This window comes from Furipterus horrens, unplaced genomic scaffold (genome assembly GCF_987537825.1).
Source record: "Furipterus horrens unplaced genomic scaffold, mFurHor1.1.pri manual_scaffold_3, whole genome shotgun sequence".
In the NCBI taxonomy this organism is placed as follows: Eukaryota; Metazoa; Chordata; class Mammalia; order Chiroptera; family Furipteridae; genus Furipterus; species Furipterus horrens.
The window spans coordinates 11,780,854-11,922,295 of NW_028327173.1; the positions used below are offsets into that span (position 1 = coordinate 11,780,854).

General features: G+C 50.2%; 4 protein-coding genes across 6 annotated transcripts; 2 read left to right on the forward strand and 2 right to left on the reverse strand.

Moving 5' to 3' along the window:
- The first annotated feature begins 695 nt into the window (after positions 1-695).
- On the forward strand, positions 696-11,018 carry NBL1 (NBL1, DAN family BMP antagonist). Of its 3 annotated transcripts, none has more exons than XM_090268709.1 (4): positions 696-887; positions 8,677-8,871; positions 8,995-9,106; positions 10,209-11,018. In XM_090268709.1, exons 2-4 carry the CDS (start codon positions 8,702-8,704, stop codon positions 10,476-10,478), a joined length of 552 nt encoding a protein of 183 aa, XP_090124835.1. In that variant the 5' UTR covers positions 696-887; positions 8,677-8,701; the 3' UTR covers positions 10,479-11,018. The 3 variants fall into 3 exon arrangements, with proteins under 3 accessions (XP_090124835.1, XP_090124832.1, XP_090124834.1); XM_090268706.1 differs by having other exon boundaries at positions 822-887; positions 8,637-8,871; XM_090268708.1 differs by lacking the exon at positions 696-887 and adding an exon at positions 1,120-1,171.
- Positions 11,019-17,857: 6,839 nt separating this feature from the next.
- On the forward strand, positions 17,858-28,816 carry HTR6 (5-hydroxytryptamine receptor 6). The gene is made up of 3 exons (XM_090268711.1): positions 17,858-18,763; positions 27,310-27,468; positions 27,669-28,816. Exons 1-3 carry the CDS (start codon positions 18,050-18,052, stop codon positions 28,116-28,118), a joined length of 1,323 nt encoding a protein of 440 aa, XP_090124837.1. The 5' UTR covers positions 17,858-18,049; the 3' UTR covers positions 28,119-28,816.
- A 1,849-nt stretch (positions 28,817-30,665) lies between these two features.
- TMCO4 (transmembrane and coiled-coil domains 4) lies at positions 30,666-105,936 on the reverse strand. The gene is made up of 14 exons (XM_090268710.1): positions 105,831-105,936; positions 94,339-94,516; positions 90,894-91,068; positions 90,126-90,153; positions 83,623-83,755; positions 76,712-76,809; positions 76,317-76,460; positions 75,369-75,488; positions 67,377-67,541; positions 66,342-66,478; positions 62,894-62,978; positions 42,206-42,323; positions 36,545-36,662; positions 30,666-31,404 (listed from the first exon to the last, which is right to left on the reverse strand). The coding sequence occupies exons 2-14, from the start codon at positions 94,506-94,508 to the stop codon at positions 30,997-30,999; spliced, it is 1,899 nt and encodes a 632-aa protein (XP_090124836.1). The 5' UTR covers positions 94,509-94,516; positions 105,831-105,936; the 3' UTR covers positions 30,666-30,996.
- A 14,892-nt stretch (positions 105,937-120,828) lies between these two features.
- On the reverse strand, positions 120,829-121,917 carry RNF186 (ring finger protein 186). The gene has a single exon (XM_090271470.1). The coding sequence runs from the start codon at positions 121,751-121,753 to the stop codon at positions 121,049-121,051; it is 705 nt and encodes a 234-aa protein (XP_090127596.1). The 5' UTR covers positions 121,754-121,917; the 3' UTR covers positions 120,829-121,048.
- Between the last annotated feature and the right edge of the window lie 19,525 nt (positions 121,918-141,442).

The following is a 141,442-nucleotide window of genomic DNA, read 5'->3' on the forward strand; positions in this document are numbered from 1 at the left end:
TCCATTTCCTGGCGCTCTCTTTCCGAATAGTCCTTCCCGGGGCTCTCAGGCCCTTCTCTGGATGCTTAAGCCAAGTGCCCGAGTTGAGGCGAGGCTGGGCGTAGGGCGAGTGACACCAGGGTACTAAGAGTACGGCCTGATTGGTCCCATGTCCAGGAGTGTATGGATAGGCTGGGCGCCCCGCAGGACTGCGGAGCGAGGACGGTCTCCTGGTGTTGGGACTTCGTGGACTGGAGCGCCACACCCTCGGAGCAAGACTGGTATTCCCACATAAAGGAACACCTCCTTCTTTGTCACCCCGAGGCCTGGCATGACCTGATGCCCCCGTCTCAGGAAAAGTTAGGCGGAGAGAAGTCAGCAGAGAAACACGTCAGAGAGAGCTTTAGAACGACCAGGGGCCCTGGGTTCTCGGTCCTGTCCCTAGGGCGCAGGCCAAGGAGGCACCGGCAGCTCCGCAGTGCGCCCAGTCAGTGCGCGCCGAAGACCCGCCCGAAGCTCCCGGGCGGGCGGGGAAGAGGGGGCTGGGGCCCCGGGCGGCCGAGGCGCTCCCTCCTGCGCAACCGGAGGGAGCAGCCGTGTGCGCCCGCCCGCTCTTTCTTGTTCGCGTCCCCTCCCTCCGCTGCCCCCGCCCTCGCTCCCTATTTGGAGCGGAGACACCCCTGACGTCGGAGCCGCTCGCTCGCCGCTCCCCCGCACCGCGCGCCCGCCCGGGGCCGCAGACGGCGCGCCGCGCAGCCCAGCCGAGCCTCGCGGGGCCGCCGCCAGCCCTGCCGGCCGCCTCCCAGAGCCCCCCGGGACCACCGGGCCTGCCACCCCTGCGTCCCGCAGACAGCTTCTCAGGACCCAGAGGGCGCACCGCGCTCCTCGCTGCCGCCGCAGCGCGCGTGGTAAGTCCTGCGCGGGCCGGCACGCGGGCGCCCGGCTTTCAGAGGCTTCGGCCACAGGGGTAGCGCCGCGCCCCTAGCTGCGAGCTTCGCCCCGGCCTGTCCGGAGGCCCAGGACACGGGGCCGAGGCGCTGCTGCCAAGCTCCTCCTGGTACTGAGGCTTGGGACGTGGGCGCGGCACGGGGTGGCCAGGGGACAACGCTGCGCCCTGAGCCCGTCCCCAGACTCGCCGGGGATTTTCACTTCTTGGTAGGAGTCTCCACAGCCAGGAGAGAACAGGAGGGAGGTGCGTGACGGAGTGAAATCCCGGCGGGTCAAGGCCGGGTAGGGCCGCGGGAGTGACAGAGCAGCGTCCGGAGCTCGGTAGCTGGGCTCGCGCGACCCCTCGCTGTACCCGGGCCTCTCCGCTTCCATACGTTTCTGCCTCCTTTCTCTCTCTCTCTCTCCCCTTGTCTCTCTGCACCCCCCACCCCCGCCTCCTTTCCCCTCTTTCTCTGGTTCTGCCCCTTTTCTTTCTGTTTCTCCGTCTTGAGTTGCCCTGGGTTTGTGTCTCTCTGCCTGTGTGCTTTCCCTGACTCCGTTCTGTCCCTCCATGGGGGTCTCTGTGCATCTCCCTGATCCCTCACCCTCAAATTCAGGCAATCCTCCAGCGTCCGCGTAGTCGGAATAGTTTCCTAGACCTGTAAAAGAAACGAAACCCTCCCCCCTACCTTCCGCCTGCCCCCGGGGCCTGGCCGGGGTCATCCCCCTGGAATTGAGTGTGGGGCAGGGGGAGCCAGCCTTTTCCGGGGGCTCAGTTTTCTTAAGAGTTCCACCCCCGCGAGGCGCCTGGACTGCAGAGCCCTGCTGCCGGCCACCTGCCTCCCGCTCCCTGGGCGGGGCGGTTCTGATCTTTTACGGGCAGCGGCGAAGGGGCAGCTGCCTGCCTTGGCGTGGCCCGTGGGCTGGCGGGCATCGGGGAGAAGTGCACATTTTCAGGCTTTCTGAGGCCCTCGCCCAGCTGGAGGACACCAGCGGGTAACTAAGGGAACCCTCAGGAAAACAGAGGTCAGGGCCTGAGGCCAAAGGCTGGGCGCTGGCAGGGGAGGGAAGCGCGGAAGCAATTTGTCCACAGGCCCCTCATCCTTTGTTCCTGTCAAATCACCACCGTCCTGAAACTCCAGATGCTGGGGCTGCTTGGGTGTGGTTTGCCTTTCGCTGGGGCCAAAGAAAAGGTGAAGCTGGAGCATTTCCTCGGTGACCGCACCCCTCTTCCCCCACTCTTCTCCCTCCACCCCTGCAAGCTTTCTGGGGGGGCGGGGCGGGCTGTGTGCAGGAGGGGTGGATGCTCTGCACTGGCCTCTGATATATCCTCATTCTTTTAAAGTGAAATCTCAGACTGAGTTTAGCCCCTTTCTCCCACCCCCAACCCCAACGGTCCAAGGAGCCAGCCGCGATGCTGGGGAGGACTGCAGGGGACTTCTGCTCAGCAGATGTGTAGGCCGGCCCTGCAGCAGCCCATTAGCATAGATTTGTTTTGGAGACAGCTTTGGGTTTTCTGGCAGGAGGGTCTTCAGGCTGGAGGGCCGTGGCCTGCCTGGGTTGGGGGTTTGTAGCCTGGAAGATGGAGCTGCCTGGCAGACGCAGGCAGGCCTTTTGGGCCTGGGCTTGGCCTTGTGTGTCCGCCCCCTGGACGGTTGGTTCATGCTCTGCCAGTGCTGACGGAGGAGGAAGGAAGCCACCCTGCGGTGAGAATGGGGTCATGGAATCACAGTGGCCTTAAGCAATGCACAAGAGCCAGATTCCCTGTGAGGGAATCTGCTAAACTGGACGGTCCCAGGCCGCTCTCCCTATTTCACAGAGGCGAGGCTTCGGGAGGTGACACCAGTGGCCATGGCCCGGGCTGTAACCATTAGCCTATCCTGCCTCCAGGCACACTTTGTGCCGACAGATGAGCTTGGGCCTGAATTTGCCCTCAACCCCAGAGTGGGCCTGGGAAACCTCGCTGAGCTGACCGGGGATGGGGTCTGACACTGCTTGGCCCCCTCCCAGAGTGACCTTGAAACAGTTGCACCCTTCAAGGAAGTCCCTGCACTCTGTCCAAGATCTGAAGTGACTGCCCCACCCTTGCTGATCCCTGAGCCCAGGGCCACAAATGCCACACCCTCTGCACACTGCCGCCAGCACAGCCTGGCAGCCAGGCCCAGCCTGTTTTCTGGAAGTTGGATCCTGGAGGGGGCTGGTCTCTCCTGGACCCTGTCCCTTCGGTCAGTGGCCCCGGCGAGCGAGAGTATGAGCGGGGCAGGACTCGGCAGTTTATAAAACCCTTTCCCAGCCATCATGTCATTTGCTTGAGTTTCTCCTCACGGTTTCCCCTCAATCCAGTTTCATCATAGCAGGTGCAACCCCAGATTTAGATATTGTCAGGATCCCCCAGAACCTGGCAGGAGGGAGTAGGGAGGAGAGAGGGAGGGGGCATCTGTGGGAGGCAGAGGGGCGGGCATGGGCAGAGTTCAGGGAGGATGAGTGGCCCAGGGTGACTGAGCTAGCATTAATGGTGACATTTCCTGAGGCCTTACCCCATGACAGGCACGCTCCCCAGAGGCTTCCATGCACAGCTGCCCTATGAGGCGGGTATTATCACTACCCACTCTTGCAGATGAGAGTGAGGCAGTGGCTGAGCTAGGATGGGACCCCGGGTCAGTCACGGTCTGACTGTGAGCATGGAGAAGACCTAGCCCTGGCCTGGTGCGTGTGCGGGGTGGAGGGAGGGGGCTGAGGGGTGAGTGGATACTTTCTACCAAGAAAATCCTGCGGTGCTTGGCTTTAAGAGACCCCAAATAGTCAGATTTACCCAAAAGAGGAAACGGGGAGTGATTGTTCACTTGTTATACAAAATTGATTCTTTGCCCTACAAAGAGCTTCACAGCAGGTCGGGATGGGGGTCAGTGCCTCCCTTGAAATCTGGGCCCCTCTGTAAATTTAAGACTTGATTTCAGGCTCTAGGATGCAGGCAGTGGGGTGGGTGGTCCCCTGTCAGCGGTCCTGTTATGGGGGCCTCTTCCCTCGGGCGTTGGCCTCAGGCTCCTGGCCAACAAATCATGGGGGAGCCCATACAGATATTCCTAGGCCGCACCCCGGACCTGTGGGGTGAGACCTGGTGCTGAGCCTCTGAGTTTTTGGCAAGCGTCTCAGGGAAGAGGCTAAGTTGTGGTTGGTGTGGAAACATAGAGGACCCCAAAGCCTGCATTCTTGTTGCCCCCCACCCGCAGCCCTTCTCAAAGAGTGTTTATTCCCTGCCGTCTTCCCTGGTGTGGGAGATATGGTGGCCGCTTTCTTGGTCTGTGCCTCAGTTTCCCCAGCGCTGGAATGCGTCAGCCAGTGTCCCTCCCTCCCCGCCCTGGGAAACTCCCTTTCTAAGTGTTGTTGGCAGCCTCAGAATGTGTCCAGCGTTGTTGGCACAAGGCCTCAGAGGATCAGAGGGGCTTGGATTTGGGAACGACAGAGGTGGTAAGAAGGCCCCGCCCTGGGCTGCAGGCGCCCTCACTGAAGCCTGCAGCGGAGTCAGGAGCGGGGTTTGAACCCTGTTTCGAGGGGCTGCCAAGCTTCCCAGCCAGGTGGTGGCTGAACACCAGAGTAAGAAATACAGGCTGAAGAGGGATGAGAGACAGCCGCTAGGCCAGGGCAGGGCCAGGGCCACAGCCACGGGCAGGGAGCCCCAGGCCTCATGCCCACTCCACGTTCCCGGCCGCCTTCTCCATTTCCTGCTTCCTCTTCTGTGACCCTTCTCCATCTGCAAAGATAGGCAGTGGTCCAGGTTCAAAGCTCAGGTTTATTTGTTATTCATTGGTTCAACTACGGGCAAGGCATCGTTCCAAGCACCGTTACATGTATTCCGTCCTTACGACAGAGGCACAGAGATTACTTGGAAATAGTGGATCTCTTTTTGCTATTTACTTTTTAGTAAATCTCGAGCAAATCTTCTAACCTCTGTGACTCAGTTTCTTCACCTATATAATGGGGGAGATGAGAGGGAGAGGGAGGCTGTACAGCACAGGGTTGGATTTATGTAAAGGCACCTGGAACAGCACCCAGGCCGTAGTTACCGGTGCTGGGCTGACGTGGATAAACCCCCTCCCTCTCCTGGTCTTGGTTCCTGTAGTGCCCTCAGCCAGGAGTGCCCTTCCTGTCCCCACCAGTGGTAACATATTGTGATCCTGTAGTAAATCCAGGATTAAGGTTCTCTACTCCCTGCTCCCACAACCCCTATTCTAAACCCACCCTGCCCCCTCCCCATCTAGGCTCTGAGCTCCTGAGTGGGCAGAGGGTCTGGGACCCCAGCACCCCTGCCCACACCCTTGCCTCCCTCCCCGCCATCCTGGAAGGTGCTCAGGGAATGGCATGAGTCGGGAAGGGTGCCGCTTGGCTGGCTGGTTTCAGGGCCTTGGGACAAGGTGGGGAATCCCCCTTCCCACCCTGGTACTCTGGGAGTCCCGTGACTTGCTATGCGACCTTTGGGTGGGGAGGAAGGGGTGAGAATCTATGGCTGAGACTCTCAAGTGTCAAGAAGGAAGGTCCAACTGCTGTATAAAAAATAGCTGAATGGCTACTTGAAAGAAGAAGAAAACGATAAACCAACAAAAATTAAACCTGTTAACAAAGAGCCCTCCCCAGTCAGTGCAAAGGGCGGGTGCAGGGAGGGTTCTTGGTGGCTGGGTGTGAGGGCAGGAGGAGGGCAGGTGTGTCCTCATGACAAACAGGTCTGTGGGAGAGAATGGCCTGCCCTCCCTCCTCTCTGCCTCCTGCTCCAGCTCCCAGCTTTGGCTCTGATGCCCGCCCAGCCTTTCCCACCATCCCTCGGGGGAAGGGAACTGGCCTGAGCTGGGTGCCTGCTGGGTGCTTTCACTGCATCCTCCCAGTCGTTCTCCAAGGAAAACGCTGTGCTTCCCGTTCTAGGGTTGAGGCAGGTCAGTGCAGAGAGACGACCTTCATTTCTGGAAGTCACACAGCTCCTAGGTGGGAGGGTTGGGACGGGCTATGGTTGTGGGAGCCCAGGCAGCCTGCTGGTGCTCAGGGCTGCTGGCCTGGGGAAGCTGAATGTGGCCCCAGGCCCCTCCTCTGAGGCCCAGGCCAGGGCTTGCGAGAGGCTGCCAGGACTAGGTTACGGTGACCCCTCTGTGGACGCAGCTGGCTCTTAGGATGAACTCGGCTGTGTACTAGAAAAGGAGGAAGGTCAGGGAGGTGGCCTTCTGCCTCACTTGATTTCATTTGTCATTAGTGTCTGCCATAACGTGACCCTAATAACCAGTCTCCATCCTCCAGGCCAGTGGCTCCCTTAAAAAAAAAACACCCTGTTTTCTCCCAGTAAGCCTTGTTATTAATCTCAGCCCCAGTCTTTTCCCACCTTGAGTCTGATCCTGGTCCATCACCTCAGTTCTAACCTCTTCTCATCCCAGCTCCACATCAGACCTAACTGCTCATCTCTGCGATTTCACTAAAATCCCAGTCTCAATTCCCAGTTCTAAGGAAACTTGAAATCACCCCCTGTCCCTGCTGCCTCCCTGGGGCACACCTGCCCTGACCTTCCGGAGGAATCAAGATGGGGTCAGGTATAGGACAGAAGTCCCCGGATTTCTCTGAGGCTTCTAGGGGGCTAGTTCAGCCTGGGGAGGCCCCCAGGTGGTCACTGAGCCTCTTCTGGTCAGCCATGGTCAGACCCTGCCTAAATCAGGCCCGTTTCCTGGGGATGGATGAGCACCATTAGGAGTGACGAAGCTTCCTGATGCTAAGCCTGTTGAAAAATTAGCTAGATTGCCAGTTAGGAACAAGTCCAGCCTATTTTGTTAGGATGTGGTTGTACTGAAAACATGTGCTTTGCTGTCTATCTTGTGAGCGAGACCGGAAATGTGTGGGTGAGAGCCTGGGCCTCAACGTGGACTCATCTGGGATGGGGGCAGACTGTCAGGATGCACCTACTGCTCTCCCTGGTTCACCCCCACCCCCCGGCCCCACAGCTGAGGGGACTTGCTGGATGGAGAGAGCAGAGGGCTGTGTAGGAGGCCACTGCCCTGCAGGCTGGCCTGGACCCTCTCTGCAAGCCCAGCTGAGCCAGTCCACTTAGATTTTCACTGCAGGAGCAGGCAAGACGCCCCCAGCATGTCCCCCTCCCCAGACACCGTATAAAGTACCTGCCTCTTGAGTCAGAAAGTGGGTAAGCTTGTTCTGCCTGGGGTACCCAGCTGCCTGACTCTGGCACTGGGTGTCCGTGGGACCAGTGGGACAGTAGCTGACCTCTGCTCCTGTTTCAGCGCCCCCTTGCCCCCAACCCCAGTGGGGACTGTTCCCAGACACAGAATCCCAGACGGACTGAGCTGTACTGGTTCCCACGTCTGTCTACATATCCGAACTGCCCTGGAAGCTTGTAAGAATTGCAGGCTCCCACCAACCCTCGGACTTTCACTCCACAAGTCCCCGGGGAATTCTGAGGCTCTTCCGGGCTTGGAAACCAGTGGTCTCAGGCATCTCACTCACTCATCTTACAGGTGGGGACAATATGGCCCGTGTCCAGGGTCACACAGCACGGGTGGACTCCTGACTGTCCAGCGCCCTTTCCCCAGTAGACCCCCTTGCAGGCATTGCCCTCCGTCCTGAATTTCCCCAAAGCCTTTTTCCTCCACATTTTTTTGAGGTGGGGGAGAGGGGGAAACGCAGGGAAGATGAGCTAGGGAACTTTGGGAGAGTCCCTTCCGAGGGAATCTTTGCGGCATACACTGCCCTGCGGCGCCATCTGCTGGCAAATTCTGGTATTGTTCTAGCTTCTTGCTCCGTCTAATTGTTAGAGGGTCAAAGGCTTGGCGTGGATTGTCTCCTGCCTGTCCCGGTTTAGGATGGAGCTGAGGGTAATGACATGTGCGTAGCCTCAGGGTTTGAGGCTTCAGTGGGGCATCCGAAGAAGAAACACAGTCCTGTCTGGGGTTAGTGTTTTTACCTGCGTTCCAGCCATCCAGTGGCCCAAGAATTGACAGTGATGTGAAGGTCGAGGTTGGCTTTCCTGAGAGCAGCCACGGCAGCCTGTCCTGGAGACATGCTGGATGGTCAGCTCTCGAGGGCATGTGTGGGCAGTTTTTCGTGTTTGCCTGGAGAACCCACACCATCACATCGAGGAGGAGCCAGTTACTGATTGCTCAACACTCGGCACGTGCTTGACACTTTAGCGTCCTGTTGTAGAATCAGCAGCTCTCCTTTGCCACGCACAGTATTACCATTCCCACTTTCTAGATGAAGAAACTGCGGCACAGAGGTAAAAGTAATTTGTCCGAAGCTACTATCTTGTAAGTTATAAAAGTAACTGACACACGGAGTATGTGTGTTTTTCTGAGGGTTTCTCGGGTAACACCTCATGTAATCTTCACAATACCCATCTGATGCACACATTATTAGTGGCCCCAGTTTTTAAAAAGATGTTATTTATTTATTTTAGAGAGAGGGGACGAGAGGGAAAGGAACATCGATGGGTTGCTTCTTACATGTACCCCAAATGGGAACTGGGCCCGCAGCCCAGGCACGTGCCCCGACCAGGAACTGAACCAGTGACCCTTCGCTTTGCAGAACCACGCGCAACCCACTGAACACACCAGACAGGGTAGCAGCCCCAGTGTTGAGGTTCATAAGGGAGAAATAACCTGTCCAAGGCTGTGCTTGGCTAGGATTTGGACCCAGGCAGTCAGATGTCAGAGCTCATGCTTGTAACACCACTCTCCCCCCCTCTGCAGCCTCCTGAGCTCAGCTGGCCTCACCCACGTCTGTGCTCAGTTCCAGGGCTCTAAAGGCCACGGGCATGATGCTTCGGGTTCTGGTGGGGGCTGTCCTGCCCACCATGCTGCTGGCCGCGCCACCGCCCATCAACAAGCTGGCGCTGTTTCCGGACAAGAGTGCGTGGTGCGAGGCCAAGAACATCACCCAGATTGTGGGCCACAGTGGCTGTGAGGCCAAGTCCATCCAGAACAGGTGGGACCCAGGGGCACGGGTGGAGGGGAGCAAGGCAGGGGTCCAGGAGGGAGGAGGAGGGCAGGGCTGCCCATTCTTGCCTCTGCCGCAGTGACAAGGGCTTGGTGACCTCTCCTCCCACAGAGCGTGCCTAGGACAGTGCTTCAGCTACAGTGTTCCCAACACCTTCCCGCAGTCTACAGAGTCCCTGGTGCACTGCGACTCCTGCATGCCGGCCCAGTCCATGTGGGAGATTGTGAGTACTGCTGCCCGTCCCCGCCCAGCCTGCCATGCCCCACGGAGCCCACATGGCCTGGCTCACCAGTCTTTCTCTCACGGTCTTTGCTAGCTTGCCACTTGCCACCAGTTCACCTCCTTTCAGCCTCTCACACATGCTTTGCTGATTAGCACCACAGGGCCTTTGCACATGCTCTTGGTCCTGGTTGGAATGCTTTCCTTTTCCTCCTCACCTGGTGAACTTCTATTCATCCTTCTGCTCATAGCCCAAGAACCATTTTCTCAGGGCCCTTTTCCTGACCCCCTGAGCACTGTGTGCCTCTGCTTGGAGCATCTGTCACATCCCCAGTTTTTCATCTGCATTTGGGTGCTTTTGACAAGTGTTTCCTACACTACACTCTCAGCTCCTGGAGGGGCCATGCCTGTGTTCCCGGAGCTGGCGTGGAGCAGGTGCTGTGTGGAAGGAGGGAGGGAAAGAAAAGGAAGGAAGGACAGGGGAAAGGAAGGTATAATACCTAAGCGTGGAGCAAGATGCTAGAGGGGTTCATACAGGGCTGGGGTTGCGGGGTAGGGGAAGCTCTTTGAGGAAGTGGGGTCTGAGCTGAGAGCCCGTGGTTGAGTAGAAGGTAACTGCGCAACATTTGAGGCAGGTGGTAGGGGATGGGTTGGGTGAGGGCCTTCCAGGCAGAGGGAACAGCATGTGCAAAGTCTCCTGCAGATCATTCAGCCAGTTGGAGGGAGGGGCACCAGGTCAGGGGTGGAGAGGTTCGCCAGGGGTAGCCTGAAGGGCCTGGAGCCTGGGCTTTTCTCCAAGTACTGTGGGGAGCACTGAGGGGAATTTTAGGCTGGGGCCAGGCCACACTGGGTTTTTCCCCCCAGGGTACTCTCTCGATGCTGTGAGGGGATAGATGGGAAGGTGCACGTGGAGGATATAAGTCAGGTGGCATCTGTGGGGACTCCCTCACTCTTTCCCTTGATGGGCCCACAGGGCTGACTGGGGTCTCAAGGGTGGGCTCAGGATTCTGAGGTCTCTGGGATTCTTGGTCCCATGAGGTTGTGTTACCCTTGGGACTTCCTTACCTGCCCCAAGCCTTTGGAAACATCCTTGCTGCCCTCCCCAGGTAACGCTGGAGTGCCCCGGCCACGAGGAGGTGCCCAGGGTGGACAAGCTGGTGGAGAAGATCCTGCATTGCAGCTGCCAGGCATGTGGCAAGGAGCCGAGTCATGAGGGGCTGAGCGTCTACGTGCAGGGCGAGGACGGCCCAGGCTCCCAACCGGGCACCCATCCCCATCCCCATCCCCATCCTCACCCCCACCCTGGCGGGCAGACCCCTGAGCCCGAGGAACCCCCTGGGCCCCCCCACGCCGAGGAAGAGGGAGCTGAGGACTGAGGCCCTCGACATTTCCTCCCCTCTCATCCCCCATGGAATGCTGGGGGAAGTGTGTGGGGAGAGGCTGAAGCCCCCCTTTGGCACTGGATGGACTTGGATTCAGACTTGGACTTGGAATGCTTCCCGGTTGCCATGGAGATCTGCAGGGAGGGGTTGAGGCCAAGCTGCACAATTTAATATATTCAAGAGTGGGGGGGAGGAAGCAGAGGTCTTCAGGGTTCTTTTTTGGAGAGGAGGGGTTCTCTTCCTTTCCACCTCCTAGAGATGTGCCCTTGGGAAGGGGAGGAAGTTGACTAAGCTGCTGAGATGGAGGTGAGACCATCCAAGAGGGCGGGAGCCAGGCTAAGGCCTACGTGGCCTCTGGTGGGGCAGGGCCCCTGGGCTGCAGTGGGGGAGCTGGGCCCTGAGCCGAGGGTGGGTACCTTTCCAGCATCGGCCCTGGAGGAGGGGCTGGTTCTGGGCTAGGAAGACTGCTGGCTGAAGCAGGGAGCCCCACAGGCTTCTCCAAAGGCTGCCCACCCCACTCCCTTGCCAGGGCAGCTTCTCCCATGGCCCCAAAGTGGCCCCCCTCTGTGGTATTGGGAGTCAGGCCTGGGCGGGACCCTGCTGACTCATGGCCCTGGAGCCAGGGGCTAAGCTCTTTGGGCCTCTGGCTTTCTTGGCTTTCCAGGGGATGGAGGAAGGCGAGGGAGGGCCCTTCCTAGGCCAAGGGGTGGGAATGACCATCCCCACACCACAAAGAGCAGCATCCCTCCCTCCTCCTAGATCTTAGTGCTGCCCACTGCCCCAAAGTCCTAGGCCCCTCAGAGAGCTGATGGAGCCAGCCTCACCCTGTTGGGGGGCTCTTTCTAAATATCTGATGTTGGGGAGGGGTCTCCCTTACTCAGATTCCAAGGAGGAACCTGGGTGGGATGGACTCCTGCTGAGTCTCAAGAAATGAGGAGGAGGTGCAGGGCTCCCGTGGGTGGCCTGTTCACTGGGTCTCTAGCTGCCCGATCCCACCGGCCTCCCCCCTCCCACTGCACTTTAACCCAAGAGGGGGTGTGGGTTCCAGACTGGGGCAGGGAAGGACCCAGACCAGGCCAGGGAAGAACAGCCTGTGTCTGCTCTTCTGTCCTCAGCCCCACTGGCCTGCTGCCTGGGCTGCCCCACCCCTCACGGCTGTCCGACAAGAGCTTCTGGAGCTTGTAACCAGTGATTGTCTCCCTGATGGACCCTGAGTTGTCTCATGAATAAATTTGTTCAATGCCTGTGTTTCCTGCCTCACTGGCTGGCTCCACTGACCCAGGGTTCCCGAGGGGCCCGGCCGCAGAGCCTAGGGAGGCGGGTCAGGCTGCACATTGTGCCCTGAGTGGACCCTCCCGCACCCCGGGGACCCTCTCCCTTTCCTGCCATGTGCACCCCTGGGCCCTGTCTCCCCAGCTCCCGCCTCTCCTCAGGTGCCCGTGTCTGGCCTTGCCTATATCTGGTGGGCTTCCCCAGCTGGGCTTTTCTGATTTGGGGCTTGCTTCGTGCCACCTCTTCTCACCCTCACAGCGACCCAGCATCAGTCGGTCCGTCCCTGCACCAGGAGAAGGGGAGACAGCTGGTGATTACAAACATGTGGGGTGGGCTGCGGTCCTAAGGACTTTGCATAGATAACTTGCCTCATCCTCACCACTGCCCTATAATACGGGGATTGTCCCCATTTTGCAGACAGCGCATCTGAAGTAAAAAGGGTTAGTTCGTTCATGTGCCAGGGCCATCCAGGAACAAGACTCAAACCCAGGCGTTCTGGGCCAATCACTCAGCTCTCGGGACAACCTTTTCAGTGACCAGTTCTTCACTGCTGCTGTGTGCTGGGCTGATCCTGACACCTCATAATGACTACAAGTTTGGTAATATTACCCCCAAATTCTCCATTGAGATGACAGGGTGAGGGCTATGACCTTTCTTCCTCGCACACATTGTGGTAACCACTACATACCAGGCAATTTACATATATTATTTCTAATTCTCGGAAAATGCTCTTCTTGCTAATGAGAAAAGTGAGGGTCTTAATGCTCTGGGAGGGGTTTGCCCAAGCCGGGAAGTAGCGGCCCCAGGATTCAAATCTGTCCCCCTCTAGTGGTAAGGACTGTGTACTACACGTGATTTCCTTAGTGTCCCAAGCCTTTCCTTCAAGACTGCTTTGCACTGTAGTGTCGGTGGTGTACGTCCCGACTTCAGAATGGCGCTTCTTGCACTTGCGCAGGACTTAACTTGCTTGACCACCCACGGTGGTCCTGCATACCTTGTAAATGCATGAGGACTTCAGTGACCCCTCAGTCTTGGAGGGTCAAGCCCTGATCACATGAAGTCTTTCTATATGGCTGGAGGTTGAGAACTCACTTGGAGAGGGCCCTGCGGGGTTTCCGAGGACACAGAACAGGTCCAGATGGAAGGGTTACTGGGGCTGTGGCTTTGGGGCTGGGCGTCTGAGACCTGAGCACTGTCTTGGTCAGGAGCTGCCTCCATCCTATGTATGGAATAAGGCAGGGTGTAAGTTCATAGAAACACAAATTAGTAAGAGGTTGCTTGCATAGATAGCAGGAAGGTGGGTTGGCGGGGCTGGTGGCAGGCCTGGAATGCTAGTCAGCGTGCAGACTCCGTTCTCTTTGCAGTAAGAGCCCTACACGTGTCTGCGCAGAGCTGAGTTTCATTAAGACGAAAAGAGGGCTCGTGGGAAGGGGAGGGGGAGCCTGAGACCAGCTGGTAATTCCAAGGGTCCAGGTGCGGGAGATGATGGCGGCCAGCCTGGGGAGGCGGGGCCACACAAGAGAGACGCTGGTGATTGGGTTTGGGAGCAGTGAGTGGGAGGAGCCAGACGAGAGCCTAGAGACAGGTGAGTTGCGCTAGTTTGCCAACGGGAGTGAGACGTGAAGTTGTGACTGCCAGTTCTTCTCTTGCCAGCCTCAACTAGACCAAGACAGCCGCCCGGTAAAATTGCATGCCCCCCTCCGCCATTCCTCCTCCCCATTCTCACCTGAAAAGGATTAAAAATCTTTACAAGTTCCCGGACAGGTGTAGCTCACTGGGTTGGGCGTCGCTCCGCGGACCCAGAGGTCGCCGGTTTGATTGCCGGTGCGCAGGCCTGGGTTGCGGGCCAGGTCCCGGTTGGGGGCGTGCGAGAGGCAACCACACATTGATGGTTCTCTCCCTCTCTTCCTCCCTTCCCCTCTCTCTAAAAATGAATTTTTAAAATCTTTACGAGGGGTTAACCCTGACACACAGCACTGCCAATGCAGGCCCCTCTCTGGAAGGCCGGGCAGTTGGTCTGCGCTTCCCGGTCTTGTTAGCCTGTAGGAAGCCAACAACCCCCAACTACTTTTTTCCTCCTGCTTCAAGCCTCAGGGAAAATCCACTCTGCCCGGGTTCAAATCCTCGCAGGGCCACTTCTTAGCTGTGTCATGTTCACTGAGTCACTTAAGGTCTCTGCGGCTCAGTTTTTCCATCAGTAAAATGCAGAATAGTGATCACACCTTATTCACTCTCAGGGTCATAGTGAGCTTTACATAAATCAATGTACATATTGAGCTTGAAACAGTGTCTGGCACATGGTAAACATCAGCCAGTGTTCAAATGATTGAGAATGAATGATTGGCCCATAACTGCTAGTGGTTGGGCGGATAGTTTTGTTCAGTCATTCATTGGACATATATTTACTGACACCCTAACAGGTGCTGAGGATACAGCAGTGAACAAAACCAACAACCCCCACCTTCATGAAGTTTACCCAGCTGCTCACTGTCTTCTGTAAGAAGTGTTTTGGGCAGACCTCGCACTCCCCCTGGACTGCGGTTTCTCCATCTCTGTAACGAGGAGCTCTCTCTGGTTCTCTATGGACTGACAAAAATGGAGAGGCCTGGGGCAGAGGGCTTCCTAAGACTCAGCTGTCCCCTTGTGGCACCAGCCTTCTCCTCTAGGGAAAGAGCACCTAATGGCTAGAAGTAACCAGCCAAAGGCTAAGCAGCCTTGAAGGTCCCTCTCTGCCCTGAAATGTTAAGGAAGTCTCGGACATTATTAATCCATGACGGAAATGATAAATTTAGGAGCACGCACACGGAATTTCAGAATTGTTAAATTCAAGATAATAGCAGCATGGCCACAAGGTGGCATCACCACCCTGGCCTAACCTTGAATTTTTTTTTTTTTTTTTAATTATAGGAAAGTACAGATCATAATATAACGAACATCTGGGAATCTGTCAGAAAGAACAAACATTAACATTTTCATCATGTGTTCTTTAGGTCTTTGTTTTTTTTAAATAAAGGCTATAAAACATATAGCTAAAGTTAAAGCAGAGGGACTAATATTCTGTTCCACCATATACCACTAACTTTTGAAAGCTAAAATTTATCAGGCAGCTTTTCTGTGTGAAATGGTTAAAGACTCATTCTGTTCACATCTTCACCACCCCAGTTTCATAGTAGCAGAGAACTGAAGAGGCTTTGCCAAGTTCACAGAGCAAGTAGCAGAATCAGGATGGTCAACCCAGATCACTAGGCTCCAACGTCTGCCGTACACAGCAGTGCCTCTCAGGTTTGCTGTTGCTCGGCCAGAAATCCCCAGACCGAAGGATTTACTGCAGAGCTGAGTGCGTTCCCATTGTTCAGATGGGAACATTGAGGCCAATAGCTACCACTAACACAGCACCAACAAGATTACAGATTATACCAGGGTCATTTTGGCCCCTCAGTAACCTTGTGAGGTGGGTGGGTATTATTCTGCTGACTATTGCAGGTGAAAAAATAGTGACCTAAAGAGATGGAGCCCCTGGCCCTGAGTCTCAGAACTGCTACATGGCAGAAATGGGAAGCCAAGTCTGGTCTTTAGGACATTCATCCAATGCTTGGTGTACTACACCCTGTTCCTTGGGGGACAGACACTCTCAGGGTGGTGCAGGTGGTACTGGGAGGGATGACAGGCTTCCTCCTTCTGCTGCATAGACACAATGTGTGGGCAAGACAGGGGCTCTGAGCACTAAATAGTGGTTCATGGGTGGGTGAAGGGTGCTGTAGGCTCTTAAGGTTTCTCTCCTTGGGTGTTGGGCAGACCCAGGTTTCTGTTCTACTTGATCACTTGCTGCTAGTGACCTTGGGTGGGGGCCCTTGGCCTCTCTGAGCCCCACTTTAACATTTATCTCTAAGCATTATCATAGAGGCCAGAATAATAAAATTAAGCCTTTGGAACATGGCTGGACCCTTATCTGTGGGAGCTGTAGGGGTTCAAAATGAGTCTCCACAAGAAATTCCTCTGTGCTATGCAGATTCTTTTGAGCTGAAGGCAATTAAGACCCATGGGCTCAAGAGAAACTTGGACCCCTCCCTTAAAGAATTTGACTGTGGGGTCTTGCCCATAATGAGTTATCATCAGAAGTAACCTTTAAAAATATATATATATCTATATGGCAGCGAGAACATCTAATTACTGAACACCTGCTCTTTCCTATCCAGCTGTGAATAGCCCTCTTCCCTTCTGAGGCCTAAGGTCCTAACCTTGTCCTTAGGTCAGGATGTCATTTATACCTCACTGTCCATGTCAGTCTCTGAACCTCTCGTGCATGCGGGTTTCCTTGTGTATGTATGTAATTAAATTTGGTTATTTTCTCTGGTTAATCAGTCTCATGCCAATTTGATTATTAGACCAGCGGGAAGAACCTACAAAGGTAGAGGAAAATTTCTTCCTCCCTTACAGAAGTATTACTTTTCTGTTTCTATGAAGGGAAAAATGTCCTCCCTCCTCTAGGTTTCCTTTATATTGCTCTGTTTTCTTTCTTATTTTTTCTATAGCAGTGGTCACTTTATGATAAACATCTGTTGTGTTTATTGTTTATTGTCTGTCTCCTTCCACGAGAATGTAAATGCCACAAAGCTGGGATCTCTGTTGTGGTTCCTGTAGTGGCCTGACACCTACTGGGTGCTCAATAGATGTTTGTTGAAGGGATGAATGGAATTCACAATATTAATCTGTGAAGTCTGATAGAGACTCTTCTTAGCCAGGAGAAGAGATACACCGTGGGGTCACACCCCGGGGTGCCACACCCCACCCCTCTACCTGCAGTGACTCTACCCCCCACCTGGCCTAGAGTTCCCCACATCTGTTCACACTCTGTTAAACTGGGAGTGCCAACGGGTCAGGGACTCCTTCCTTAGAGACCGTTGCTGTGGGGAAAGGGATGCTTTCTGCTGGCAAGACCCTGAGGAGGAAATAGCCTGCTGTTTAAGCTCAAGGTTCGAAGGAAGTATATATTATGTATAAAATTATATATGTACATATGTGTACGCGTGTGTGTACACATATGGGTGTCAAGCGATCCGCCCGATGGGCTCCTGCTGATAGTGCGGTGACCCGTCTGCGGTGCGCAGACCCACCCTGGGGGCAGTCCTGGATAAAGGCGGGCCGCACCCACCTCCTCCGAGTTCCTCCTGCGCCGTCGCCACGAGTGGATTGGGGAGGGGTATGTGCGGCTGTGGAGGCTGTCACAGCTGGGGAGAAGACCTGCTGCAGCTGGGGCACTCGGATCCACATACCTGGAGTACCAGGGACGCCACCCGCCTGCGAGTTCAGGGCTCGGCTCTCCCCGCCCACCGGGAGGAGGGGCGCAGGCTCCGCGGCGCGGGGACCACGCGCTTCTGGTAGCACCGCCGGTTCCTGCGAGCTCGCCGGCCCCTCGCCGCGCCTCCCGGGCCGCCTGCGCTCCTGTCCGGCCGGCGGCCGCCTCTTCCTCTCGCAGCCCCGTGGCACCTGCCGCAGTTGCCGGCGGTGGAGCAGCGCTGAGCGCCCCAGGTACCGAGCGCGGGCAGAAGCGGGCCCGTGACCTGGCGACCCTGTGGGCAAGGGCTGGAGGCGCGGCCACTGCTCCTGTCCCGGCTAGCATCCCCACCCCCACGCCGCAGGAGACCGAGTCCACCCAATCCCAGGAAAGCCTCTGCACCGCCTCTGAGATCTGCCTTCCCCGCGCAGGGGGTGGGGGGAGGTGGGGGACTTCGCTCTGACCTGTGGGCCCCACCACCTTGCGACCCCAAACACTGCGGCTTGGGACCTAGAACCCCCAAACGCCCACCTGCCTCGGGGGCGGTAGTCCCCCGCCTTAGAGCGCCCATTTGCCCTCTGCTCCCATCTCCTCGGATCCTTGGCCCAGGCAGGCTCCCTCACCCCGATCTTACATCTTACCGCCCCTTTTAGCGGGCTGTGCTCCCGTCCATTAAACCTCCAAGAGCCCTCTGGGGTCCCCATCCTCCTGCCTTTACGCCCGCTCCCTCTAAGGCAGACTCTGCTTCTCCCCAGGTGCCCCTCCCCAAGCTTCCTACACGGTTGATCAGAAGCGCCTGCCCTGCAGCCGAGGGCGCCGATATAACCCTCTCCATCCTCTTCTGGTCTCTGACCGCTGACCTATTGCCCGTCCCTGTCGTCTCACCTGCTGTCCTCCTGGGGTGGAGAGAGGAGGTTGTTTCACCGACGTCGCCACTCCGGCCTCCATTCCTTCAGGCCTCTCCCGTCCTCAGGACTCCTCTCGGGCCTCACAGCCTCGTTATCCATCCCTCGCCTCCATGGTCCCAGAGCCCGGCCCTGCATACAACAGCACCCCTGACTGGGGGTCGGGAGTGGTGTCGGACCCGAGGGGCAGCGGCTGGGTGGCGGCAGCGCTGAGTCTGGTCATCGTGCTGACTGCTGCGGCCAACTCATTGCTCATCGCCCTCATCTGCACGCAACCCGCGCTGCGCAACACGTCCAACTTCTTTCTGGTGTCGCTCTTCACGTCCGACCTGATGGTGGGGCTGGTGGTGATGCCACCGGCCATGCTGAACGCGCTGTATGGGCGCTGGGTGTTGGCGCGGGGCCTCTGCCTGCTCTGGGCCGCCTTCGACGTGATGTGCTGCAGCGCCTCCATCCTCAACCTCTGCCTCATCAGCCTGGACCGCTACCTGCTCATCCTCTCGCCGCTGCGCTACAAGCTGCGCATGACGCCCGCGCGCGCTCTGGCGCTGGTTCTGGGAGCCTGGACCCTCGCTGCGCTCGCCTCCTTCCTGCCCCTGCTGCTGGGCTGGCACGAGCTGGGACGCGCGCAGGTACCTGCCCCGGGCCAGTGCCGCCTGCTGGCCAGCTTGCCCTTCGTCCTCGTGGCGTCGGGCCTCACCTTCTTCCTGCCCTCGGGCGCCATCTGCTTCACCTACTGCAGGATCCTGCTGGCCGCCCGCAAGCAGGCCCTGCAGGTGGCCTCCCTCACTACCGGCACAGCCGGCCAGGCCTTGGAGATGCTGCAGGTACCCGGGGTGCGCAGGGAGATCAGGGCTTGGGGGGTGGAGAGGATTGAGCAGCCATTGGGTGCCTAGGGGGCACCCGCCACTTAATATACACTTGCTGGGGACTTCCAAGTGGCCATTTCCAGCTTCCACTTTTCTTCTGAACTCTAGACTCAGTGCCTGACTGTCCACAGGGTAGCTTTCACAGGATGTGAGGCAGCCTCTGGAAAGTAACATGTGTAGCAGGGAATTCAGGGTGTCCCAAAGCTCCCACCTACTCCTCCTGGGTCTTCCCCATGATGGCAAATGGCACCGTCATGGCACCGCAGGCCAGAAACTTGGGATAATTTTTCTCCCTTGGCTCACGGGAGTCATCAAAGACCTGTTGGCGCTGTCTCCTAAGCACGTGCCACTCCCAATGCCACCTTCCTAATCCAAGCCATCCTTGCTTTTTACCTGGGAGCCTTTGAGAGTCTCCTGCTGGCTGCCCTGACTTCCACTCCAGACCTGCGCCTATCCATTTTCTGCAGAGGAGTCAGAGTAATTAAGGAAAAGAATGATCACACTGCTTCTTTGCTTCAAACCCTTCAGTGGCTCCCTATGGCTGTCAAGATAAAGAGGAGACTCATGTCAGGATCTGGCCTCGGGACCCCACTCCGCCAACCTCTCCCGCTTCACCCCCCCCCCCCCGTGCACCAGCCACGTGGTTCTTCTGTCTGTGCCTTAAAGGCACCAGGCTGACTTCTGTTGCCAAGGTCTTTGCACTTGCTGTTCCCTCTGCCTGGAATGCTCTGCCCCCAGAGCTTCCCTTGCCTGACTTTTTCAGCTCACAGATGACCTTTTCCTAGAGGCCATCCCTGACTACTCTGTCTGCAGACCCACACCCTCCTCCACCTGGTTGTTCTCTGAATCCTCGATCTATTTGTTTACTATCTCTCCTCCCACGTGAATGGAAGCTCCATGAGGACCAGGTGTGTCTGGGTTGGTTTTGATCTCCACTGTGCATAGCAGGTGCTTCCTAATTACTTGTGAACGGGGTGGGTGCCCTTAGCTCAAGGCCCTGCAGTGTCTAGAAGTGGAGTACCTGCTTTTGCCACCTAGGCCACATGACAACAAAGTCCTATTGTCCACCTGAGGGATGGGGATTTAGGCTGACCAGGCCTGAGCCCCAAAGAATTAGCACAGGCTCCAAGGAAGGTCCCATCTGGGCTCTCCAGGCTCATCTTGGTGTAGCCTCAGGTGGGGGAGGCTCTTGTAGGATGCAGGGGGTGGCTTGTGGGTCATCAGGTGAGTGGGGAATCATATGAGGGCTGAAAAGCTATCACCGCGTCGGCAGTCCCTGGATCTGCTTGTCTGTCCCACCCCAGCAGAGAGGCCCAGTGCGGCAGCCGGCCATCAGCCATGAGGGCAGGGCTTTGGGTGGGCCAGGGGTGCTGGCTGCAGGCCTGCTTTCTCCCCTGTCTGCTCATTGGAGAACATTCTTGCATCTCAGCAGGTGGCTGTGACCCTGGCTTGGTTCTTCAGCAGTAGGCAGAGCTGCCATGTGCCATCCCTACTCTCTCTCAGGGTTCTTGTCCCAGACTTCAGGCAAAAGGAGCCACCTTGGGATAGCTGACTTATTACTTCCTCCACCCTCCCTTCACACGCCTCAAGCCACTTCATTCATATGTACTTAGCATTTTCTTTCAATCACCTCATTTATCTTTTTACTTCCATGGATTTGTTTAGGAAGGAAACTTGTCTCTTCCGGAAATGGACAATCAATATCTTTGCCATCAATAGAAGGCGATCAAATGACAGCCTCAGTGAGGGTGCAGAACCCGGCAGTGGTACTGAAGCCCTGCCCGGCTGCTGGAAGTGGCTGAGCCGAGGCCTGCTTCCTCTTGGTTAAGTGTTAGACGGGTGTTAAAGACAGAGCAGTGTTGACGGGAGACTCTCAGGACGTAACCAGAGAGCTAGATGGGAACCATAAAGGGCGAATGTTCCCATAATGTGATTCAGTTATTTTGTAGGGTGTCCATTGATTACCTAAAGTCACCTCCTACCCCATACTTTGGGGGGGCTCTGCTCTAGTGACCAAGGATGGGAGAAGTCGGCTGGTCTTCGTGAGGCTGGGGTGGGAGGGGTCTGGATTCTTGGTTCTAGCGGGGCCCATGACACACAGATTTTCTTACCATGAAGCGAACTGGCTGGTACCAGGATTGACCCTGAGCCTGTGGCCTCAGAAGCTGGGCAGGAGTCCCCCAGGTGCTGACAGTTGCAGCCCCATAGACTGAGTGCTCACTATGTGCCAGGCAGAGAGCTGAACGAATCCCCAAACACCCAGAGAGGAAAAGACTACCCCCATTTCTATGTGACAGATGAGAAACTGAGATTCAGGGAGAGGGGAGGTGACTTGTCCAAGGTCACACAGTTGGTTAGTGAGGTTCAGGCTCAGATCGGGCTGATGCCAAGGCCTCAGTGTGAGCACTGGGCTGCCTGTGGGTGATGACATTCTCTTAAAACAACGCTCCAGGGACATCACCTTGTGTCCCTCTGCCTCACTGCTATGTCTTCTCAGTGTCCTCTGTTGGGCCCCCCGGCCATGACGTCTCTGGGCCTCTCCAGCCTCGCCTGCTTTCCACATTCACTCAGTGAGCTCTTCTTGTCTCATGACCAAAAATGCCACCTACATGCTGATGACTTCCAGCCTGGGCTGCTTCATTAACAGGCTCCAAACAGAACTTGGATTTTCCAGGCCCAAACCCTCGTCCCCTCAGTCTTCCTTGCATCAATGAATAGCAATGAATGGCAGCTCCGTGCTTCCGGTTGTTCAGGCCAGGAACCTCGGAGGCAGCCTGGATGCCTCTCCTTTTCTCACAATCCACAGCTAGTCTTCTTCTCTCTACATTCAATACATGTGCAGGCTCTGGTCCCTTCTCGTCTCCATTGCCCTCCCCTCCCCCAGGCTGAGCCCCTTCATCTGACACCTGGGCTATTGCAAGACTCTCCCAGGGATGTCCTGATTTCATTCTTGTTCCCTTTCAATCTTGCACAGCAGCTAGAGCCATCTCCCCCTGCCCCCGCATTTCTTTTCAGAGCTCTTCCTTTCAAATGCAAGTCCTGTTGTGTCCTTCCTCTGCTCCCCTGGCCTTGCATCTCATGTCACCTGGCTCTCTGCTCCTTCTGGGGCTTCCTTTCCTTTCTTATTCTTTCTCTTTAATCACACTGGCTTCTTGGCTGTTCCTTGAGCACACCAAGCACAGTCCTGCTTCAGGACCTTTGCACTTGCTATTCCCTCTGCCTGAAGTTCCCTTTCCCTACATCTCCACCTGGTTTCTCCACAACTGCCATCACTTTCTTTGGGCCTCTACTCAGCTGTCGGTTAAGAGGAGCAACTGCCACACTTCCCTAGATCCCCTTCAGTCCTCGTTTCCTGAGTTATTGTTCTCAGCAGCACTTAGCACCCCCTGACATGTTATATACTTTCCCATTTATTTATCTGTTGTTCATTGCCTCTTACTAGAGTGTCAGCTCTGGGAGGCAGGACCATGTCTCTCCGTTTACTGCTGTATTCCCAGCACCTGCGACAGTGCCTGGCATGGCCCCAGTGCTCAGTGCTTATTGATGGAGGGACTCAGCCTGGTGGAGAGCAAGCAGGAAGGCCCTGTGGCAGCTTCTGCCTTCTCACCTTCTCTCATCTGCCAGGATTCCTGTGGCTCTTGGTTCACAGCACCCTCCCATGGTCTTCCTCTGTGCCCCATCTTCCTCCCCTTCTCCCACCCTTCTCTCCTTCAGTCCCACTGCACCACATTCTCTTCCTTCCTCCTGCAGCCCCTTACCTTCCTCTACCCACCTCTCTCCCATCAATTTCTCCTCCTTTCCCTCCTCCCCGGCTTCTCCCGCCCGCCCTCACCCAGCTATGCATCATTCTGTCTTAGAAATCCATCTCCTCTCCCATCGCTGCTTCCTCCTCCTCAGAGGGGGAGGCTGTGATCACAGAAATATCTCAGGGGGAATGAGGGGGCTGAACTGGGGAGAGGCTGATGGAGAGCAGTGTCAAGCATGGCACGCTTGGCTGCTACTGGGACTGAGGGGACCTGGTGGAGCCAGGGTGGGAGCCTGTGTGTCTGGCTGGTCACCGGTTCAGGTCCTGCCTCCTTCCTGTCACATCCAAATGACTTCAGATGAGTCGTTCACCTTCCTCTACCCCAGGGTACTGCTCTTGATCACTTGTGATGGTTTGAAGAACCAGTGAGATAATATATGTAAACCTGGCACATCGTGGGTGCTCAACAAATGTTCCTCTCCTTTCCTCTGGTGGTAAAAAAATGGTTCTGGGGAGCTCACCCCCTTTTAAGTCATTCTAGGGAAAAATATTAGCACTGCCACCATCATCATCATCACTGCTATCAAAGAGCTAAACTGGACTCTAACAGCAACAGCAATGATATAGCTAGCACATGGTTCAATCTATGTGCCGACTCTGCTCGAATAACTTGCTTTATTTTATTTTATTGAATTCTTATTACAGTTGTATTAGTACATGCTATTATGATTGCCATTTTGCAGATGAGGAAGCAGAGGCACAGAGAGGTGAAGTACCTTGATGAAGGTCACTCAACTAGTTAACAACAGAGCCACTATTTGAAACCAGGCAGTCTGGCTCCGGAGTCTGCCTTGTAACCTCACACTATGATTAGATAGTTAAAAAATTTTTAATTGCACAAGTCCATTTTAAAATAAAAATTCAAATATAAAGTAGAAGACCCCTCTGACTGCCATCCAATCACCTTCCAGTGATTGGACTTAGAGGATGTCTCTCCAGTCCTTTTTCCATGTGTTCACATATTTGTTATGTATCTAAAGAAGTTTAGTGTTTCATGCATTTTTTAAACAAATGAAATCATGCTGCATTTATTGTTTTGCAACTTGCCATTATCACTTAATATGTGCTGGATATCTTAGTTTTTTAAATTCTCACCCAAGGCCATTTTTTTCATTGCTCCTAGAAAGAGAGGAAAGAGGAGAGAGACACACAGAGAGACAGAGGAAGGGACAGAGACATCAATAGGGTGCCTCTCATATGTGCCACAACCAGGGATTGAACCCACAACCTAGGTATGTGCTTTGATCAGAAATTGAACCCATGACCTTTTGGTTATGGATGATGCTCCAACCAACTGAGCCACCTGGCCATGGCTTGGAGATCTTTCCATGAGATTGATTCATTATTTGAAACATGAATATGGTGTTCTGTAGTGGGGTGTACCATGGTTTATTTAAGCACCCTCTGTCTGATGGACACGTAGGCCATTTCTAATTTTTTCCTGTCACAAATGGCACTGTGGTATACATTCTTGTGTATGCTGAGTGTGTAGACACGTGTATGGGTGTTTATGAACATAGGGACCTGTTAGTAGGATTTCCCCCTGGAAAGGCACTGCCAAATTGTCCTCTAGGTGCCTGCCCTCTCACAGTCACACACATCATGGACACATATAAGGGACCTGCAAACAATGTGACCACAAAGGCCTCTCGGGGACAGCAGTAGGGTTTCTGTCACTCCACCCTGACAGTGGCCCATGGGTGCCATCCCCCAAATGGAAGCAGCATGGTGAAGTGTAAGAAGTGCAGTTTCTGGAGCCAGAAATGACCTCGACCCCTGACTCAACACTAATCCGCTGTGTGACTCCTGACATGTCATCTTGCCTCTTTGAACCTCATCTGCAAAATGGAGATAAGAACACTTACCTCCCATTAAGACTGAATGACACCATGAATATCAAATGCTGATGTGTAGTAAGTGCTCAATAAATGGGGATCACGGTGCTGATTTGGGGTCACTGGTGCTTTGGTTCAAGGCCTTGTTCTGGCACAGTGCAACCTTGGGCAGGTCCCCACTTTCTCTGAGCCTGTTTCCTTCTCTCGTCCCTTTTGCTTGTGTTCTTGGGTCAACTCTTTGGGGAGAAGCAAAGAAAGGAAAACCCATGGTTTTTCTCAGGAAGGCTAGAGAGGGAATCTCAGATGATCTCTAACTCCATCTCTGGCACTATTGCCCCTGAAAATTGCCCCCCAGGGCATCTCCCTCAGTCCTTCACACCCTAGAGCTCTGACAAGATCAAGGTTCTCTCTGGCCTCTCCCCAGCCTCAGATCCCAGGACTCAGAGGAGTCCCTGTATGGGTTGGGTCTTCTGGAGACCATAGCTCCCCCTCCCCTATTGTCTGTCCCCATTGATGGCGGCAACTGGAAGACATGGCAGATCTTAGGAGATTCTTTGGGGAAACAGGAGACTGTCCTCCACAGAAGCCATAGGGAGACCACTCTGGAGGGGAGGAAATGAGAAGAGGAAAGAGAAAAGCAGATAATCTACTCCTCCCTCCCACCCCCCACCCCCCTACAGCACAATGAGTCAGAGCATTTGTCCTGACATCTGTGCTGCTTTGAGGAGCCAGAGCTGCTGGCAGAAGGACCAGGCTCCCGAGGGTGCTAAAATGTCTCCAACCTCATACATGTACCACTGAGCCTATACTGGCGCTACCATGTATTTAGCACTTACTCTGTGTTGGGCACTGCGCGTGCATTTATTACCCACATCCTCACAGCGACTCTGTAAGCTGAGCACTGTTTCTCCCATTTTACAGATGCGGAAACAGAGACTCTGTCAAGGTCGCAGAGTGAGTAAGTGGTAGAGGCATGGTTTAAAGCCTGAGCACTGGTCTTAAAAGCCCAGCTCTTGCCTCTGCACAGGGCTGCCCCACTAAGACAGAGGGGGAAAGAGTGAGGGCTTCTCTTTGGCTGCTCTTTGTGAATTTGACCTTGATATTCATATAACCAGACTTCACCTGGATAAACACATCGAGGGGTGAGAGTTACAGTTTGCTTCCCCTCTCCCCTCCTGCCCACTGCCATTCCAGAGTTAGACGCCTGATCCTATAGAAAGACAGTATGGAACTGGTGTTTCAGCACCACGGACAAGACCAACGCCTGGCTACTCTCAGGAGGCGGGGAGAGAAAAGCGGGGCTGGAAGGAGGCGGGGTCTCCCACTTGACAGCGGAGTGGGGGATGGGGTTTGACTTTTGTGCTCATCTAAAGGGGCTGGCACATCTTGGCTTGGTCTCTTCTGCCCCCTTTCCATCTGCGAAGCTTGCCTGGGAATCTGGTTCCCTTCCAGCCTCCTCTGACTCTTTCATCTCTCTATACCCAGCCCTCCACTGGCTGCCCGTGGACGGAGCTGGGCTCTCACGCAGTTTAGGGAACGTTTAGCGGGATTCCTGGCTTTCAAAGCCCAGGTGTACTCCACCAAAGCACACTCACCCTTTGCATACATAGTTCAGTGAAGGGTGCACATCCCTGCACACTGATATTTACTTAAATTGTGAACACAGGTGGGTCTCACTTTGTGTAAATCTTATGAAAATCCAAATTGTTTTCAACATATGGTTCAGGGGAGGACTTCAAAGACCCCCTAGGGGTTCATGGATGGACTTCAAAGTGATCTCAGAACTTCCTGGAAGTGTGCAAGATTTTTAGTGAGTGTGTGTACAAATTGATAAGCTCTTTGTTTTCTGGGAGCAGTGCCGATGTCATTAGATTCTCAATGGGCTCACGAGGTTGAAAAAGTTATGGGAACTTCCAGGCTCAAGGATCATCCAGCGGAGGGAGACTTTTCATGTTTTGGGACTGTGGGTTGCCAGTCTGCAAAGTCAGATTCTGATGTCTTCATGCCCGTGTCCACCCCCCCCCCCCCACAAAGGCTGCTGGGGAGCAGCTCCTTTCTCCTCCCTCCCTCCCCCAGCCCTGGTTCTTGAAGTTGATGTTTGAGAACGAGACATCTGCCTGTCCACACATAATTTGAGTTGTAAAAGGCCAAGGTCACTAGCACCCCTAGTAAACACTTTTTTTTTTTTTTTTTTTTAAAAAGCACTTTCTTTGGTGGAGCCCGAGGGTAATAGTGCAGGGAAAACTGTTGCTCCCAAATGTGACAGGGACCCACTTACAAAGAGATGGCCAAGCCCCGCACAGCCACAGAGCCTCTTTTGTCAAATACTGTTCAGTTGCAACTAATTTTAGTAGTGCCAAGGCTTCGGAAGGTGGGGGGGCTCACGGTCGTGTGTGCTGGCCCGTGCAGTGGTCCTTGCATGGAGGAACTGACTTGTGTTGGGGGTTGTGGTGCTGTCGCACTGCATTTCCCAGAGGCCCTTGTGAACGCGCTGTGTCAGGATCAGGGCTCAGCCTACTGCCGGAGTCGGGGCTCTGTCTGGGCTAAGGCTGGGCTCAGAGTGGTCCGGGGCTGAGGCTCAGTTTGAGACCTTGGTTATACAGGGCCCTATCTACGGTAGGCACCTGGAATCCATCTGGGACCATGATCAGGGGTTGGTTTATCCCTGATGTCAGGGTTTGGTCTGGAGTGGGGGTAAGGCCTCAGTTTAGGACTACAGTTGGGGCTCAGTCAATGATCAGGACTCAGTTCATTGCTGGTACTAGGGTTCAGTCTATAATTAGGATTGAGGCTTAGTCTGTGGATGGGGTCAGGGTCAGACAGGGGCTCTTTTCAGCTGAGTCATGTGGCCTTCCTCTTTGCAGGTGCCCAGGACCCCGCGCCTGGGGGTTGAGTCGGCTGACAGCAGGCGTTTGGCCACCAAGCACAGCAGGAAGGCCTTGAAGGCCAGCCTGACCCTAGGCATCCTGCTGGGGATGTTCTTTGTGACCTGGCTGCCCTTCTTTGTGACCAACATAGCCCAGGTAAGGCCACTGAGGGGGCTGATGACTCCAGGCCTTGCTGGGGAGGCCCCTGAGCTCCACCCTAGCCCAGTCATGGGGAGGGAGGGAGGAAGGTGGGCTGCCTCTCATGGTGTGTTTGTGTGCGCCTGTCCCAGCCACGCTGGGTGGGGTGGTCTGTGTTCCTGCCCTGGGACCAGGTGTGATGCACCCCTTTCCTCCAGGCCGTGTGTGACTGCATCTCCCCAGGCCTCTTCGATGTCCTTACATGGCTGGGTTACTGTAACAGCACCATGAACCCCATCATCTACCCACTCTTCATGAGGGACTTCAAGCGGGCCCTGGGCAGGCTCCTGCCATGTCCCCACTGCCTCCAGGAGCACGGGGCCAGCCTGGCTTCTCCCTCCATGCGAACCTCCCACAGTGGCCCCCGGCCGGGCCTGAGCCTGCAGCACGTGCAGCCCCTGCCCCTGCCCCCGGACTCGGACTCCGCCTCTGACTCAGATTCGGGAGGCTCCTCAGGCCTGCAGCTCACAGCCCAGCTCCTGCTCCCAGGGGAGGCCACCCAGGACCCCCTGCCACCTGCCAGGACTTCTGCCACAGTCAACTTTTTCAACATCGATCCCGTGGAGCCCAAGCTGCGGCTGCATCCGCTTGGTGCCCCCACGAACTGATCCAGGCTTGTAGCTGGTCAGCGGGGAGCTGGACTGGATGGAACCAAGTCCCCAAGGCCTTGGGCCAGCTCTTGGCCAAGGCCAGGAGACTGCAGGTCTCTTGGGAGCCCTCTGAACTCCAGTGGGGTGCACTGAATCAGGCTCCCTACCCCCTCAAGGTCCTCCACTGAGGGGCGACAGCTGGCTTTCATGATTTTCTCCGGGATGCTGCATTGCTGAGCGTAGCTTGTGGCCGTGTGCAGAGAATGGCTGGAGGGCTCTGGGAGGGGCAAGGGCCTGGTTCAGATCAGGCTGAAGACAATCTCCTTTGCACATTCATCAGCTCACACAGGAGGGTTGCCTCTGTCTGCAGAGATGGATCAGTGCAGGGTGAATCCCTTGCTCCTCTGACTGTAGTTCATGGGCCATCAGATCAGCATGACCTCCTGGGAGTTCATTGAAAATGCACACCTCCACCCCCCCACCCCAGACCTGCTGAGTCAGAATCTGCAGGTTAAAAAGGTTCCTGGGGACTTCTGTGCGCAATACGGTTTGAAGTGTGTTGGTTTAGTTGATCTTCAGCCCTGAGGACGGTTCGCCAGACAGTTTTGGGGACCAGCCATCCCCTCGGATGTGTGTGGCCCCACCAGAAACCCCTGAGCCTGGGAGACCAACAGGCCTAAGTTTGAATCTCTGCTCCACTACTTACCAGCTCTGGCACAGACAGTTAACCTTTCCGAGCCTGTCACTCCACGTGCAAAATGGGGTAACGATGCCTGCCTGCCTCATAGGGTTTCATGAGAATCATAGGGTGCCTGGCACCCGGCAGGTGGTCAGCAGCTGACACCTGCTGTTGTTATAACTCCTGACCATTCAGCACCCAGGCCTCTGGCTGTGGGCCGGGAAGGGCCACTTGTTACCACTGTTTTTTCCCCCATCTTCCTCCTCTTCTCAGCCCCATCCCAGCTCCCAGGATTTCACACTGCCACTCCTGGGGCAAAGGGATGGCTGGGGTTTCTGGCTCATCATCTGGGATGGGTGTTCCTCTGCCCTGGGCTTCCTTGGACCTAGAAGGGAACCAGGTGATGGGGACAGAACCATCTCCTTGTCCTACCTCCTTCTGGCCTTTCCTGGGGAAATGGGAGTGGTGGCCACTCAGGTGGGTAGAGTTGAAGAGGAACTGTCCCTGGTGTGGGTTGGTGCCCTCAGGTAGGCAGGTGAACCCTGATATAGAGGCCTGTTTATTTTTGAGGGAGGACCTAGTTCCTACACTTTACCTGCTGTGGGTTCCTTTTCAGTCTGAGGTTTTTCTTACCCTCCACTCGCACTAAGTTCCATCAATCCTAACTCCCAGGGGTCCTCCGCAGGCAGCCTGGCGCTCTCCTTGGTGCTGATTAGACTCAACTCCAGCTCTGGCCACTGGCCGCAGGCCGCAGAGGGACCATGGTGCTTCCTGGGGCTTCCCCTCCACCCCCAGACCTGGTTGAATGGATGCTCAATAAACACCAGCTGAAGGCAGTGACTGCAGTGTGTACTGATTCACTTGAGGGGCCACTCAGGCTGGAGGAGCAGCTGGTGATGTGAGAAGAGACCCTGGGCACAGGTGTTCTGGGTTCTGGTCCAGACTCAGCCCCTGAGTTGCTTTGGAAACTCAGCAAAGTCATTTTCCCTCTTGGGGGCCTCATTTTCCCATGGGTGACATGAGCCATCTGGATTAATAGCAGCAAGAGTTCTGTAAGTATTTGTGAAATGGACAAATACACAAGCCCCCGAGGACCAGTTCAGCTCCAGCACTAATTCCTTCTGTCTCTTCTCCTGCCCACTGCCTCCTCCAGAGCTTGTCAACACTTTCTCTGCTTGGGCCTTGATTTCCCCATCTGCACAATGGTTGGGGGATTATCTCTGGCCCTGTCACTCAGGGACAGTGGGAGGAACAGAGGCGAAGGTTCTCAGAGAGGCAGGTACAGTGGCTAAGAGCTGGGCTCTGGAGGCCGACTGATGAGTTGGAGATTGACCAGCCATGTGATCTTGATCAGGTTACCTGACCTGTGTGGGCGTCAATATCGGCAGGTGTAAAATATAATAATAATGAGACCATTCCTGTAAGCACTCGGTAAGTTCTACGGTAAATACCGAGTAAGAACACCCATTCTTCTTTATTTTTCACCATCACCTCTGTTCCTGCTACAGGAAATCATTCCCCCACATAATCCATTCTTGCTACCAGGGTCAGTTCCTGCCCGCACTGCAGGCAGATTCCGCATTTACTCGCCACCTCTGTTACAATCACATCCGGGGCCACCATGCGGCACACCCGTGGGGGGCGCCCTTCACGTCAGGTCTGTGTGACTGACGCCCCTGCAGTTGTGCAGTGCGCAGCCCCCGTGGCTGTACATGGCTGATCCGACTGGCTCTCCCAGAGCAGAGAGCGAGCTGCCCGCCCCCTACTGGCGCCCGCTCTGGAGGTGCGTCAGCAGGGCCCCTGGCTTGGTAGGCTGCCCTGGAGTGCACGGAAGAGCAGGCAGATACCTGGCTTGACTGAGGCTCGGGGGGAGTGGCGGGGGGGGGAGCCTCACACCCCGGACAGCCCCCTGGACCTCCTGATGGACAGCCAGACGTCACAGCTATGACCTGAAGCACAGGAGGCCAAGGCGGGGAGCCCTGGGCTCTCAGCTGTGCCTGGTTGATTCCGAAGGCTCTGGCTTTGCTTCCCCAGAGAGGGTCCGTCGTCTCCGTACAAGTCCCCCTCCTTTCAATTCCTTGCTTTTCAATCCCAGAGCCTTCAGTTTAGGAAAGGCACTGGTGGAGCTTCTTCAGAGCCCCTGTGGGGAGCCTGGTGGAGGGGGTAAGAGCACAGCACATGGAAATCTGGGAAGACGGCTCAACTCCCCTTTTGGGGTCAATCCAGCCCTGGGCAGGAGCTCTGGTGCTCGCTGTCACAGCTGGGGCAGCCAAGTGGATTGGGGTCCATGCCATGGATGCAGGCCTGGGGGCTCTCAGCAGGGCAGGTGGGAGCAGGAAGGGAGACCCCTTCAGATTGGTCCAGCCCCATTGGCACCTGGGCTTGGCTGGGGTCAGTGGATGTGGGTACTTTGCAGGTGTCTCCGGGTTCAGGACCCTGGGTTTGCCCATCCTGCTCGGTGGTCCTGTCCGATGAGGAGGCGGCTGCTGACTGGCGAGGCTCCTCTTGGGGCAGGCTGCCTGGGGCCAGCAGAAGCCCCTTTTCATCCCGGCCTGGCTTGGTGCGGATGCCCACAGCCTTCAGGATGACCTCCATCTGCTTGGCGTAGTCCAAGTGGCCGCTGACCTGCAGGAAAGCAGTGAGTGTGGGCCGAGGTGGGTAGGCACAGCCCAGCCCTCCCCAGGGCCCTGAGCTCAGCTCCTGGGCCTCACCCTCTCCCTCCATCACCAAAGCCCTGACTCAAACTCTCCATGACTCTGAAATGCAGAGTGGGGCGGGAAGCATCTAGGTTCAAGGCTGCTCTAGACCTCATCAAGATGAAGGAAGTTTCTCTACAAAATCTGGGTCCCTTGGGGGGAGAAGAAATCTGCTAGTTGGAGTGGAGGTTCTCCTTCTGTCTGCATCTTTAGGTTACAGCAGGAGGGGTCTGCTGCTCCCCAGCTCTGGGGCCTTGGGCCAGTGCCTTTATCCCCTGACCTCCACTCGCCTCAGCTGTAAAGTGGGGACAATACATGCAGTGACACCAGAGGGTTGCTGGGAGGTTGCTGCAAAGCCCTCAGACTGGAAACAGAGCTATGGCGCAGACTGCAAGGTACCTTCTACAATCCACTCTCCCCCTTTTCCCTTTGTCATAAGACTTACAGCTGGGTACTTTTCTCTCTTGCAGCAAAGTGTGGCATTGTGATGAGTTCTGGCCAGTGAGATGAAGGGCAGTGCTATGTGGTGGAAGTCTTTTCAAAGGGGGAGTGCGCTTCTTTTCTCCCTATTTCCTCTTTCCTGCTGGCTGGAATTCAGACACAATGGCCAGAGCTTGAGCAGCCATCATGGGCCACGAAACTCCACATGCTGGCTTGCCAAGCAGCAAGATGGGGAATTTTGGTCCCTGAAAACTATGGAGCCACCAAACCAGCCCTGAACTGCCTATTTGGGCCTTTTCTTACATGACAACATTAACTCTTGTTTGTTTAAGTCACTTCAACTTGGCCTCTGTTATATGGACCCGAATCTTCCTAAGACAAGGATTCAAGAGATCAGAACTGTCTACCCGCTTCCTCAGAGAATAGAGACACCTCCATTTTTGTGCTGGTATGTGCCAGTGAATGAAAAGTAGGAGTGTGATTAGAATTCCAGAGGTCTAACTGTGATTATGGGCAATGCTCAACACACAGGAGGTCCTTCATACATTGCAGAAAATGAACTTACTGGATAGACTCCTTGACAGGTGTTGGCTGCTAATTATAGATGATGAAATTGAGCCATAGAGAAGTAAAGTGACTTGCCCACAGTCACACAGCTAGGCAATGCCAGAGCTGTGATTTGAATCAGGTCTATTCTCCTCACAGAAAATCAGTGAGCGAGGGGAAATTTAAAAAATCATTAGAGGAAAGTGAAGCCCAGAGAGGGGTGGTGGTTTGCTGAATGACACACAGCACGTGAAGGGCAAAGCCATGTGCTGTGCTTGTGATGCTGCGCGCAGAGGCTACTTAGCTCAGGTGTGCTCCCTGCAATGGAGCCGCACGCTTTTTCAGCCCGTGTAGGGGGTCAAAGGTAAGCCCGAAACGCAACATTCCTTCAAGGCTGAAGAAGAAGACTTTTGCTTATGAAGAAGACAGGAAAACACCGGGGAGTAGGGGAGGGGGCAAGTGTGAGGACTCTTAGGAAACAACACAGAGGCTTGGCTGGTAATATCTGCTTTTCCATTTGAATCACAAATCACACTGGATTATGCAAATGATTTTTCAAGAACACAGAAAGCTTGTTCCCTGTACAGCTGTTATTTTCTCGTCACCAGAACCTGCCTCCTTTTTGTTCTTTACGAACATGTTTAAGGAGTGTCCAGTGACAACATGCACATGTATGCATACACATAGGGGCTTTGTGGATCCCTGGGTACAGGGAGGAGGTCAAGGTGGGGCGGCTTCCTTCCACGGACGGTGGGCAGTGGTGGCTGTGTGGCACTAGAAAGATCCTTAGTTTGGGATCGGATAAAAGGGTGTTCCAGCCCTGGCTCTGCCTCTTACTTGTACCTGGGAAAGTCCTTACAATGTCCAGAACCCCAGCATCCCCATCTGTAAAATGAAGATCGCGCCCGTGCTAAGTCCTAGAAGCCAGCTGGCATTTTCTTTGGGGTATGAAGAGTTCAGAGACCCTGGGCTGGGTCTCTGCCCCCAGAAGCCTCATGAATTGGCCCCCCGGGGGTGGCAGAGTCCCCTGCTCACTGCAATCCAGTCCCCACGCACACGAGGAGGCAGCCTGGCCTTTGTCTGCTTCCTTCACTCCGAGATGCCCCTGCCTGCGACAGGGCCAGTCCCTCCCTCACTCCTGGCTCAGGCTCGTCCTCAAATCAGGAGCCACCTCAGACCATGCTTGGGGCCTTTGGGGCGGGTGGCTGACATCTGAGATGGTTCACAAGTCCGGCAGGAGAAGGCAGACCCTGCAGGGCTCTGCCCCGCCACGGGGCAGCCAGGGCTTCCCCCCACCAGCAGCCCCTCCTCCAGCAAGAATTTTCAAGGAAAACAGGAGGGCGGCACAAAGGCAATGCTAATGTTCTAATTACCCCAAGGAGGAAAGCACTGCTTTTTGTGATGTTCTCCTAATGTGATAAAGAGCTATTATTAGGCAAAGGCTGGGAAGCTGCCATCAAGGCAGTCAGAGGAGGGAGCTGTTTCCTGAGCTGCTGGTCCAAAGGGCAGAACTGAAGGTGGTGGCAGGGGAGTAGGGAGCTAATATTAAATGAGGGCCTATTATGCACCCAGCACCTCACATGTGCTTCCCTGGAAGGTGGGTGGTTCCCCCCATTTCACAGATGAGAAAACAGGCGCAGAGAGGTTAAGTAACTGGTTCAAGGTCACACAGCCAGTATACCAGTACACCAGCGGCCAAGCCAGGGTTCTAGGCCAGGCCTCTCTGGTGCCAAAGGCTGTGCTCTCCCCAATATATCCCATTCAGAGGCTTCCTGAGGCAGAAGTTGGATCTTGTGAGGGCTTGTGACATTGAAAGGGAATTTTCACTTAAAAGGAACTTTCAGCTGTTCCTCCTTCTGGCAGAGGGAGACTCTTGGGATGGTGAGGCACAAAGTCACTTCTTTTCCTCTTCTGGACAACAGGGACCCTTAAATAGGACAGAGACCCCTGGACACGAGTCAGGAGGCATCGCTCTGAGTCTTGTGGTCTCCTGGTCTCATTACCCTGCTTCCCTCGCTGCCTCAGGGAGGTGGGCGACACAGGCTCCAGGCCTGGTTCCAGAGCCCAGATCTAGGACGCTCTGGTTATGTGAATTCATTCTCTCAAGCCTCAGTTTTCCAGTCTGTGACTTGGGGAAGCCTAATACCTACTCTCGGGGTCGTGGGAAGGTTTACATCACATGAAGCACGTTTATCAGATGTGAGGATGATCTAAAAGGCTTCCATGGCTCTGGGGCCAGGAGCTCATGTCTGTCCTGGGACAATTGTCTCTTTAACCAGGACAGATCAGTTTCACGCATACATGAATCTAGAAACTCCCCTTACTCTTGGGCCAACGCCAGGTCCAAAGCCCCGTTAGGAAGGCGCAGGCTGCACCATGTGTTCCTCTGGCGGGTTAGAATGTGTCTGCCGGGGCCTGGGCATTTGGGGGAAGGGCGACGTAAGTGAGGACAAGGTGGCCGCAGCGGCACCGTGGCCACGAGCGAGGGCCCTGGGGGGGGGTCTCTGGCAAGGACACGGCCCGTGAGCTTCAGCGTCCATAGTGACTAATCCAGTTTTGGTTTTAAGTTTTTTTGTGCTAGAATTCCTAGTCAAGTTTCAATAAATGTGCAGCCAGTGTGAGCCATGCTGGTGGGGAGGGGTCGTTGGGGCAGGCTGCTGGCAAAGCTAAGGGGAGAAGCCAGAGTCCTCCAGAAGCCACCCCGACCCCTGGGATTTTCAGATGGCCCGGGAAGGGTCTGCTTTGCCTGCTTTGGGGCAGGATGGTGCATGGCTGGCTCAGACTCCATTACGTGGAACCTGAGGAAGCTGGGTTACGCTTGGGAAGCACCTGGAGCTTGCTAAATGGCAGCCGGCAATGTAATAACTGGAAAGCAAAGGCCTTGCATCCCAGGGTTTTCACTGGCTGGAGTCTGTAGCTGTAACTGCAGCCCATCATCCTGACCCTCCTGGAGGCGGGCACCTCTCCCACGGTTCCTCACATCTACCTGAGCGGGGGCAATGCCCATGGGCTTCAGACCTGGGTTTGAGGCCTGCTCCGCCATGTTCCTGCTGTGTGATCCTGGGCAAGTCCGCCAGCCTCTCCAAGCCTCAGCGTCCTCATCCTTACGATGGGCACACTGATACTGGCAGAAAGCTGAGGGCAGAGTTGGGCACAGAGTGGCCACACAGGAAGCTATTAACTCCCTATGACGGGCATGTGCAGGTGGATGAGGTTCCTTCAAGCCTGAAAGGTGGATCTAGAAACTCAGCGAGGTTCATGTGGCTTCCCAGGCAGTGCCCCCAGCCGCCCGCCAGCGGGTATCCTTTTTAACCCTCTGTAGCTGCAGCCCAGCCCCGTGGTAGGTGCATAAGTCCCTGGGGAGGATGTTCAATTGCAGACTTGCAGGCTCCACTCCTAGAGCCAGATTTACAAGGTCTGGGCAGGGGGCCGTGGAATCTGCATTTTAAATAAACTCCCCTGATGCTTCCTGGGTGGGGGACGTGGGAACACATGTTCCCTGCTCTGTGTCCCAGCTTCACAGCCAGGCATTCTGCTGTGGTCTGGCCTGAATTCCTCCACCCACGTCCTGGTCCTCTGGTTACTTCTGGGAAAAACAGACTGTTCTGACTAGTCATCTTGTGTGTGTGTGTGTGTGTGGGGGGGAGTCTGGGTGGGGCCACTGAAAGGAGGAGCGTTGGGGGGAGGTAAGGGGAGGGGACTCGGGCAGTAATGTAGGGGCCAGAGCATGGGCTCTGGGGATCCAAATGCAGGCTATTAGCTGCTAGTTGTGTGAAAGAGACTTCTAGGACTCAGTTGCCACATTTGCAACACGGGGTAGGTAATAAGGCCTGCTCAGAGGCTGCGTGAGGGTCAGTGCTAATTCGTGTAAAGGACCCGGTGACAAGCCTATGACACAGGGGTGGGGCCGTAAATAAGAGTCACCCTTCTCAGCCAGTGCTGTGATCCCCCTCCTCTGGGATGGAATGGGCCAGGGCTGGTGTCCCTGGGGCAGGGGCTTGCTGGGCTGGTTAATGAAGCTCTCCCCCAACCCCCACCCTTGCCCCGCAAACACAGAGTAAGGGCCGGGCGCTGGTACTCACGATGGGGGACAGGTCCACGTTCTCCATCCTCCTGTCCTGCAGCAGCACGGGCTGCAGGCCGGCCACCCGGAGCTGCACCGAGGACGTGCGGTACACGAAGCTCAGCAGCCAGTCTCCGCTGCGGGCACAGAGCGGGTGAACATCAGCCTCTGGGGAGCCCCAAGACAAGGGTGGGCCCCACCTGGCCCAGGGAAGTCTGGTGGGACTGGGGCTTCAGTAGGAAACCAGGGCCCTGACTGCACCCGTGGGGTGGGAGCTCTGCACAGGTGTCTGCGCTGCCCCCTGGTGGGTGCCCAGAGCCGAGAACAGTGCCCGGCATGCAGCAGGTGGGGATCTAGTGAATGAATGAGTGAATGAGGACGCGGATGAAGCTCTTGACAGCTCAGCACGTTGAGCAGGAGACCTGCTCTGAGCTCAGAGGGGTTCCCAGTTCCCTGCGTGGCCGGTCCCGGGCTCCCAGGGTATAAAGAAAGGAAGGCAGCAGGATCCTCCTGGAGGGGAGGACCATTCGGAACTGGGGGCCACCGTGCTCTGCAGGGTGGAACTCTGGGTGTAGGGCCCCGTTTGTCTGTGAGCTGAAGGCGGCAGCTCTGCCTTGAGCCAGGCCTGACCCAGCCTGCAGGTCTCCCTGCCCTTGGCCATCTCAGAGGAGGCAAGGATGGCCACTCAGGCAGGTCACAGCCCTGGGCCCCTGCTGCCTGTTCTCCAGGGGCAAGAGCACTCACTGTCTGTGGGGGACGTGGTCTGAGGTCTGTGAGGCAGCCTTCCTCCTCGCGTCCCCAGAGCTTTCTCCTGGGGTTAAGCTGGGCCGGCCGAGAGCCATGCCCTTGACATACACGGCATTTACATGCATGTGAACATGTACTTCTGTCCTCCCCTCTGCGTCTGGGACTCAAGGCCAACTTAGCACATCTGGTTGTCTTTTATTTAGAGCAATTGCAACTCTGCTGTGTGTGGCAACTTGAGTCCACTATTTTCTACATACTTGTTTGAAAGAAGGGAGGGGGGCGGGGGATGGCTGAGAGTACCCCCAGCTTTCTGGGCCCAGGGTGTGGTGAGGCTCTCCAGGCTCCCTCTGTGGTCTCCGACCACATGGGGCCCGTGTGGTTACCACCCAGGAAGCCCCTAGAAGGACTGGCCAGAGCTGAGGGGCCCCCTAACGGCCCTGCTGTGTCCCCAGCTGAACTCATTAGTCCCTGGCTCTTTCTCCACCGTCACTGCCCCGACCCTCAAGCAGAAACCAGCAGGGCAACGTCTTAGGTGCCCTTCCCCCTGTGGTCAACTTATCAGTCTTGCTGAGTCTTAGCGCCCCTCCCTCTCCGTACCCAGCCCTCTGCTCCAGCCCTGACATCAGGCATCCCAGACACCCCCAGACTGATGCCACGGCCCCTTCCCTGCTCACCCTCCTCTGGCCTCACCATCTCAAGCCACCATGGCCCTCCTTAAACACTCATCTGACCATGGCCCTCCCCCCCTTAGAAGCTAACCATGACCCCCCACTGCCTGCATGCCTCCTCTTCTAGAAAATTCCTCAATTCTCTCCAGAGAGCAATGCTCACAAGCCCCAATGATAATCTTACTATCAAGCACTGTCTCTAACAACGGGTTGCTAAGGGGAGTAGAAGGTACATGAATTCAAGTTCTTCCATTGGACTAATCATCAGACGTATGTGCATCAAAAGCTGGGTATGACAGCGGTCCATAAATAGTAGTTATAAGGCAGCAAAGTCAGAATCATTCCTCCCAAAACGTCTGTCCTAACTATAACAACACTCTACCTAAAATGTAAGTTGTACTTACACACCTGTAGGGACAGAACAGGAACTTATGTAAGAGGGTTCCCTACAGTCTAAACTGCTGAACAAACCACAGGGCTTTTATTGGCACTCAACATCCTTCATCTGCCTCTCTGGCTGGCGTGGGCCCCACGGAGCCAGGTCCAAGTCCTGCCTTGTCAATTACTAGCTGTATGACCCTGGGTGAGTGACCTGACCCCTCTGAGCTTTGGTCTCCACTGAGGGCAGGCAGGCACGTGCACTGAGCAGGCGTCCCATGCCCACAGGGCTCACACGCAGGCACCCAGGAAGCATCCAGTACCATTCTACCTCCTGCTCTGGGCCTTCGCGTGCGGGTGGCCCTTCTGCTTGGCCTGCTCTTCTAGTCTCTGATGGGCTCTTGTCCATCCTTTCAAAACTCAGCTTGGATGTCACCTTCCCCAGGGACTGCCCCTGAGCCTCTCTAGGTATGATCCCTCCTTTGCCCTTATGTGCCCAGAACATGCTCCTTTTTTGACATTTGTCACATATCCTGTGTGCGTGTGTTCCTGTCGCTTTCCCCCATTCTAGGCAGGACTGTGCCTCAGGGCCATGTCCTGTATCCAGAACTGCATCAGAAGCTCCCAGGGTAAGGTCAAGGGCATGGCTGTGGCCCTCAGGTGATGCTGATGTGTGAATCTCACAGCTGAATCCTTGATTTGCCATCACATGGTGTATTGAAAGGCCCTCCTTGGCTACTCACAGGCTTGGAGCCACTTGCGGGCAGGGATCCTCCCTGCTCCTCCTTCTACCATCATCTCCCACCCACATGGCACCTGGAGCAGAGACCACAGGAGTCCCCCTGGGGAGCTCAGGATGAAACCATCTCATTGTGGGGTGAGACGAGTCAGCCTGACTTCACATCCTAGCTCTGCTGTGTGATCTTGGTCAAGTATTTGACCCTCTCTGAACTTTAATTTCCTCACGGTACAACAGGGAGCAGTATCATTTGCCAGCTAGCTTCCAGGGGGTTTGCGAAAGCCCAGGTAAGAGAAGAAATTTGCATAGAGCTTTATTAATGTACATTATAAATTTATAAGTGTACATAGTTACGTAGTGTTGCCTGAAGCTCCCCTCACCCTCTCATTCCACATTTAAGTAGGTTCATGCAACTAAAATGCCTTCGGGAGCCAAGAATATAAATGTCTGATTGGTGCTCAATTTACCAAGAAACTACAATTATTGTTTTTGTCTGTTATGTTCCTTTCCTCTTCTCTTCTTCCTCTTCCTCCTTCTCCTCCTTTCTTTCTCTAGAGAAATGGCCCAGGATTTCACAAAATAATTGAAAAGCAAGCTTATTAGCCTCAGGTTCTCAATAGAACAGATGGGTTTAATAAGGTTTTGTTGATCTCATATTGCACACATGCAATTTTAATTCCTTCCCTTACTGTTTATGAAAAGCACCAAAAAGACATGTGCTATGTGCGTATGCCCAGTAATAGTACTTATATCTGCTGTAGTTTAGTGTGCACCTATCAAATGCCAGCCCTATTCCTACATAATCTCATTTAATTTTCCTAGAAGCCCTGTGCAGAAGGGACTATGATTCCCATTTCATAGGCAGGAATACTGAGATTCAGAGTTGTTTGTCCAAAGCTACTCAATAGGAAAACAGTGGAGCCAAAAAAAAAAAAAAATGTGTTTATCCACACCCGAGGATATATATTTATTGATTTGAGAGAGAGGGAGAGGGAAGGAAGGAAGAAGGAAGGAAGGGAGGGATGGAGGGAGAGAGAGAGAGAGAGGGAGGGAGAGGGAGAGAGGGAGAGAAAGGAGGGGAGAATTGGGGGGAGAGAGAGAGAGAGAGAGAGAGAGAGAGAGAGAGAGAGAGAGAGACAGAGAGACTGATTGGTTGTCTCCCATATGTGCCCCAGCCAGGGATTGACCCTGCAACCTAGGTACGTGCCCTGACTGGGAATTGAACCCGCAACCTTTGTGGTGTATCGGACAATGCTCCAATCCACTGAGCCATGCCAGCTAGGGCTGGCCATTTTCTTAAACATACTTTTTTCTTCCTGAGCTCTTTGTCTTCTGTTTCTTTGTTCTTCTACCATACCCTGGTTCTAAAAGCTCAGCTCCGAGCATGTGTGATAGAGACAAAGTGATTGGCTGCGCCCGTGTCCTGGTCACTGCTCTCCCTCGATGGCTAAGTACCCTCTTTATCTTTGGCTCTGAAGTACACAGCTGTTCCTGTGGGCTAAATAACCAAAATGATAAAGACTTCCAAATCTATTCCAATGTTGGGTCCTGGTCCTACTTTAGGATGGTTGGCCTTAGATCAAAATGGAAGTGAATTGGCCTTTTGACCTCACCTCTATGAGCCTCAGTTTCCTCACTTTAAAGACTGGATTCATAATACTAACACCACGGGGTTCTGGGAGCATTAAAAAGGATAATTATAACAAGGACAGGGTCTGGCAGGTGGTAAGTCTTATACTTGTTATATCCTCCCCCCTTTCCATTGCTTCATGATTGCATTTTTAGGTTTTCAAAAATAATTGCCTATTTCCACATGTCCCTTCAACTAGACGTGAGCATCTCTCAAGGTGTCTACCTTTTTATTCCCATGCCCAGCGTAAGGTCTCGGGCACAGTGTGTAGGAGGATCTGGAGTGGCCCGAACCTTGGGCTGGAGCCTCTTCCTCCTCCCACCCCGAAATATCGTCCTTAGACTTGGGAAGCCAGCATTTCCTCTTTTCTCTACACACTGCCTTTCAAACGATCTCACCAGTCCCTCTGGCTGCAGCTGAAGCTGACCGCTGGTACTTGCTGCAGTCCTAAGTCCTCTGCGTTCCAGGGCTGTGCCGCCAGCTGCCTTCTGGAAACTTCCCCAACAAGTCCTCCCTCCTTATTTTTTTTAACTGTTATTTTTTAAGTTGTGTTAATGGAGCCAGCCACCTTCCACCAGTACTGCAGGGTCATTTCTTTCGTCTTTTCCCTTTTTGCTCTCTACCCCTAGTCATGCACCCTCACTGCTTCTGAAACGTCAAGCCTCTCCTGGGGACCTGGGCTTGGAATGTCATCTTCTCTGGTGTTGCAGTCAGTACTCTGCGCTTTTGTGGCAGTGACCTCAAAATATGGGTCCCCTGTCCAAAATCTTCAGGGGCCTACTGATTTCAGGATTCAGAATGATGATTTAGATTCCAGGAAGATAATCTGGTTTGTAGCCTGTGTATCACATAATACCTTCCTGGGGTTTGGGGGGGCCCCAAGGCACTCAGCTCACAAGCCCAGCAGGAAACAGACGCAAAGCCTAGAAGTTGCCCCCATCAGCTCAGGGCAAGTCTGTCACTAACACGTGCACCATTCCAGGGAAGAGCCGGCTTTCCTGCCTGTTTTCCCCACCGAACGCTGGGGTCCGCGGGGCTGGGCTTACTGCCTGTTGCAGCCCCAGCGCAGTGCCCCGCATGAGGCTGCTGAGTCACTCAGGGGCTGCTGAATGAATATCCCGAGTAGCTGATGATGATGGTGGTGGTGAACAGTAACATCATCTGCACGTACTTAACAAGTATGATTCTATAAATTGTTTAACCATCGTCATAACCCTGGTCAGCATCGGAAGACCTCCCGTTTGAGGCCCAATCTTTGTTTTTCAGTGTTTGTCCCACTTACCTGTGTCTCCCCTTCCCCCAGGTCACGGTGACAAGTCCATCTCCCCTATAGGTTGGCCTCAGGCCTGACCCTGAGAGACTGTTTTCAGGATCTGTCTCCTAGGGGGATGCAGGCTTCCCAGTTCAGAACATGGACAGGCCAGTGCCCCTGGTCCCTATGTCCCCAGCACAGGGCCTGGGTACACTAGCTGCTCAGTGAATGCTGTCACCTCCCCACCGGCTCGGGTTTGAACAGACCTGCAGTAGCCGTTGATAATCCTTCCAGACACCACCTTCCTGAAAGGCTCCCAGTGCTTGGCTTCTCCTTCCACAGGTGCCCCCAGCAGGACGACGTCCTCAATGATCCCTTGGCAATCTGGTGAGAGACCCAGAAAAGGCCATCAGTGTCCCGGGCCACAGTGGGTCCTGGGAGGGACTCTCCAACAGTGGTGGAGGAAATGGATCCACACACACAGTGCACACACACTCATGCACACACATGTGCGCACAATGCACTCACATGCTTATGCACACTTGCAAACACAGATTCATGCATACACACACGTGTGCACAGTAATGGGAGCTTCCACTTTCTGAGTTCTAGCCCTGGGTCGAGCCCCTCACGTACCTGAGCTGTTCCTGTAAAGCACCATTATTTCCATTTTAGAGTTAAGGAAAACCAAAGATATTTTCAAGATCCCATGGCTAGTAAGTGACAAAGCCTGAGTTGGGACTCAGGTCTATTTCCACCATGGACTCTGATGGGATGTCTTCCCTTCAAAGGAACTGATGGGCTCTGGGTCATCGCACGTGCCAGGTGGGAGACACCACAACCCTCCTTGACAATAGTCCCCCGGGGGCCTGTGCAGCGTGGTGGGGAGGTGGGAGTGAAGAGGGGATGGGCGATGGGGTCTCGGGATGGGAAGTATACTCATCAGTGGCTCCGTTCTGTTCATGGCAAAATTATGCTCAGAGACCAAGGCTGTCTTTGCCAATAAACTATCGAACACAGGCTCACTGTGGAGATTATGATTTATAGTAATATTTCACAAGCCAATCACACACAGAATAATGTCTCTTAATAAGCCAATAAAGAAATAACGTACTCCACAGTGATGATAGGTTCATTACACTATTGTTCCAGGCAAAGAGGTGACAGAAGAAACAAAGTCCAGGTTTCACTGAGGTGTAACCTTCTACTTGCTGGTTCTTGGAAGATCTGGCTTAGCCAACCAAGAGCTGCTGTCTGGCGGCCAGCGCTCCCTAAGGTTGTAGAACGAAGGTGCCGGTGTTGGGCAAGATCCTCGCCTTCATGGGGCCGTTGCTCGGCCTTCACTACTGCTGGCACAGAGCAGCCTTGCACGCGGCTGGAGCTAATGTCCTAACATTTTCGGAGAGCAAGTTAGATCAGCAGACAGTAGCCCTGCCTACACTGAACACTCAGTAAATCTTCATAGACCCTTGGTATTTAAAATGTAAATGTTCACTACTTGGTAGTTGCTTTTCCATACGTTTCTGTCAATAAACACTCAGTAATACGACAATTCTGATGACAATGCAAACAAATTTATCCTTTAGATCAAAACAATTTCACTTAAGTTATAAACATTTGGATTCAAAGTCATAACAAGTCAATACACAACAGTGACCTAATGTTCAGGGATATTTTAGGCCAGAGTTATTAAAAGTGCATTTCACGGACCAGGGCTGCTCCACGGACTGTCTGTCCTGTAAAAACAGGGAAGAGGCATGTTTTTTATCTTGTTTCAGACTGGAAATCAACAGTTCGCAGTTGGGCATGCTACACTTTGATTAGCATGGCTCTTAACCAATGAGAGGGGCACACGTAGCCCCCACTCCGTCACTCTGTATCGCTTCACTCGGCTGCATTTTCTTCCTGTCACATATCACTTAGGCCTGTCTCCTCCTCTGACATCTAGGTTCAATGAGAACAGGTGCTCTGGCTCCCTTATTCACATCTGTATGGGCTTAGAACAGTGCTTGCTGTGTACTGGGTGCTTAGTTAAGATTTGAATGAATGAATGAACTGTCACCCCTCAGGAAAGCCAGGATATGCACTTTGCAATTGCAAAGCCCTGGGTTCAAATCCCAGTTTCCCACACGTGGTGCTTTTATATGATTCCAAGTTCCTGCGCATCTTGGGAAGCTGCACGCTCAGTGTCACCCCTGGAGAATGGGCCCAGGAGGGGACAGCTCTGCCCAGATGTGCCACTCTCTTGCTGAGTGACATGGGGACAGCTGGCTTTCTCTCTCTGGGCTCCAGTGTCTTACCAGAGTGCATGGAACTGTTTTCTGTTTGGGTTTCCATGTCAGGGTTTGTCTGAGTAAAGGGTTCTGGGCTAAAAGATGTTTGAGAACCCTGGAGTACCAAGTTCTCTGAGCGCTCCTCTGGTTCTGCTATTAAAAGGTGCCATGCACAGAATTCTGATTTCACTCTTCCTGCTGCCAGGGAGATGGCAGAAGGACGTAAAGCTTCAGTGAGCTGGCAGTTTATTCCTGACGGCAAGGCTGACTCAGATACCCTTTGATGTCAGGGCTATCCAGGGGCTGATGTTGCTGGCAAAGCTGTGGAGCACGAGATTTTATTCCAACCCCTTCTTCCCTTGGCAGATGAGGAAACCGAGTCTCAGAGGGATGGGGCATGTGCAAGGTCACAAAGGTAGTGGGAATAAAGCTGGGACCAGAACCCAGGCTGTACAGAGAGCTGCTGGGTCCCAGGGGCCATGCTTTCCGCTGTTTGAAGTAACGACACAATGCACAGCGATCGCATGTCGGTTATCATTGCTCCTACAGTGCCAAACGGTTATGGACCCAGGGCCAAAGACTGAGCTCAGCAGCTCTCTCTTGGGGCTGGCCCCTCAAGGCACCTGCTCTGTCCACAGAACCCAGCCCAGGGTGCCGACTCCTGGAGGGCTGGGACCCCTCGTGGCCAGAAGTGGTCATGGAGGATTCCCTATGGAGTTGCCCAGAGCCGCTAGGGAACAGGAAAGCTGTTTCGGAAAAAAAAGGAGTTGCTTGTGACCTTGGACTGAGTGAAGCAGTTAAGCCTCATGGGGACCATCCAGGGCACAGCCAAATCAAGTCAGGCTGGTCGGCGAGCTAGAAACGTGTTTCCCCATCTCTGAAGCTGCTGGCTGGCCACTGTCTTACGTAACCTTTTCCTCTTTTGTCCCCAGACTGTTGCCACACGCAGACACGCCCTTCTGATGCTTTAGAGAGGATCTGCTCTCTGCGACGTGGCGAGAATCACTTCAGACTTGCCCAAAGGTGGACTTCTGTGGGGCAGCTCAGAGCCACCCCGGCCTGACCGACCCTTCCCGTCCAGGAGGGAACCTGCGCTAGAACAAAGCAGATGTCCGCTCTAGTAGAGGCTGGGAATGAAAAAAAAAAGTCCCAAACCTTATCATACCAGAAGATTTCAGCAGCCCAGGTAAAACGTGGAAAATCCTGACTCAGGGACTGCCGTTAGCATCGAGCAGGCCCCTCCCATGGGCACTGATGATGCCTCACATCATGGGGAGAATTCAGCGCAGATGCCCCCACTTTTCAAGACCAACAACAGAAACCGGAATCGAACATTTTTAGAACAACTACGACACCTCACCGCCTGTTTGCTGCAGAGACAATGGATGTTCGCTGAAATGTGTTCAGATTTATTCCTATGGCTCCATCAACCTTCTTCCTTCTGACTTTTTAAGGTATTAAGACAGTCCTATAGCTTCACAGTCACACTTTTAATGAAAACGAGGGCAGGATCCAACTTGCATTCTGTCATCTTCAAGTTCAAGAGTCCCAGGCAGGTACAGCTTTAGGCTTGGATTTCTTGTTCCTTACACAGTTCTCTGTATGTTGTTAATGCCCTACTTTTCCTGTGAAAGCGGGAGGCCTTTTTCCTGTTATAACTTTGGCATTAAGGAGGTTCCAGATTGCTGAGAGTTAAAGAAAATCGTTATCAGTCATGTCTTTATTTCTCCACTTTCAGTCCTTGTTGTCTGTCACTCACATGTGCAGTGAAGAACATTTCTTTCCCACACCTTCTTTCCTTCTACCTTTTATTTTTATTCTTAACACAGAAGCCAAACGAGCCCTTTAAAATGCAAGTCACGGGCATGAGATATCTTTTGGGGGTGATGGAAATGTAAAATTGGGGTGTGGTGATGGTTGGACAACTTCATACATTTGCTGAAAACCATGGCATCGTACTTTTGTAGTATGTGAATTCGTCGGCAGCCATCCGTCTCGAGAGACGATGGTGTAGCTTCTTAAGAGTCTATCTGCACCGCCGAGAATGGCTGTGCAGTCCGACTCAGGAGTGACATGGTATCTGTCTCCTCCCGTGTTGAATCAACATCTTGCGATGACGCTGGAGTGTCCTCTCCAGTGAAGCTGAAGCTACAGAGCCTGGGCAGGGTGATATGGAGGGTCTGCTGTTGCCCAAGCAGCAGACCCCCCCTCTCTTCGCAGCTGAAGGGTCCAAGGGAAAGACGGAGTCAATACAGCTTGGGTTCAGGTGCGCCGCAGGAGTTGCCGGTGTTGACTACAACGTCAAACCGCCTTAGGGACTCCGGCTCCGGATTTTCTGTCGGGGTTTACTCCCTTAGCCTTTCCCCTGAAGAGGTATGCCGCAAGGCAGCGGAGGTTTTTTTGGAGTCAGAGTTTTCCTTCTCTGAGTATGTGAATTATACTGCGGGAAAGTTGGGTCATTTCATTCCTGAGCTCAAAAGCCTTCCCGGGGGCCCATCTCTCGTGGAGTAAAAGTCAAAGCCATTGCAAAGCCCTCTGTGATCGTCCCCGTGCCGCCCCCACCCCGACCCACTCTGCTCCAGCCACATTGGCCTCACTGGTCCAGAACATGCCAGGCTTTCCCCTTGCTGTTCCCTCTTCCTGAATGCTCTTGCCTCTGACATCCATATGCCCCCTCCCTCCCTCCTTCACCTCCCTGCTTAACCATGGCTGAGTTGGCTGGGTGCCATCCTGCAAAGCGAAAGGTTGCCGGTTCGATTCCCAGTCAGGGCATGTGCCTGGGTTGCGTGTTCAGTCTGAGAAGCAGCCAATCCGTGTTTCTCTCTCACATCAGTGTTTCTCACCCTCTCTTCCTCCCTCCCATCCCCTCTCTCTAATAATAAATAAATAAACATACACATACCTACATACATACTAAAAAAGAAACCACTTGCTCATTTCCTATTTCTAAAGACATGTTAAAATTATGGTAACATACACACAATAAAAAATGTACCAGCCTCCCCATGTTTATGCACCCAGTTCAGCAGTGTAAGCACATTCACATTGCTGGGTAGCTATCCTCACTCACTTTTACCCGTCACAGCTGAGACAAACCAGTTTCTACCCTGCATGAGCCCTCACGCCTGCAGCTGCGCACACTGGAATGCTGACAGGGTACTCGCCACGTGACACTTCTCAGTCTGGAGATTGTCTTAGCTTTTCAAAAAAAAATTGAGAGCTGAGAACAGACAGCTTCTATACGACAGCAAACCTCCACCTACACTATAGCCTTCGTCTTAAAAATTGTATGTAAATTGAGTTTTTATAAAGCTAAACATTCTGAAAATGCACCAAGCAGGGCCAACTCTCTCTAAGAGCCCACGGAGCCTCCTTTTGCACAGCGAAGGGGCTCCTGGCTCCTCGGTTTATCTTGTCCTTCTGTCTTTTCCACACAGCGGGCTCTCTTAAAGCGAGGCAGGCCTGCGCTGGGCTTCCCAGGTACAGCATTCCCTCACTTATCGTGGGTACTACATTCTAGACCCCCCCGTGACAGGTGAAAGTCCGCGAAGTAGGAACCTTACATTTATTTAGTATTTATAGATATTTTAAGGCTTTATAAACCCTTCCCACACACTTATAAACTATTCCCAGTACCTTATGAACCTTTCCCACTCCCTTATTAACCTTTCCCACACTTTTATAAACACTACTTATGTTCTTAAACATATTCTACACTCTTAAACCTACGTAACTTTAACAACACACGTATACAGTACTGCAAAATCCCGCGATATAGCGAAAAAATCTGCGATAAATAATTAGATATATTTTTAAAAATCCCGCGATTCAGTGAGGCCGTGATAAGTGAACCGTGATACAGTGAGGGACCACTGTAGTTCCAAACAGCCTCCTCCGGAAGTTACCCAGAAATCTCATCAAGGGGCTGAAAGGCAACACCTCATGCTCCCACATGCCTGTCACGTTGTCAGTAATGAGATTCTCCTGGGCTGCAAAGACCAAAGGATCTCAAGTTTGAGAAATGAAAGAGACAGACTGGCCCCCTCCCGGCAGGGGGCCATGTGTGCAGTGAGCGATAAGGAGGAAATGGTCTCCAGACTGCAGGCCCAGGAAACAGACCTTGAAGGAAATGCTCTGAATTGCATCTGACACAAACGAAATCCATTCCAGAGATGCGCACACACAAGCATGATAAACACAGAGAGAAGCTGCCACAGGGAGAGGGAGGGAGACGGGGGGAGAGAGAGAGACGGGGGAAAGGGAGCCAGAGCTACAGGCCAAGGGGACGCTTAGACGAACCCCTTCACCCGCCACTGGAATAAGATTCACGCTGGACAGAACTGCTTAAAGAAGGCCGTTTGGATGTATCATAGAGATTTGGGATGAATTCTTTAGGGGAAGAGTAAGCTTTCATCTCCTCCTTTGGGTCCCCATCTCTTTAATGGGGCCGTGCAAAATGGTATGGCTATGACCAGCATCCTGGCACCCGGGACATTAATCTGCACACCTGACCCTCCTTGCTCCCCGCTGTGGGGACAAAAGCTGGGTCTCTCAGAGGACAAAGCAACTGGTGGAGGGATTCCACGGAAGGGAACGAAATCCCATCATATGTGCTGCCTGCTGTCATGAAGATGAAAGTGCCCGCTGACCCAGCGACAGCCTCTTCTGCATTTCAGCTGGCCTCTAGAGACGGCTCAGAAGTGGTTTCCAGCCAAGTGGGAGTTTAGGGGCTCAGGGTCTGGATGTGGAAACATATCTGTGTGAGCTTACTGACAAACTCTTTTGCTGTGGTTTTATCCTGCAAACATCATGGGCAGTCATGCTGGTCTGAATTCACAGGGGCCACACAGGAGATTGGAGAGAGCTTGCTGCAAAGGCTTTAAAAAAATGTTCTGGAGTTCTATTTCTCAATCTTCCTCCTTTATCATCATCATCATCATTATCATTAGCACAGCTTGCTTCAGGATAGGCTGAGTGCTTTATACATTTATTATTTCTTTTACTCCTCAGCATGATCCGAGGAGGCACGCACAGTCACTCCCGTTTTATGATGGGAAAAGCTTGCCTCAGAGACTCTAAGTCATTTGTCCGAGGTCACACAGTAAGTGGCACAGTGGAACTTTGTTATCCTTCCGTTTTCTCTCCTACTCGCCTGTCCCATTTTCCTTTGTGATCAAATATAATCTTGCACCAAAAGATGTCTTCTGACAACCGTGACACCTTCTGAAATTGTGTATTAAAAACAGAACACACATCTTCTTCTGCCCCCGTCTTTCTCTCTTCCGTGAGTCCAGTTAACCTTTGATGTTCGTGGGACTTCAACATCAGGTTTGCTTTCTGACAGCTATTTTAAAAGGTGATCGTCGTATTTCAACCAGGGATTTATTTAACTTGACTGGATCTCGATACAAAAACAAGATTTCCCTGCGGTTGCGTCCTCTTACCCCCTCCTAAGCTTTACAACTGCAGGTGGGAACAGTCAGGGCAGAGGGCACTGATACAGCTGGGGGCAGCAGTACGTCTTCAGGATAAACACACCGTCTCCTTCCATGAACGGCCCTGCCAACCTGGAGCCCTGACTGTGGACCAGCCAGTGTCTTTAGATGTCCCTGTGAGCATGCGTGTGTGTCCATGACCTTGGTCATTCATTTTCCTCCTCTCTGCCAATGATTTTCTCCACCTGGGTCTGACACATGACAGGGGCCTCCCAGTGATGGGTGGGATGCTGTAAAATGATCACAAACAACTTGATCTGAGTTCCCATCCTTAAAAAAAAAAAAAAGAGCCATGTGACCCTGTTTTTCAGTGTTTTGGTCATTTTAAAACACCTGTCATTAATGGGATCCAATTTTTATTTCTTTGTCCTTTCTTTTAAGACATTTTTTGTTAGATAATTTCCTCCTGATTTTCACCTAGGCAAAAAAGGTCACTAAACGAACATGTTAGCACATGTTAGACAACTGCTGCCTGCAAGTCCAGTCATGCTTAGGTGGGCAGAACTTTTGCTCTGATAACACGTGGCAGCGGTTCGATGCCAGCCCTGCGCTGCCCGGCGGTGGGAGCTGGGGTTGGAGCGCACCTGCTTGTTTCTGGAGTGCACCTGTCCATTTCCTCAGCTGGAAAATGGCCCAAGAACCCTAACTTCCAGGGCTGTTGGGAAGGTCGCACCAAATGACTCCTAAAATCACCTGTCACAGCAGGTACTTGGTAAATATTAATTGCTTGCCCTCTTTGTACTTTTCGTGCCTAATAAATGTAAGCCACAAGGATAAGTAGGTGGCACAGAAACTTCTCAGGACAAAGGTGCAGCGGCTTAGTGCCGCACAAGCCCTCAGTGGACGGAGGTCACACCTGCCCCAGCCAGCCCCTGTTGCAAGCCCATGGAGTGCTGGGCTTGGAGGAGCCCCCCTCCTCTGGGAGGTGTGTGTCCCCACTGAACGTCACCACAAGGTGGTGCTGTGGCAACCACAAAGCTCTAGGTGTCTCTCTGGCCAGGTGCGGGAGCTTCCTGGAATGTCCTTCCAGTTAGAGGGTGAGTGCGCCCTGCCAATGGGCGGGCTGCCCAACCCCAGAGCGCCCGCTGCTCCCTGGAGTCTCTGAGATGAGCCATGAGACTGGGACTGTGGACCTGGTTGGCCCTGCCTTTAACTAGCTGTGCAGCCTGGCCAAGCTGGGTTACCACTCAGCGATAACATTCAAGGGTCCCCATGGGGCAGGGTAGGGGCCCCTGGTGTGGGGGTTGGACAGGGATGGGGCCCACACTCAGCTCTGGGGCTTACAAGCTGTGTGATGGTGAACAACCCCCCAGAGATCTCTGGCCCTGTTCTCTTGAGAACCAGGGACAAGTGTCCCTCTCTCCCTGGCTGGCTGTGCCAATACAGAGACACTAGATGGCAAGGGCCTGACATGAAAGGCACTCAATCAGCTGGCTTTGTTTTGTGCAGTTTGATAAACCCTGTTACTGGGGATCCAAGGTTGGCCAAACTGGGGGCTGGAGACCCCAGCCTTAGGGAAGTGGGGCGTGAGAGAAAAGGACTCCGGCGGGTATGTGCAGCCCCAGTGGAGTAGGGTAGAGACTGTGTTCAAAGGGAGGTCCTCCCCTATCTGAAATCCCAGGTGGGGATGAAGTCTGCTGACCTCTGACTCCTCTGTGCCCTGCACAGGTCCTGGCACATGGTAGGTCCTCAGCCGAAGTCTGCTGATGATGGATAAATAAATACCTCAAGTAAAAGTTAAAATGGAAGACTCAAGTCAGAGCTGCGTCCGTCTCTCCTTCTCACCCAACAGGTCAAGCCCCTGTGTTCTGAATCCTGGTCATCCCTCCAACCTTCCTTCTCCCAACTGCCCAGCAGAAACCGTGACTCTGGTGCCTGCCTTCTTGGACCATTGACTTTCCTATCCCTGGGTCTTTGCTCTTGTCAATCCTGGGCTCTCAGGCCTTCTGCCTCCCTCACAGCCTCTCAAGGTTTACCTGCTCTTCAAGGCCTTCCACCTCTTCCTGGAAGCCTTCCCTGCCATCTGGAGGAGAGGTTCCCTCCTCAGAATGGCCTCATGTCTAGCTGTTGTGATGAAGGCCCTTGGGCAAGTCACCTAACCTCCCTGGGCTTCTGGTTCCTCATCTGTACAAATGGAAAATACAACACCTGTTTCCAGGTGTAACCAGGTCCACACCTTCCAAGGTGCCTGGGAAGAAGATCAAGATGAGATTCTGTTCCTACCTGGCACATAGTAGGTTGTCAATAAACATCAGCTTCCTTCCCCCCACCCCCCTACTGGAACAACGGTTTCTTATTTTGGACATGAGCAGCTATTCTCCATCAAACTTCTGCAGAGGAAAGTGGCAGGACGGACTAACCCTGCCTTCTGATGCTCTCTGAGCCTGTGATCCAGGTTCAATAAGTCTGATAAAGCCTCCATCTCTAGCAACTGCTAAATCACAAAATGTAAAATCACCCAGATGAAAATCCACCTTGGGACCCATCACCTCATTCACAGTCTTCCCAGTACCCAGGTGCTCACCAAAGCTGAAGCGGCCATGATCTCTAGGCTGTGTTTCCTCGGAAGCCCCGCTACACACTTCCTGTCAATCAGGCAGCTTCCTGGAGAGATGATTCCCAGCCAGGACATTCTCTTCCTGGGTCCAGGTCTTCGGGCCCAAGCCCCAGCCCCGACCTTTCTAGCCAGCCAAAGGCAGAGGTGTCTGAGGCTTTGATGGCTAATTAAGCCTGAACCTGAGCGCTCAGCTCCCAAAAGAGGATGCAGCTCCCAGAGGAAGTCAGGTAGAAATGGAGGGTCTTGTTGCCTGTGCAGCTGGCACCTCCACGTGCCCTCATGGAAATGAGAAATAGGCAGTTGACGCCTTCCGTTTTGGCTTTGATCGCTAGGAAGCTACTAGCTAAATTCACAGCTCAATTGCGGCAACTGGGTCATCACAGGAGAAGGTATTATAATACCCATAACGGTGATAAAAATGGAGGTTACAGGTGCCCATGACGGCCCAGCCGTTCTGCTAAGTGCGTCACATGTACTTTCCCACCTACTCCTTCCCATCGTCCTCTGCAGAAAGCATTACTAGACCCATGTTACAGGCGAGGAGACGGAGGCCGAGAGACTAAATACCCGCACCTGTTTGTTCAGCTGGTACGAGGCAGAGCTGGCACTCAGACCAGGCCTGGCTAGGGGGGCCAAGCTCCCACCACTCCAGGCCCTGCTCCCCTGCGTCTGCGCCTCTCCACTGGCCTACGTGTCCCATTCACATTTGTGTTTTTTCTGGTCCTGATACTTTGTATTTATCCGTAAGTGGTTGCCTTCCCAAGAAGTCCTGCAGATCCTTTGAGGAAGGAGATGGGGCTTTGCACAAACACATAAATAAATGAAGGGGTGAACAAAAGATGGAGGAAATGAAGAATAATGAAGAATACACTAGAGACCTAAAAGGTCAGAGTTCACCCAGGGACATCCTGTACTGGGGTGACAGGGATGGGGGCCCCCAAACTGAGGTCCTATCATTAAAACACAAAGTGTGGGGTACGCATTAACCCACAGGCAGAAGTGGTATTTTTTTTTAATCTTCTGTTCTGCACGACAGGCCTAGCAATTTTCTAAAAGGTAACAGTTTTGACAATGCTGGCTAAGCAGGTTTGATGATCATGGACATCCTGGATACAAGGAAAAGAAAGCCCACAGTTTCCACTACAGAATGCCGTGAACTGAGAGGGTTAATTAATATGTAAATTAATGAGACTTAGGGCGTTTTCTTCCCCTGCTTGGAACCCTCCCAGCCCCCCAAGAATGCTCCTTCTCCATGGACTGTCTGCTCAGGCAGAGACTTGCTTATGCAAAATTCTGAATGAGGGGGAGGGCCAGGAGGGAAGGCATGGTCACTAGAGAGGGATCTGTCCCCAAGACTGGGATGGTCATCAGGAAGAGAAATGTCCCTGGACACCTTTCCCTTCCTACCCCTGTGCTCGCCACAAGACTCTGGCACATACTGTTTCCCAGGAACTTGGGCAGTGAGCACAGGCATCTGCCCATCTGCAAATGACGGGTGGACCTGCGATGATATTCTCTCCTGTGAGTTTGCTTAATGGGGCTCTGATCAGCTCTGGGTGCAAAATGGCTAAGATCGTGTTACTGAAAGGCCTAGGGTCAGACCTGGGGACAAGCTGCCTCCCTGGCCAACATCAAGTGTGTCTGCTGCCCCAAGAGGAAGCAAATGCCTTCAAAAGGAGCTGGCAGAATCCCTGGCCAAGCTTCTTGGAAAGACCCCATGAGTTTAGATGAAAACGGCCGGTGAATTCTAAGTTCTGCTGACTCACTGCTCCCCTGGGCAAGTGGTCTAAAGACAGTAGTGTTTTCAGTGAGCTCAGACGTGGTGAGTGCCACGGCGTTGGATAAATCCGTCTGGGTAAAGTAATGGGGGGGGGAGCCCCAATTACCGAGGGCCTACTGTGTGCCATGCACTGTGTTGTCACTTCCACTGTACTGAAGGGTCAGTTGCGCGGTCCACCATGCGCACATCATTGTGCCCAGTCCTGTACCAGGTGCTGGTGACACAGGGGAGAAGGAAAGGGACACCATCCCTACCCTCAGCCTCTTCCTCGGTAAAATAGGAACATCAGTACCTACAATTTAGGGTTCGTGGTAATTAAAGGAGAGAAAGTAGGCAAAGTGCTTAGTTTAGCATAGTGCCTGGCACTCAGCAAGTGTTCAATAAATGGTGGTTACTAAGGCCCAGAACACTCCCGAGAGGCATCAGGATCCCATTTTACTAGCTGGCCTGAAGCTCAGAGGTGGAGTGACTTGCCTAAGGACACCCCGACAGTAACTGGCTGAGTCTGGACTTGAACTCAGGCTTCTAAACTCTAGGTCCAGTGTTTCTTTTTTCAGCTCATCATTCTCAGCTGGTTGCCACGGTCCCTTGCACCTTGAAGACGGGGAAAAGTGATTACATGGAGGCAGCTTACAGCTGGAGAAGGGATGGGGCACCAGGCTTGACTTAATTAATGGGCTCCAGCAGCCCTGCAGGCTTTTATTTGCTAAATGAATACACCAACAGGCGAGCTGGCTCATCGCGTGATGTCTCTCCAACTGCGTGGACAGGGCCACCAGGCAGAGACAATATGTAACGCCTCTAATTAATTCCCTTCCGATCCTTTGGGAACGAAGAGGAGAATAAATGCAGAAGTAAGCTGAAGCAGAGCTGGTTTTCTGGTTCATGTGGCCATTTCCTGGCTCAGCCAGCTACCACGAGTTGGTCTGAATTGAGCTCACTTTGCAACTACTTAATTTGTGAAATCTTTGTAAAGCAAATACACAGAAGAGAGAACAACCCGCTGTGATCTGGGACCCAGAGTCTCGCAGTGAGTGCTTGGATAGCAGCTCTTCTTGGCATCAGACACCACCACCCCATCCTCACCACCTGCTGGGGCCAGAAATACCCTTGGTCAGAGGGTCAGTCACTCCCAGAGCAAACTGATCCTGTTGGCCAGCAGATGGACCATTGTCAGAAGCGAGCGGACTGTTCATTTCCTGCCCAAAGGCACAAACATGTGACAGGTGTGCTTTTGTCTTGGTTTTGAGTGGGCAGGCTCATTGCGTGGTCTGCATGTGCTGGCTGTGCGTGCCTGCTGGGCAGTCTGAAAGTGCAGTGGCCGGGTGCCCTGGGCCACTGAGGGGTTTGGGCAATAGGCTAACCAGCTGGCCCAGGTCTCGGGGGCTGTGGGGTCTACTTTGCTGAGGCAGCTCAAGCCTTTCACCACCACAGGCCTTGGGCACTATCTCCTGCAAGCAGCACTCACAGCAAATGTGATGGCCGCTCTCATGGTCTCCGTTAACGAATCAGCTACTAACACATCCTGGGTGTCGCCCCGTGCCAAGGCCTGCGCCGGCGATGAACCAAAAAGACAGTGCCTATCCTGAAGCCGAGCACACGCTGGCAGGGGACAGAGACCTGTAAGCAGGTGCCCATAACAGTGTGGTGGGGGCTGAAACAGACAGCCAGGTCAAGGGTGAGGCAGGGCAGGAGGTGGCCGGACAGGGTAGGATGACCCAGACTCAGGGGTCGGGCATTGGGCGGGAATCTCAGCTCTGCCACCTTCCTGTTCTGACTCAGGGCAAATCCCTCCGGCTCAGAGTCTCAGTCCTCCTGTCTACGCCTGTGTAACACAGATGAATAATATCTGCTTCAGGAGGACGTGGTGAAGACCAGAGGTAATAAAATGATTGCCACTGGGCACAGGCACAGACGCTCCATCCCACGGTGACCAAACCCACACTGTACCCTCTGAGGCAAAGAAATATAACAGGGTCACCTTGTCTACTTCTAGTCCCCAAAGTGAACGGGCATTTCCCATGAGCTGCTGACTCCCTAATGAGATCAACTCTGTCCCTGGTGTGTGGGAGGCTGATGTCTGAAGACATTGTGTGCCCTGTGCGGCTTCAAGAGAAATAACCTTGGGAGGAAAGGGCTGCTTTTCCATCGGGAACTCAGTAACCTCAGTAATCGTGAGTGTGTTTTCCCTTTCAGAACCTGGGGGTGGTGGTGCTGCGTGTGTGTGTGTGTGTGTGTGTGTGTGTGTGAGAAAGAGAGAGAGAGAGAGAGAGAGAGAGAGAGAGAGAGAGAGAGAGAGAGAGGAGAGAGAGAGAGAGAGAGAGAGAGAGAGAGATTTGGCAAGCCAGGCCATCTGAAGTCTAACCAATTTACACCTTTTTGCAAGGAGCAACTTTTCTTTTCAAAATGCTTTTAAATCTGCCTGGGCTGGTGCGGCTCTGTTGGTTGCAGCGTTGTCCCATAGACCACAAGGTCATGGGTTCAGTTCCTGGTCAGGGCATATGCCTGGGTTATGGGTTTGGTCCCTGGTCAGGGCACATTCAAGAGGCAACTGATTGATGTCTCTCTCTCACATCCATGATTCTTTCCCTCTCTCTCTCTCTCTCTCCCTTCTCCTCTCTCTAAAATCAATGAGCATGTTCTCAGGTGAGGATTTAAGAAAATGCTTCCTTTCATGGGGAGTCTGGAGGATGGAATTTTTGAGCCATTTGTTGAAGGGCATGTCTGAGCTGGCTCCAGCCTGCAGGCTGGGGGAGGGGCGAGCATCCTGGAGGGCGAGAACAGGTATAAAGGCATGGGATGCTGGGCTGAGGAGATGGAATTGCCCCAAATCCCCCAGTTTTCCTTGTTGGCCAGAGAGGAGCTCTGGGTGTGGCTAAGGGAAGGACAGTGAATGGAAATCTCAGGACCTGCAACCAAAAAATCCCGATGGACCCAGCAGGCACATTACTGCCTCACTCTGAGCCCCAGGTGTAAAATGGAGATCATTATCCTGGCCATAGGCTGCTCTCAGGATTAGGGGTCAAGTCACTAATAAGAGCCTGAGTCAGTCATTGCGGATCCAAACTCCAGCCTCATCATGACTAGTCCTGTAGCTATGAGCTAGTGACTACACCTCTGTAAGCCTCAGTTTCCTCGTCGGTAAAATGGGGTAGTCAAAACCTCATAGGATTATTGTGAGGATTAACTCAGATTAGGCATGTTAAGTATTTAGCTGTGCATGGCACATAGTAAGGGCTCCATAATTGTTAGCTGGCAAGATGACGATAGAATGAATCAGTCATGCAAGTAGGTGGTAGGGGTCTCAGCAAGCTTCAGTTCAATCTGGATCTCTTTCTGTCGAAAGAGAAGCTTCCTCAGCCACACCAAGCATTCAAATACTTGTCCAAAAAGCAAGGGATTCCCACTGGGAGTCAGTCCTTCCCACCCAGCCTGAGCCCATCTGAATACATGGCAAGTTTGCTCCGAGAACCCGAGAACAGATGGAGAAAGCTCCGCAGAGGCTGTGCACATCTCCAGGATGACGCACAGTGGAGCGTGGTCCAGCCCCTGCAGTGCCTCTGCCGACCCAGACCACCTGCCTGGAGACGTCAGAGGAGCAGAGCTGGCCTGGCAGCCTTGCTGAGCATCTGACTATGTCCTGTGGGGCTGGCTTCTTGTGACTCTTTCTGTTTCCTAAGCCAAGTACTTATGGACTTGAAGTGGTGGATACAGTGGCCTCCACCTAAGGCCAGGACACCCAGGTTAAGGGTGTCAGCCCCAGCCAAGTGGCTGCCCTGGAATTGGGTATGGAAGAACAGCAAAGGCTCCCTTTAGTGAGCACCTGCAATGTGCCAGGGGCTTTTCAGATGAATGACACATGTTACCACCCACCCTCACAGCCATTCTGCAAGACTTGAACTCATTTGAAAGGAAGTGACTGCACTGAGCTTGAGGGAAGGGCAGGTCGGCTGTGAGGACCACCTTGTGAATGGTGACATATCTGCAAAGCAGTGACTCCCTGATCTTTAAAACATCGCCCCCAAAAGGAAGATGAAGTGGTGAAAATGGTTAATTCTATAGGCAGCTGATCTTGGGGAAGAGAGAAGGGAGGGTGAGCTACAGCTGGGAGGGAGTGGGGAATCGGGGAGGATGGCTGAAGGACCCTGCGTTGTAGGCGACCCAAGGGATTTATTACTGCATTTCACCACTGGGTCTCAAGTGCATCCCAGGAACCATCAGTGGGTTCAAACGCATTACGGTAATTCCTCTTTCACGCCCCCTAACTCGGAGAGTGACAGCTTTCCTGCAATTAGGAGAGGGTCTCCTCTGTGTGCGGATTAATTGGCTGTTAAACAAGCAGGCCTGTCTGAAACCAGACAGCGAGAGCTGGAATTAGAAGAGAAACAGCAGCTCTGTGCAAAGGGTGAATCATTCACTCCCGACCTCTGCCAGGTGGGGACGCGAAGAGGCCTCATCGGTTGCAAAGGCCAGGACGTGGGAGGGGGCTGTTGCGGAGGGAGTGGGTGGCTCTGGAGACAGGAAGGAACAGGAACTGCAGGCCCCAACCCCGGGGGCAGGCCCGTGTTTCCTTAACTCTGTCCATGGCCATGTCACCCATCTGTGGGCTGCTCGGGCACCACCGCCAGCTCCCTTTTATGGAGCATAAGACAGTTCTCAGCATAATATGAATGCTCAATAAAAATTACTGGGCTCTTACAATTTGCCGGCACTTGCGCGCACTATTGCATCTAACCCTCACAACGATGTCTATGTCGGTACAAGTATTCTTTACATACTGTTCACCAGTCACCTGGAGTTCAGAGAGGGGGTGGGTTTGGGGCAGGTACTTCCCTTATTCATCGTCTCATTTTAATCTCTCGGTGAGCCTTCGAGGTAAGTGTTCTAAGCCCCATATTCAGATGAAGAAGCTGAGGCTCAGAGAGGCTAAGTGACCTGTTCAAGGTCCCATAGCGAGTCAGTGACAGGATCCAGACCCACGTCCACCTAACACCAAAGCCCCAGGTCTTATCGATGGGCCACAAGATTCAGGGGAGGGAGCAAGGACCAGGAAAGAGGCAGTATGGCAGCCGTTCTGGGAACCATCCCCCAGAGGGCTGAGGTGTAGGAACATCTTGGTGTCTCCCTAGCCAGCCCTGCCACCCAGAGCCACCTGCCTCCCTTCCGCCAGTTTCCAGCCTCACGTTCCCAGAGGCAGCTGATGGGTGAACTCACTTCCGATTGCCACAGCCAAATGGAAAATGGTAATTAATTCAATTGGGTCGATAAGGGACCTAAAGATCTGGCTTTTATTAGCCATCTGACGTTAACATGTAATTTATGCTAACTGCAGCCAAAGACATGCCTTTCTCCTCTAAATTGAGAATCGTTCCTATTAATAAGATCACGTTGCTCTCTGTAATGAGGAGCCTGGCAGATGGTCAGATGGTCTGCTGCATGGGTTGCGGGAAAGATGACGAGGAAAGGAGCAAAATGATGACAGCAAATAGAATGACAATTTCCCAAGAGCCTCCCCCGGGGGAGCAGCTTTAGAGTGCATGGGGGCCTCGACCTGAAGGTGGTCAGAGGATGTGTTGGCCAGGGCCCAGCACTGGGGTGGCTGCCTGACTCCTGTGCGCTCTGGCCTTTGCCACTGCCCAGATGTGACATTAATCTCCTGCTGCAAATGGAGAGGTGGCTGTCCGGGGAGGCTGCGTCCTTGCCTCACCCAGGCTACCCAGCCGAGCAGAGGCAGGACTCAGAACCAGGTCCCAGATGACTGCGAAGCCTGTGCTTCCTCCCCCACCCAGCATGAGTCTGGGTTAGTCGTAGAGTCTGGATTACTGCCTGCCAACTACTCACCCCGCTCCGGCCCCGCTGTGGGCGGAGTGCATCATCCCACCCCACTGACCTAGGGCTTGGCCATCATTTGCTTTGGCAAGAAGAACATGTGGAAGATTAGAAATCACCAAAAATTCTTTGCCACCTCTCTCAACCAAACAAGGAATCTATTCTCTTTGTCCCCTTGAATATGATCAGGCCTGCAATTTGTTTTACCCAACAGAATGTGGCGGAAGTGATGCGTCCTGGAATCTTGTCCTTAAGAGGCCTTGCAGGTTTCACTCTTGCCATCTTAAAATGTGGTCCCGAGCACACCACCTAGGAAGTCAGGTGAGCCTGCTGGAGGGTGGAGGTATGGGTACGGACTGAGGCACACTGGGTGATGGCCAGTACCAGTGGCTGGACAGGGAGTGAGGTCGACCTAGACCTCCCAGGCCCCCCAGCGCTGTCTGCCACTGTGTGAGTGAGACATTCATAGATTTATAACAAATAATCAGTTATTGCTGTTGTAAGCCCCTGTGTCTGAATAGGTTGTCTGCAGTAATAAATAACTGATGCAGAATGCTAGTAAATACTGCATGAGCAGAGGTCTTAAATGCACCCGTGTGGTTTGGCTTGGCTCTGGCACACGGTGATGCACAAGCAGAAGAGCATGTCCTGGCGGCTGCAGCTTCTTCAGCCTCACCAGGACAAATACACATGGAGCAGATCTGAGCCCAGTCCGCAGCCTGGGGCCAAGCCTATCCAACTCATAGCCAGAAACTGAGGCTATTCTAGAGCAACCGAATCACAGACCACCTGTAGATCTTGGGCATACAAATAGTTGGTGGTGTAACCCTCTGAGTTTGGGGATGGTTTGTTATGTGGCATCACTGCATCAATAGCTGACTGATACACCCATCCTGCCTCTCTAGAACCCATACATTTTTATAGCAGAGACTGGGTTCCATGTGAGAGAGCATCCCCCTATTTTCCCCAAGAGGGATTCTGACAGTATAGTTATTCGCACAAAGTGGCAGGAACACAGAACATGGCATTGTGCAGTAGGACTCAGTGGTGTTGCGACCACCCACAAAGCCATTTACTGGAGGGAATGAAAAGCTGAGGATGGAGACATATTGTGGGTACCCAGGGGTTCCTCCCAGTAGGCCATAAGGTCCCAGGTGAATTGTCTGTGGCAGACAGAGCAGCAAAGGAAGGTAAGGGATGCCTTTTTGACTTGCTCTGTCTCTGCTGATGCCGGGGAGGGGGAAGCATGTATTTAGAAAAGGGAGGCATATGCTGTCCACTGTAAAAATGGAAGTCACCTTCATCAGAACTCCGGATTCAGCCCTGTCTCATCAGTGGTCTTTGCCTGACCTCTGATCCCAGGCGGGATTTTCCTGCTGAAACACTCAGAGCTGGCCTGAGGCCCTTCTGCTGGCAGCCCCAGGTTACCCAAGCTGCTGGGAACAGGACAGAGGTGCCTCCCCCTTGCTTACTGAGGTGGACAAAACCAGGTGAAAAGGAGGCTGCTGAAAGCCACAGGGGGCTTCAGGGTCCTCCAAAAATGGCTCACACACGGGGGCTTGGCCCCTCCATAGTGGGCAGCAAGGATGGCACGTCCACCTTGCCTTTGCAACCAAGAAAATAGCTCTGATCCTCTGTCCATTTGAGCAAAAGATAAAGAACAGGAATGAATCATGCTCCTGAGCTCCAGCATCTCTCCCATGGCTGCTGGTGACGCCAACACTGAAAATAACACTCGTCAGCCCTGACTCATCGTGTCTGCTCAGGTCCGGCCGACAGCAGACATTCCCACCCCTCCTGGCTGCTAGCAGTTGGTTCGTGACCAGGTCACACACTGGGGCTGGCCAAGGGGGGTGACCAGGGGACATCTTCAGGGTAGCCTTAGGTTGGCAGACACTCTGAAGAGCAGAAGCTTTAAAGTGACACCCTTGAGCTAAATTTGGTCAATGATGGGCTTTACAATTTGCAAAAATACTACACGTGGGGTTCCTCGCTTACTCCTCAAAGCAAGTGTGTGGAGTGGGAATTATTAACTCTATTTTATAAGCAGGGAAGCTGAGGCTCAGAGATGCATTCAAAATACACCTGAGTAGCAATGCTGGGTGTAATCTAGCCTCTCTCTTGCCCACCCTCTGCTCTCAGGACAAGGGCTCCCTATCTCAGTCCCTTTTTATGCCTTTAGGGTCCTGCTGCTGCTGAGCTTCCCCAGGAGAGAGGTTAGTCTGGGTCACACAGACAGTGGCCCACTCCCTAGAGCTCCAAGCTCTGCCCCTAAGTCCTCCAACTCCCTCCGATGGCAGCCTCTGCTGACAGATCTGCCCAGACCAGCGTTCTGTCCCGGAGACCTCACCCACCCGAGGCTTTGCCCCACAGCGGGTCGAATGGTGCCCTGCCCCCCAAAGACATGGTCACCTGGAACCTGTGCACGAGACCTTATATGGAAAAGGCGTCTTAGCAGGCACAATTAAATTATGCAAATGTAATTATTTAAGGATTCCGGGGTGAGATCATCCTGTCTTTGGTGGGCCCTGAATAACCCCAGCGATGCTGTTGTTAGGAGAGATGACAGAAAGGAGAGGGTGATGTGGAAGTGGAGGCAGAGGTTGCAGAGATGCGGTTTTAAGCCTACGGATGCCAAGGGGGCCAGAAAGCCCCAGCAGCTGGAAGAGACAAGGATGGATCCTCCCTGAGAGCCTTCAGAGGGAACGTGGCTCTGCCGACACCTCGATTTTGAACTTCTCATCCCATCCCTTCCCCTCCATTCAAGAACATGCACCAGGACGCCAAGGCCAATGTCATTATCATAGGACTGCCTCATATCCGCTCTATGTACAGAAAAAGTAAACAATTTTCCACGTGACTTAACGATTTTGTCTATTTTCAAACTATTTTAAATGGTGAACTACTCTCTCTCAAAGCTGAGAACTCTTTCACAAGACTCATGACTCTTGCTCCCAAACCTCTGGACCAGGGGATGAACTTGGGGAGGGTTTTCACCCGTGAGAATAAGCCAGACTCACCTTTCTCCTGAGCCATCTCTTGCAGGCAGAAGTAGATGACTCTGGCTCCCAGGCTGAAGCCAATCAAAGTGACAGGTCGCCGGCCCTGGGGAAAAAGGACACAGGTGTCTGGGAGGGGACACAGCCAGTTTCGCAAACCATCAGCCCTGACGAGGGCGGCCCTTGCACTCCTCAGTGCCTGCCTTGAACTTAATGAATGACCCGTGTGCCAGTCCCGGCCCCTGGGCTCTGATGTCTCCATCGGCAGTCAGGGCCCTTGTGTACGCGGGAGCACGCTGGATGCGCGGGAGCCGGCTGCCTCCAAGGCGGACAGGCAGCCTCTGTCTGGGTCCCCTTTCATCTCACACCATTATCCAGCTGCTGGTCTCCTCTGCCCCTAGAGACACAACTCACCTACCTCTTGGCGAACGACTGCAGGGAAGTGGGGCCCTTCTGAAGCTGGGGAGGGGAGGTGGAAGATACCACCAGGTGCGATGGGAAGAAAAGGTGACGAGTGACATGGCAGGGACAGCTGTTCTGTTTCTAGACAGGCAGATGGGACGTGAAATGAGGGCCTTGCATTACAAGAGTAGGTAGTGAGTCAGATGTAAAGAGGAACTTTCTGACTAAAGAACTTGTCAAAGAGGCGACTCACACGAAAAAAAAGTGAACTGGGGTGTTTGGGTACAAGTTCTACCTAGAAGGCGAGGGGAGGTGTGAGGAGCTTCCTTGTTTTCATGCCAGTCCATGTATCCACTGTCCCCACCCCACCTCCACTCACCACCACAGAAAGCTGTTAACTAGCGCTGCAATTCTGCAGGAGCTTGTGGCAAAGGCTCCTATTCCTCTCCTAACACCCATGCACCCACCCATGTCCTTGGTGACAGAACTCCCGAGTTTTCCTGGGCTATCCAGCCAAAGACTGAGTTTGTCTAACTCCCCTGTAGCTAGGGCGGCCACAGGGCCGAGTCGTGGCCAGGGCTGTGAAGGGAAGCAATAGGCGTGACCTCCAGGCATGTCCTTCCCTCCACTTTCCTGCTGCCGACGGTCTGGGATGGGGATGTAACCCGGACCCTGTTCCATGGTATTTGGACCACTGACCATGTGCTCAGAGGGAAGCTCTATACTCCTAGGAAGAAACACCTGGCCTTGTCCGTACCTGCAAGTGCCTGTTATTCAAGTCCTCACCTATTACCTACTAGGAATGCATAGTCTATAATTGTTTTTTTAAGTATATTTTATTGATTATGCTGTTACAGTTGTCCCAATTTTCCCTCCTTTTCCCTCCTCTGCCCAGTACCCCCATCCCCGCAGCAACCTCCCCACCCCTTAGTTCATGTCCGTGGGTCATACATGTACGTTCTTTGGCTTCTCCATTTCCTATACTATTCTTAACACACACACACACACACACACACACACACACACACACACCCATCTATTTGGTTCCTACCAATTATGCTCCTTAATCCCTGCACCTTTTCCCCCATTCTCCCTCTTTCCCCTCCCACTGATAACCCTCCATATGAGCTTCGTATCTCTAATCTGATCCTGTTCATGTTCTAGTTGTTTGCTAAGTTTGTTTTTGTTTTTTAGATTCAGTTGTTGATAGTTGAGAGTTTGTTGTCATTTTAATGTTCATAGTTTTGATTTTCTTTTTCCTAAGTAAGTCCCTTTGACATTTCATATAATAATGGCTTGGTGATGAATTCCTTTAGCTTTACCTTGTCTGGGAAGCTCTTTATCTGCCCTTCCATTCCAAATGATAGATTTGCTGGATAGAGTATCTTGGTTGTAGGTCCTTGCTTTTCATCACATTGAGTACTTGTTGCCAGCCCCTTCTTGCCTGCAAAGTTTCTTTTGAGAAATCAGCTGATAGTCTTATGGGAACTCCTTTGTAGGCAACTCTCTGCTTTTCTCTTGCTGCTTTTAATATTCTCTCTTTATCTTTCACCTTTGGCATTTTAATTATGATGTGTCCTGGTGTGGTCCTCGTTGGGTCTAACTTGTTTGGGACTCTATATGATTCCTGGACTTTTATGTCTATTTTCTTCACCAAGTTAGGGAAGTTGTCTCTAATTATTTTTTCACATAAGTTTTGAATTTCTTGCTCTTCCTCTTCTCCTACTGGCACCCTTATGATTCAGATGCTGCTATGTTTAAAGTTGTCCCAGAGGTTCCTAAGCCTCTCCTCATTTTTTTGCATTCTTGTTTCTTCTTTCTGTTCTGGTTGAATGTTTATTTATTCATTTTGTTTCAAATCATTGATTTGAACCCTGGCTTCCTTCCCTTCACTGTTGGGTCCCTGTATATTTTTCTTTATTTCACTTTGTGTAATCTTCATTTCTTCCTTTACTTTTCTGCTGTATTCTGTGAGTTCTCTGAGTACCCTTATCACCAGTGTTCTGAACTCTTCATCTGATAGGTTGGCTATCTCCGTTTCATTTCTTTTTCTGGGGTTTTGTTCATTTCTTACATTTGGGCAACATTTATTTTCCTCCTCAATTTGGCAGCCTCCCTGTGTTTGTTTCTATGTATTAGGTAGAACTTTTACTCCCTCTCTTAGTAGCCTAGCCTATGTAGCAAAGGAACCTGTAAATTGTGTGGGGTGGAGCCTTAGGTAATTGCCAGGGTAGGGCCACCCGCTTCACTGCTTTGTGACTGTGTGTGTGTGTGTTTTGGGGGGAGGATTTGGAGAGGTGATAATGCCTGGCTTCTGGCAATTTGCCTGGCACTTGCCCTGTTTCTAGTCACTTCACCCATTTCCCGTAAGTGACTGGCACCCTTCCAGCTGTTACCCTGGGGTTTATATATGTTCTAAGACCATGTGGGCCCATTAAGTGGCAAAAATCCAGCAGTTTCTTCTGCTGCCCTAACCCCCAATGGTTTTTACAGCCACAGGTAATGAGGGTTTACTTCCCGGTGTTGGAACCCTGGGCTGTGCGGTCTGGCTCGGGATCACTCACTCCCAGGGTATCCCTCCTGAATTTTTTTTCCCCCTCCTGATTTTTATTCACCACCTGTGAAAGTGGAACCGTCCATTCTGCTACCGTCGCTGCTTATCTGAGCTACACTGCCCCTCTGCCCCATCTCCACAGTTCCACTCTCCTACCTGTCTGGATAGATGTGGTTTCTTTAAATCCTTGGTTGCTGGACTTCCATATAGCTTGATTTTCTGATGGTTCTGGTTGTTGTCTTTTTCTGAGAGCTGGTTGTAATTCCTTCTATGGTTGTGTGAGGAGGTAAAGCATGTCTACCTATGCCTCCATCTTGCCTGAAAGTCAGTCTAGAATTCTTACTGGTCCATCAGAGAATACTTCCATGACTTGAACTGGAGGAGCGGCAAAGACCACCCACTGCCCAAAGCCACTGGGCCACCTCCGCATAGGTATCTTTAGGGTTGATGTCTACGTGCAGGTCAGCCCCCTCATTTCCCCTGTGGACCCCACCCACAGCCATTCCCAGGTACCTGCTGCCGGGAGAGCAGGATGTGGGCCAGGTGCTGGCCAACCTCTGCTGATCGGTGGAGACACACCCCCCAGGGGTTGTCGATGATGTTGGCGACAGCGAGGAGCGAGGCCGGCCAGGTCAGGGCAGCCACAATGCCTGGGAAGGTGAAATGTCAGTGATGGAGGCAGTGGGGGTCCTCGTTGGGAAGTGGTTGGCTGGCTAATGGTTGCCTGAGTGAGTGCATGCAGAATCTCTCTCTAACTCACAGAGACCTGTAAGTTCCCCAAGTGCCATCCAGCTGCTGAATGGCAAAGAAGAAAACTGAAGCTCATGTATTTCTGACACCAGAGGACTAGATCCCTTCTTTTCAGGCATCTGTCATGTGTGACATTCTAAAGATGGATCCGAATTGTCACTCCACCTGGTACCCTCCCACTTAGCCTCGTAACTCTGCAGTGTCCCTGCCCCTGTCCTGCCCATCCACTGAGGGCTCAGCCACATGACTTGCTTTGGCCAATGAGACGTTACGAGATGTGAGACTTCAAATGGACTTGGGCATGGAGGCTAGCCTCTCAGTGACTCTGCCATTGGTGTGGGCTGGCCTGCTGATCCCAGGAGGAGGATGAGACAAATAGAGCAGAGCCGCGTTGCCCTACCTGTCCGAGATGTGGCCAGCCTCGATCAGTGGATGGCCAGCTGACCCACAGGTGCATGAGCAGGCCCAGAGCGATCAGCTCAATGAAGCCTCATGACTCCTGAGCTATTATGATAAATGCTTGTTATTTGAAGTCACTGAGTTTTGGGGTGGCTTCTTATGCAGCAATAACTAACTGATATAATACATTATATGATAACATGATTGGCTGTCTTCCAGTCTCCTCTCCACAAAGACCCTACACTTCTCACAGACAGGAATACAGTCTTAACCTCTCTGCGTTCCTAGGGTCCAGCACGATGCCTGGCTCAGCGGGGGCCTCCAGGATGCAAAGGCATGGTACCAGCGTGGGTTGGGAGCAGTGGGCATGTTGCTGGCAGTGGGGACAGGAAGACTTACCAGACAACATGGTGTGCTTTAGGGCCTCCTGGGCCACCATGTTTGCAAGGCCGCTGAGGATGGTCTCCAGGGTGTCTCCAAGCTCCATCAGGTACTTGGCCTCCCAAGCTAGGCAGTACTGCTCGCTGCTACGGGCCAGGGAAGCCCATGGAGCGCTGAAGGTGCCTGTGGAGGACACAGGTAGGTGGGGACTCTCCTGTCTGTGACAGAGGATGCCCCACACCACTTTCCCAGACAGGGGACTGCTCACCCTCAGTGGGGAGACGAGGCCCAGCCCTGTCAATGAGTGGCAGCTGTTAGTGGAGCAGATGGAGCACCTAGATGGAGCATGGTGCCGCCCTATGAGTCAGCAAACTGGGGTTCTAGTCCCAACTCCTGCATTCATTAACAGATGGGCGACCTTGGCACTTCACTACCTCCCTGAGCCTCACTTTGCTTATCTGTGAAATGGGGAGATTAATACTTATCTCCCTTCGCAGAATAGTTGTAAGAATTATGTATGGACTACTATCAGTAAAGTGGCATTTTTCTGTCTTCCTGCATTAATTCTGGCATCAAGCTGCTGAGGACATATAATAGGAACACACAAGGGGACAAGCAGCTGGCTCTATGGGTCAGTGTCATCTCATTCAACAGCCACTGCCTGGGAAAGACCCCAAGTTTGGAGCAGAGGTATTTGAGCCCTGCTCTGCCATGATCTCACTGGTTCATCCCATTTTTCTGAGCCTCAATTTTCTCCCTTGGGGACTATCACGGAAGCATGATGACAGTCGTCGTCGGCAGCCGTCCGTCTGGAGAGACGATGGCGTAGCTTCTTGAGAGTCTATCTGCACCGCCGAGAATGGCTGTGCAGTCCGACTCGGGAGTGACAATCCCTGCCGCACTTGGTACAGGTAAAGGCAGATGGCTGTTGTTGCTGCTGCTGACGCTGCTTCCGCCTCGATCTTTTCTGGACCGCCTCCTCGTTGCGCGCAGCCTCCGCGCGTGACGTACCTTGCCTGACCGCGAGCCTCCAGGCTAGGCGGTCGTCTGCTTGAACTTCCCATGTGTTGAGATTGATGGAGCATTGCGTCATGTCCTTTTTGCAGATGTCTTTGAACCGCAGTTTTGGGCGCCCTGTCATCCTCTTGCCTTCTGCTAGCTCGCCGTAGAGGAGGTCTTTGGGGATACGGCCTGCATCCATTCTTTTGACATGGCCAAGCCACCTGAGGCGTCTCTCGCTAAGAACTGCATGCAAACTGCTCATATTGGCTCGCTTCAGCACCTCGGTGTTGGGGACCTTATCCTGCCAGGCGACATGCAGGACGCGTCGCAGGCACCTCAAGTGGAAGCTGTTGAGTTTCCTTTCGTGCCTTGCGTAGGTGGTCCACGTCTCGCTGCCATAGAGGAGAGTGCTGAGTACGCAGGCTTGGTAGATGCGCAGTCTGGTTTTCTCAGTGAGGCTGGAATTGTTCCACGCTCGCCGGTTCAGTCTGGCCATAACTGTGGCTGCCCTGGCGATTCTCCGGTTGACCTCCAAGTCGACTGACAGAGAGCTCGAGATGGTGGACCCGAGGTAAGTGAAGTCGTTGACAACCTCCAGGGTGTATCCGTCGATGGTGATGCATGGGGGAGTCCCCGTGCCTTGAGCCATAACATTCGTCTTCGTCAGGCTGATGGCTAGTCCGAACTCCTTGCATGCATGGGAAAGGCAAGTGACTAGCTGCTGGAGTCCCTCTTCGGAGTGTGATGTCAAAGCTGCGTCGTCGGCAAAGAGCATCTCACGGATGAGCACCTCTTTGACTTTGGTCTTGGCTCGTAGACGGGCCAGGTTGTAGAGCTTGCCATCGGATCTGGTGTGAATGAAGACACCCTCGCTGCAGTCCTTAAAGGCGTATTGGAGGAGCATGGAGAAGAAGATTCCGAACAGCGTAGGCGCGAGGACGCAGCCCTGCTTTACTCCGCTGCTGACTGGGAAGGCCTCAGAGGTTGCGCCGTTGTAGGACACCGTGCTGTGCATGTTGTCGTGAAAGGACATGACCACAGCAAGCAGATGTGGTGGACAGCCAATCTTCCGTAGCAAGCTGAAGAGTCCGCTTCGACTGACCAGATCAAACGCCTTCGTGAGGTCAATAAAGGCGAGGTAGAGTGGTTTATGCTGCTCGTGACACTTCTCCTGCAGCTGGCGTAGGGAGAAGATCATGTCCACTGTTGAGCGGCCAGCTCTGAAGCCACACTGGGACTCTGGGTAGACGCGGGAAGCAAGGGTCTGCAGGCGGGCAAGAGCGACCCGGGCGAATACTTTGCCGACGACGCTGAGGAGAGAGATGCCCCGGTAGTTGTTGCAGTCACTGCGGTCTCCTTTGTTCTTGTACATGGTGATAATGTTGGCGTCTCTCATATCCTGGGGGATGTAACCCTCCTTCCAGCAGAGACAGAGTAGATGGTGGAGCGGCTGTAGCAGGACTGGTTTCCCGCTCTTTAGGATTTCTGGAGGGATTCCGTCGCTTCCTGGTGCTTTCCCGCAAGCGAGGCGGTCGATGGCTTTGCCGAGCTCTGCCGCAGTAGGTGGGGTGTCTAGCTCCTCCATGACTGGTAGGTCTGGGATGGCGTTAAGAGCAGTGTCTGTTACGGTGTTCTTCGTTGCGTACAGCTCGAGGTAGTGCTCGGTCCACCGCCGCATTTGCTGTTCCTGGTCAGTGATGACCTCACCTGTCTTGGACTTAAGGGGGGCGATCTTGGAGGCGATTGGGCCTGTTGCCTTCTTGATACCATCATACATTCCTCGTGCGTTGCCTATATCGGCGGCTTCCTGGATGCTTCTGCACAGGTTTAGCCAATAGGTGTTGGCACAGTGGCGGGCGGTCTTCTGGACTTTGTTCCTGGCAGCCCGTAGAGCTTGAAGTGTACTGGGAGTGGGCGTGACCTTGTAAGCCAGTAGGGCCTTCCTCTTAGCCTCGATCACGGGTTCCATTTCTTCCCAGTGAGCCTCGTACCAGTCAGCGTTCTTCCGCTCTTTCTTCCCGTAAACAATAATGGCGGAGTTGTATATGGCGTCGCGGAGACGTGGCCAATTGGATTCGATAATGTCATCTGCCGCCACTCCCTCGCCGAGTGCATCTTCCATCTTGTTGATGAATTGCTGGGTCTTAACTGGGTTGCTGGCACAACTGGTGTTGATGCGTGGGCGACCCTTCATCTTGGAGTGGTGCAACCTCTTTGGCATTATGCGCACCTTGCTTACCACGAGGGCATGGTCCGTGTCGCAGTCTGCACTGTGGTAGCTGCGGGTGAGGAGGGTGCTGCCAATATCCGTTCTTCTGGTGATGACGAGGTCAAGCTGGTGCCAATGACGGGAGCGGGGGTGCCTCCATGACACCTGGTGGATCTCTTTGCACTTGAAGAATGTGTTTGTCACGCACAGGCCGTGGTGACACAAAAGCTCAAGCAGTCGCTGACCATTCTCATTGATCTTTCCTCTCCCAAAGTTTCCAAGGCAGGTGGGCCAGGCCATGTGGTCGGCTCCTACTCTTGCGTTGAAGTCTCCAAGGAGATAGAGAGCGTTACTTCTGGGAATCTTGGATAACGCTTCGTCCAGTGCATGGTAGAACTGTTCTTTCTCTTCGGTGGTGGCGCAGAGGGTTGGGGCATACGCGCTAAGAATGCTGACTGGGCCGAAAGTTGTTGACAATCGGAGGGTAAGTAATCTCTCTGTGCCTCCTGTGGGTGGCTCTATGGAGTTAACAAGCGTGTTCTTCACAGCGAACCCAACACCATGCTGTCTTGGTTGGTCCGGAGACTTCCCTTGCCAGTAGAAGGTGTAGTTGGTTTCTCTGATAGTTCCGTTGTCGGCCAACCGGGTCTCCTGTAGAGCCGCAATGTCGATGTTTAGTCGTGCCAGTTCCCTATCGATGACAGCGGTTTTCCTGGCACCCTTGATCCACGGAAGGTCTGCAGTAAGTCCGGGGCACATGGTCCTGATGTTCCAGCTAGCGAGGCGAAGAGCCGGAGGCTTCTTTCTTGTTGTTTGCTTGGAATTAACTGGTGCGGGTGTTTTGTGGCCCACTTTTCGAGAGGCGCCTCTCTGATCCCCACGCACCCAGTGGGGCAGGCGAGCCATGGCGAGACGGTAGCTGTCCAGTGAGGTGCGATGACCTCTCCCACCGTCAGAGGAGACCCCTGGTGCTCGTTTCCTTCGCCAATCGGATGAGCTTATAACCGGTATCTGTCTCCTCCCGTGTTGAGTTGACATCTTGCGATGACGCTGGAGTGTCCTCTCATGCCTCCATATCTTTTGCAAGAACACGTAAGGACGCTGTGAGGGGACGTGCAGAACTCAGGTCGTGTCTTTGCAACTTTGATTCCCTTTTCTCAGCCTACAGTTATTTCAAAGTTAAAAGTGTTTTATGTAGTATGTAAACGTGCAGCTGAATAGGGTGGTACTGGTTGCAGGTTATGTCTTTGTTTGCTGGACTTCCATGCACTTTGATTTTCTGGGGCTTATGGTTGTTTCTAGTTTTGAGGTAATTGTGTTCCTTCTTGGTTGTGGGGGGAGACGCCGCATGTCTGTCTATGCCTCCATCTTGGCCAGAAGTCCTCCTAGTGAATATTTTAATTGAATTATTATATTCTTCAATTCCTGAAGTTCTGTTTTTTAAGATATTTTCATTTTGTTCATGCATCATTTTCCTGATTTTCCTTAGTTGTCTGTTTTCTCTCGAAGTTCATTGAACTTGTTTAAGATGGTCGTTTTTATTTTTGTCTCATAATTATTAGGTCTTCATTTCTTTAAGGTTGTTTCTGTGCTGGCTTAGGGGAGGGGCTCTCATGGGTGAAATAATTTTTTAACCATTTTAATGTAGCTGGTTTTGGCTTTGCACTTTCCTGGGATATTATGACTTTTTAACTGGTTTCTGGAGTTCTCTTAAAGCGTTTTTAGACAGTATATTGTTAAGTTCGTGTCTCTGTGGAAGAACAAAGTGTGGGGCTTCCTATTTTTCTAAAGGATTGGGCTGGCCTGGCAGAGGGTCCCTGGTTTATTCTTTGGGTGTTCTAGAGGGAACAGGCTATGAGGCAGAAGCCTGTCATTCTTCCAAAGTTGTGTAGTTTTTGTATTTTATGCTGTTTTAGTTTGTAACTAGCCCTATAGAAATAAGGTGATTAAAACAGGGGGAAGTGATAGCAGGGCCCAGGTGTTAGAGTTTAGCCTTAATTGATAGGCTTAAGTAATTGAAGCTGTGACTGGATAGACTTTCTTTATCACCAAACCTTTGCTTCTGGAATTTTGCCTAGAGGGTGGCGGCAGGCAGCAGGACCCCAAATTGCTTTTCGGTAGCATAACTACTATTGAATCAAGATTAAAGCATTTCCATCTCCCTAAAAATTATCCTGTGTCTTGTTGTATCATCCTTTCCTCTAGCCCCATAGCCCAAGGCAACCAGTGATCTACTTTCTGTCTCTATAATTTTGCATTTTCTAGAACTTCATGTAGACTTTTATGCTTTGCTTCTTTCACTTAGCGTAATGCTTTTTGAGATTCATTTGTGTTGTTTTGTGTATCAGTATTTTGATCTTTTTTATTGCTGTGGATGTCTGTGACGCGATATTCTAGCGTCCGCATCGTTTAGAGCTGCGACTCAGAACATGGCGCGTTCCTAGAAGCCGCTTTCGGCATCAGTGGGCGGCGGCGCGTGGACTTGCAAGCGTGGGGCGCGGGACCAACCGACGCCACTTCGTGTTGGACAGTGGAAGCTGGAGAGCCGGGCTATTCGGACTGAGCCAATTGGTTTCCATGGATCTCAATAGTGCCAGCACTGTTGTTCTTCAAGTCTTAACTCAGGCCACCAGTCAGGATACTGCTGTGTTAAAGCCAGCTGAGGAGCAGTTGAAACAGTGGGAAACACAGCTAGGTTTTTATTCAGTGTTGCTGGTAAGTTGCTTAAAAATAGTTATTATTTTTAATAAAATGAGACACTATTCTATTGTTTTAAAAACCTACTTGTGTTGGTGGTTTACTTAGTGAAACTGATCCAAATGTTTGGCTGCCATTGCACTGCCATTTACTAATTCGAGGCATGGCACTTGGAGGACATTTAAGAGATGTTTATTGTTGGGTGAGTATACCCAAGCAGGGTATTGGTAGTATCTGCTTAGAAGGTTACACTGCCAGTTTTCTATTTTAGCCTGTAAATGCTGCCCTCAAGACTGTAAAGGAGGAAAGAGGAAGGACATCTCTAAAATCAGAGAAGGAAAACTCTGACCCCAAAAAACCTCCGCTGCCTTGCGGCATACCTCTTCAGGGGAAAGGCTAAGGGAGTAAACCCCGACAGAAAATCCGGAGCCGGAGTCCCTAAGGCGGTTTGACATTGTAGTCAACACCGGCAACTCCTGCGGCGCACCTGAAGCCAAGCTGTATTGACTTTGTCTTTCCCTTGGACCCTTCAGCTGCGAAGAGAGGGGGGGTCTGCTGCATGGGCAACAGCAGACCCTCCATATCACCCTGCCCAGGCTCTGTAGCTTCAGTTTCACTTGATGATGACAGTACCACCACAGTAACCAAGGTCATGCAGGAAGTATGGCCACTATTGTCTGCATCCTTCTCCCTCCCACCTGGCCCTCTCCCTGCCCTGAGGAGAGTGTCACCTCTCCAGGCCACCCTCAGGCCCTCTGTGACCTGGCTTTCTCACTTGCTTTCTTTTGTGTCATTTAGAAGAGCCATGGCTTCCACCCTTGGGTCCCAGAGATCTGGGAACTGGGAGGGTCTGAGCGTGAGTGTCTGGTCATGTGCTCTGGATTCCCTGGCCCACCCTCATCTCCCTCTGCATGATGAACTGTTTGCTGGACCCCACACTGGGCACTTGCAAATGTGAGCTAGGCAGTGAGCGGACCGTGCTGTTAGTCCTCAATGCCACCCTGGAGGAAAACACACATGCTAAATTAGAGCAGCAAAGGGAACTCGCTTGGTGGAATTCCAGTTAGAAAGCAGGGCCCGTCTATACATCACCCTGTTGAATTTAATCTCTGTAAGTATCTAGAAAGGCAGGAATAAGCTGTTCACTTTATAAATGAACAGCAGAGGCACAGAGAGGTTAAGTAGTTTGCTTGAGGTCACACGGCCAAGGCATACTCATCTCTCACCTACATGCTTAAGTCCTTTGCTGTCTTCAACTTGCCCTCAGGATAAATTCAGACTCCTTGCCTCACATGTTCCTGTGTGATCTCTCTGGCCCTGCCCGCACTTCTGCCTCCTAGCTCCCTGCTCTAGCGTCCTGTGCTCCTTCTGTTTTTTTTGCACCACTGGGCCTCTGTACATGCTGCCCCTTTGCTTGATATACACTTCTTGCACCTTCTTTGCCCAGCTAATTCCCCACCAAGCCTTAGCTTGAATGTCATTTCCTCTAGGAGCCTTTCCCTCGTTCTGCAGAAATACTCTGTGCTTCCCCTACTGTGCCATTCATAAAGCTTCCCTGAAATTACTTGCTTAACAGTCTGTCTTCTGTCTCAGACCAGGTGTTCCGCGGGAACAGAAGCCGGGACTGTGTTGCTCACCACTGAATTCCTAGCGCCTGGCTCTGTGTCTGGATAGTACTCTATACATATCGCCAAATGGATGGATTGATAGGTGGAAGGGTGGGTGAGCGAATGGATGGACAGATGGATGCACAGACAGATGGATGGATAGTAGGCTGCACAGACAGTTGGATGGATGAATGATGGATGGATACGTAGATAGATAGGTGAATGGTTGGGTGGGTGGGGGTGAATGGATATAGCTGGATGAATGCATCATGGATGGATGGATGACAGATAGATGGATGAGTAGATGGATGTGGGATGAAGTCTCCTCATTGCTCTGAGGCTGTTTCCTCCTCTGCGAAGTGGGGCTCCCCTCCCTACCCTCTAAAAACATACACAGGCAAGAGCTTAGGCCAGGGTCTGGCCCACGTCAGCAGGCCCAGCTCAGCCAACGTCTACCCTCCTCTACGTCCTTGTGCACTCCGCCCCGGTCCTCACGGTATCTGCCGGACGCCAGCCATCCCGTGATGGCGATGCTGATGTGCAGCTGCCTGCCTTCCGTCAGAGGGAGAAACGTGAACTCCTCGATGGCCCCGACACGCTTCTGCATCTTGTATCCTAAAGACCCAGACGCGAAAATGAGAATGGACCTGAATGGGGACCCCGGGAATGTTCGTAGGAGGGGTTCTCTGTGTTCACATCTCGTACAGTGAGGGCCGACCCTGGGCCCTGTCCTTGGACAAATGTCTCACTTATCAACTCATTAAGGTAGGTGCCATTATCGTCCCCAATTACAGATGGGGGTCAGAGGCTTCCACAGGCTGGCCGGCCCCTAAGCGGCAGAGCTGCGGTGGAACACAGAGCCCAGGCTCATAACCACCACCCTGTCCTGATTCAATCGGTTCTAGGTCATTTTTCCTGTCCACACACTTCAGGGGTACAATACACTCCTTTCAGTAAAAGCGGATCAAACTGACCAAGATTCTCACCGCAGGAATTGACACCCCACGTGAGGAGTGGGACAGGAATCTGTGTGGGACGTGGGGCTGCTGCCACATGATTTGGGAAAACTCCCCCAGAAGATGCTGGTACATGAAGGGTAGCCATGTGCTGCTCTCTTACATGAGGAAGCCCAAGGGTCTCCGAGGAGGCCTGTCGGGAAACTCCCTAAATGGTGGCAAGCCGGGCCAACGAGACCCTTCTCGGAGCCATGAGGTGCAGTTCCTCAGACTCAGCCCTTACGCCGACCCAGGCCGAGCTCTGGCCCAGTCCTCTGTGAAGCCTGCTGCAAGTTCTGGCAGGGCTGGCACCAGCATGAGAAAAGCCCTGTGTCCCTCCTCCGTCTCCCAAGGAGCCATCACGGGGAAGAATCTGGGCATGGCCCATAGGAGCTGGGCCACTCTGGCTGAAAACCCCTCATAGCCCATCACTGCCCTCGAGCCTCACCTGTCAGCCCAGCTCCGGCTGCACCAAACAGCGAGGTCATGACAGCTATGCCGGCCACTGAGCCCAGGGCCGCAGCCCCGGCACTGCCAATGATTGTCGCGGCCCCGGCGGCAACAAGAGGGGCAGCTAGACCCCCGGTCACACCTGCGAGGAAAGCAGGGTAAAGGTGGGAGTGAGGACGTGGCCTGCTAGGTTCTTCCCCTCATCAACTGCCCACTGCCTTCCATGGAGGCTTGTAACAATACTAATGAATACATTGCTGGTGGAGCACCCACTGTGTGCCCACGGGCACCTGCCAGCCCATCTCCCATCCCCTCCACTCCCAGACTGACATCGCCCCTCACTCTGCACTGCACTGACCCACGTGCCACCATTTTACCTTGAGCTGGCCTTACCGATCACTGTCCCGCCTCCGACGGTCGCCAGGCCTATCAGGAGATAGCGTTTCCATTTTCTCCGGTTTTCTTTCTTCTTCCTGGATGCCTCAGCCGCTCTGGGGGAGAAGAGGTTGGTCTTTAGGGTCAGCTGTGTCTGGGACCCCTTGAGACCTCCCCACCTCACCAACCCCCAAAATGGGAGTGATGCTGGGTACTCCGTCGTTCAGAGCAAGGTACCAAAATCACCCTGGGCCCATAGATGCTTTTAAAAAGCTTGAAAACATTCTAAAACCCATCTGGGGAATCCCCAGTGCGTGGGACGCGCTACTTACCCAAAGGATCCATCCTAACAGGGTTGCAATTTGAATAATGAAAAGACAAGAAAATAATAATAATAGTAAAAGGAACACAAAAATTATCTTTTAACAGATGGACCCAGACGAGTACCAAATAGAATCCAAATCCATTGCCTCCCTCCTTCCTTCCCTTCCCCTCAACAGCTGAGCTCACCTCCCTCTGGAATATTTGGAAATCAATTTCCTTCAGAACAATCATTTCAAAGATGGGTTAGAGAAATGTCTGCCCCAGAGACCCTGGCCATGGGGCAATAGCTAGAATTGTTCAAACTTGAAATTTAAAAGCTATAAAATGCAGTAAAAGGGAAGCATTTAGAGTGAACTGGGGTCGGTGAGTCCTGAAAACCAGCGTGAGGGCCAGGAGCGTCACTAAGCCCTGTTTTCCTGTTGGACACCCAGGCCTTGGTGCTTTGGGACAAGTAGCAGGACCGAGGGCAGGTCGGGGCGGTTGTTATGAGCGCGAACTCCGAACTGAAGTTGGAGTTTGGACAACTCAACGTGTGGACTGATAGCAGATAATGAGATAATAAAAGAGAAATGGTGAATATTTGTTTTCTTTCTTTTTGGTTGGGCATGGTTACTGTTTACTGAGGCATTCCTGCATGCTGGCTCTCATGCTTTGTATCTCACGTGGTACATCTTATCCTAGAAGCAGTGTTATTCTTGTCCCCGTGTTCAGAGTAAGGGCTCACAGTAGCCACCTCCGCAGGGCCTGTGGGGACCAATGAAGAGGAAGTCTGCCAAGCATGTGGCACAACAGCACACTGCGCGTGGTGACAAGTGGTGGCTCCTGCATCTTCCCGGGCCTCAGTTTCCTCTTTTGTACAATGGGGATCATAACATCTATCTCTTAGGGCAGCTGGTTTGTAAGGATTAAATTCATTCCTTCTTCCTCCATTCAGTCAACACACTCTGAGAGTGGACGAGGTGGGCAGAACAAGGCGGTTTGAACCAATACTTGTTGACTTCTCATCTCTTTCCTCATGAGCCACACCTGGCGGCGAGACAGCGCCCGTCCTCCCGTCATCGAAAAGAAACGGGACCTGCGTTGGGTATTTGGGGATGTGCTAGGCTTTTTGGTGTTGTGCTAGCTCAGCTCAGCAGACTTTTGTCCTGAGCAGCTCTTGGGTGCACAGCCCAGCATTGCTCGGATGTTTCGCTACAGAGAAGCGGACACCAAGGATAACAGTCTCCATGTGCATCCCAAGCGCCGGCTCTCCTGGCCTGAAACGTGTCAGCCGTGTGGGGTGAGGCTGAACCACATGCATCTAGCAGAGTGGAAGGTGGGTGTCCCATGACCTGCTTTAGACCGTGAAACGAAGGAGGAGAGAATGTGTCACTGCCGGCAAAATCTTTAACAGTCAGGGCAGGAGACAGATAAGTCTCCTTGTGCTCTGCTCTGAGACGGGCAACATTCCAGGCAGAGGCCACGCTATCAGCCTGGGACCCACAACCAAGAGAGTGTGGACTAAAGCCACAGCCAATTTGCAGCGGACATGTCATGTGGATAAGGCATGCACCCGTGTGGCTGCAAGTCACTGAGATTTGGAGGTCATTTCTTATAGCGGCAAACGGCCATCTTGATGGAGAGAACCCCGTGCTCATCCAACAAGTGGGGATAATAATAGTACTTAATTCCCAGGGGTACTGTGGGAGCTACAGGCAATAATCCACGTACAACACTGGCATGTTGTAATCTATCTGATACGGTTGTTGCTATTATCATTGCGTTCATTTTTAACGGTAATTTCCTCCTAAACACAGGAGATATACTTTGGCCCTTAATTATTAGCGCTAATCAGTGCAAAGATAGGAGGGCTGTAAACTAGTTGCTTTTGGCAGAGGTCAAGGCCGGAGCAAAAATTCACATTGTTGAGGATGTATCATGGGAACACACCAGGGGACCCACAAGGGGACAAGCAGCTGGTCCTGTGGGTCACCGTCATCTCACTCAACAGACACTGCCTGGGAAAGACCCCAAATTTGGAGCAGGGGTATTTGAGCCCAGCTCTGCCATGATCTTGCTGGCTCATCCAATTTTTTCTGAGCCTCAGTTTTCTCCCTTGGGGACTATCACGGAAGCATGATGACAGTACCACCACAGTGAACAAGGTCATGCAGGAAGTATGGCCACTACGGTCCACATCCCTCTCCCTCCCACCTGGCTCCCTCCCTGCCCTGAGAACAGAGTTTCCTTCCCAGGCCCTCCATGACTTGCTTGCTTCCTTCACGGACTCACAGCTCATCGCTTTAAAAATAATAATAATTTTTTAAGTTAAGTACAGTTGGTATACAGTCTTATATTGGTTATGTTAATATTAGGTACAGCATATAGTGAGCTGACATTTTTATAGCTTGCAATGTTACCACCCCACTTTGCAAACTTATCGCAATATTATTGACTGTATTCCCCTTCTCCTTTTCACCTGCTTCCCCTCACCCCCCCTTTCTGGTAACTGTCCCTGTAGCCTGTTTCTCTGAGTTGCTTTTTGGGTAGTTTTGTTGCTCATCTCTTCTTCACTTACACTTTGCCCTCCAGGAACGCTGGCCTCCCACTAACCTCAGTACCAGTGTTCCCGCTGGCCCCCTGTTGCCAAGGAACTTCTCGAAGGACATCATTCAAGAGTCACCTCCTTCAGGAAGCCTGCTCAGGCCCTCTGGTTACGAATGCCCTGACTCTGGACCCTCTAACCCTCCAGATGGAATTAGCCTGCAGTGCTAGGCCATCTATTTTCAGAGTGGGCTTTGGGTCAACTTGCATCCAGGTCTCCAGCGGGTAGCTGTTCAAAGCACAGCTGCCTGGGCCAGAAGCCCTGGGTGTGAGGGTGAGGAACTACCTGTAACAAGCTCTCCAGGTACCTGCTGTGTTTCAAGTTCGAGACCCACAGGGCCAAACCTTCAGGGCACAGGCCGAGCCTCTCCTGCTTTCCACCCGCAGCTGCCGGCCCTGGGCTTGGGACCTGAGGGGTGCGCAGAAAACATTTCCTGAACAGAACTGAGTCCTTCTGACCAGGACTCACCGTGAACCTCTTGCTGCAGAACTCTATTTCCTCATCACTGTCCACACCTATGAAAATCACCCAGTGACCATCAAGAATAAAATTCTGGTTGTAATAGCTATGCACAGTGCCAGACGACTCCTAGAAATAGTGAAGGAAGCACCCTGTCAAGTCCATGATTGTCTAACCACTATGCTGCACGCCTGAAACTCATACAGCATAAGACTGAATATAAACTGTAATTAAAATATATATATTAAAAAACCAAAATCCTGGGACAGTAGAACAAATCTGGAATGTCCTAAAATTTTAATGATTACTACAGATTTATTTTTAGGAACATAGCCAAATTTTTGAGCGGGTGCCCTTGACATTTCTCAGCACCAACTGCCTCTAGATTTTTCCTGCAGTGGCATCTGCACATCTCGGATACTAGAGGGTCACCATGCTTAGCTGAGCTTATGGAGGGGAAACACATAGCCTCAGGGGACTCGCATAATTAAAAAGTAAATTATTGTAATAGTTCTTGAGGCTGTTTTATTTAAAGGCATGAGTGCTAGCACATCAAATCCATTTTACAAAGATGGACAATATACTCTAATTTCTAGTATTCCACTTTGTATTAGCATTTAAATGTTTCTAAACATTTGCTGAATCAAAAAGAAAGTAGTATTTTCCCTTAAGTTGTTTAGCGAGGCGCTGTCCCCTAACGTTCACCCGAATCACCCATCTATTTCCCTCTTTGTGTCAGTACTTCTAATAACCGTTCTGTACGTAGAATAAAGAGCTTTCCCAGCCAGTGTTAATTATCCCAGCTTTTTATGTCCGCGATTACTTCGGTTGTCTGAATTTCAACATCTAAAGCACAAGAGGAGACGCACTCTGAGTGACACCGACGACGCGTCCTATCTTTGGAAGTGAGAATTCGGGGCATGACTTTCCATTCAAAGGAAGCCCTGTTCCCGTTACTGATTTGGCCTGTTGGTTAGATGTCACGGCCACACTCAGGTTCTGGAAAGCCAGAAGTGACCCTGAGCTGGCGTTCCGTGTCAGCCTTCCAAAGACGGAGGCGGAAGCCTGAGCGCGGATCCCAGGCCAAAGCCACAGACGCCCAGTGAAGTGCAAGGGGCCACGTTGCCCACTCATGGTTCTACAACCAGGGTCACCCCCTGCCATCTTATCTCCCCTGAGAGGGTGTCCCTTACCCTTCGGTCCTTGCCACCACCCTCTTCTCTGTTTTAACCACTTTCTCCAGTTGATAGAGAGGGAGAGCTTATCTCGGGGAAGTCCAAAGACACGTTCTTAGTAAAAGCCCAGAACGCTCCATAAAAGAACTATCTTTATTGCTTTCTTCAGATAAAGGAGGGACCCTGGGATGGTCCATTGGGCCTTGAGGGATGACAGACGGGATATGGTGTAAAATCGGATGGTGCCCTGATCGGCCGTGTGGCCTTGGACGAGTTATGTCACCCCTCTGTTTCCTCACCTGAAATCCCCTCAGGAGAGTGTTATAAGCACCAAATGAGGTGACGGCTTGTGCCTACATCCAGTAAATACTCAATAAAAGTTAGATGTTGACAATGTGATTATGATGTGACCAGTTTCAGCCTCCAGCAGGGCAATACCTAATGTTTACTGAGACCTACTATGCGCCAGGCACTGTTCCACACTTTTGATATGTATTCATTAAGGTAATCCTCTGAGCGCCTCATGAAGGAGACACTGCCATCATTCCGTGTGAGAGATGAAGAAACTGAGGTGCAGAGGAGTGAATCACGCACCAAGTGGGGGAAGCTTGGATGACCTCGGGGCTCAGATGGGGACTCAAGTACAGAAAGGAGGTATGTCACCCCCGGAACCCCAGCTGCAAAGGATCGCCTCGGGGTGCTGAGTGATAAGCTCACCTTGCAGAAACACAAAACCTTAGAGTTAAGAGAAACCGACATATAATTCGATCCTCAGCTTACACTGGTGAAAACAACCAGCGCTGCTGCCCAGAGAGGGACAGCAATGTGTCCAGGGCCACACAGAATCTTGTAGCAGAATCCAACTGAGAACCAGGCCGAACACTCGCCATCCTTTCCCTGGGTCTCAGATCCTTCCAGAGACCATAGATAGAACCTGAGAGGTCTCCAAAGTCCCTAACAGTGAATTTAAAAATTCCACACGCGGAGTATTCTTCTGAGGAAAGGACTCATACATGGTCATAATAGCAACGATAGCAGAGAGTATAGCAAATATTGGTATTCATCAACTAGTAGCTCTGTATGAAGCCCGCTCCAAGCACTTTACATGTATGAACTCATCTGAACCCCCAAGAACCCCATGAGCAGGGTGCTATTATTATTCCCATTTTGCAGGTGAGGAAACTGGGGCCCAGAGAAGTTAACTAACTTGTCCAAGGTCACATGGCTGGTAAATGGCAGAGCTGGGCCACGTTAGAACCTCTATTTTTACATATTGCTTGATCTGACTACTCGTATTATGAGAACAAATCCTCTGGGTAATATATTTCTTCCTGACAACAAGCTTTGCAAACAATATCTGTGAGTTTCCTTCATTTCAAGGAACGTAAAATATTAGAAATGTTCAATCCAGCCCCAGAACCCGAGCAGCTCTCTGACGGTGGTGACCGACCTGGGTCCAGGCGTTCGTTTATGGACACAGCTCTGGGAGTCAACACAAGTCTGTTTTCAGGTTATTTCAACAGACTGCGTTTCCTCTTTTCTCAGGGAAACTACCTCTCCCTTCCCCAAACCCTGGCAGGAGGGTGGCTCCAGTTCTGAACTTGGCTTCGGAGCTAGATTCCCAGCAGGGCTGAGCTGGCACGGCCTGACTGTTCAATGCCTGTCATCGCGCCTCAGCACAACCCAAGGCTGGGAGATGTGCCTGGTGCAGGGAGCCCGTAATCAGGCTGTGGTTGGATTGATTGGTTGCTCTGGGATCAGAGCCGGTGTAAGGTGTTTAGCAAAGAGCTGAGCTCTGGCCAAGTTGCCAGGATCATTTCCCTCTACACACTCCCGAAAATACGTAGGTAAGCAAAGCCGCTCTACAGCTGGTAGGGACAGGGGCATGTGGGGGAAGGGAGGGACTCATTCCTCCCAACCACTGGCTGATGCCAGCCCAGGGCTGAGCACCTTATAATATGGTTGCCATTTTTCACAGCTACCGTGGGAGGACTTATTCCCAACTTATAGATAAGAACACTGTGGCTTAGAGAAGGTGGGGGTACCTCCCCAAGCTCAAAAAAGGAGATGGATATTAGAGGCGGGATTTAAACCCAGGCCACCCCAGCCCATGGACAAGAACCTGATATGATGCAGGGTGTCGGGGCCACAGTATGTTAAAGTCATCAGCCCTCATCAATTGTCTATTCGATCGCCCCTTCTTAGAAATGAGGAATGGGGCCCAGAGAGGGGAAGTGACTTGCTAAGGCCCCACAGTGAGTCCGGGCTCCCCGCGCACCGTGTCTTAATGGAGGGAAAGGAAAGAAGGGACTGTTATTTGAAGAGTGCACTCAGGTGGCAGTTCCCGGTTCCCAGCAGAGGGGGCTGGGGTCTCAGGGCTCCCTTACTCAGATTCCTCCTCCTTGGTTTCCTTCAGGCTCTCAAGAAACGTCTCTTCAAGGAGATCCAGCTCCTCAGAGGCCACTTGGAGGCGGGAGGTCATGTGGCAAATGAGGACTCGGGCCCGCGCGTCATATTGCCCTCGAGAAAGAGAGAGAGAGAGAGAGAGACGACACGGGCAGAGTCAGTGTGGCTTTTAAGGACAGAGATGTTAACAGAGTAACTGATAAAACCCAAACCCTGGAAGCGTCCAAAACAGGCAACCGCACCAGAACCTTAGTCACAGAAACAACAGGGCAGCTTCCTGAACAGCGCAGCTGTTCAAAACAGTGATCAAAACAAGGGAGGATTTTTTTTTGTTTAACCGATTTAGCAAAGATCAGGTTTTTAAAAAGAATTTAATCCCGAAGCTGTTGAGGGGACAATGAACACAGGTGCTCAAGTGGGCATGTGCATGATACAACCCCCCTGGAGGGCAGTCTGACAGTTTAAAAATGTGCATCCCCCAGAGCATAAGGCCAGAAAGTAGAATGGTGGCCATCAGGGGGTACGGGAAGGCGGAAATGGGGAGTCAGTGTTCAATGGGGGCAGACTTTCAGTTTTGCAGGATGAAGAGTTCCGGAGATGCGTGGAGGTGACGGGTCACAACAAGGCAAATGTGCTTAGTGCCACTGAACTGTGCGCTTAAAAATGGGCAAGACGCTACATTTTATGTTATTATCTTATCATTCAAAAAAAAAAGGCGGGGCGGGGGGTAGGGGTGGGGCTGTGCGGCTCCTTTGACCCAGGAACTCCATTTCTCGAATGCTAATCTTAGGAAAACAATCTTAAATGTAGAAAATATTTAGTAAATAAAGGTCTTACTGTTGTGTTTGTAACGTGAAAGTGGAAACAGCTGGAGATTTCTAACATCAGGGGTCAGAGAAGAACTACCGCACAGCCCATCGCCCCGTGGAAAACTAAGAGGCCGTCAAAAATGATTCCTCAAGAAGTTTGTCGTAACTGAGAAAAATGCTTATGCAATGAAACAGATTTTAAAAACGGATGGAAGATTTAGTTGATAATGTGCCACAGGGTCCCAAATAAGGAAAAGAAACAAAACCCTAGAATGGAACAAAAGGAAAAGGAAATAGATTAAAAACAGGATTTTTTTTTTTCCTTTTAAAGATTATCCATAATAACCCTGGGTTAATTTATAACTGGAAAAATTAATCTGTCAAAATCTAACCAAAGGTTTTCTGTCTAAGCTCTTGTTTATATAGCGCAGGAGCCTGTAGGAAGACGCTAGTATCTGGTTCGTAAGGAGAGGGGGGCTGGAAAGGGGTCACATGAACCAGCTCTGTGTAAGGGATTTCGGTCTCCAGGCAGTACAAGGGACAGGTGCAAAGTGCCCCTATTCTACCACGACTGATTCCATGACCAGCCTAAGCTGTTACACCCCATCCCATCCGCCACACCATGGGCCCTGTGCGGCATAAACGACCCTTCTGGCTGCCCAGCCTTAGAACACTACATCACCCAGCACCTATGACAGAGACCAGGAACACCCATGGTCCCCTTCCCTCACCCCTTACATCCCAAGCCTCCGAGTCTTATGGACTCTATCTAAAAACATCTCTACTGCACCCAGGTCACTTCTTCCCACCCGCACCTGGCCTGCCCTAAGCGAATCTTTACTGGTGCTTCCACCTCCCTCTGCCCACAGTACCCAGCCCATGCCTTGCAGCCTGGCATGTGGGGGTCACCTTTTCTGACCCTGGCGGGTATATGGGACCCTCCTTTCCCTGGCCTCAGGGGTCCCACTTTCTCTCTCTCCCTGCCCCTCTTCCCCGCTGCAGGAGGGTGACTTATCTGACTGGATCCTGTCTGATATTCTCTTTTCTCTAGGACCCGCCTGGCTGCCCACTCCTCTGGGCCGTGAACTTGGCCGGGCAGTCCGTGCCCTCGGGTGGCACACGTCAGCACACTCAACCAGCCAAATTGCCGCCATATTCTCCAGTGGCCAGCTGGGGCTCCATCCATCTCACTCCTTTGAAATCTCTCAACTGGTTCCAGACTGGTGAGGACAAGCAGGGTGCTACTCATGAGGCTTCTCAGACCCAACAAGCGCCACCTCCCGGAGATTCTGGTCCAGCAGGTTGGGGCTGGGACCTGGAGTCCATCTCTGAACACGCAACAGCTGTGTCTGAGAACCACTGGTCTGGAGGAACAGATTCCTGTCACTCCTGATTCTCCTCTGGGTATCTCTCCCTGCTTGGTCCCAATGCTCCCAACCCCAGAAATGTCTCTGCACCTGGAGACAGGACTCCAGTCAGCCCTCCTGGCACTTCGCTCTCTTCTTTCTCTGGAGATAACGTAGATCTGAAATCAGCCACCACTAACCCTACTATAACCCAGAAGGGCTCTGGCCAAATCTCTCACCTTTCCTTCTAGAATGTTCCTTCTACAGAGCCTTTGCACTTGACGTTTCCGCTACCTGGAGGGCTCATTTTCCAGATCCCCACATGGGGCTCCTCCCCCTAACTTGGGTCTCTGCACAAATGTCTCCCACCCAGGGAGGCCTTCCCAGCCCTCCGCCCACCCATTACGCTGTCCCTTCGCACCGTGTTTTATTTCTCCCAGAACCCACCACTCTCCATCATACTCATTTATTGATCTGTCTCTCCCTCTGAAATTCAGACTTGATAACCACAGTCATTCTCACAAAGTACAAACGTTCAAATGACCCGGCAAATCTGGGTAGGGATCCTATTTGCACGTCCAACCTGGAGCACGTAGCTCATCCTTGCTCAGGTGGAAAATGGAAACACAAAGAGTCACCTCACAGAGTTATGAGGACTTCTGGTCTATGATGAGCCCCAATGAATGTGACAGAATTGGTCTCCTCTGCTGCGCACCTGCAACGCTGGGCAATAATATTACATTATAGCAGCGGTGACTAGCCTTAAACGTGACACAGGCCTTCCCCCCACCAAGGCTGAAGTTTGACGTTTCAGCGTCTGCAAGATAAAGAGGTTCCTTCCTTAAACGAGGGTCCTCAGAGCGAGCTATGGTCTGGCGGCGCTGGCCTGACCACCCCTGGCTGTCTCCCTGCACGTGGAACTGTCTACGTGCTGGGGAACAGACAGCGGCATGCTGTGTCTTGGGGTTACTAGGTCGGTTAAAGCTCCAGACAAAGGCGCTCCCTGTGCCCCGATAGGATCATAGACTACTGCACCCAGGTGATAATCCAGCTGTGGAAAGGAACCAAGCCTTGGCCATGGTGATTAACTGCTGGGAATTACAATTAGTCACTAATTATATTCCATTCGTCAGGGCTGCAGTGATACAGGCTGCCAGGTGCACAGGTAACCTCCTAAAGCTTTCTCAGGCACGGGGCTCTACAGTGTCAGCCTTGTGTAAAGGTCATTTCAAGGATGCTGGTGGCCAGACTGCTGGACTGGCAGCTGATGTTCTATTTAAGGTGGGTGCTAAGGGGTGGGGGAGGGGCACGAGTCCCAGGCTACTCAGGACACTGGGGTTCTCTGGTCGTCGCTCTACCACCAACTTGCCAGGTGGCCAACTTATTCCTCAAAGGCCTGTCTGCTCTGTCTTGGGGTTCAGGCCAAAAGCCTGGGCATTGCACTGGGTTCGTCTCGTTTCTCCAACCCTGACATCCCAGTCCACCTGCTAATGCAGACAGATGCACCTCCAAAACATCCCCCGAGTCTGACTGCTGTGCTCCATCTGCACTGCCATCGCTGCTGTGACTGTCACCGTGACCACCATCACTCTCCAACTACCAGCCATCTCGCTGGCTCCTCATCTTTCAGTCCTGTGTGCTCTGTCACACAGCAGCCAGAGGGGTTCTTTAAAGTCCTAAATCTCATCATGTTCTCTCCTCCAACTTGAAACCCCTCAACAGCTCCCTGATGCACCTGGAATAAAATGCACATTTCTCCCCATGGTCTGTAAGGTGAACACTATCTAACACCTTCCTGCTACCCTCTCCCACCCCACTTTCTATATCGGTCCTTGCTTCATGCCCCAGTATCTGTTCCACCATGAAGCCAAGCTCATGAAGGCAAGCAGGCAGTCTGGTGGCTGAGGCTGTGCCCTTGGCCCCACCCAGGAAGGGGAATCACAACTATAAGACAGCACAACACTGTCTTCTGCATGTTTCTCAAGCCTGCCCATTGCTTTTGGCTTCTGCTCCTTCCTGCCGGTCTCAACTTGAACCGGGGGTCAGGCCTTGACCTTCCCCAACCCATCTAGCAATGGGCAGTGGGCCCGCCACATCCCCTTACTGCTCCTTAGGGTTTCCTGGGTCCCACCCAGTCTAGTACCTAGGCCAGTACTTTTGGAAACCTGCCCGAAGGACCAAGGAGCTGGTCTCTTGAGGTCCCTTCTGGCAGAGAGAGCTAAGGGTCAGCCTCAGAGTGCCTGTTCCCCATCACAGGGAGGAATTTTCAAAAGTTCAAGGTCAAATGGAGTGGAACCATCCCAACAGCAGCCTCTACACCACCATCTTCTGACAACCTTGGGAGATAGGGGTCTGCGATTAAATCCAGATGTGGAGACATAAAGTCTTGAGAGGAAGGTGACCTCTGGTCCCTGCCACAGGGGGTACCCACTCTGCCTTCCGGCCTCACCGAACCTTCTCAAAGGCAGCTGTGAGGACGAGGGCTTTATCAGTTTCTCTCTATGTGGGAAGCACAACAAGCAGTTAAGAGTGGCCTCTGGAATCACACTGCCTGGGTTTGAATCTTGACTCCCTGACCTTCTAGCTGTTTGACCTTGGGCAGGTGATTTCCCTCTCTGTGCTGTACTTTTCTCTTTTGTAAAGAGGGGGCAGTAATAGTATCTACCTCCCAGGGTTGCTGAGGGGTTTAAAAGAATTAGAATAAAGCACTGAGCTCAGGGTCTGCACACAGTAGGCACTCAATGAGTATCAGCCATGGTTAAAATTTCACCAAGGGCCCAGCATGGGGCCTGGCATATGCAGTGGGTGCTCAGTTCTTATATGCTGGATAAATGTAGCAGCCATTTCTAATGCTGATACCAAGTTGTATGCATCTCTAGGATGCTGATGGAGAACCCAGCAACCAGGTGACAATGTTTGCATTTCACCACGACCAAAGACCAATATCTCAAACCCTTCTGATTCATCAGGGAGGCAGGGTTTGCAATTCAGTAATAAAGGCCAGGTCAGAAAGTAGAGCCAAGTTTGCAGCAAGATAGCTAGTCCCTTGCAACGTGCATCTCCTCAGGTCCCACAGCCTGGAGCTGATGCCACCTTTGGCTTCAGAGGCCAGGGGGCAAAATCCATGATTCAGTTTAAGTTTCCTGGGCACCAATGCAGAGTTCACAGTGAGACTCGCTTTGTCTTAAATGGAAGTTTTAAACTTTGAAATGTAGTCCTGGGCTACTTACTTAACCTTCTGGGCCTAATTTCCTTCTCCTGTTGGTGGGGATAACAGGACCTACTTGCCAGCTGATCAGAGGGTTATACACTCTGCAATAACTCACAAGCGTTGTACAGGATCTAGAAGAGCAACTAGGAGAACTGTAAAGATTACCAAGTACAAATAAACCAGCCCCACCTGAGAGGGCCACATTTTGGGTCCTAGAGCACTGGTTGTCAAACTAGGGCTGCTTTGGCCCCCACCCCCAACCCCGCAGAAGACACCTGAAAATGTATGGAGACATTTTTGGTTGTCACACTCAGGAAGTACTTGTAGCATCTAGTAAATACGGGTCAGAGATGCTGCCAAACATTTAATAATGTACCGGATGGCCCCATGACAAAGACTGATCCAGCCACAAATGTCAATCATGCCAAAGTCACGAAACCGGGTGTAGGGCTAGCTCAGATTCAGGTTAACCTTCCACACACAAAAGATGCATGTTTTCAGTTGTGTGGACAGAGCTTCGTGGGTGGTTGCAGGATGAGGAAAAGAAAATGACTAACACACACACACGCACGCACACACACACACACACCCCCCCATACAGCTGCCCACATGGCATCATTTTGTGACTAAGATCCTAGCACAGTTGGTAAAGGTCAACCTTCCAGGAAGTTCTGAGAAATGCAGCTTTTCACGTTGATTTCTGGGGCTGATTTCATGACTACTCGCCTTGCCTTGCACCCAGGTGGAATCCAGCAGCACAGAGAGCCTCCCCTGTGCTGTGAGGAGACCCCTGCTGCCATCCAGGAGGGGGCTGATGGTGGCTCAGAGGAGGTGGTGGGAGGAGACGGGGAAGGGGCCAGATTCAAGAGCTCCTTAGAAGGTAAAACCTCAGGGCGTCACAAGGACTAAATGAAGAACCACTAAGAAGCACCACACAGTGCTTGGCACGAAGGAAGTGCTCACCGGCTTCCCTCCCGACTAGATGGGGTTCCCTTTCCTTCCTTGCACCAAAAGCCCAGGAGGAACCAGGCCACAGGTGGCAACACTGATCACTGGCTTTACTTGCTGAGGGTGAAGATGAGGGCACATGGTTTATAGAACTCAGAAAATCAACTCACCATCCTTGAGCGAGAAGCTCAGCAGGTCCTGGGGGAAAAGTAACAGGAATTGGCAATAAGTTGATATGTCATTAGCCTGCTCATTTGACAAATATTTATTGACTCTTACTAAGTAGGAGAACAAGACAGACAATATCTCTGCCTTATAGTCTAGTGGTGAGTCAGACAAATAAGTAAGCAAATGAAGAAATGCGTGAGAATTTCAGGGAGAGAAACGAAGGAGGGGAAGAGCTGTCTGAGATCTGCTCACTTGACCCACCAACCTCCCGTGTCACAAGCTGCCCGTGTTCACTGCACACAGAGCAGGTGCGTGACGAGCCCAAGGACGCAAAGCAAAGCTGCTGCTTCTGAAAAAATGCACCACGGTGTCGCATGCAGGAGCAGGGGCTCTGGAGTCACTGCCAAGGTTCAAATCTGGGCTCAGCCACTTGCCAGCTGCGTGACCTCACTGTGCCTGAGTTTTCTCATCTACCAAATGGGGATGCTCATGCTATCAACCTCGTAAAGTTGCTTTGAGAATTAAACGAGTTAGTGTTTATAAAGGTACTAGCACATGCTAAGCACTGTTTAAGTAACACATTATGTAAATCAATAGTAAATGTTCAATAATGATTTCACATTAGCTATGATCATCATCACCATATGATATTCTGATGAAACAGTTTATCTTTCAACTATGTTACCCCATGAGAAGCTATGTTCAGACTGACTTAGAAAATGATTTGTTCTGGTTTCCCCACAGCCTCTGCCCGGGGGAGGTGAGTGTACCTGAGTGATCACCAGTGGGTTGTCCTTCAAGAGGGGGTCCTTCATTAGTATCTGAGCAAACACGTCAGCTCCTTCGCCTCCTAGGCCGCTGGCAAAGGCAGTCATGGTTGGCAAGACGGCTTCGGACAGCTCCAGCCACTGCACCAAGCCCGTCATAAACTCTGCGCAGAAGGAGCTGAAAGACAGACATAACTGAGGTCCCGAAGCTTCCAGACGGTGCACCTCACAAGCCTCCAGGGAGTTTAGCTTAGACATGTTCGTGCATGTGAATAGCTAACACATGAAAAACCATGGTGACTGCGATCCATGGAATCCAGAGGAATCCAGAACCTAATTTCAGGTGGTGGGGATTTTAGCTTCTTCCCCCAGCAAACCTTTGACCGAAGTGGCTGATAGACCACAGGAACGAGGTCAGTGAGCAGTTCCTGACCATGTGCCCTGGGCCCAGACAGAGCCAGGGCTGTGCTGGGGGCCGAGGGGTCACTGAGGAGTGAGATGCAGCCTTGGGTGAGAAGCTCCCAGCGGGTGGACGCAGGGGCATAACTAACTGGTCCTGGCGGTGTGTGAAGCGCTAGGACAGAGGCAGGAATCGAGCCCTGATGGGTGCGGAGAAGGAGCCCCCAGACCGGCCTGCAGGGGTGAGAAGCAGCGACTAGAAAAGGCTTCCCACAGAAGGATGTTTGCTGCCCTTGGACATCACCGAGGGCGTGTTTCTCGGGAAATGTCAGCCACTCAGCAGCAAAATGCAGAGGAAGAGTCTGTCATCCCTTGTGGCCACTGCCACTGTGGGGTATCTCTCTGCAGTGGGCATCTGAGTCTCACAGGCGTTCCTGGTTGGGGGATAACTGGGACGCTGTAGGGAAGAAGGGACCCCGGAGCTGAGGCACAACCATCTGCAGGAAGCACACGCACTGGCGACAGTGGCAGCATGATATCAGGTTTTGGCTCCAAGTCACCACTCATGGCAGTGAGGGTAGTAAGCAGGGAGGTGGGTGGGCAGGGGGATGCAGGGCAGGAGAGTCAGTTAGGAGGAGATTATACCAGCTCAGAGGACAGGCTGAGACCTAGGAGTCAGGTCTATATCCAAACCCAGCACCCCTGTCTACCTCCACCGCACTGGCCTGGTGCTCCCTGTCCTGGGGTCTGTAACCACAACTCTGGCCAGATCGGGGTGGGATCAGGCCTCCCAGAAACAAGTAGAATGCCCTGGGGATGGGGGCAACATCAGGAGGCTCCCTGCTTGCACCACTTGGTCCCGGCCCCCACGGATCCCAAGCAGCCCACCCATCCCAGTTCTCAGCGCTGGGGTCACCGAAGCCCAAGTAGAGAAACCTCTGCAGGCTGGGCCGGGCCCCTGACAGGAGCGGTGAAAAGCTCAGGTTCAAATCCTGGCCCCACTGTTATGGTCCAGGTCCCCAGGATGCAGCTCTGAAATGATTATCAGGATCTTCTTGGGATCAGAGCCTGTGGGAGGCAGGGAGGCCGCAGGACTGGGCAGGGGGCGCAATCGAGGTGCATGCTGTCTCTACAAAAGCCTTAGGCAACCCTGCAGTGTTCTGGAGATGGGGTGACCTTTCAGAGCTGCCCTCGCGAGGCGAGAGCACTGGACCTGTATGCCCCTACACCAGTGGGTCATCAGATTAACGCTGCCCCAGGAAGGGGGCGGAACCTTGGACAAGGCGTCTCTTCCGCTGCGACAGGCCCAGGCTGTGCTGGCAACCCTCTCAGCAGCTGGGGGAAAGGCTTTCATTCTTAAAGGGACATGTGAGTGTGGCAGCATGTTGCAAAAATAACTTGACCTCTCTGTGCCTCAGTTTCCTGAACTGCAAGTCGGTTTAAGACATCAGCTTCATAAGGTCGTTTGAGGTTAAATGAGATGATACATAGGAAGCACCCAGAGCAGGGCCTGGCACGTAGTAGCTGTTCAACTTACGTTAGGGAGCGTCATTATTCTTATGTCTAAGATGGCCAAAGGAGGCCGTGGGGAGTAGGTTCAGAGTCAGACTCTAAAGTCCCCTGGGGGAGTCCCCTTTGTGTCTTTTCTTTATCTCTCTCTGCTTCATTTTTCTCTGCTGTAAAATGCAGATAGCAGGACCTGCCTCAGGTTGTCTGGAAAGATTAAATGACATGGTAACAGAGCCTGGCACCTGATAACCTTCAATAAATGTTAGCTACTGCTATTCCAATCATGATAATTTATTTCACTGCCATTCCTGGGATCATCCTGGGATGGTGTGTGGGTGTGTGCAGGGCGCAGGGAATGACTACGTGACCTGAACATGACTTAGGAATAAACTTCTCTGCCGAGAGGGCGCAGGGCCGAGGGCAGCAGCATGGCTTGGCCCTGTGGCCATAAAGAACGTCTTGGAGGCAGAGAAGCATCTCATAACGAGAGTGGAGGGGTTAGGAGCACAAACTCTGGTTCAAATCCCAGCTCTGCCACTAGCTGTGGGATCTTAGACAAGTTACCTAACCTCTCTGTGCCTCAGTTTCTTTATCTGTAAAACAGAGGCCATACCAATGAAACCTATTTCACAGGTTTGTTGAAAGGATTAACTAAGTTAACCATTGCCATGTGCTTAGAATAATACCTGGCACATATAAAGCACTATATGTGTGTTTCTTTAAATGAACAAGTAGATAAAGAATTATTTCGTATATATGTAAAGTGGCAGTACAGCTATCTATCAAATAACAAACAGCCTCAGTAACTGCTTCTAAAGTGGTGGGAGGTCCAGTCGAGATCCATGATAATCAACAGCAACAATGATGACAAATGACAACCACAGAGTAACTATCTCTCAGTCCCTGTGCTTTAAACACACTGCCCAAGCTCTTAACAACTCTGCTATTAGAATTTTAAATATACATGTAAATATATGTGTTAGATATCGACAATGGCAGGTAAGTAGCATGTTCATTAAACTTGTCATCCTTTTGCTCCCATGACACCCTGTCTGTCTGCCGTTACAATCAGCCACTTAGGCACCCCCACCCCAGACTGTAAGCACCAGGAGGGCAGAAGTCAGGCCTTGCCCTTCTCTGTTTTACCTATAGGGTCTTGTAGTTCACCCAGCACAAAGTAGGAGCTCAACAAATGCATGTCACATGAACGAATAAATATCTTATCCTCGTATTAGACTGTGTTCTACCCAAGGGCAGGGATACTGTCTGCCTTCTTCGCCTTATTCATGGATATCTTCCATGTATGTCAAATGGTACCTGGCACACAGTAGGTGCTCAGAAAATGCTTGATGAAGGTGTGAGTGAGTGAGTGCTGAATGAGATGTCATATTCTCCTGCCAGGCTGTGAGCTCCTTAAAGGCAAGGACAATGACTTCCTTCTTTTTGTCATGTCCCACAGTACCTGGCAAGCTGCTTGGGCTGTCAATAATAGTCTCCTTAAAGAAGCATGATCTTTCCTCTGTGAGATAAAAGCACTCACCTTTGCTCAGGTTCTGGAAACAGCTGGGACAGGGATATGCCACAGAGGGCGGCGTAGGCAAAGCGGTTGGCCTCGGACAACTCCCGGCCCATGGGCAGATGCGGCTCCCCCGCTAGGGCTGGCTCAGCCACTTGATGCAGCCTGAGGCTTGATTTGTCGCGTGTGGCCATTGCCAGTCCTGCAGGAAAAAAAAAAAAAAAAAAGCCCAGTAAGAAATGCATCCCAGGGGGTAGGCAAAGGTCACTCAAATGGGGCACAAAAATTATCAAGCATAAGAGAAAAGACTGATAAATTAGCTCTCGTTAAAATTAAGAACTTCCAGTTATCAGCTTTAAGGGAATGAAAACACAACCAAACAGTAGTAGGAGATATTTGCAATATGTATTTCAAGAAGGGATTTGTATCCATGTACATAACTCTTTTCAGTCATAAAGAAGAGGAAAGGAGGCAAATTTTAAAATAGACAAAATAGCCCTGGCTGGTGTGGCTCAGATGGCTGAAGCATTGTCCCATACACTGAAAGGCCGCCGGTTCAATTCCCAGTCAGGGCACATACCTAGGTTGCAGGTTCAGTCCGCAGTCAGGGTATGTACGGGAGGCAACTGATTGATGTTTCTCTCTCACATTGATGTTTCTCTCTCTCCCTCTTTCTAAAAAAAATCCTTAAAAAAAAAAAAGGCAGTATAGGTACCTCATAAAAGATAACCAATGGCCAATAAGCATGAGCAAGGGTGTTCGATATCCTTAGTCATCAGAGAAATAAAAATTCTAACCCCAATGAGACACTGCTACTCACCCATCAAAATGGCTAAAATAAAAAACCAACAATACCAAGTGTTGCTGAAGGTAAGAGACAAATAGAACATTCATACACTACTGGTGTCATCAGGAAAATGGAAATTAAAACTCAATGAGAGCCCTGGCTGACGTGGCTCAGTGGTTGGGCATCACCCTAGAAACCGAAAGGTTGTAGGTTCGATTCCTGATAAGGGCACATGCCTAGGTTGCAGTGTTGGTCCCCGGCCAGGGCATGTATGAAAGGCAACTAATTTTGATGTTTCTCTCCCTCTCTTTCTCCCTCCCTTCCCCTCTCTCTAAAATTAATAAGCATGTCCTTGGGTGTGGATAAAAAAACAAAAACAAAACTCAATGGCATACTACCATTCACCTGTCAGAATTTTAAAACTAAAAGGATTGACAATTCCAAATGCTGGTGAAAATAAGGAGCAAATGAAACTTTCACACACTGCTGGTGGGAATGTAAACCACCATTCGGAAAAGGGTTTGCCATTATCCACTAAAGCTAAACATACACTCTTCTCTTGGCTCCAGTAATTTCACTCCTGAGAAATGAGGGCCATGTGGACATGAATACTCATAGAAGCTTCATTCACTACAGTCCCGAACTACAAACAACCCACATGTTCGCCTGCAGTAGAATGGATGAACTGCACCATATTCATTCCATGGACTATTACACACCAAAGAAAAAGGATGAAGTCTGTCTAACTACAACAACATGAGTGAATCTCACAGACAAAATGGTAAGCAGGCAGCCATTCATGAGGATACATTCTGTAGGGTTATATTTATATGAACTTGAAGAACAGGTCAACCCAATCTGAGGTGATAGCAGTCAGAAGAGAGGTTACCTGTGGGAGGGAATATTGACTCAGGAGGGGCACAGGAAAGCTTCTAGACATGAAAATGTTCTATATCTTGACCCATGTGGTAATTACATGGGTATAAGTATATTTAAAAAGTCATTCAGCTGTACACTTAAGATTTGTGCATTCTATGTATAACATACTGCAATGAAAGGAAGGAAGGAAAGAAGAAAGGAAAGGGAAAAAAGAAGGAAAGGAGGAAGGGAGGTCTCCTTTCCTCTCCCTCCCTCCCTTTATGTTTTCCTTCCTTCCCAGGGGGAGGAGGAGGAGAAGGGAAGGGAGGGGAGAGGTGAGAGGTGAGAGGGAACAAACCAAGCCAAGTCAGGTATTCGAGGGGCAGGAAGGGCCCTGGGAGTGGGTACCAGCCTTGACCTCAGGGCACTGTGGATATGAATGCAGACTCAGGACCAGACAGACGTGGGTGTGAATCCAACCACCTCTGTCTAACAGATATGGGATCTGGGCAACACAATCTCTCTGCACTTAGATTTCTTCCCCTCCAAATGGAACTATAACAGTGTCTGCCTGGAAGAGCTGTGTTAGTGGTAAATGACATGGCCATGCAGGTTAGTATTTGCAAAGCACTTAGAACAGAGCCTGGCACAGGGCTCATGATATATAAATGTTTGCCAAAGAAATAAATGTACAAAATAGTCAACAAAAAAATAAGTGAAATGCTCAGCACAGCGCCTGGTACACAGCAATGGCATATGAATAGTCACAGTTAAATTAACATTATCGAGCCGTCGCTGGGTGCCAGGCCCCGGGCTGCAGTTTTAACACACATAGTCTCAGCCGGCGCTACGAGTCAGGCACTTCCCTCATGCCCGGCGTGCGAGCAAGGGAACAGGCTCGGATGAGAAGCAACTGGACCCAGTTCACACAGCCAGTAAACAGCAGCCCAGAGCCCAAAGCCGGCGCTCTTGACCACCACGTCTGTTTTAAATGCTCATCCTACCAAGAAGAGGTTCCTATTCTAATACCCACCCTGTGCACTGATTTTGGCACATAAATCCATTCTCATCCAGCTAAGCAATAAAATTTTTGTTCTCAAAAAGTAACTTCTATGAAGGAGTTATTTAAAAGTCTGCCCACAACTAGCATTTCATTAGCTTTTCAAAATAACCCCGAGATTCATTAGAAGCAATGAATCAACACCTGTATGGCACATCCAGTTTGCAAAGCACTTTCCAATCCATTTAATTCCCACAACTACCATGTAAGGTTAAATAGGACGTGAGCCGTTATGATTTTAAGGCTCAGCGAGGTCAAATGATTTCCCCAAAGCTACACAGTAAATATGTTATGAAAGTCAAACCAGACTTTTGGCTCTAAACCCTGTGCTCCTTCCTCTACACCAGCACAGGAATCCTTCTTCCCTTGTTTTGGATGAAGAAATTGAGGCACAGAGAGGGAAAGACTTTGCCCAAAGTCACCCAGCAAGACTGGCCTCCAGTGATTGCAACAGGAACTGAAGTTTGAGATTCGCAGATTTCCCTGGCTCAAAGGCTCATCTCAGACCACGGTGGTAGGTCAAGGGGACAGCAATAAGCCAGGAACTAAGGAAGGCACTGGAGGCAGCAGCCAGCCATGTCTCAACCTTAGCAATTTCCACTACATATTATCAACTCCACGTGCCATCTGGAGGCTGTCGTAGTTGTGCCTATTACCTGGAGGAGCCCAGGGTGGTACTTTCTTGGTCTGGTCTCTAGGGAGACCCATGTTGGTTTTCAGTTCAAGAATAAACAACCTTCTAATCAGAGAAGCATGAGGTAGCCCGCTTCTAACCACAGGGGAGAGGGGAACATAACATATAGGGTGGGCAAAAGTAGGTGTATGGTTATGAATACGCGATACAGTTTATTCTTGTATTATTATTTATTATTGCTATTATTGTCCATACAAACAACTGTAAACCTACTTTCGTCCCAGCCTGTAGTTCGTGCACAAAAAGCTCAGCTCAGGCCCTGGCTGGTGTGGCTTGAGCGCTGTCCTGCAAACCAAAGGGTCACCAGTTTGATTCCCAGTCAAGGCACATGCCTGGGTTGCAGGCCAGGTCTCCAGTTGGGGGCATGAGAGAGGCAACCACACAGTGATGTTTTTCTCTCTCTCTTTCTCCCTCCCTTCCCCTCTCTCTAAAAATAAATAAACTCTTTATTATTATTATTTTTTTTTTATAGCTCCTTTTAAATCTCCTATGAAGATTTTACTCAAGGCCAGACAGTGGATCTTTTGAATTGGAAAAACTTTCAAATTGAAAAGGAAGACTTTTTTACAGTTGATATTGTTATAACTGCCAGTCATTAAGATTCCCTTCATAAGATGGGAGGACAGAAATTAGAAAAAAAAAAAACGAAGGCCACTTGTTACCAAAGAGCAAGTTGGGGTCCTGCTGCCCGTTGCTACCCTCCAGGCAAAATTCCAGAGACGAAGGTTTGGTGAGAAAGGAAAGGAGTCTGGATTCAAAAGCATCACTTAAGCCTATCAAGTCACAGCTTTACTCACTTACACCTATCAATTAAGGCTAAACTCTAACACCTGGGCTCTCCTAGCATTTCCCCTGTTCTTACTTTATTTTTATAGAGTTAGTTTACAAACTGAAACATCATAATACACAAAAGGTACACAACTTCGGAAGAATGGCAGGTCTCCTGTCTCAGAGGTCATCCCCTCTAGAAAACCCAAAGAATAATAACCCTGCCACCCTCTGCAAGGCCAGCCCAGTCCTAGGCTGCACCCAGAGTTCCTTCCCATTCAAAATACCATCCAATGGGAAACACAGGCGGCTGCAGCACAATCATCCAGGCATCTGAGGAAGAGAGCCTGAGAGCCCGAGCCAGCCAGTCCTGGAGCCAGAGAGCCGCAGCCCAAAATCGTAAAAAAAAAAAAAAAAAGCTTAGCTCAGGTCAAATTCATTTATTCATTCAACCAATACACTCCTGATGCCCTATTATCCATTCTCTCCACAGTAGCCCTAGTGGCCTTTTGTTCATATATACCAATCCTGGCGCTAGCCTGCTTAAAAGCCTCCAAAGGCTTCCCACTGCGCCAGGATGAATCCCAGTCCCCTTAGGATGGCCTACAACATCCTGTGTTATGGGCCCCGCCTGCCTCTGAACCTCTCACGGCCCCCACACCCGACCTGTTCACTACACTATCGCCACACTGGCTGTCTTTCTGCTTTTCAAACACCCAAGCTGGTCTCCCCTCTGGACCTCTGCACTTACCACTCCCTCTGCCTGGGACACCCCTCCCCTGACTTTGACATCAGTCTGGCCTCAGCCCGAATGTCACCAGGCTAAAGTATTTTTGCCCCTCTATCCCAGCATCCTGTCTAGTTTACAATACTTAGTACTATCTTAAATAATATATTTTTATTTTTTAAAGATTTTATTTATTTTTAGAGAGAGCGGAAGGGAGGGAGAAAGAGAGGGAGAGAAACATCCATGTGCGGTTGCCTCTCTCATGCCCCCACCTAGGGACCTGGCCACAACCCAGGCATGTGCCTTGACTGGGAATCAAACTGGTGACCCTTTGGTTTGCAGGCTGGCTACTCAATCTACTGAGCCACACCAGTGAGGGCATTAAATAATATATTTTTAAATTACTCATTACCATTTTTATGTAATGACGAGGGTTCTGAAGGAAAAGAAACCTTAAATAATACCCAGATTTCAAGAAACAACCGTGGGCCTCCCCTCTAGGTCTGAAAACAGCCTGCCAAGCTTCTGGATGGTTCTTCGGGGAAATATGCAAATTGCCGTGGAGGAGCAAACCAGAAAAACCAGCCTGTGGCTCCACAGGGTGTGGGATCTGGAGGAGGCCCGCGGGAGACAGGAATCCGGCTGCCCAGGTTCAGGAAGCCTTGCCCTGCAGGTCACTCCCTGAGACGCCGCAACTACGGGTCACTCAGCGCAGCCCTGGACTCTGCTTGAACTGCCTAACTCCTCGTACCCTGAACTGTGGTAGCTGCACCTGCTCCTTGGTTAGCCTGGCAGTAGAGGGCAGGCACCGGATCTCCACCATCCCAGTGCTCCTCACCTGCCACAGACCAAGTGCTCAGAAAATGTCTGTTAAGCGAATGAATGGACGAACTAGTGCTGGGGCTTAAGCATGAGCTAGACCTTCCTGGTTTCTTCTCTCCTACTCTTACCGTCCCATGGAGCATTAGATGAGGAATAGAGATAGAACAAGGGTCAAGCATCTGGAATCACCCAGGGATGTCCCAGGGCGCCAAACCCAGAGTCCCCCAAAGCTTCAAATAACCTGAACTTCATCTTAATGGCCCTTTTCCATGCCAAGGAACTAGGATATTATTTTCTGCCTCTTTAAGTCTCCGTAGGGTTTTTAATATATCAATTATCAGTGATAACACCCTTTCCCTGGATGTTCACCTTCCACGGGGCATGGGAATGTGTCTGTCCCACGCCTACAAACTGAGAGTCAAGCTATGAGTCCAACCACGTTAAAAAGATGCAGAGAAGAAAAATGGCTGGAAGAATAGCCTCCAAAATTATTTTTGAAAGCTGAGAGGCTAGCCAAATTTTCTGCCATAAATATGTATTGCTTTTGAACCTGGGAGAAAGCTATTTTGTTTAGGTGTCTGTCCATAGTGAGGGAACTGTTGGGATTCGCCTCAGGCTGGTGACAGTGGCTGTCTTTAAAAGCAGAGGGGTAGGCTTGATTATAGATGATTTTAATTTTTTCTTTCACATTTCTGTTTTATGAATTTTTTATAGCGAGGATGTGTTAAATTTAAGATAAGAAAAAACAGACATGATTGTAAATTATAATATAATGTGCCGCTACGGGCTCATACTGGCTGGTGAGAAGTAGCTCTTTGCATTTCTTCCCAGCTCTGTATTTCAGTGATGCTGGTGGCCCAAGATGGGCCATGGCAAGAGAATTTACACCCCAGAAACTGGCAAGTGCTACAAATGAGGGATTTTATTTTCCAGAAAGGTGGTAAGTAGGATGCCACTGGATACACAATACAATTCCAGTTATGGTTTTAAAAAATGTTTCACAGAGCAAGAAGATCACCACAATATTAATAATCAATGTCTCTCAGTGGTGGGGCTATGGGACTAGAAGTAACTGGTTTTTGTTCTGTTTTTCTGTATTTTTAACATTTTCTGTCATGAGCTTACTGGTGCTTTTATAATAGAAAAATAATTTTAATTAAAAACAATTCTGTTCTCGATCCCTATAGGGCGAATGCTTTATCTCAGAAAGTCCTGTGAGGACCAGCCCAGCCTCACAGGGCTGAGGTCACAGTTAGGTCCCATTCCTCTGACCAACAGGTCTTGTGATCAACAAAATGTACAAGGGCTGGCATGACAGACAGGAATCCTCAGCTATCCCTGATGGTGGCATGGAGGAGCCCATGGTTCCAACTCTATAAATTGTCGTGTCAGATAGGCTGGGCCCTACACTACTCCAGCTGAAGAGTGTGGTGGCAGCTGTGGGGGAAGGGGATGTGTCACTTGACCTGTGTATACTGGTCCTCGGGCACCCCCACCCCTTGGTCTGATTAGGGATCAGGATTTAGTCTGAAGCTGAACTGAGATTCTCAGGCATGTCTGAGAAGCCAGGCTTCCACTTGGGATAATTAAACCATAATTCAAGGGCAAATCTACCTGGCAAGGAAGGGGGAGAAATGGCAAAGCCTGTAGTGGTTCATGTGATCCCCTGGTTTTCAAACTGTTCCAGAGGGCTCCAGGAACTTCTCTTACTCTGGTAGGCAAGAGGAGATACAATGGGGAGCCCTCAACACCCCACCTTCAAATTATAACTGTAATCGATACAGCAATAACACTCTTGGATGTAGACCTGAGAAAATTGACAGCAGAATCTCAAGAAGATATTTGTACACCCGTGTTCACAGCAACATTATTAACAATAGCTAACGGGTGGAAGCAACCCTTTACTAGTCCATAAAATGGAATATTACTCAGCCTTAAAAAAGGAAGGAAATTCTGGTATATCACATGATATATTACAGCATGGATACACCTTGAGGACATTATGCTAAGTGGAATCAGCCAGCCACAAAAAGACAAATACTCTTATGATTCTACTTATATGAGGGACTTAGTCAAAAATCACAGAAACAGGAAGTAGAATGGTGGCAACCAGGGCTGGAGGGAGGGGGATGGGAAGTTGTTTGGATATGGAGTTTCAGATCTGCATGTTGAAAAGGTCTGAAGACTGGTTGCACCTAACACTACTGAACTATATACACTTAAAAATGGTTAAGATAGTGAATTTTATTCTATGTGTATTTTATCACAATTAAAATTTTAAATTACAAATCATAATAGGAAATGCTTCGTACATGTTAGCCATGTGCCACCCATTTCTACACATCATCTCATTTTCTCCCAATAATCCTACAATGTAGGTGCTATTATTTCCATTATACAGATGGAGACAGAGAGGCCCTGAGAAATGAAGGTCAAGGTCACGGGACAAGTGATGTGGAATTTAAACTTCTGCCTGGGTGTTAGCCCTAAGGCTAACCCTGCTTATCTTTGGACTAGTTTATATCCTGAAGTGGCCAGAAAGATATCAAACACCAAATGAGAGGAATCTCACCAACTGCCATCTATCCACAGACTAACATCTCATTTTCTGCCTGCCCCAAGCATCTCTGGGATGGGCTTTACCTGCCTTTTCACTTTTATTTTCCTCTACTCCCCTCCGTTCTGGTAGCCATCGGCCAAACTGAACCATCCACTGCTTCCAGCCCACCTGGGGCCTCGGCTTGTGCTGTTTTTTCTGGGTGTGAGACCTCACATCCAAACAGTGCCCTTTTTCAAAAGCACAGCATAATAATAAAATCAGGGAAGATTTCCTATGGGCTTTCTCCTGTGATCCCATTTCGGCCTCACAACACCCTTAGGAGGAAGAGACTGACTACCACTGTCCCCGTTTTATAGGTGAGACAACGGAGGCTCACAGAGGTGAAGACTGCACAGCTGGCAAATGGCAATACCAGGATGTAGCCCCCAGGCCCATATGACTTCAAACCCAAGCTCTTCTCCACTTTATGAAAGGGGGTCAGGGTCTTCCGTGAGCCTTTGTGGATTTGTCCAGCTAAAGTAGGGCCTGTCATCCCTATAGCCCCCCAGGCTTCATCTGGGCCACCCCACCTCCTCTCGGGTTTCATGACTGATCACTTCTGTGCCTGTCCCCGGGACTAAGAGGGTCAGGGTGGGAGTAGATGAGGCTCAGACATCAGTGACCACCCCCTGACTCCCCAGAAGAGCTCCCTCAGTATTCCTTTGGGTCTGAAACAGCAGGTACCAACACTTCTCCCTCCCACCTGAGACCAGTGGCTTTTCTCTGGAATCTGCCCCCACCTGATGATGGATTACAGGCTTGTTTGTGGTCTGTCTCCCTCACTAGGAAAAGCTCCATGAGGGCAGTGGCTTTTGTATCCTGTTCCTGGGTGTACCCTAGAATAGTGCCTGGCAGAGCAGGTGAAAGAAGGAATGAATGAACACCAACCCCCACAGGATGGAGAAGTAGGCCTGGTGTGGCTGGGGCCCAGACTATGTAGGGCCTCGTGATCCGTGTTAAGGTTCTTGTTCTCTACCCTAAGAAAATGGGAAGCTGCAGCAGGGTTTACACGGAGGGTGGTACAATCAGATCGGTCTAGCTGCCCAGTGGAGTGTAGCTAAGTGGAAAGTGGGTTGGATCCCCCCTTCAGCCCCTTTCTGTCCGCTGTAACACATTCAAGGCAGTGGGATCCCCATCTCATCTGTAGCCCCTGTTTATAACATACAGCAGTCTTCCCAGGTCCCACAAGTGCAGACCCCAGTGGCTGATCTAACCACTGCGGCCTGGTGGTACCACAGCAGGGAGCAATGGTTTCAGGCTGATGAGAAATTCTGCGGGCTCTGACCTTGACAAGCTTCCCAGGCTGAGCTGTGGCAGCCTAGTCAGTTAACTATGGTCCTCCAACTGCTCCTGGGCTTAGGCATAAGAAGCAAAAGGGCCCCCAGAGTGGCAGACGCTGCACAGGGCTCTTTGTAGCTTCAGCTCCTTCCATCCTCATGCCAACCTTGGAGACAGGTATTTTACAAATGAGGACATTATTCAAGAGGACCCAGAGAGGAAGCCACAAAGCTAGGACCTGAGCTTGCATCTGTCTGATGCTGCACATGTGACTGCCAGGGTTGTAAAGGCTAAAATGCTGACTGGGGCAGGGAGCCTCAGTCCCCTCGCCTGGACTGCCCAGTGCTGCCTCTGACATTTCTTTACTGAGAGCAGTAACAGGTTATCAACACGGTTCCTAGAACCTCTAAAGAAACACACCTGATTTGACAAGGCCTTGGACACAGGCCACATTTGGGATTGTGCTTTGTCATTTGTGAAGCATTTTGATACAGTATCATCAACTCTGTGAAGTATTCTGACCCCCACTATATAAGAAAACAGAGGCGCAGGGAGGAGCCGTGACAAGATCACACAGCTAGGAAGTGCCAGTACCAGGTTTCCAGGCTCTGAGGTTAGTTAAGGACTTTCTTCGGACCACTCCCTACCCACCTAGCCTCCTCACCCCCGCAAATCCCTGGGGAGTGGGAGAAAGCTGGCAGAACGTCACCAACAAGCAAGGGCCAAAGGCTCAGAGGCCTGGAGGCTGTGAGGTTGAGTCTGTCTGTCCTCTTTACATACTTCACAGGTTGGGAAGATCCCAAGGGTCTCTCTTCCCTGCCCAGCCCTCCCCACCCCACCCACCCCACTCACCCCACTGCAGGGCAGTGTTCTAGTCCACTCTGGAGTATACTGCTGGAGGGCAGCCCGTGCTCACTGCTGTATCCTCAGTGCCTAAGCAATGCACACACCGGCACACAGCAGGTGCTCAGTAAGTATTTGTTGAATGAATAAGTGGATGCCCCTAAAGCTTAAAGGGGGTTCATGTTTTCTGTGGTGAAATGAACACTGGGTGGGCAGAGAAAGAAGAACTAACCTGTCCACTCCTACTTTGTATTAGTGGTCCCATGGCCAAGACCCTGGCCCCCGCCCAGCTGTGCTCCGGATGCCCTGTGTGACCCCAGGGTAGGGCAGAGAAGGACACTGTGCAGGTCAAGTCTGTGCCAGGCACAGGGTCAGGCTGTGGGGTGGGCACTCCAGGTTCTTATCCTGTCCTCCTTCCTTGCTGTGTGGTCTTGGGGAAATCATCCATCTCTCTGAGCCTCCCTTGACTTAGTTGTAAAATCCACTCTGAAAGTGAACAGCAGTAATTCTTCCCTCTTATCACGGCCTGCCTGGAACACTGGGGGCCCGGGCTTTTCTCCAGAAGTTATTCCCGAACGCCCTCAGTGTGCGCGTCCGCAGGGAGCTCAGAGGCTGCAGGGCCCCGGGAAGAAGGGGTGGCGGCTGCCAGAGGCCCTCCTCACCAGTTCCCAGCAGTGCGCGGGGGCGCTGCGTGGGACCAGGTGAAGCCCAGGGAACCCGCGTGACCTTGAGCAAGTCCCTTCTCCTTCTGGGACCAGAGCAGCAGCCTCAGGTGTCGGGGGAGTTGCGGGGTGACCTCTAAGGGCCCGGAGCTCCGAGCTGGGAAGCGGGAGACAGCCCCAGCGCTCTGCCCCGCCTCAATTTCCCCAGCTGCCTCCCCGTGATTTCTAAGGGCACTTCCGTCTCGGAAAGAAAACGAGCAACGACCGGGCAGCCTTCTCTCTACGGCAGTCAGCGCCGGCGAAGCGCGCGGCCACTCTCGGCGGGTCCCGCGCCCACGGGCGGCGGCGGAGGGGGTGGGGGGCAAAGGGCTCGCGGGGTGGCGGCGGGGAGTGGCCCTGGCGGGACCCGGCCCCTTACCTGGATGCTAAGGCGGCGGCGACAGCGCGAAGGCGAGCTTGGCTCCCGCTCCTCCCGCCCGGCTCCTCCCCCTGTCCCGTCCGGGCCCCGCCGCCCCGCGCCGGCCCGGGCCGGTGCCGCCGCCCGCCCTGGGCAGCCCGCCCCGAGCGCGCCTGGCCCCGCCGTCCGGCGGACGTGTGTCGGGGGAGCGGGGCCTTCCGGGCTCCAGCACCCGGGCTGCGTGTCCCCACCCAGCTCCTCCCGCCGCCACTCCGCGACCCGGGTGTCGGCATCAGGAAGTGACGGGCCTGTCCCGGCGCGAAAGTCGGCTTGTGGGTGTGTTTGCCCTGCAGGGAGCGGTGCGCGGCGGGCGCGCGGGAGGGCCCTGCAAGGTCGGCGCCGCAAAAAAGTGCTCGCCGGGCGCGCGGCCGGGAGCGGAGGGCCGAACAGCGACTTGGGCGCAAATCTTCCAAAGTAAATTACGAAAGATCAAAGAAGCAGACACAGAAACCCCCATGCCACGTGTATAGAGGCCACTTTGAAGTTTACAGAGTGTCGACATATCCTTGCACTTCCTGATTTTCCTTTCAGTTCCTCTAACGATGACTTTGATTCAGTCTCAGGACCTTGCATTTTGAGGTGCCTGTGCCTGGCGCTCTGCCACCAGACCTTCTTCCTGCGTCTGTTTCCAGCTTGACATTGCCGCGTCCACTCAGGCTCGGTAAAAGATGTCTTTACTTAGATGTCTTCTGTCAACTTCTCTCAAAGGAACATTTAGGGGGTTCTGCTAGGAGAGGCCTTTCATAACCATTAACTAATTTAACCAGCATTTACTGAGTAGCGGGCGAGGTTCTAGGCACTGCAGATATAGTAGGGGAAAGGTTGAACTTGGGCTGAAGTCACCAAATAAAAATACAGGACACCAGTTAACATTTGATTTTTCAGATACACAACAAACAAATACTTTTTAGTAGGACTATGTCCTAATATTTCCCAGGACATAGTTATACTAAAAGATGATTCATTGCCTATGTGAAATGCAAATATAACTGGTTGTTCTATATTTTATCTGGCAACCGCACTGGGATCCCACCGCCAGAGATTCTGATTCTGCTGGTCTAGGGTTAGGCCAGGCACAGGTGTCATTCACAAACTCACCAGGTCTTCTGTGTGCCCAGCGTCAGGAACTACTGATGGAGGGCTTGTCTGTGGATTTTATTCTGCATGAGATGATGAGTCGTGGAGGGTTTGGGGGCAGTCATGGGACATGATCTCATCTTTTAAAGGGATCTCCTGGTTCTTTGTGGAGGTCAGAGGGCTAGGAGCAGACACAGGCAACCAGTTAGGAAGCTGTTGCAATAGTCAGGGCCAGAAGGGGCCTGGATTTGTTGAGTGCCTACTATGGGCCAAGCACAATAAAAGTACATGTATGTTGGGGCCATAGGTTCTTGGGTCCTGCCTAGGCCTACCCAGTTTAGAATTAGTATGGAAGCCTAGGAATCACACTTTAACAAGTTCCCTGATAATTTTGATGAACAATCAGATTTGGAACAACTATGTGATTGGATTCTATTGTCCTAGAAATTATAGAAATAACCATGAATACTGTTTAGGGAGCATTATCCTTGTGGCTGGCTCTACATGCTTTTCATACATGTTTTATATCACTTAATCCTATGAAATTTATACTATTATTAGCCCCATTTCACAGAGGAAGGAACTGAGGCTCAGGGAGGTTAAATAACTTGGCCAGGGGCACCAAACTCCAAGACATTAGAGCCAGGATTTGATCCTAGATCTGGCTGATTCTGCTATTCTGACCTCTCGTTGGCTTAAATATCAATACAGGTACAAAGATATTTGTATGAGTTGCAGATAATGAATTCCCAGCAGGAGATGGCTTCTTTGCTATGTCCATAATGTCCATCTTTCCAGGATGTCGGTGGGGGGGGGGGTGACCTGGCATGGATTGCTGTTGAATGGAACTGAATTCTGGAGTGGTGTGACTGAAGGTAGCCCCACGGCCCTTCCTGTAGATCATCTTTATGATGCTGTCACGATGAACCTGAAACTGAATGACTCAGAAGATGGCTCATGGTCACTTCTAATGAACTCAGAAGTAAACAGTGCTCCGGTCGGGAGGGACTGGACACACCTTTACAAGAAGGACAGGGTGGAGGGTATTGCAGATGGCTTGTGGTTATCATGGATGTTATCTTGTTTGTGTCTCCAAGGCATCTTTGACTCACAGAACTTAACATCTTTTTGTTAATTGGACCATTAAGTGGAATTGGCTAGCTATGAGGCAGGGGTTGGGGGTCAAAGCCATTTGGGTTAATATTTTCCCCCATTGTTCTTGTATGCTAGGTAATAATTTTGTAGTCTTCTACCTTATCTCTTACACAGAGGCTTGGGTGACGACCTCTAACTACTTCTTAACTAAGAATGCTTTGCCCTTGCTCCTGGTCTGATATTTTCTTTCTTTTTTTTTAAAGTAAATTTCTTTTTTAAAAAATATTTTATTTATTTATTTTTAGAGAGAGGGGAAGGAAGGGAGAAAGGGAGGGAGAGAAACATCGATGTGTGAGAGAAACATTGATTGCACACCCCCAACTGGGGACTGGCCTGCAACCCAGGCATGTGCCCTGACTGGGAATTAAACCAGCAGACTCCTGGTTTTCAGGCCGGTGCTCAGCCACTGAGCCACACCAGCCAGGGCTGGCCTGATATTTTCTAATGCATGAGACCCAATATCACTGATGGCACACAAAGTACCTTTAGCTGGTACATGAACTTGCATTAAATCACTTTTGATCATATATGAGAAAGTTATTCCCTTCAGTCCTTATTCTGTTGAGAACAGTTTGATGCTATTGAATCTTTTTTTTTTTTTTTCAGGTACACTTTTTGTTTGTTTCTTGTAAACTACTAATCAAGGCCATTAATTAACTAATATTTAAACTATTTTTCTTTGTGACTTACGGGTTCACAAACAAGCAAACAAAAAGTATATATAATTATTTCTTTTAAAAATGATTTTATTGAGACTTTTTGACATATAAAATTATGTATATTTAAGGCACGCAAGCTGATGTTTTGATGTGTGTATACCTTGTGAAAAGATTGCCACAATCAAGCTGAGCAACTTACTCCGTCCCCTCTATGTCGTTACCAGTTGTGGGGAGTGTGTGTGTGTATGAGTAGGTTGACTTTAAGATCTATCCTCTTAGCAAATTTCAAGTATATGAGACAGTATTGTTTCCTGTGATCATATGCTGTACATTAGATCTCCAGAGCTCAGTCATCTTGCGTAACTAAAACTTCGTACCCTTTGGCCAGTATCTCCTCATTTTTCCCTCCTCCCTCTCTGTAGCCCCTGGCAACCACCATTCTGCTCTCTAGTTCTACGAGTTTGCCTATTTTAGGTGCCACACATGAGTGAGATGTTGTAGTGGTTGTCTCTCTGTGTCTGGCTCATTTCTCTAATGACAATGTCCTCCAGGTCCATCCATTGTACTCCTCTAAAATTCCAGTCTTCTGCTCAGAGGCTTTGGCTATCTGAAATATTAAGTTAGGATTTAATTATTCTGTCATTTATTTATTTAATAAGCTTTTTATTTTGTCAGGATTTTAAGTTGACCAAAAAGTTACAAAGAGAGTACAGAGTTCTTTTTTTACTTTAAATACTTTTTTATTTTTCAATTACACGTTAGGTACAATTTTATGTTAGTTTCAGATGTACAACCCAGTGATTCCCCGTCGGCAGCCATCCATCTCGAGAGACGATGGTGTAGCTTCTTAAGAGTCTATCTGCACCGCCGAGAATGGTTGTGCAGTCCGACTCGGGAGTGACACGGTATCTGTCTCCTCCCGTGTTGAATCGACATCTTGCGATGACGCTGGAGTGTCCTCTCCAGTGAAGCTGAAGCTACAGAGCCTGGGCAGGGTGATATGGAGGGTCTGCTGTTGCCCATGCAGCAGACCCCCCCTCTCTTCGCAGCTGAAGGGTCCAAGGGGAAGACGGAGTCAATACAGCTTGGCTTCAGTGATTAGACATTATATAACTTGCTAAGTAATCACCCCGATAAATCTAGTACCCGACATCATACATAGTTATTACAATATTATTGACTCTATCCCCTGGGCTATACTTTACATCCCATGACTATTCTGTAACTACCAATTTGTATTTCTTAATCACTTCATCCATCCCTTCAATCCCCCTCCCATCTGGCAACTCAAAATGTTCTCTTTATGGATGAGTCTATTTCTGTTCTACTTTGTTCATTTATTTTGTTTTTTAGATTCCACATATAAGTGAAATCATGTGGCATTTGTCTTTCTCCACCTGATGCATTTCACTCAGCACAATACCTTCTAGGTCCATCTATATTGTTCCAGACTGCAAGATTTCATTCTTATTTATGGCTGAGTCATATTCCATTGTGTTTATGTACCACTTCTTCTTTATCCATTCATGTATCAATAAGCACTTAGGTTGCTCCATATCAGTGACTTTCAACCAGGTGCTGTGGCTCACTGGTATCCTGCGAGAATTTTTAAGACGTGCCATACCTGACTATTTAGTTAGGGGCACTGACCTCTTTCCCCTTAGACTGTCAAAAATATGTCAGCAGCCAATGCAACAATAGCCATCTGGTGTAAATGAGTTGAAATTATACCTATTTTTGTCAGATAGGCAAAAAATATATTTCTTGGTGTGTCACAGTTTAGAAATTAATATATGTGTGCCATTAAATGAAAAAGATTGAACATCACTGTTCCATATATTGGCTATTGTAAGCAATGCTGCAGTGAACATATGGATACATTTTTTTTTTTTTTCAATTTGGTGTTTTGGGTTTCTTTGGAGAAATATCCAGAAGTGAAATTGCTGGGTCCTTCTTTGCTTCTTGGTATTGCCTTTGTTTTAAAGTCTGTTTTGTCTGATATAAGTAGTGCCATCCTAGTTTTTTTTTTCGTTTGTTTGCTTCCATTTTCATGCAGTATCTTTTTCCATCTCTTTACTTTCAGTCTGTGTGTGTGTTTTGATTTGAAGTGAGTCTCTTGAAGGCAGCGTACGTAAGGGTCTTGTTTTGTTATCGATTCAGCCTCCATATACTTTTGGTTGGAGTACTTAATCTATTTGCATTTAAAGTAATTGGTGATAGATATGTATTTATTGCCAATTTACTATTCATATTTTTTATCTTTTTTCTTCTTCTTCTTAAAGAAGACCCTTCAACATTTCTTGTAATATGGGTTTGGTGGTGATGAACTCCTTTAACTTTTTCTTGTCTGGGAAGCTCTTTATCTGTCCTTTGATTCTAAATGATAGCTTTGCTGGGTAGAATAATCTTGGTTGTAGGTCCTTGCTTTTCATCACTTTGAATATTTCTTGCCAGTCCCTCCTGGCCTGCAAAGTTTCTGTTGAGAAACCAGCTGACAGTCTTATAGGAACTTCCTTTTAGTAACTAACTGCTTTTCTCTTGCTGCTCTTAAGATCTCTCTTTGTCTTTAACCTTTGGCATTTTAATTATGGTGTGTCTTGGTATGGGCTTCTTTGGGTTCGTCTTTTTGGGGTTCACTCTTTGTGCTTCTTGGATTTGTATGTCTATTTCCTTCACCAGCTTAGGAAAGTTTTCTATCATTATTTTTTCACATAGCTTTCTATTTCCTTGCTCTCTCTCTTCTTCCGGCACCCCAATCATGTGAATGTTGGCATGCTTGAAGTTGTCCCAGAGGTCCCTTATATTATTCTCATTTTTTAGATTTTTTTCTTTTTGCTGTTACAATTAGGTGTTTTCTGCTCCCTTATTTTCCAAATTGCTGATTAGATCTCTACTTCATCAGCTCGAATGTTGATTCCCAGTTTTAGTGTGCTTCTTCTTTATATCATTAATTGCAGGACTTCTGTTCAGCTAGATTTCGTGTGTTTCTGAATAATGGTTGGTCTGTAACTTAGTTATGATTCTGATGTGATTGTGGGAGGATTCATATACTGCATTTACCTACATTGCCATCTTGACTGGAACCCCAAGAATTCTTAATTAAGAACCATAGATCCTTCACCCTGTGTCCCCAGTGTTAACATCTTACATAATTATGTTGCATTTGTCAAGAATGAGAAACCAATATGGCACATTACTATTAACTAAAGTACAGACTTTATTCGCTGGTTTTCCTACTAATGTTCTTTTACCATCCCAGAATCCAGTCCAGGATACCACATTACACTTAGTGTTATTTATTTTTATTAGGATGCATGTTTCTGTTAGAGTGGTCGGCCACTGCTGTGAGCATCTAACGGACCAACAGAGTGGCCAAAATCATAATGACACTGATGATTTACAGAATGTAAAATACAGAGGTATATGGCTCCAGAATTGGCCTAATAGCTCAGTGATATCAGTAAGGACCTACCTTCTTTTCCTCTTTCATTATCCTTAGCATGTTGGCTGTTGTCCTTCACTGTGTTATCCCGTGGTCCAAAGATGGTTCCCTCAGCTGCAAGGATCCTTCAGCAGTTAAGTTCAAAATCAGAAAAGGAAAGAGAGAAAGGAAGCTGTCCTTATGAGCATTTTTTGTGGGCTTCTCTCCCGTACTCAGGGTGGAAATTATTTCCCAGAAGCCCCCTTACAGGGAATCACATGTCTAGATCACATGACCTCCCGTGGTAAAACAAGGATCTGACAAAGGGGACTGGCTCAGATCCCCGTGGGTAGGAACAGTCCAGTCCTAACATTTGCAGAACTCAGGGCAAGCACACAAAATGATAACACATGTCCTAACCTCCCAACCTGACAAATGCACCTTTAATCCACCTGGAAGATCAGGTGTGAACTTAGATTCCATGCATACAAGCTCTGCTTACTCTCCCATAAACAGCCCCCCCTTGGCCATTCCTCAAACCTAGCTAGGAATGTGAGTGCTGGCTGCACCCTTAGGAGACAGGTCAGGGAAGAGGCTGGATGTATGCTTGGGGCTGGTTTGACTGGGAATATTGGGGTAATAGGTGCCCAGAATGTGGACTTATGTGGACACATCCTTGTGGCCTTTTGGACTCCTGCCTCCATTGGGATGGGTGTGGCTGGAGGAGGGCCACGGTGGGGCCCTGTGAAGGATGACCCCAGAGCAGGGACTGCTCTCGCCAGTGTGGGCTGGATGTATTGCTGCACAGACAAAACGGGCTCCCCTTAAGGCAGAAGGTGGGATGGCTGTTGATCAGGAGGCCCTCAGTGTCTGCCCCATGTGTGCTCAGTAAGGCCAGGGGTCTTATATCTTATTGGTCCTTGTCTCTGTAGGAGCTAACCCAGTGCCTGGTATATGGCAGACTTACTGAATGAGTGAGTGAGTGACGGAATGAAAATCACATTTGAAACTTCCTGCACCCCCCTCACACAGGGATAGATGCTGCTGGAGGCCAGAGCCTAGAAAGGAAACCCAGAGGGAGTTTGTTCAGGGTCCATGGCAGAACAACTGCCACAGAGAGAGAGAGAGAGAGAGAGAGAGAGAGAGGGAGAGAGAGAGCATGTGACCCAAGACGACCAATCAGAGTCCTTCCTTGGGGCTTTTCCTCCTTTAACCAAAGGAAGGAAGCCTGCTCCTTTCTTTCTGGAAGTGAAGCTAGGAAGACATGAGTAGGAGGAGCTAACCAGTCTCATGGATTAAAGCTGGTCAGAAAGAACAAAACCCAAAAGCAGGAGAAAAGGAGACAGAAGTGGAGAGAAACAGTCTTAATAAAGGCCCAGATCTTAGTTTCATCATTGCCAAGGCCCAACATGAACCTGTCTTTGGCACCATTTGGTGAAACAAGCCAATACATTCATCTCTTTGCCTATCTCGAGCAGCTAGTGTTTCTTGGGCACATCCTGTGTTCAGGTACACTGTACTAAATGGTCCCTGCAGGTGATCTCTTTCAATACCCACAACTTCGTGATTATTTCCTCATTTTAGAGCTGTGGGAAACTGAGGTTCCGAGAGCTTAAGAGATTTATTCATTCAGCCAGTAAGTAGCAGGGTTGGGACTCAAACCAGGCAGACCATCTTTAGAGCGGCTCACTAAGTTAAAAAACCCTGGGTGAAGTGGGTGTGAACAGGGAGGCCTCCCAGGGTGAGGTTAGCCCTGGGCACCAGTCTCAGATCTAGCCTTTTCCCTAAAGCTGTTTAGACTCTATAGCATTGTTATGTTAGGCTTAATTTAAAATTAAAAAACAAAACAAAAAACCAACTATGATCCCTACTCCATTGTCCTAACAGGATAGAGGAGGGCAAAGGGGGAAAAACTGGGACAACTGTAATAGAATAAACAAGAATTAAAAAAAAACTATGATATATACAAGAAGCACATGCAAAATATAGGTACTGTTTAGACACAATTAGAAAGTAAATACTCATCTTTGTAGCTACCACTTAAGTCAAGAAATAGAATATTATCAGTATTCCAGAAGCCCCACAGGGTGCCTCTCTCCGGTCTCCTCTAGAGAAAACCCATCTTACATTGTTCAAGTCTCATGCAGCTGTTTGATTATGGTGTACATATGTGCATCTTATTCCGCTAGTTAAGGTGACAGTGGTGGGGACAATGGTGCAAGGACTGTCCCTTCCTCTGTACTTCTTTGCCTCCCCCACTCACCAGGCACATAATAGGTGTTCACACACATTTGTTGGCAGGCTGGTGGGGATAGGCAATCACCTACTATGTATTGGGAACTGTGTCAGGTGTTTTACATGTCATCTCGTTGAATTGACATAAAACCTCTATCAGGTAGACCTGACTATCCTGCATTTCCAAACAAGGAAACTAAGATTCAGGAAAGACATATGTCATGGCCAAGGTCATGCGGAGATGAATGGTAGGACTTGGTTGTGGACCCAGGTCTCTCTGACCAAGGGCCCTACTTTGCCCATGGGTCATTTTGTTGGGGGTGGGGAAGGTGAGGAAGGGAGAGGGTGGGGTAGGATGGGAGTGTCGGTGCAGTGATTAAGACAGGGTCTCAGAGCTGGACTGGACCACCTGTTTTCAAACCCCAGCTCTGCCACTCAGGTAAGTTATTTACCTTCTCCGTGCTTTAGTCTCTTACCCAAATAGGGTTTTGTGTTGATCTAGTGAGATGGTGTGTCGAGTGTGTAGCATAATAATAACAGTACTTACCTCCAAGGGTTGAACAGTCCCCTGCGTGTGCTAAGTACTGGGTAAGCACCAGCCACCATGACCACTGCTGTTGTGTGGGAACTGCTGCTCCCACGGCTGCATTGTAGGCTGTGTATTTTCACAGTTTGGCTCCAGCGAAGGGCCTCTGGATGGATGTCTTTGGAGAACGAGAGCCTGTTTCCTCTGCGAGTCATGAGATCAATAGAATGGAGTCTAGTCTCCTCTTGACTATGGCTGGCCTGACATCCAATGCCACGTGTCCTTGTCTGGCCTCACCTCTGGGCAGAGATGACCTGGGCATCTCTCTCCTGGGCCTGACATCAGGATGGCCTCCCCTCAAGGTCAGGCTGGCTCTTGGGGGGGTTGGGGGTGGAGGTGGCTCCCTGGTCTGTGGCATCACAGCTTGCTTGGGCTTTGGAAGGGTTGGCGGGTCATGGTGAAATGTTTCAGCAACCAGAGGCCTGGACAGCTATCTAAGGAAAAAGCGAAATTAGTTGTAGAGACGAAACCTGAGTATCCATTGAATCAACCAGTGGCTCAAGGACCAGAGCTGTGGAGCCCGTCTGGTCTGCTGCTACTGCTGCCACTTTCAAACCTGCTTCCCTCCAGCATAGCCCCAGACTCAGCACTAGCCTCAAGTTCTGGGGAAGGTCATGTGACCTGTATCATGTGACCAGTTGGTGTAATAGTGGCTGGTGGAATTCTCCCTTTGACAAGATTAACCACAGGGCAGTTTGCTTAGAAAGGGAGATGAGGGGCCAACAGGACGGGGAGGAGGAGCAGCTGGATATAAGACAAAGGAAAGGAAAGATAAATGTCCACTACAGTTTTGTTCCCAGAGGAGCAGACATGCTCTTATGATGAGTATTCAAGCACCCTGAAGGACATGCTTGCCTGCCTCTCAATGCAGACAGGCTATAGACAGAAGCAGTGAATGGCAGTAGGAAGTGCAGATATACTGGTATTTGGAATCAGTTGATTCAAATTTTGGTACCTCACTCACTCGCTGGTGATCTTGGTCATGTAAGTGCCTTAACGCCCTGGGTTTTAACTGCTTATTTATGAAATGAGGATAATAATTCAGTAATTCTTACATGGTTGTTGCAAAGATGAAAGATAATTTAGGAACTGTGGGTTCTGATTCCAACTCCATCTTTGATATTTGGGCACTATTTTGGGGGGGGGGGTGATATCAGGGCTTCTCTGAACCTTGGTTTCCCAACCACAAAATAGGAGAAGTAAGATCTAATCTTGGGAGTCCATCAGACTTGATTTTGAGCCCAACATTCCTACTTGCATGCTACAAGACTCTGGGTGAGTTGTTTATTGAACTTGAAGTAGCCCAGCTAAGGGGCATGGTGCAAGCACAGATGCAGGGGAGCCACTGTTTTGATTTCCTAGGGCTGCCAAACAAGGTGCCACAACACCTTGTTTATGAAACAACAGGAATGTATTGGCTCACACAGCGTGGAGGCTAGAAGTCCAAGATCAAGGTGTCAACAGGGCTGGTTCCTGCTGAGAACTCTGGGAGAATCTATTTTATGCCTCACTCCTAGCTTCTGGTGGCTTGCTGGCCACTTTTGGCTTTCCTTGGCTTCTGCTGCATCACCCTGGTACCTGCCTTTGTTGTCACATGACATCTTCTCTGTGGGTCTTCACTTCGTCTTCCCTGTGTGTCTGTCTCTGGGTCCAAATTTCCCCATTTTATAAAAACACCAGCCATATTGTTTTAGGGCCCACCCTAATGACTTCATTTTAACTTATCTCTGTAAAAACCCTACTTCCAAATGAGATCACATTCTGAGGTTAGGGCTTCAACCTATCTTCTTTTGGGCAGGGGGACACAATTCAACCCATAATGGGGGCTTTGCATATATTAGTTTTCTTTCCTCATCAAAGTTCCTTATCAAATAAATTAAATATTCTTTCCACTGCTTGGAACAGAGCAGATTTGTTGAATAAATAAATGCATGGATGGATCCTAGGTTTCAGAGTTCTTCAGAGTTCTCCACTGATCCAAGAAATAGCGCCCCTTTTTAAAAAGTGATCTCTGGATCTTCCAACAAGAATACAAAGTTCATAAGAACAGCTCCCGGCAGTTTCAAGAGTGAGTATCTGATTTCTCTTTGAATGTGCTCTCTTCTGTTCCCAAGAAATTGCAGGAACGCTTCTCATTCCTGGAAAGGCTTTCTTTTGCCACAAAGAATTAATTGTCCTAGCAAAGGCTGACAAACTTCCTCCAGTCATTTGCAAAGAAATTCCAACAATGAACAGGGGCTGGAAGATAAGAACATAGCCAGGGTAATGGGACAGGTAGACTCCCACAACCTTCTGTCCCAGACACCCACGAAGTCAGGAAGCTATAACCAAATGGGGAAATAATGTCCCTTCTTAATTCTTTACCCTTCTGGCCAGGGGGCCCACATTTTTGAGCACTTACAATGGGACATAAATGTTCCTTCTGATACAGCAAAGTGACTCAAAGTCCACACTGTGGAGTTGGGCTTCTGCAGTCTACCCTTGGCCCCACCACGGCTTCACTGTGTGATCTCCAGTAAGTTACTGAACCTTTCTGTGCCTCAGCATTTCTGTTTGTAATTTGGGGGTAATAATAGCACCCACCTTATAGCATATATGATAACACGTAATATACCTTGCACAGTGCATTCCAATCATGTTAGTAATTATTGTTTTATTATATTTTGCTGACGACACTGCTGATGCTGAGGCTGGTCACAGGGGAGGTGAATTCTAGTGGCCAGGTTTTAATAAACTTTCTGATTAATAAAATTGAAGAAAATAAGAGGCGTCTGTTCTCATCATTCTTGTTAGGGCTTTCTAAAACTCCACCCAACTCTCTTCCCTTGTCTTTTCATTTTTCGGCTTTACCTCCTTGTGATCCTAAGTGCTCAGCCACAGGCTAATTCATTAACTCCCCAAGCAACACTCTGGAACACGGCTTATAAGCTCTGTTTCATGGCTAAGGAACCTGAGACTCAGGTAAGGTGACTTGTAAGTGGTGCAACTGGACTTCGGGCCAGATATGTTTGACTCCCGGGGCACAGAGTAGGGAGATGGGTCGGATGGAGATGAAATTTGCTCCCTCCTCTCCTGTTCCCACAATTCTTCATCCCTCAGACCTCCCCTTATGACCCAAGCACAAAGTTCCCCACCAGATTGGCCTGTCCTGGACAATGCTCCCGCTTTGGACTGGCTTGCCCACCCCATCCCTCTCACACTGAACAGGCCCCAAGAAACCCGTTCACCCAAGGGGGTCAATGATCGATGATAAAGAGAACCCATTAGGACACAGGATTCTTGTCTGGAAGCTCTTCGAATGGTCAGGGAGCCCCTGGGAGGTATGTGATGTCCTCCTCAACTTTACAGGTGAGGAAACTGAAGCTCAGAGAAGTTCTGTAACTGGTCACACACTGGGTCAGAATCTAGTTTTGAACCTTGGCCTGCCTCTCTGGTTACTTCCACTCATGCCCTTTTCAACCTGGCTTGTTTCCTCTGCTCCCTTGCAGGGCAGCCTGGGCTGATATTGGCCTTTGGAGCTCTCCGTTCCCATGCTGTTAGGGGCTAGAAGGTCTTTGGGACCAGCTGGGCTTCAAGGAGAGTGGTGGCAGCAGTGTCCGGACATCTTTGCTCAGGGGGATGGAAGGCACACTGTGACAATAGACCTCCCTGCAGGGGAGGCTGGGACTGGGTCGTAAAAGTCTACAGAAAAGCCATCTCATTTGTATCATTGTATTTTCTTTCTCTTTAGTATACACAGGTTCTGGAATTCTCTGGGCCCTCTGAGTATCTGACCATTGGAATTTGGAGGCTCCTGAGCTTAGTTTCCTGTTCTCCCTCAAAAGCCCCCCAAGTGGCGACCAGCTTCATGGTGGTTTGGGAACTACACGCAAAAGATGCAGCATGATGGAGCAGAAGGAGCCCTGGATTAATTCCCCAGCGAGTTCTAAAAGTGGCTGTCTGTGCAACCTGAGGCAGATAAATTTACCTCTCTGATCCTCATCTCCTCATCAGCAAATGATCTCTACTGCATAGGTTGTTATGCAGATTCAGCTAGATAATGCATATAAGGCAACTTTGCAGGGCTTGGCACATAGTTAGCACTCAGTAAACATGCACCCACCATTCTTAAGGTAGAAATGGTGTTGTCATTAACAACTGAAATATTGGTGAAGGTTTTCTTATTGGTGGAGGGTCCAAGAACTAGATGGAACGGGAGTGGTGGTGAGTGGGGAGAGAATGTTCTTTCCCTCTCCTATTGGCTCCCATCCCAAAATACACATGCCCAAGGCCAGCTCAGGAAATGCCAAGGAATTCTGGTCATTTGCTCATCCTGGGGGGACGAAGTGTTCTTCAGGCCCACTTGGCCTTGGCTAAACGGTTTGGGCAACGCACATCCACACCCACTCACACATTCTCCCTTAGCACCTGGAGTCAGTAAGGCCAACGGCATTGTGTCACCCGACTGCCCTGGGAGCACTTTGTGAGAAAAAAAAGCAGGCATTTCAAGAACAGCTAATTGCATCCATACTTAATATTTCCACTTTTCTTTGTGTGAGGTCACAGAGAATGTGACCTGTGCATTTCTATTGTTCGGGGTCCCAGCAGTGCCCTCAGCTCCTAGGCTGCAGGGGAGTTAGGAATATTCCAGTTCTACTAGCTCGTTTCTGGGAAAATGAAGCTCGGAGAGGCAAGACCTTGTTCAACAACACAGGGTCAGCCCCTGTGCTCCAGTGGCAGTGTTCCTGCCCCTTTCCCCCCGACAAAGGTATGGTCACTGTAATGAGTCTCCAGGAGGAAGAGGGGCAGGCAGCACAAGACAATGGATTGTGCTCAGTGAGACCCTCTGAAGTTTCAGGTCTGCTTTCCAGTTATGGGGCCTTTGGCAGGAAATAGCATGTCATTTTCACCCTCCCCTCCCCTTCCCCCAAAAGGTGCCCCTGGCGGAGGCTTGCCCTGGATGACCATGGAAGGCCATCCCCTCCGGCAGAAGCCTCCTCTACGTTACAAAACAGAAATGACCGAGAAAAGACACCGAAGCCTTTCCGATGACTGACTCTCGGGGCGAAGCAGGAAAGTATGGGGTTATTGGAGAGGACCGCTGCACTTATGAGGCTTCTCATCTTTATGACCAACGCTCAAACGGCAATCGAGATGTAACAATAAAGGAAGCAGCACCCATAAGGTTTGGTTCTGGAGTGTGGGACTGGGCATCGGATGGGCAGCTGGGCCCGCGCTCGGGGGAAGCCCTTGAAACTCCAAGATTCTCTGTTAAGTCAGGGCCTGATGACATGGAGCTGGGAACTCCTGGTGGGCATGCTGGGGGACATTGCAAGACTCACCTGCATCCTCTCCACCCTCTCCAGCTCTGCCAACTGAATGTGAGGGTTCCCCAGGGGCATGAGAAGTACGACTTCTTTGCACAAGTTCTCTTACTCCATTCTTGGGGAGAAGGAGGGCGGAGCAACTCAATGGAAGACCCAAAGTGCTGGGACCTTTGGCAACTGGGGTGGGCATGGGACGGGCAGGGGTGGGCACGAGACGGGCAGCATTGTGGGGGAGCATGCGAGACTTCCCATGGACTCTGACTTCCCAGGAGGGAAAATGGATAGCTGCTAGAAATAGGAACAAGGTATGCTAAACACAAGCACCCTGTCCAAAACCAAGCAATAAAATAAAACCAGCTACAGAAATTGGAAAAAAAAAAAAAAGAGTTTCCGGTTCTATTCATTTTTCAGTAACATTACTATTGCGACACTTTCATCAAGTATAGAAAGAAGACCCCGGAGCATTGGAAGAAGAGGAACGGGAGGCCCCCCGGCAGCCTTCACGTCATGTGCGCCTCCTCACCAGCCCGAACAGTCAGCTGCGCCGTACAGGGGGCAGGCGTGAGTCTGTCGTCCCAGCACATAGTTTTAGACTCAAGAAAGCCACTCTGGCTTTAGCTTGCAAGCCTGACTGGCATTTCGTCTCCTGCGGGAGCCAGTCTTACTTCATAGCCCCTTACCCTGCCCATTGTGAGAGTAACGGGGCCACAGAGGCAGAAGGTCTCCTGGTCGGGGCGCACTCAGGCGACGGAGGAGATCTCGCTGTGTTTCTGCTCTCTGCAGAAGAGAGTCCTGGGGGAGGGCCAGCAGCTGCCCTGGCTGCCGGGGTGGCAGCAGAAGAGGGTGGACGTCAGCAGGGCCAGGGCGATGATGATGGTGACCGTCCACTGCATGACGCCGGAGTAGATGAAGGACAGGATGAGGATGATGAGCAAGACCAGGAGGAGCAGGTGTGCCACCAGGCGCTGGGCTGCCACGCGGTTGACACTTGCCACATCCTGCTCATCCTCTCCCGCCACGCTGGGGTGCCCTGATGTCAAGGTGACAGGATTCACCAGCTCCTGAGGACAGAGCCGCATCTCTGGGCATGGCTGGGCTAGCCACCCCACCACGGCCTCCTGGTCACGCAGGCTGCAGATGAGGCCCCCAGGGACGGCAGTGGCCTGGCGGCACAGTGGGCAGGTGACAGACCAGGTGTTGTCCTGCACACACAGCAGGAGCTTCAGGCAGACAGCACAGAAGGAGTGCTGGCAACCCAGCAGCTTGGGAAGGCGGGCGCGGCTGTAGGGCTCCCGGCACACCGGGCACTCTGGGTCATGCGCCTCGGAGCCACAATGACCCCCAGCAGGGCCCGCGGTGTCTGCGGTGGCGGCTTCTGCAGAGACAGGCTGGGGCTGGTGCAGGGCTGGCTGCTGTGAGACCTCAGTGCAGGCCATGCTGGGCATGGGAGCCAGCAGGACGTGGCAGCTTAGGGCCCGGGCATGGACAGGGTGCTGCTGGGACCTAGAGGTAGTCCGACCTTAGTCAGGTGGGGTGTTTCAAGCCTCCTTTTCCTTCTTGTTAGGTGCCTGCTCACCTCGGCTGTCTGGCACCACTCTCCCCAGGTGGCTCAGCTTGCCTCTGAGCTTGAGCTGTCCCTTCAGTTATGATTATTTCTTTCCTAGAGTTAATCAGTAACTAGCAGGCCAGAGACTTTGAATTAACTGATAGGAGGGCCAAAGTGTGCAGGGCCAATGAATGAATCAGAACTTCCCTTCTGGGGACAGGTGCCTCAGCCAGGCCCACGGGACTGTGACTTGTGAGTCCGGGATGCATTAGAGTGCCCACCACCACTACCAGCCCACCCCTGCAGCCTTTTAACATGCAGATCTCCAGCCCCCAAACCCAGAGACAGATCCAGCAGGATGGACGGGATCTAAGAATCTGCACAGTTAACGAACAATGTCTTTCTAACACAGGTGGACGGGGGACTCAACTTTGAGAAACATCGCAACAGGCGGTCTCAGATGAAACCTTTGGATGTCAGGATCGGTGGGGAAAATGTTTGTGCTTTGAACACATTTGTAAGCAGGTGGTCCATGAAAAAGAGATGGGAAAGTATTCTGAGTAGGAGGGGTGGGGGAAGCCCAGCTGAACAGTCTATCTACAGTTACTGATTCCCGAGCATCTCATCGGAACTCTGCTGGGCCCTTCACATATGTCTGCGCTGGGCACATCGCACACCTGATAGTAATAAGAACAGCTGCCACTTATTTGGCCTGCTCTGAGGAAAGCCCATCCTATCTGCGGTCCCCTGGAATCCTGGCACCGTGGTATAAGGAGGTACTGGGGGCCTGGAAGCAGAAAGCAGACTGGGGCCAGGGCAGGCCTGCTGGCTGCCTGCCAAGGGTCTTTCCATGGAACGGGAATCTTCTAGTGGCCAAGGTCAGACTCTCAACCTCGTGGGTCCAGGAACTTAATTTCATCAGTTTGTGTGGCAGCAATGAGCTCCCAGGAAGGTGACTCAAGCTAACAGGACTCATGGGGGACTGAGAGTTATGAGCAGCAAGGCAGTTAAGAAAACACGAGCCCTGTCCTGGCCAGGTAGCTCAGCTGGTAAAACATCGTCCTGATACTCCAAGGTCGCGGGTTTGAACCCAGTCAGGGCACATAAAAGAATCAACCAATGAATGCATCAGTAAGGGAAACAACACATCGATGTTTCTCTTTTTCTCTCTCTGTCTCTCCTTCCCTTTATCTTACCCTAAACATCAGAGGTGGGTGGGGTGGCACGATCCACTCCCTCACACAATTGCCTCACTCAGGCCACGCTAGATCCTCACTCAGGATGTGTGGAGCAGTCCTCTGCTGCTCAGGGCCCCTGTTCAGATCCATAGAGTTCAGTTCTTCTTTCCCCCATCCCAGTGGGCAGACAGTGCCCTCTTGCTTCACCCTCCCCTGAGCCCTCTGTCTCTGAAATGTAAATCCCACCCCACCCCCACCATGGCATCTCTTCTCTGTCATAGCCTTCAGTTTGACAGTCAGTTATTTCTTTCCGTTCTGTTTCCCCCCAGATCATGCTGAAGGGGACCTCAGATCAAGCGCTGGGCATCTGTTTTGTCCTCAAACCACCCATTTTTCCTTCTACAGTGACCTGTGTGTTCCCTTTGGGCAACTGTTGCTCCCCACTGTCATTCTGTGTAGTCCTGGCTCTGTGGCAGGAGGAGGTGATGTGAGTCAGGGCAGACCAATCAGCGTATTCCGCCCACTGGCTGCAGCATTTGGTTCAGACAAGAGCATGTGATCTAAGCCAAGCCAATGAGATTTAGTCCTGGGACTCAGGTTGGAACTACTGCGAAATTTCTCTGCTTGATTTCTGAACTAGAGGATAGAACTCTGGAGCTTCCAGGACCACTGCGTGCAAAGAGACTGCCCAAGGGTAAGGCCAGCACATATGCACACATATACAAAAACAATGAGAGTCAGAAAAGGCCCAATGACATCGTTTGAATGCCTAGATCCGGCCATGCCGGAAACCAGAGCTATCTTTGGCTTTTTTAGTTCTATCAATCTATACAACCCACCCCAATTTTGATTCTTAAGTCAGTGCGAGTGGATTTCTGTCCCTCTCAGGGGAAATAGTTAACACAGCAATCGATGAAGCCTTAACTAGCTGTCTGACACAGGGTCAAACATTGACCAGACAACCAGCCTGTACATGGTTAAGAATGAACCAATGCCTGTGTGTTCCTATGCTAAAAGAGACTCTGCTTCTTTTCTCTGCTTTGACTTGCATTATATAATGCTCCTTTTTGTTTGCTAGGCCCTAGGAAGGATTGGGGAGAGGAGGAAAAACAACTTGTTCAGCTGCATTTACTTCTACTGAGAAGTAGAAATTCAGGTGGACCATGCAGGGATGGCAGCTTGGCCAGTGCCCCTTCTTCCACTAGCCAGCTCTAGTGGAAGCCAGCTAATCAGGCAGATGGCTGGGTAAGGTTGAAATCAGACCAAGGGCAGTTATTTGGTGTTAGTGTCTAACTAACTGTTGGAAAAATACGATTAAGAATATATTGGTTCTCACCATCCAAATATTACAGAAATATATTCTGTAGACTGTGATTGTTTCCTTGGGGGAAGTTCCATTCCCTGAGAAATGATGGTTTTTAATAGCATGATCCTTCATGTTGCTTCCATCCTACCATCTTGGCTTGGGAACCACTTGCTTCTTAGGGGTAACTTGGCTTAACTATGATCTGCACTGGCTTTACAGGTGGATATCTGGCTCCTGTCACTTTACTAGCTGGGTGAGCTTAGGTGAGTCATTTTCATTTCGTTAAGTTCTCAGTTTTAAAATTTGGGAAAATGGAAACATAATACTACAGGGAATTATGGGAGATTACTTAACACCCCACCTCCATCCAAACCTGCTCAGGTGAGACTGGGTAATTTATGCACCTTGCTTTGTAAGTGACCTTGATGTAACTGATCCCTTCCAGGAACAGGGAGATAAGACACTTTTGAGATTGTTCATCCAGTGCTTCTTAAAGAGCAGTGAGTGTGGATCTGGAGCATAGTCTGAGGCAGGTCTACCCCAGGGGAAGGACGAAATGTCTCTGGAGCCTTAAAGTGTTGAATTCATTTAGCTGTCTCGTTCCAGTCTAGGTTGTATTTGTGCCTGCTGTAACATTAGAATTCAGAAACGTAGAGTCCTTCCAAATCTCCAGATAAAACATATTTGTTTTTTAATCGCTGTACACATACAAACTCATTAGTTCTCAGGAAAAATGTTTTCCCTTTGCAATGCACTTTCTTTCATCCTGTGACTTCAAATACCCCAGGGGTTTTGAAGGAGTTTGAGACGCACAGCCTCAGGCGGGGCTAGAATTTCACACCCAACTGCAAGTGGGGAAACTGGAGCCAGTTCTCTAGAGATGGACCCCCTTGACCTGGGCTGGTAACCACAGATCTGAGCCCTGCAAAGACACTTTTGATCTGAGATTAGCTCCTGCATCAAGTTCATTGGGAAAAGAGTGAGGGCGCAGCGATGTCCTGAGGTCGAACTGTTGGCTCCATGCCTGGCCTCTGATCCGGGCCAACCCACCCCCACGCCACGCTCCAGGGGCCGCAGAGTCCTGTCCTAAGCCAAACGCCCATCTACCTCTGATTGCCGCCCCCCCCCCCCAACCCCCTGCCCAGGGCTGGCTGGTGTCCTAACTCACACTGTTATTCCAGAATCCTGACCTCTGTGCTCTCAGACCCCAGCTGCCTACACCTCCATCCCCCTTAAAGCAACTGTGTGTCTGGATGGATTGGTAGGGCAGGCAGAGGAAGGGAATTTAGAATCAAAATGACAACAATGGGAAAATGAAGTTCAAGTATGAAGGGGATGGGGGGTGAGGGGTCGGGGGTGGGGATGATGCAAGAGAGAAACTGGGGTATGATGCAAGAGAGAAACTGGCTCATGCATCCACTGCAGGAAATTGGAAGCTGCCTTCTGTTTTCTTTTTCTGCTTTTTAAGAATAATTCTGTAAATAACCCATGTTTATTGTTAAAAAAGAAAAGAACAGAATTACTGATGCTCACACAGAAAGACATCGGTGATCAGCAGTCTCCCAGCGCACAGAGTACCCATTCTAACTTAGGGAGGTCCCTTTAGTCTTCTTGGCATACTGACACAAAAAAATGTTTCCTTCTGCTAAAATCGGACTCTACTATTTATATTTTAGTGATGTGTATTTTTTACTTCATAATTTATCATACATCTCTTTTGCATATTGATAAATATACTTCAAATAATTTGTGAAGGTTGTTCTGTCCTATGAATGTACCATATTTTAGCGAATCCATTCCTATGAGGGGAATGTTGGGGTTTTCCCCATTTTTCCATTGTTATTAATGGTCCCATGACGAGCATCCTTGGACATGTGTGTTTTGTATCTTGCCCTTCCAAAGTTGCAACCTGTGTGTTATCTTCTCTGTCTGCCTTTTTGGCTCAGAGCATCTGGTGGTTCAGGTCCCAAATTTGAATCTATGCTGAGTTGTTTATGAACCAGATTTAAGGTATGAAGTTTGGAAACTATTGTTAAAGAACACTAGATGAAACCATTTTTGTCCAGCTCAGGATGATCAAAGTACACCTCCTCCCAAGGTTACAGAAACCAGATAAGAACCCCCACAGTCCACACTTCTTTTGAGTTCAGAATGATTCTAGGGTCCAGCCCCATTTCCCACGGCTACCTCTAAATCATCTCTCCTGTCCTTTCCAGCCCCGTGTCTTTGGCCAGCTCTAGTTCAGACTTCAACTTGAAACTCATCCTTGACCTACTTCTGACTATCTTCTGGGACACATTCAATATGTCTTTGAGACGCCATTCTCTTAACTGCTCCTCGACTCCATGCAGCCAAGCCATCGGGCACAGGGAACCCCAACTTTGCACCTGACCCAGGCCCCTAGGGAGCACACCTGGCCCCCACTTGCTGGAGATGGAGCATCTCACAGGTTGTGAACTGGGCTTATGTTCACCCTCTGTAATGCTTTTCCCCTGTCCTCTAGGAGTTTGGGCTAAGTATGTGTGAGTCCTGGAAAAAGACAACTGAGAAAGAGGTGTTTTTACTTCATCATGACAGTTTCAGAGGACCAGAAGCCTGGGCCATATCAGAATCATTGCCTTAAACCATCAGATGGACAACACTATTGAATGCCTGGGTGAGAGAACTTTTATTTGGCGGAGTTCAGCTTAGCCATTCCTCTAGATCAGCAATTTTCAGCTGCTGTGTTACAAGAATTATTAAAACATGCACTACCTGACTATTTAGTCAGGAGCACTGACCTCTTTTCCCTTAGATTGTCAAATTAAAAAATGACAACAATCAACACAACAGCAGCTGTCCGGTGTGAATGAATCAAAATTATACTTTTTTTTTTTTTTTTTTTTTTGTCAGACCACCAAGAAAAAATTTTTTTTGGTGTGCTACAAAATTTTAGTAATTAGTTTACGTGTGCCATGAGATGAAAAAGTTTGAAAATCGCTGTTTTAGGTCGGTGTTTATCAAGCTGTGGTCCATATATCTGAAATATGGTCTCTAGCTCTTGTGAGTTTCTAAAAGACACGTCTGAAATCACTGGGGGTGGATGGAGAGGAGAGTCCCTTAGAAATCGGAGAGTCATGTGGACATTAGAGTGTTCAAAGCTCCTGGAAGTTTTGAAATTAAAAAACCAACTTGATTAGTTAATTCTGATTTTATTTCAAACCTATCTCCTTGTGGAAACCCATTCTTTCTTTTGGAACAGTTATTAATGCTGTGTGTAACTCTGGGGTCTTGAGAGTTTGAGAAATGCTATTGAATGAGGCTAACCTATTAAACACTTGCAATTGACTCTGCTTTCTAGAGGTTCTCAAGGGTTGTATCTTGAGGCTATTTTGTTGGCTTTCTTCAAAGGATACTCGAAGAAAGAAGCTTATGACACTGCATAATTGACTCTATTTCCCACTTTTGCTTTGGCCAGCAGGAAGCTCAATGTTAGCAACTGTGAAATATCACATCTGGCCTGTGATGCTGTAAGTTCATCCCCATCCTCTTAGTCTACACTTTCTGTTCTAGTATATGGCTTACCTAGTCCTTGTATATATGTTCTGTAGATTATTCTAAAACAGCTGTGGAAAGAGAAGATGTACAAAAAAAGGAGACATAAAATGAAGAAAAAATAATAGAGGAAGAATTGGTACATATAGGAGAGCAGGCAGAGGAGGGGGTGGAGAGTGTGGGCGTGTAGCCTGGCACCCCGCTGTTGAGATTAAACTCATGGACTCTTGCCACCTCCGACTCATGCTGTCCTGGCCAGCAGAGGCTTGGAGACGACTGTGCCTGTCTCAGGACACCTCTCCACTGTCCACTGCGCACCCCGTTCCAGGAAGCACAGACCCAGGATGTGGACCACTGGACCATGTGAAAATTAATCCTCCCAAGCACAGCTTGAGGCCCATTAAACTACTCTGCAGGGTGGTTAGCCCTGGGCCAGGAGGCTGTCAAGCCAGCCCCTCTTTTCTCTCACGATGTCCCGTCCTGGCCTTTGCAGAGTCCCCCTGGGAGGAAGAGACTTGTTCTGTGTCCTTGAGCAAAGTCACTTAGCTGCTCCAATTCTTTGTTCTCTTGTTTTAAAAAGAAAATTGCTCCCCTTCCTTCTCTTCCTGAATGATTCAGTCCTAAAACAACTAGGTGGGGCAGAGCAAAGCAGGTGTCTGCCCTGGTCACTGGTTGCTGGTCGAGTGGTGGGGTGGGAAGCTGCAGTGACCTGCAGGGAAGGTGTTCACACGCAGCCACATCCTGGCACAAGGACTCAGAGGTCCGCAGGGGAGGAGGGCGTCCGTGTGAGGTGTGACCTGCTGTGCATCCTCAGAGCCCTCCAACATCGCTGGTAGGAATGTAAAATTACGCAGACACCTTAAAAATCATTTTGGCAGTTCCTCAACAAGTCAAACGGAATTACCACACGACAACAATTGTACTCTTAAGTATATACTCAAGACAACTGAGAACACGCTCATGTAAAAACCTGTCAATGAATGCTGAGAGCAGAACTATTCATAATAGCCACAAAAAGTGAAATGAGCCAGATGGCCATTAACTGATGAGCAGATAGACAAAATGTGATACATTCATACAATGGCATATAATTCAGCTATAAAAATGAATGAAATAGCAACACATGAGGCAACATGGATAAACCTTGAAAGCACTGTGCTAAATTAAGAAGTCAGACAGGAAAGGCCACATATTGTTTGATCCCATCTGTAATACCAAACTAAGCAACTATGTAGAGTCAGAAAGTAGATTAGTGGTTGACAGGGGATAGAGGCACCACGGACCTGGGGAGTGACTGCTAATGTGTTTGGAGTTTCTTTTTGGAGATTGATGAAAATATTCTGGAATTAGATAATCTTGATGGTTGCACATCCTTGTGAATATCCTAAAAAAAAAAAATGATAGCACATTAAACTGGTGAACTTTATGGTATGTAAATTATAGCTCAATTCAAAAATAAGACCACCCTGGCTGGTGCAGCTCAGTGGATTGAGCACCAGCCTGCGAACCTAGGGTCGCTGGTTCGATTCCCAGTCAGGGCACGTGCCTGAGCTGCAGGCCAGGTCCCCAGTTGGGGGTAAGTGAGAGGCAACCACACATTGATGTTTCTCTCTCTCTCTTTCCCTTCCTTCCTCTCGCTCTAAAAATAAATACATAAAATCTTTAAAAAATTAAAAATAGGACCTAATTTTTCACTGTTGGAGAAGGAGAATACAAGCATGAAAAGGGAGAAAACTAGAATACACTCTGAGGTTTCAAATTGGAATTTGAGGCCAGGTGTGAACTCATGGCTTTACTTAGAGAGAGAGAGGGAGGGAGGGAGAGAGATTTAAATGTGTGTGTATATTCCTTTTCTTTGTCCACTGAACATACCTGGGAGAAGCGATATCCTCATGCAACGAACACAACTAGCCAACCCAGATCTTAGTTTCTAAATACCCTTCTCCACTGAGGAATCTGTTAAGGAGTCCAAGGAGGCAGAAGCCCAGGGAGGAATGGCTGATTCCCAGGTTGGGGTAGAGACACGACAAGGAGAGTGTGGAACATGTTGTATTAGAAAGTAAGGAGGTGCTCAAAGAACACTGTCCAAATCAGGGCCATTTTGGTATCCAGATAAGTAGGGATAATAACTGATCCCAATTCACTGAATAAAATTGGAAACCATGAATCCATATAGATATAAATCAACAATAGGAAAATTAAAAATGTCATAAACAGAATGTTTACATAGAGTGCCTTCTTACGTAATACTAATTACCAAAGGAAAAAAAATAACTTCATAGTGGAAAAGCCTGGCAGACACCACCTTAACAAAGAGAGAAATCACGAATATCGTCAATAACGGGACAGATCTAAACAAAGCTCCAACTGATAGGAGGCCGTGAGAACTGAGACCTGCTTCTGTAGTATTACTGCCAATAATGCAAAACCTATAAATAGAGTCATGAGGAAACAGTTAAACTTAGATCAAGGGACATTCTATAAAATAACCAGCCTGTAATCTTGAATAAAGTCTAGGTCATGAAAGTCAAGGAACAACTGAGGAACCGCTCCAGGTTGCAGGAGTCTAAGGAGGCTTAACAGCTAAATGCAACATGTGATTCTGAACTGGATCTTTTTGATATCAAGGATCTTGTTGGGACAATTGGTGAAACTTGCATGGGATCTCTAAATTAGATGGTATTTATTGCCTGATTTAAAAAAAAATAATTTTAATGTGGCTGTCTTGGGGGGTATGTCTGTGTTTGTGGGGAACGCATAGCATTTGGGGATGATGAATAAGATTGGCAACTCATTCTCAAATGACTCAAGAAAAGCCTGTTTGTCAGTGGTGTTTTTTTTCTTATTTTTAATTTTATGTATTTATTTTTAGAGAGAGGGGAAGGGAGGGAGAAAGAGAAGGAGAGAAACATCAATGTGGGGTTGCATCTTGCACGCCCCAAACTGGGGACCTGGCCCACAACCCAGGCATGTGCCCCAACTGGGAATCGAACCAGCAATGCTTTCATTCGTGGACCAGCACTCAATCCATTGAGCCACACCAGCCAGGGCTGTCAGTGGTGTTCTGGAGCACATTATGCTTATATCTTCCCGACTCTGCCTTCAGTAGCATCACGTTGGCAGATCAAAATGGCTGTGGAGGGATTGTTTACACCATGGGAATTTAACAACTCAGGGCTTTCTGGCTTTGGAGAGCCTGAGAGCCAATTATTAAATATTTACTAGCATACCATTCTTTGCATCATCTTTCTAATGTTTTTAAAATTTTTGATTGTTTAAAAACAATCATGAAATTTAAAAAAGAAAAGATTTAGTAACAAGTCACTGGTTCAAACTCAACTTTGAACAAAGCTTGCCATAAATATGTGAAGAGCATTTGTATAGTGTTTTATAGTTAACAGAAGTATACTTCTATACTTACTTTTAATATTCTTAACAGGTCTGTGAAGCAGAAATTATCATATCCATTGTAGAGACAAGTAAACTGAGACTCAGATAAGTTATGATTTTTTATTTTAGGACCAGTGGCATTTTTAAGTTCATCTTTGCATCCCTGTTGCCTGACCTACTCTTTGGCATATTATAGTTGCTTTGTAAGTGATGGCTGAATGTCACCAAACAGAAAAAGCAAGTCTCAAATCCAGAACTCATGACTTCAAATTTTATGTATTTTCTCTATTAAGGTAAACTTTTAAATATTAATTTTAATTACACATGTGTTTCACAAATATGTCCCCATCCTCAAATTTAATGCACTACAGGTAAGTGTAACTTCTCCATAACCACCTTTACCTCCGTGGTCCCAACTCCACCCCTCCACAGCAGCAGCCTCGTCAGTTTTGTGTTCTCCCTCAGACCTATTGATATGCCTTTGTGTCTTCCTCTGAATCCCCCCGGACAGCAAGGTCATTGCTGGCTTTGACAATCCTGGAGCATTAGTGCTTTCTCTGGAAAAGAGCTCAACCTGTCTTCTCCCTCTCTTTTCTCCATTGACCTTGACTTTCCTTTTCTCTTTTATAAAACTAGCATAAGGTCACCCCACCAGTAATAGAGCCACCTTCTCTGCACAGAAGCCTCAAGTATATTTATTTTCATCTCACGGGGAAGTCCTGGTTTGTAGACTTGTGCCAGCCGTGTCCCTAGACCACGGGAAATATAACCAGGGTTGTTTGGCTGTTCCTTGACAATGACCTCGTACTCTAATATGAATAGCCATGACCTGAAAAGAGGAGGAAAGAGAGACAGAATATTTTCCAAATGGAAGAGTGTGAGGGTGAGGTCATGCAGGGGTGAAGGGTGAGCTTGGAATATTTTTCTTTCTTTGTTCACCTTCTGTGGGGACTGTCTTCACCCTACAGAGTCAGCATTGCTCATTTATCTTCAAGAAATTTAACTGCTTCCTAAAACAACTGAGCCAGCAACTCGGGAGACCTTACTCCAGTTGGCGTTGGGACTGAGGTCACAGCACATGGTTGGCAGTGTAAGTTTGCTGGCAAAATGAATGGATCTCTTATTAAACATAAAACGGAACCCAAGCCAAGCAAGCCACCTTAAATTAGATTTGTTTTTTTAAGGAGTGTGAAGAACATACTACTTGGGCTTTTGTGATTATTTACTGAGAAAAATCTGTCTTTTTGTTCTCATAATGGTGAATACTTTATCCTCCTTCATCCAAAGGAGGTAGTCAGAAGCAGAAGTTTCCAGGCCCCCTGAAAGCAGAGTCTCCCCCATCCCCAGGATTTGAGTTCCCCTGGACAACCAGAGTGGGATTGTCAGAGAGAGATTAGGGGTCCAAAGGTTGGGAGAGATAACCCTCAGGGAGGGGAGAGAGGAGAAATTTGAGAAAGCTTCCCTAGAGAACAAGAAGGGTAGGGCAGAGAAATTTTATGAATTACAGAAAATTGGAGCAGATGGGACCTCTGATGGAAATACAGTATTCCCTCACTTATCGCGGGTATTACGTTCTAGACCCCCCCACCCCCCTGCGAAGTAGGAACCTTACATTTATTCTACACTCTTAAACCTACGTAACTTTAACAACATACATATACAGTACCGCAAAATCCCACGATATAGCGAACAATCCGTGATAAATAATTAAATATAATATTTTAAAAAATCCTATGATACAGTGAGGCTGTGATAAGTGAACCTCGATATAGAGCGGGACTACCGTCATTACAGCTGAGCAGAGCTAGTTCTGACCCCAGGCACAGAGACTTCTGGCCTGGCAAAGACCTCCTGTCTCACACTTAGTCACAGGCAGCAGAAATGTCACCTTCAAGGTAGTCTGGGATGGTGGCCCTAGCAAATCCAGTGTGGGCTGACGATTGGTGAGTCTCTCCCAGAATGTTCTAGATTGTGCAAGACCCAAGGACTTTGGCACAATCCTAGAGAGAGGAGGGCCTCGGAAAATGTGACCGAGATGGAATTTTCCTGCAGCCAGGCAAGCATGATGTTTAGAGAATGAGCATTTTCTTCCACCAGATTGTTAGGGAGTTCAATGCACACCCATTCAATAAACACCTACTTCAATCCAAATAATTTTATACTTCTTTTACTTTCAATTTGTATCTCTTTGGGGGTATTCTATTAAATATTTTACCAGATTCCAATAAAGCCCTGTCACATACAAAATCGCATTTTATCCTCAGTTTGGTGGTGCTGGTGGGTGTTAAGGAAAAGAATATAGAACTAAGTATATACGAGTAGGTACAGAGCACTGGAAGGGACTGACAGCTGAGATACCCTGAAGCTGAGCTTCATTAGCTCTTCAGTAAACCAACTGTGATGCCTATCCTTCCAAAAGGCATAGGTTGAAACTTAATCCCTAATGTGATGGTATTTGGAGGTGGAGCCTTTAGGGGTAGTTTTAAAAACTGTTCTGGTGCCAAAGCTCCTTTAGCCATAATGCTCTCTGTGTAACATCATAACACGTATATGTCTAATGCCCCGCCCCCCAAAGAACAAGTTCATGCAACTATGTTATATGTTCAACTCCATTAAAGTGAAATAGAGAGATGGGACATGGCTTTCTTTGAGCTTTCTCTCTAATTTTAGGCTGCTGTTTGTTGATTTATTTTGATTATTCATCAGAGAGAAAACAGGTACTAAATTATTGGGGGCCTTTTATGGTCAGGCTCTGAGGAGACAAATGATAGTATTTCCAAAGTCTGGGAAGAAACATCTTTATGTGAGAAAAAAAATCAACATTCATAAAAAATTCAGGACCCTTTCTGGGAATATTTATATTTTGAAAGATGGTTCACTTCTTTTTACCCCAGAAGGACAGCTCTATTGGTGGAATTTCAGCCAGTGTGACATAGCAATATAGGAAATCTCTTTGAAGTCACAAGGATTCCCTTTCACAGCTACTCAAACTTATGCAATTGGCAGCACTTTTTCTTGTCCTGGCGGAGGCCTTCCTAACAGGTGTGCCGCGGTGACAAAACATTCTTCAAGCTTCATTCTAAGGTCCAATGGAGAGAGGTTTTTGGAAGCCCCATTGATGGGAATTGACCTCTGTACAACTTCAAAGACATGAGAAAGAAAAACAACCGAGAGAACATGACACTTGCCCCATTAATAGCCATCCAGGTGGTGGAGCAGGTGTTTCCAGGTGTGTCCAGGTTGCCATGTCAACAGGCACATCATTCTGCACCCACTCTGCTGTTTTCAGAGAAACCCTCTCCTTTTCCTGGTGTCCTTTGCTCTGGGGTTCAGTTTCATCAGCAAACTCTGAAGGAGTCCGGGCCCCAGGGAAGCTCTCTGTTCCTTCTCTGTCTCTCAATACCTAGAAACACATCTGTAGGCAGGGAAGGAAAGGCAACAAAAGATCACTGACTTGAGTGTCAAATCAGAGTTTGGCTGCTTCCTAACTAGGTGGCCATGACAAGTGTCTTAACCTTCCCAGGCCTCAGAAAGCAAGACTAATGATAGAATCACCATCAGAGGGTTGTGTGAGGATTATATAAAATAATGCATAGAAGTGTTGAACGCTCAATTAATATTAACTTGGGTGGTTATTAATGTCCTGGCAATTTATGATATGGGATCATTCTTTAAGGAGACTCATGAACCTGGCATGCACCTTTCTCTGACTGTCCTCTCCCAAGTCTACTTTGCATATTTCATAGAAGAGAAGGGGCTGTCCTTAGGGTTTAAAGCCCCTTACTGCAGGAGGGAATATAGGGGAGTGGAGGAGACTGGATGTTGGATTCTGATCTGTTATGACTCACCTGCTTTGACCAGGAAAATTCTTTGGAAAACGCAGACCATAAAACATTTCCCCCTTTATTGCCCTACCCTTGTATCCCAATTTATGAGGCTGTTGGGAGCAATGATTACCTTGTAAACTCTCTGGTTTTTCTTGGTAAATAACATCTGACAGAGGTGATGAGGATAGCTGCAGTTTACAAGTATGAAGACTCGTTTTCAAAGCCACTCTTCCCGATACCTGGAAGCAAAGACTTTGTTCTATCTGACTCAGGCAGGTATAGGCAGACATAGTATGAAACTCAACCTTAGAAAACCAATAGTCCTAGGGTTGGTATTTATGACTGAATCCATGTGCTCCGGAACATTTGTTGACATCAAATAGGCAGCTGAAAGATTGAGCTAAACTTTTCCCAGCCTCTCAGAGGTAGGGGAATTGAAATAGGACTTTGAATTCCATCAAGGGTCGTGATCTCAGTAAACCATTTCCATTTTTAGCTGAGACCCAGAAGGTTTATGCCCTGGGCAACAGGTTAAAATGGAAGTAAACCAACTGTAGCACAGACTGTAGTCAGTCTTGGAATGATCAGGGTGGCCTTCTAATGTCAATCTATTTAATTTGATTAAATTATACGAGGTAGATAATACCCTCAGGTGTTTGATAGACACTATGAAAGTTCTCTTTGGAAGAACATAACATCATCTTAGGCCTCAAATTATTTTAACAAATAAGTTTGAAAATACAATATCCAATAAGTAATTGAAGATGACCAGCACACCAAAAGACAAGACACACGAGCTACAGTCAACAGGAACAACAGACAACAGAAACAGACCCGTAGGAACTACTGTCGTTAGACTGACCAGAAACCAACAGTAAAACAATTGCACTTACTATGTTCAAGGAGATACAAACCAAACTGAAAAATTTTGTCAGAAAACAGGAAGTGATAAAAATGACATAGCAGATTCAAAAACGAACTAAATAGGAGCTCTAGAACTGAAAAATATAAGAAATAACATGGAGAATGCAATGCATCAGGTTAGATACAGCTAAAGAAAGAATTAATTAACAACAGTGAACTGTAAGGCAAGTCGAAAGAAAATCTCCAGAAAAAAAGAGTCAAAAAGGTGCAACTGTAGAAGAGAGAGAAATGGTATTTACAGAATGTCTAATTCAGGGTTAATTAGAGTTCCCAGAAGGAAAAACCAGAATGGAGTCAAGCTATCAATTGTGTCACAGTTGACAGTGAGCTAATAGGAGTTGATGAGCAAAAGGGAGGTCAGGCTCTTTTGTCAAATTCCTACTATGTGCCATTTGCTGGGTTAGGAGCTTTATATTTATTATCTCATTTTAAAGTGGATGAAAACATGAGGCATGTGGTTCTCTTCTTCCTGTGTAGGGGCTTGAGAACTAAAAGCCTTGCAGGGGTCTCCTTACAGAAGAACTGTCCTGGAGGAAGAAGGAAGAAGAGAAAAGATGTTTTATATCCTGGGAAGGTCTTGATTTTTAAGCTCCACTGTCAACTCTGAGCTCAAGGAGGAGGGGGATTACTTAGTTGAGCAAGATTCTCTCCTCCTACATCCTCAGGCAATTAAAAAGTTTTTGGTAAGTCTGCACAGTCCTAGGGGCCTAATATTCTTCTTCCTATGGTCATTAACCTTCCAAGAAATAAGTAACTAGTATAGTAAAAGCCATCCCCTCCTGGAAAGGTGAGAAGGAAGAAGGGGTTAAGATTATGTGAGGCTGCTTTAATAGGATTCAAACTCAGTGAGGCTCAGGCAGCAATATACGACACATTTGATTTTCACAACACTTTAAGCTTGTATAAGTTAGCGGAACAAATATACCCTAAAATGTCAGAAGTTGAACATAATCAAAGTTTGCTGCCCTCTGTCCCCTCAATTAACAGTCAAAAGAGGGCATTCCTGGCAAAGGGGTGGCTTTTCTCTATACGGTGATTCAGGGACCCAGCTCTGGAAGTAATACACATCACTTCTGTTCCTATCTCAGTGGCCAGAAATTTGTCCTTGGTCACATCTGGGTGCAGGAGGGACTGGAAAATGGAATCCATAGGTGGGCACCTGCCTTTAAGCAACGACTTCACACTGTGTGAGAGGAAGCATGGGTTTTTGATGGGCCGCGAGTCCTCTCTTCTGTAAACGTATTATTATTATTCACAACATCACCATCACCACCATCATCATCATTATCATCATCATCCCATCTTAGAGGGCAAACTGAGTCTCCAGTGCTTAAGTAACTTCCCCATGGTCTGTAGGTAGTAAGTGATAGTGATAGGATTTGAACCTAGGTAGTCTAGTTGCAAATGTCATGCGCTTGTTATTGCATCCTGCTAACTAACAGTGAGGGATGAGCTGTAGCTCCCACTGTCAAGGAAAAGATGATGTCAGGTGTGTCCTTGAGGTTTTATTTTCAAGAATAAGGCAGGGTAAATAAATAAGGTAAGTAAGCACTTGAAAACAAGTTCTTTCGTAAGTCCTTCAAAGTCAGAACTTTTGTGCTACATTCTCCCAGGAGTAATCCCTGCTCCCCTTGTTTTCCAACCACTCGGCACCCCCTGGTACTCGATTTCTTGTGATCTTGCGTGTTTCCTCATAGTGCCATCCCCATCTGAAATCAGGCACATACTGGTTTCCTTGTGGGTTGACTTTCTCCCCTATTAGAATATAAGCTCCCGGAAAGCGGGGAGCTTGTCTGTCTTGCTCACTTTGTTTTTTTTTTTTTTTTTTCAGATTTAATGTGTTTTATTGATTAAAATATTACATTTGTGCCAATTTCCCTTCCCTCTGCTCCCCTCCACCCGGTGGCCCCCCTCCCTCCAGTTGTCCCCCCCTTTTAGATTGTCCATTAGTTGTGCATACAGTTCCTCCCAACCTCTCTCCGTCTATTCCATTCCCTCCTACCATGATCCCAATTCCTATATCATCTCCCTCCCTCTCCCCACTCCCCCTCCCTGTTGACCTCCCCCCAATATGCTTCCCGTACCCACAGTTCCTTTTCCACTCTCGTTGCCTGTTTAGTTTGCCTTTGTTTCATCTCCCTAGCTTCTGTTTTTTAAACCAGTCCCTTTAACATCTCATATAACAGTGGTTTGGATCTAATGAACTCTTTCAGTTTTATTTTGTCCTGGAAACACTTTCTCTGTCCTTCTATTCTGAATGACAATTTCGCTGGATAGAGTATTCGTGGTTGTAGGTTTTGGATTTTCATTACTTTGAATATTTCTTGCCAGTCCCTTCTTGCCTGTAGGGTTTCCCTTGAGAAGTCAGCTGATAGTCTAATTGGGACCCCTTTGTACATAATTCTTTTCTTCTCTCTTGCTGCTTTTAAGATTCTCTCTTTATCTTTAATTTTTGACATTTTGATTATAATGTGTCTTGGAGTGGTTCTCCCTGGGTCCAGTCTCTTGGGAACTCTCCTTGCTTCCTGGACCTGCAAGTCTATTCCCTTCCCCAAGTCTGGGAAGTTCTCCTTTATTATATTTTCACTCAATTTTTCAAGTTCTAGTTCATCTTCCTCGCTCTCTGGCAAACCAATGATTCTTATGTTGGGCCTTTTATAGCTGTCCCAGAGGTTTCTGATCCTCTCATTGTTGCTTCCCATTTCCTCTTGCTGCACTGGTTGACTGCTTGTTCCTTCTCCATATTCCAGTTTGTTGAAATGAACTCTGGATTTTTTTTCCTCACCATCTGTCTCGTATGCGGTTTTGTTCCTTTCGTTATGAATGTTTTTCGCTTCTTTCTTATCTTTTTCCTGCTCTTTTGTGAATTCTGTAAGCCACCTGATAACAATGGCCCAGAACTGAGCCTCTGACAGGTCTCTTATCTGTTCATCTGTCAGGTTCTCTATCTGCTGCCTGGTGAGCTGTGTCACCGGGATTTCTATAGTTGTCTGCCTCATTTTGACAGATGCTTTTTGTTTTCTTGGGCCGGCTGTCGGGGGCAGTGCCTGTGTACGCGTCATAAGTCAGCAACTGGCGCCTGTCTGCGACCTATTTCGCAGCCCTGTGGCGCTTTCTTTGGGGGCGGGGGTCCAAGGTGGATTCACACAGTTATTCAGCTAGGAGACCGGGATCCGTCCTCCCGCCCCCCTGGGCCTCACTGTTCAAGGCGATTCGGTGGCCGCTCTCCCCTGCGCTGGGGTCGCGCACTGCCAGGGGCCCGACCGCAGCCGGGATTTCTTGCCGCCCCGCCCGATCTCAGGTGCGATAGCAAACAGCGCTGCCCTCTTTAACTCTTACCTGCCCAAATGGCACCGCTGGTTTATAACTTCATATGTTGGGCTTCCGTGTAGTTTTATTTTCTGGAATTTCTAGTTATCCTTTGTTTTGAAGTAGTTGTATTCCTCTCTAGTTGTAGAGGGAGACCTAGCGTGTCCGTCTAAGCCTCCATCTTGGCCGGAAGTCTATTCTGTCTTGCTCACTTTGTATCCCAGTGCTCATAACAGAGCCTGGCACACAGTAATTCCCTCATTCATTCATTCACTCATTCATTCATTCATTCAGACTCTTTCTCAAGTGCCAGGGCCTGACCTGAGGATAGAGAGATGATAGTCCTTGGTCAAAGGGTTACGTGTGAAACCCCGAAGGCTTCCTGTAGGTGGTAATGTTAGAGCCTGAGGGAATATTTAACTGTGAGTTGGGAAAGGAAATGCCATATTACTTCTTTTGACATTTTTGCATCTTCACTTGACCTGCTACCAAATGCATTGCTCCCCCAGCTTTGTAAGCGACGGTTGCTCAGCAAGGACACCAGTCTGGCAACTGCTTTATGACTGCAAAGCTCCTGAACTATATAAGCAATAAAGAAAGTAGAGAATGAATTCACAATGTGTCAAGGTGTGAGGGTGGGCTTGTCCTTTCTGTCTCACTTAGAGGAGGCCAAGAGCAGGTTCTCGGTTCACAACAAAGGGCTGGCAGTGTTCTTTAGCCTATAAATAAAATGACCCAGCCATTCACAGGATGGCCAGCCCATCTCAAATTCCTGAGGCCACAGCAACGCCAATGTCACAGCTGTAAGCATGAATGTCCCCAAGGAGATTTTTAAAAAATGTGAACTCCTACTCTTCAATGTTCCTTTTGGGCAAGCCAACCCAATGGGTAGTACAGCTACTACATTCTTTTTTTTCTTCTTCTTAAAAAAATTGTTCTATTATGGTTGTCCCAATTTTCCCCTGCCCTCACCCCCACCCCCGCCGCTGCTCCCACAGTCAATCCCCACCCTGTTGCCCATGTCCATGGGCCATTTATACCTGTTCCTTTACTCCATTCCAATAGTAATGAATATTCTTAGATCATTCTCAAGCGACATGCCTGGCACCAATCGAAGTTGGGATTTGTTGCTGAAGAGTGGAGTATTTACCTTTCCCCATAGTAGGCTGCCCCAGCGCTGGCATCAAGAGTCTGGTGCTGAGGCGAGCTTTAAGGAGCAGGATTAGAGCAAAGACCCTGGTGCTCCAAGAACTAGTCACACCTTTGGGGGGGGGGGCGGGGCTGCTTTTTCTTACAGCCATTGTAATAAAATTTCAACATCTGAAATTTAGAAAAATACAAACATGCAACAAGGCAAACAAAGAAAAAAATACAAGTCACCTCCATTTCCAAGAGCCCAGAGATAATTGACTTAGCATTTTGATATCTATGCTTTTACTCTTTCTCTGGGTGTGTCCTTTGTTTACAGAAATGGGATGCTTATCTCTTTGCAAACTGCTATATATTTTTTCACCCTCATGACACATTGTACACCTGATTCCATTTCATTTCATTTGCTCCATCATCTTTAGCAAGCATATTTGGAATGGCTACAGATTATTCTATGATATGCTGACATCCTGGTTTATTTGAGAAACATCTAGGTTCTTTACCACTTTTCCCATGATAACAAATGCCATGATAATTATTTTTGAGGTTAGGCATCAAATGGTGCTCACACTTTAAAAGTGTGACCCAGTTAAAAAAAAATTATAGTTGACATAAATATAGTATTAGTTTCAGGTGTACGACACAGTAATTTTACATATATATACCTTATGAAGTAATCACCATGGCCATTCTAGTAACTTTCTGTCACTGTACAAAGCATGACATTTTTCACCAGCAAAATGGAGAAATCCCAGTGGCTCTAGCTGTGTAAATTAAAACAAAGGCTAGTTTAAGCAAAGGACAGTATTCCCTCACTTATCGTGGGCATTATGTTCCTGACCCCCTACGAAATAGGAACCTTACACTTATTCTGCAGTCTTAAACCTACGTAACTTTAACAACATACGTATACAGTACCGCAAAATCCTGCGATATAGCGGAAAATCCGCAGAAAATAATTAAATATAAAA

Bases quoted from the DNA above. Each gene is read 5' to 3' on its own strand.
- RNF186 (XM_090271470.1), bottom strand. From the start codon at position 121,753: ATGCCCAGCATGGCCTGCACTGAGGTCTCACAGCAGCCAGCCCTGCAC.
- HTR6 (XM_090268711.1), top strand. From the start codon at position 18,050: ATGGTCCCAGAGCCCGGCCCTGCATACAACAGCACCCCTGACTGGGGG. The intron at 18,764-27,309 runs GTACCCGGGGTG...TCCTCTTTGCAG, and splicing joins AGGCCTTGGAGATGCTGCAG to GTGCCCAGGACCCCGCGCCT. The intron at 27,469-27,668 runs GTAAGGCCACTG...CCTTTCCTCCAG, and splicing joins TTGTGACCAACATAGCCCAG to GCCGTGTGTGACTGCATCTC.
- TMCO4 (XM_090268710.1), bottom strand. From the start codon at position 94,508: ATGGCCACACGCGACAAATCAAGCCTCAGGCTGCATCAAGTGGCTGAG. The intron at 76,461-76,711 runs GTAAGGCCAGCT...CTTTCCTCGCAG, and splicing joins CGGAGGCGGGACAGTGATCG to GTGTGACCGGGGGTCTAGCT. The intron at 31,405-36,544 runs GTGAGTACCAGC...GCTTTCCTGCAG, and splicing joins ACGTGGACCTGTCCCCCATC to GTCAGCGGCCACTTGGACTA.
- NBL1 (XM_090268709.1), top strand. From the start codon at position 8,702: ATGATGCTTCGGGTTCTGGTGGGGGCTGTCCTGCCCACCATGCTGCTG. The intron at 8,872-8,994 runs GTGGGACCCAGG...CTCCTCCCACAG, and splicing joins GCCAAGTCCATCCAGAACAG to AGCGTGCCTAGGACAGTGCT. The intron at 9,107-10,208 runs GTGAGTACTGCT...TGCCCTCCCCAG, and splicing joins CCCAGTCCATGTGGGAGATT to GTAACGCTGGAGTGCCCCGG.